The sequence below is a fragment of the Giraffa tippelskirchi genome, chromosome 5 (assembly GCF_054371585.1).
Source record: "Giraffa tippelskirchi isolate mGirTip1 chromosome 5, T2T-mGirTip1v1.2.pri, whole genome shotgun sequence".
NCBI classification, from domain to species: Eukaryota; Metazoa; Chordata; class Mammalia; order Artiodactyla; family Giraffidae; genus Giraffa; species Giraffa tippelskirchi.
The window spans coordinates 139,581,227-139,725,405 of NC_137279.1; the positions used below are offsets into that span (position 1 = coordinate 139,581,227).

Here is a 144,179-nt window from a genome sequence, read left to right on the forward strand (position 1 = left end):
TAGATACTATATGTTTTAAAATATCACTAATCTCAGGTGGAAAAGACATACGAAACAGCTTCAAAAACATAAATTATTGGAAAACAGATATTGCATTAGATCTTTTCTGGAATTACTTTTAATTGCAAATACTGCTTTATGATTGAGAACCCAGCCTACCAATGCATATGCAGACTAGCTTTAAATAAATTTAGCTTGTATATCATATTGCTAATACTATTAAAATCTTTGGTATTACAAACATTTTGACTGCTTTTTTCTACACATACCAATTTCTTAATACTTTTACATCTAAGTCCAGGCTCCTAAGTCTGCCTGAAGGAGTACGAAAGTTTCATGCTACCATAGCTTTTATTTTATTAAAAATTTTTTTTGCCTGCAACCTGATTTCTTCTGGGCCTGACCTAATTCCTTTGATGCCTGGGGCTTGGAGGCCTGTGCTAATCTGCATCATGGATGTGTGGAGGAAAAGTGAGACAAATGAAAGAAAAGTTAAAGGGAGGAAAAAATGACACCTGAGTGAGAGTGCTCTTCAAAATCAAATAAGCATTGTGAAAGCTGACCATTTTCTACCCCATCTTTTAAAGAGAAACCTGCATTCAATGCTTGGTCTCAATACAAACCTCCCTTCCTCTCTTTTACCTTTTTTTTAAAACTGGCTAGTAAAACATTCTAAGATAACAAAAAAAGGCAATAACATAATGCTAATTGTTAGCATCATTGAATTTTAATGTAAGAAAAATATCTTTGCAAAATAAGTCATGTTCTAGAAGTCATAATGAAATGACACATTTTTGCTGACTTTTATATAGAGCTCCTGCAATACCCTAAGCTTTGGAAAGTGCTGATGTCCAGAGCTTTTTAGACTTGTTACTAACTTACTGCTCCTCTGAGTCTGTTCCCAGTTTTTTTTTTCCCCCTTTGGGAAGCAGGTTCTTGTTACTGTTCAAATATGCATTCAACATCTTGTAGTCATTAATATCCCAAAGGCAAGGGGTATAGGGGTAGATTTTCAAAGTGTCTCTGTTCCCTTGATTTCAGATTACTACTACAAATCCAGGAGAAGTGGAGAAGTAAAATGTATCCTTCCTTGGTAACAAATCACAGGTTTTCTTCTCTGTGATGTTAAGAAGCTGTGATTTTGTGTGGATTTACTGGAAAAGGGGTGTGGATGTCCATTTGTGATTTGATGAATGACGATTCACAAAGCCATCAGTACACCTGCTCCCATGAGAAGAGATATACTTTATCTAAAGCAAGAAAATAATCAGTAAGAGTAATTGTTTTCAACACAGTAGCATGCTTTGGTTCAGGGATATTTTACAGATGTTTAAAGTCACTCGGTGCTCATCCTTCAAACTTGTTATTCATTTGACATCCAAATTCATGTTTCATAGCCACGCAGCTATCTAATGTGCCATAAAAAGAAAAATCCTCTGAATTTCAGAGGTATTCTCTGGGTCTGTCCGAGCTGCCTAACCTATGCAGCTTTTGTGTTTCAGGATATATTTTCAGATTCAAAATACTTATTTTGGTCAATTGCTTAAAACCACTTATTCATCAGATATCTAGAGCTGCTAATCAATATACATCTATGTTCTTTTGTGTTTCTCTTCAGGGTGGTGGGTGTCTTCTTTATAATCTCCTTTTATTTGCACTTGTATTTGAGTTGTAGATATACCAGTGAGCAGGAGAATGACCCTACTCTGGTGCTTAGGAGGAAAGAAAAAGAACAGAGGTTTAGAATTCAGGTAATTCAAAAATGAAAAACTAACAGAGGCATGGTCCACAATGAATAGAATCCTAGAGAGTATTAAAGTCATTAGGAATGATCACCTGTGCGTGCACACACACACACTACGGTATATTTAAACACAAGTCCATAGAAGCAGCATTTTTCACACTGATGAATATTTTTTGCAATTTAGTCTGAACGTTGCTCCTAGCAGAGCTGAGAATGACATTTCAAAACAGCATGAGTCTCCACATCATTTCCTACTTGATTCAAAGAAATAAAAAGTCATATAATGGTACAAGATGCTGCTACTTTATTTCACTGGCCCCTTCCACATGGACTAATGAACAACTAAGAGCAGAAAATCCAGCTATAATTTAGGGCCTCAAACTATGCATTATAGTTTTCCTTTAGCAGGGCTATCTAAAACAATCTCATATTTAGGGGTTTATATTGCTCAATTTTGAAATACATTATAGTTTGAGGATTGGGCAGGTAAGAGATTAATTTGCCTTTGTAAAATTGCACACCCTTGAGGGCAGTTGTATTTTATTCACAGGTGAACAGGAATTTTTTAGCAGCAAATCTATGGAGCTCACATTTTTATGCCTTCTATTTTTTTTTTTTAAAGCATGAGTTTAAGCCATGAATGGTAGATTCTCAATTTTAAATTGCTTATTGGACACATCTTTTGGTTTAATGTAATAATTTATGTGGCTCACAAACCAACATTAAGTGTAAACTTTACATATGTATTTATATATATATATATATGCTTATATATATATGCTTTTCTCAGAAATTTTTATTTTATAAATTATAAAATTTTTATTATCAAGATGAGTATGGGAATAATTTCTTTCTAATTTAATTAATACATATGATCCATTTCATAAAGGGTGCTACTACCTGTTATATTGAAATAAGAAGAAACCATTAAAAATGAGCCTTGTCATCATACATCTAGGAGAGATTGCCTAAATTTTGTTATATTTTTCCAAAGATAAATAATTATGATGAGTATTGATCACACTGGCTTTGTATAAGCTTTACTCTGTCAAAATTCAGTTGCAAACAATTTTATTTTTATAAAATTTTGATGAGCAATAAATGGTGCTGAATTCCTCAAGCAAGCTACACTGAATGCTTATGATAATGATCGCAGCAATTACAAACACAATAGATACACATTGCCCCAAATCAGATGTGAAGTCCTGATAAAAGGGAGACTGGGCCTCTTCCTTTTTCCTGTGTGTGTCTTGTGTAGCAGCCTCATTATTTGTAACTAATAGGTAAAAATGTAAAGAGATGATTTTGTATTATACTATAAAGAGAAACAGAAACTGAATCGCTTGTGTTTCCACTGCTATACTAGCCCTTTTCTCAGATGATCTTGGCAGCTTTGCCTCTCTGTAATTTTGCTAACATATCATAGATATAAAAATTGTGCACCCCCAACCCTCTGGCTCCTTCCCTTCCCTTCTCTTCTCCTTCCCGCTGTTTCATTACATTTTCTTATGTGCATACCATCAAGTCCTCTTGGACACATAATAAGATTTGTGCCAGACTATGTTTCTTGGCTTTAATGGTTAGTTAGCTTTCCAGAATATACTTGCTGCTTTATACATGCTTTTATTACTGACATCATGAGAATGCATCTCTCCTATGTTTACAATTGGGTGTTCACCCTTAAATAAAAGCAATGAGATCAGGTTGTTTAAGAGAATCTTTGAAAAGCAGAGTAAAAACAGCTGTTATCTGCTTGAGCCATTTCATTTTCTTTCATGATCTGAATGATAATGATGTGTAGCAGTGGGCAGTCTCCAGCTCTCATTATACACCATACATCAGAGCCTCTTTCAGGTTGGAATTGGGTCTCTGAGTTCCAACAGGATCGTTTCAGCCTCACTTCTAACAGGTGTTGGTGTTTGCAGGAGGGGTGAGGGGAGGATGAAACACCTTTGCTTGTTCCCCACTGACCTCCGGATTCAGGAGGCTGGTTTTCATTGGCAACGTGGGCTTGAAAGTCAAACCAGGTCCTTTCTGAAATCTCTCTCAATAGGAACGAATTACAAATATTTCCACATGTCAAACAAATGAACAATAGGGTGGTCCTTATTAATCAAAACTCTCTTAAACCAAGTACAGATGGTAGCAATGAACTTCCCTTCCGTGAAGATTTCTTGAAACGGGAGGGAAACACATCTCACAGACGTGCACATTTCTTTAAGTGACACCAGGCGAGGCTTAAGGAGTTTACATGAAATGCAACCAAAAACAAACACAGCAAAACAGTAATAAATAAATAAAAATTTAAAAATCCCAGTGTTTGGATCTCAACAATCCAAAGCAGAAGGTTGATTGAGCGTATTTTCATTTACATGGCTCTCATCACAAGCCAATTCTGAAGATTCTACGACATTTGCCTAGAGACTGACAAGCTTAAATTAGTTTTAACCTCGAGAGCCCCCTTTTCATATCACGGATGTTCGTGATTGGGGAGCAGAGTTCTGCATTCCCCAAAGTCAGTGATTTTCAGGCTCTGGTGGCATGTACCATAGAGAGTGTAACTCCTCTCAGACAACAATGTCATTTGTTATTTTTAATTAATGGAAAAACATGGCAGAAATGGTTGAAATTGCATTGTATTCCAAACCTGAGAGTGAGGAGAGTCAGAGAAGCAATTCTATTTAAAAATCAGCCCAGAGGCTGGACCTTGGGCTATGTTTCTCTGACCCCAGCTGTATTACCTGAGCCTCTAGGGTAACAAAAACCTGGGTTGGAGACTCTCCTGAGAAAAAAGACTTCTTGGGACTTTCTGTATGACCAGGTGTTACTATTTAGGAAGAGTATATTTAAGATGTTTTAGCAAAATTGGTGCCACTTCACTCAAGATTGGCGTTATTATGGTCCCCTGTAGTCCTTCAAGGTGAGGGATCAAGAGACACTGAGGTGTCACTCAGTTCCCGCCTTATCTCAAAACTGTGTTAAACATAAATTGTATTTGAAAGGTGAAAATTCTGTTGTGAAGACCTTAACACAGAGGGTCTGTGATTTACACTGATAAAAGTAAATTCCATAATGTAAAAACTACCAGAGGCTGTTTCTCTCTAGCCTAAATCTTTTATACTGCAGTTGAGAGTCTATTTCCTCTTGGTCTGTGCTTCATAGAAGGGAGCAATATTCAAAATTGTTTAATGTATGGGTAAAATTTTTAAACTCTCCTCTCAAACTTTCTCAAGATAATTACAGTAAATATGGAAAGTTTTTCTACTAAGAGATTAAATATGTGTCTGAAACCTCAGAATAAGTATAATCTTTTTCAAGAGGACAAAAATTTTATAACATTTCAGGAGGAGATAACATTTTATTGGATTTTAGAAGGAAATGAAATAAAAGTGTTATATATAAAAACAGTTCCCTTACTGCCATAATCATGACTCCACAATGACTTTTTTGTGGGGAGGGGAAGAGATTACCCAATTGATTTTGTTAACCTATTGGGAAGTTGCAAAAAGTCTTATGAAAAAACCTCTAGTATTACTTTGAGAATGTGGGATATTTTGTTAAAAGTATATATATATTACTTTACTTCAATATCTTGCACTACATTTCAGTATCTCAAATAGTATCCTGAATGTGTGGAAGTATATTTGAATCCAGGTCTTGTCTTATCCAAAATAGATAATCAAATTCTAAGTTGACACAGAATCATGGGGACATGCCAAAAGAAGACTTCGGTCTTCCAAATTTCTTGTGGTGTTAAGTGATGGTATTTAGTGAAATTTAGTTTTGACCATTCATGCTCCTCATTACAGACAGGCATTCTTCAGAAAATACTTGCATATGCTTTTAGGCTTGTTACTGAACCATCATAAAATTCAGTGCTATTTGTGCACTCTGTGATATAAACTAACATAGTAATTTCTATGTCGAGAAGACAAGGAACAATTTAGAACAAGTAGTGAAGTCTCAACACTATTGAAGAATGTCTGAATTTGTCATAGACTATAACAATGGACTTTTAGAATCTTTTTAAAGTCATGTTTACCTTCAATTCAGTCATTATACAAGACTGTATTTTATAGTAATCTTAGTTTGTCTACTAGTCTATTATAATAAAATTAAAATAAGATGTCACAAATCTGTTCATTAGAGGTAATTAATGAGAGTGCCATGAGTGAGAACAGAGAGTAGAGACAGATGATATTTTAATGGAAGAGTCAGAGGAGGAAATAAAGGTAAAGGAAGAAGAATTCTAATTCTCAACCTAGATAATAGTAGTACCAAAAGTTGCTACAATTTGTCTAAAATCATACATCTAGTAGGTGGTAGGAAAAGGGTTGGTATTTTATATGCCTGATTCATAAGCCTCATTGTGCTCAAGTGAGTGAGAATGTTGAGGTCTGAGGTCTATCTATCAACTGTTAACTACTGAATAAGGCACTTTAATTTGATCTTCTAATAAAAGCCAAAGACCTCAGACTTTCTCTATCCACAGTCTCTGTCATTTTAGGAAGGAGTGGTGGATAAGTTACCAAAATACAAAATCAAAATTGAAAACATGTACATAAACCTTTTTTTTTCTGGAAGTTCACTTTTCCTTTTCAAGAGTACCAATTATTGAACTATTTGATGATAACACTATATTTGATATGGGAACTAGATGTATTATCATTAGTTCAGTTCAGTCGCTCAGTCATGTCCGACTCTTTGCAACCCCATGAGCTGCAGCACACCAAACCTCCCTGTCCAACACTAACTCCCGGAGTCTACCCAAACCCATGTCCATTGAGTTGGTGATGCTATCAAACCATCTCATCCTTTGTCACCCCCTTCTCCTCCTGCTCTCAATCTTTCCCAGCATCAGGGTCTTTTCAAATGAGTAAGCTCTTCGCATCAGGTGGCTAAAGTATTGCAGTTTCAGCTTCGACATCAGACCTTCTAATGAACACCCACAACTGATCTCCTTTAGGATGGACTGGTTGGATCTCCTTGCAGTCCAAGGGACTCTCAAGAGTCTTCTCCAACACCACAGTTCAAAAGCATCAATTCTTTGGAGCTCAGCTTTCTTTATGGTCTAACTCTCACATCCATACATGACTACTGGAAAAACCATAGCCTTGACTAGACGGACCTTTGTCAGAAAAGTAATGTCTCTGCTTTCTAATATGCTGTCTAGGTTGGTCATAACCTTCCTTCCAAGGAGTAAGCGTCTTTTAATTTCATGGCTGCAATCACCATCTGCAGTGATTTTGGACCACCCCAAAATAAAGTCTGACAATGTTTCCACTGTTTGTGCATCTATTTGCTATGAAGTGATGAGACCAGATGCCACCATCTTAGTTTTCTGAATGTTGAGCTTTAAGCCAAAATTTTCACTCTCCTCTTTCACTTTCATCAAGAGGCTCTTTAGTTCCTCTTCACTTTCTGCCATAAGGGTGGTGTCATCTGCATATCTGAGGTTATTGATATTTCTCCCAGAAATCTTGATTCCAGCTTGTTCTTCCTCCAGCCCAGCATTTCTCATGATGTATTCTGCATATAAGTTAAATAAGCAGGGTGACAATATACAACCTTGACATACTCCTTTTCCTGTTTGGAACCAGTCTGTTGTTCCATGTCCAGTTCTAACTGTTGCTTCCTGACCTGCACACAGGCTTTTCAAGAAGCAGGTCAGGTGGTCCGGTATTCCTACTCTTTTAGAATTTTCCAAAGTTTGTTGTGATCCACACAGTCTGGTGGCTCAGACGGTAAAGCATCTGTCTGCAATGCAGGAGACCCGGGTTCGATCCCTGGGTTGGGAAGATCCCCTGGAGAAGGAAATGGCAGCCTACTCCAGCATTCTTGCCTGAAAAATCCCATGGACGGCAGAGCCTGGTAGGCTACCGTCCATGGGGTCGCAGAGAGTCGGACACAACTGAGCGACCTCACTTCACACATTCAAAGGCTTCGGCATAGTCAATAAAGCAGACATAGATGTTTTTCTGGAACTCTCTTGCTTTTTTAATGATCCAGCAGATGTTGGCATTTGATCTCTGGTTCCTCTGCCTTTTCTAAAACCAGCTTCAACATCTGGAAGTTCACGGTTCACATATTGCTGAAGCTTGCCTTGGAGAACTCTGAGCATTACTTTACAAGTGTGTGAGATGAGTGCAATTGTGAGGTAGTTTGAGCATTCTTTGGCATTGCCTTTCTTTGGGACTGGAATGAAAACTGACCTTTTCAGTCCTGTGGCCACTGCTGAGTTTTCCAAATTTGCTGACATATTGCATGCAGCACTTCCACAGCATCAGCTTTTAGGATTTGAAATAGCTCAACTGGAATTCCATCACCTCCACAGCTTTGTTTGTAGTGATGCTTCCTAAGGCCCACTTGACTTCACATTCCAGGATGTCTGGCTCTAGGCGAGTGATCACACCGTCATGATTAACTGGGTCATGAAGATCTTTTTTGTACAGTTCTTCTGTGTTTTCTTGCCACTCTTCTTAATATCTTCTGCTTCTGTTAGGTCCATACCATTTCTGTCCTTTATCGAGCCCATTTTTGCATGAAATGTTCCCATGGTATCTCTAATTTTCTTGAAGAGATCTATAGTCTTTCCATTCTATTGTTTACCTCTATTTCTTTGCACTGATCACTGAGGAAGGCTTTCTTATCTCTCCTTGTTATTTTCTGGAACTCTATATTCAAATGAGTATATCTTTCCTTTTCTCCTTTGCTTTTTGCTTCTCTTCTTTTCACAGCTATTTGTAAGGCCTCCTCAGACAGCCATTTGGCTTTTTTGCATTTCTTTTTCCTGGGGATGGTCTAGATCCCTATTTACTGTACAATGTCATGAACCTCTGTCCATAGTTCATCAGGCACTCTATCATATCTAGTCCCTTAAATCTATTTGTCACTTCCACTGTATAATTATAAGGGATATGATTTATCATTAAAGGTCATACAAATTCCACTAGATTTTTTATTTTTTTCTATCATTATTATTCTGAAATTAGTTGCTTGTTACCAAGAGCATCTTCCTTGATTCCCCTGAGTAGATGAAACTGTTATTTGGATCTTCCCTCAACTGAGTGAACCTTTGTATCTTATACATGTCATAATTTTATTACACATTTAAAAAATGATTGTTTGAAACATGAGTGTCTTCTCAACTCCACTGAAAACTCTATGAATGTAATAGTTATTTCTGATTTGTTCAAGCTTTTATCTCTGGTACCTAGAAACGTATGCAGGATAGAGTGGGAAAATCACTCAATAAATGATTTTCAATGAATAAATGAAAGTCACAGGCTTTTGACAAGAACTCTTTGGAGGTAGTGGTGGTGATTAAATCAAATAAAGACCAGTAGCATACTGGCGACATGGTGCAAGCTATATGACTAGTAATGCTCTGTGGACAACATGTGTCATGGTTGTTTCAAGTAGTAAGTATGAAAAGATAATAATAAGGAATCTGAAGAAAATGGGGAAAACAAGATCGACTTGAAAAAAAACCTGAGTTGTTTTGTTTCAAAGGGAGACAGGGAGTTTAACAGGCAAGTTTTTACTTTTTACAGTAGTTTTTGCAGTTTTGAGTTGAGTCTCTGTTTGTAGTCTTATTAAAACAAGTTGGCTGTTGTTAGAACATGTAGGTTAGAACAATGTATACCGGAGGGTTGATGGCAGCAGTAATATCACCTTTATATGGTGGATTCTCTTGTTGTGTATCCATGAATCATCACTCAGTGACCCTTGAGTGCAAGAACTCGTATGTGATTAATCAAGGAAGCACTTTTTTTTTGTTGAACTCTGGAGAAAAGTTTCTGTACCCAGCAGGTGAAATAACATACTAGTGAGCCTGGCAGGCAGAGTGACATATTCCTTTCTGACCTCAATTTCCCAAAGACACTGTGTAGTCTGTTTGTGGATGACACACTCAATGGGAAAAGCACCAGACTAAGAAAAACACTGAGGATCCTATCATAACTTTATTGATAGTGAGATAGTCATCTTCTCATTTAGTTTAAAAAAAGAGGCTAGATTGGAATGGCATTTGAGTAAGAAGAAAGATAAACCTATCTAATTACCTGTTTTGAAAGAAACCTGGTCACTCTAAGTCCTTTGTTGCCAATTGTATCTGTTTAGCCTACAACTATTGGAATTGCAAAACAAAAACAAAAAACAAAAAAAAGAAAGAAAGAAATCTGCTCCTAATCCTTTAGAGAGAAAGTCTAGTTATCACTTTTTCTCTATGGTTGACTGAGTGATTATTTTAGAGGTGGGTATTTATAGAAATTTAAGGATAAAATATATTTTCGTTTATTTTATTTTAAATTTAAAAGTTAAAAATGGGGCAAAATTATGTGGGTTTTATTGCTCTAAACACACAATCCATGAAAGCACAGTGAATTTGAGCCAGTAGCTCAAAATGATGCTACTTAATTACTTCATTGGACAGCTAAGATATCTCCTGAAGTTGGTTAAAATAATTTTCAAAAATCAATTACTCTCATCTAATAAAGACTTTCAAAATGAGCAGGATATAGTCTATATATATATATATACATATATATATATAAAGTACAAAGTACAAATATATATATATATATAAAGTACAAAGTACAAATATATATATATATATATAAAGTACAAAGTACAAATATATATATATATAGTGGAATAGTATAATTATTAGTTGGTCAATTGATTTATATCTATTATAATGGATAGAATATTTATTTGTCATTCTTATGCATCCAGTTGGCACAGCTCTCTTCAATTTTAAACTTTGGCTAGGTGAATTTATAAGGATTTTAATGCTGGAGGTAGGTAACAGCATCTTCCTATCTCTTGAATCATACAGGCCCCTCGTTGGTGTTTCTTCCTTCTGATAAACTAAAACAGACCATAACTCTTAAGTAATTAAAAAAGTAGAAGCAACTTGTATAATCCTCTTTTCTTCCCAAAACTTAAGCTGGTATGGATTTCATTTAGAGAACCACAAGAATACAGACTGGTTAGCCATCAAGGGGCTCACCTATGAAATAGTTGAATGTTCTTAAACTTCAAGAGAATGACTTCCATGAAATTCTCCACAAGTACAATGATTTTTCTGGGGCATGAAGTTTTGTGATTTATCTGAACTATCTTCATATCAGGTTTTAATCACTGATCTCCTTCCCCACCCCAAAATGATAGTGATAACTAAAAGTATTTAAATATTGCTTGCTGAGAATTTCTGATTTATTAAAAATATAATTGTTAATAGAATTTTTACCAATTTTTCTCCTCTGTGAGAGTGTATTTTATATATATATATATGTACATATATATATATATATATATATATATATATAATTTTCTGCCTCTCTTCTTCCTTTGTAATGTTAGATCTCCACTGGAAAGAAACGGACTAACAGCTGGAACTTATGACTATATGGAAACATCAACATTGTTGAAATTTACACTCCCATGTGCAAATGTTATCAGACAATCAAAAAAATGTGTACAAACAATAAAAGAGGAAAGCAATTTTACCAAAGAAGCATGATTCAGTTGGATGGGACACAAAAAGTTATACATGTACATTTTCAGAATAACAATGTGGATTGATACAATGAGATAGATTTTATTATAGCAAGATTTTTCAAAAGGTTTCTAACTTGGGATAGGCATGATATATATTAGATGGCTGACTTTATGAAACATAAGTGGTTTTGCTCCCAAAACATTATATAAGCAAGAGAGGCTGAACTAATAAAATGAAACTGTGCCAGTTGGCGCTCCTTCCCACTGGATTTTAAGACTGTAGTCTAACATGTATCTCTCTAATACTTTTGGGCATGGTCTCTTAATAATATGCTTCCAGCAGAGAGGTTGGGCCAAGTCTTCCACTGCTAATTTATATCCTGCTTATCTAAGAAAGATTGGTTAATCCAAGTATGGCATTTTGGGATGTAGGATTAGACTAATACTCCTCTAATGTAGATAACTTTTTTTGCTCCCTTGGGGCTTTATCTGTCAAGCTAGATTCTTTGTTAGCATTAGCTTGCTCCTCCAGCATAATTTAGTTGAAATTGGTAAAAATAGATGAGACTTTAGTATCCATAAAGACCCTAAAGCTGCAAAATTATATGGGAAGGTAGGGTAAAACTTAAATATCTCAAATACATTCAAAACCCTCTCCCTAAAAATAAACTTTATTTGTATTCATTGCAATACAGGTAGGAAGTTTCTTCTTAAGTCCAGGGAATTTTTTTTTTTGTTTGGTCTGGGAGTGGGTTGTTGTGAAGGACAAGAAGTATGTATTTGGTGCTTTGACACATGGTTTAGAAATATTCAAATTTGAAAACAACCTCTAATTTGTAGAAGTGTTGCATAATGGTTGAAAGTATGCATAATATGATCAAACAGACCTGAATTTAAGTGTTGGCTCTGTATTTGCAGGATATACAATTTTGTGAGTTACTTTCTCCCCTGCATTATGCTTCTGATGAATAAATTGGAGATAATGAGTGCTATGGAAATTAAATAAGATGATTTATGTAAAGTGATTAGTATAGTAAATAAAGCACTTACTGCAGTGGTAAGAATTCAATAAATGATAGGTACTGTAGTTTATATTATCATTATTATTTTAGATGCATCCCTAAGCTTCATTGACAACAGTTAAATACTTGTTTCTGGATAGTCTCTAATTCTCCTTTCCAGAAAAAGTATCCAAACAAGTATCTTCTGGTCAGAGAGAAGTCACTAAATACCTTTCAACGTGGATAGAGTGAAGTATGTGGTGAAATTCTCAAGCGTTAGTCTGACTGTTTCATAGACAGACGTCTGCAAGGATCAACACTGTTATATTCAAAGAGCACATAAAGATAAATAAAGTTGCAGAGGACTTTTTAGAGAGGTAAGAGTAAAAAGATAAATCCTTCCTTTATTTTAGAGGAAAAGATATGTGAGCCACACATAGGAAATCATTACAAAGTATATGAAAACTGAAGCTTGTTTGCCAAATTCTCTCATTTTTTTTTTCTTTCTGCAGAAAACATTGAACAGTTGCTGAAAATGCCTGAAGAATGACTGCATACTTGCAGTCATTGCACTGGTAGAGAGAGCAGCATCTCTGGTTCATCATTTTCAGTGTTTACATTAAAACAGCAAAATCACAGGGCAGCTCTCCTGTAATAGCACTTGCTACATTGTATTGCAATTTATGTTAGCATGACTGTTTCTCCCACAAGTGCTACAAGCACAGGACCAGATCTTATTCATGTATCACCAATTCTGAACACAGAATCAGTGCTCAGACAACGAGTTTGCTGCATCAATGAATCAATTTTGGTGAGTCTCAGATAAGGGCATTCATTTATCTCATTTGTTGACAAATTTGATTGCCTGTTATACTTCAAAACAGCATATGCTAAACTAAAGCTTAAAACAAATTTCTAATTCAGTAGTTACCAAATGATTTTAGCATGAGGATCTTCTTTAAGTGTCAAAAATTTTCACGAGTATTTGTACTTGAATTATCTCTTGATTGAGAAAATACATGACACAGCAGCTGCCAAAGCAGTTCACACATCTTGTCAAAACTGGTATGTAATGGCTGTTTGTGATAGCCTCTTTGTTATAGCAAAACAACTGAAGGCAGGTTCTGAAAACATAAATGTGCACCCATAGTGGATTGGTTAAATGAATTATGCTAGATTCACATAATGAGATACTTCACAGTACTAAAAAAGAAGCTGATAGATCAATATATACTGATATAGAAAAATGTCCAAGATACAGGAGAGAACATCAAATTGCTCCATGGAACATACAGTATAACTCCATTTATGTACAGAAAGCTACACAAATCTGTTGCAAAGAATATGCAAAATTTCTTAAAATTATACAATACCTTGAAATGAATGTGATAGGAAGGGGACATTTATTTTTCACATTAATACCTATTGTACTAATAGTACTATTGTACTGGATGAACATGAATTGTCTGTATTTACAAATCAAAGTAGCATGAATATGCATGTATTACGTCTTTTTCTCTATTTTATATATATATACACATGCACACACATGTGCATGATCATGTGTGTGTGTGTGTGTGTGTGTGTGTGTGGTGTGTGTGTGTGTATGATATTCCCCCTTTGCCTAAGACCTATGCTCTGCCAATGGCTAATGTTTTGTATGTGCCTCCATGTGAAAATACTTTGCAATAATTCTGCCACTTCCCCATCATTCTTTCATCACCATAATGAAAACCAGTCATACACAGATTCAAAAACCTTTTACCTTTTTTTGACAAACAAACAAACCAGCAGGTTTTCAAATGCTTGCTAGCTGCACTATTATTTATGATCAGGAAACATTACAGGAATCCTACTATCAGAATGGATGAAAGCAGAAATCTGACAGATTTCAGAATGAAGTTTCAGAACTCTGCTCCTCTCTTGTTCTGTGACAGCCTGAAGTGTGAGTGGGTCAGGGGAAGGGTGAAAGGAAAAAGCTACAGAACATTTAATGTTCCGGGGAGCCCAGTGCCATTGCTTCAATCTGTGCTAGTGGGTCTTTTGGTTGATTCAAGGTCAAACAAGCTACAGAATTGAGATTAGAATTCAGTTTCACCGACAAGAAATCTGAGTACAGTTTCTTTTTAACCTTATATGAGTTCCATGTTGCAGAAAGTTCAGGAGCTACTCTTTGCCCACCTTCACACTCACTCCCCCGACCACTTCCATCCAGTGCCAAACAGAGTACCTTGTATTTATTCAGTTCAGTTCAGTCGCTCAGTCGTGTCCGACTCTTTGCAACCCCATGAATCGCAGCACGCCAGGCCTCCCTGTCCATCACCAACTCCCGGAGTTTACCCAAACTCATGTTCATCGAGTCGGTGATGCCATCTAACCATCTCATCCTCTGTCGTCCCCTTCTCCTCCTTCCCCCAATCCTTCCCAGCATTAAGGTCTTTTCCATTGAGTCAACTCTTCTCATGAGGTGGCCAAAGTATTGGAGTTTCAGCTTCAACAGCAGTCCTTCCAGTGAACACCCAGGACTGATCTCCTTTAGGATGGACTGGTTGGATCTTCTTGCAGTCCGAGGGACTCTCAAGAGTCTTCTCCAACACCCCAGTTCAAACGCATCAATTCTTCGGAGCTCAGCTTTCTTCACCGTCCAACTCTCACATCCATACATGACCACTGGAAAAACCATAGCCTTGACTAGATGGACCTTTGTTGGCAAAGTAATGTGTCTGCTTTTCAATATGCTATCTAGGTTGGTCATAACCTTCCTTCCAAGGAGTGAGCATCTTTTAATTTCATGGCTGCAATCACCATCAGCAGTGATTTTGGAGTCCAGAAAAATAAAGTCTAACACTGTTTCCACTGTTTTCCCATCTATTTCCCATGAAGTGATGGGACTAGATGCCATGATCTTAGTTTTCTGAACGTTGAGCTTTAAGCCAACTTTTTCACTCTCCTCTTTCACTTTCAGCAAGAGGCTCTTTAGTTCTTCTTCGCTTTCTGCCATAAGGGTGGTATCATCTCCATATCTGAGGTTATTGATATTTCTCCCTGCAATCTTGATTCCAGCTTGTGTTTCTTCCAGCCCAGTGTTTCTCATGATGTTCTCTGCATATAAGTTAAATAAGCAGGGTGACAATATACAGCCTTGAAGTACTCCTTTTCCTATTTGGAACCAAAAACTAACTAAATTAATTAGTGATTGAATTGAATAGGTTAGATGACTTCCCCAAGACAACTCAGCAGGTAGATGACAGGAGGAATCAATCCATGTAACCCCATTCCCAATTCAGACTTCTTACTATTGTATGCTAATTCTACATTGCTTAAGCCATTTGTCACAATGTATTTAATTTAACTTTAACTTATATGTAATTTTAAATTTCTTTGTAGGTTACTGTTGATTTTCCAGTTTCCTTTAAATTTAAGAAAAATAGTAAGCTATTGCACAAAGTACCCATTGCCTGCATCCCTGCACTAATATCTATCTCAGCTCCTTGTCTATTTTCTTCATAGTTTAAATCACAACTCAGAACCACTTTGTCTTTTTACTTCATTTGAATACAATTGTCTGACTAGAATGCAATTTCTATTAGGAAAAAGATCTTGTCCCTGTTATTTATTGGAGAAGAAAATGGCAACCCACTCCAGTATTCTTGCCTAGAGAATCCCGTGGACACAGGAGGCTGATGGTCTGCAGTCCATAGGGTCGCACAGAGTTGGACACAACTGAAGCGACTTAGCAGCAGCAGCAGCTGTTATTTATAGGGCCTCTATGTTCAGTAATAGCTATGTTATTGAATGCTGAATGGTTCAGTAAAGGTCACATTATTCAGAGAAGTATCACTGAAAACAACAACAAAAATTCACATTAAAAGGATTTTCTTAAAAGGATCTAAGAGGTGACAAGATAGTAAGATCTACAGGATAAAATCGAAGAAAACTGACATTCTATAAAAGCATGGAGCAGTTAACTTACCTTTGACTCATGGGTATTTTGTATTTTGTCACATTAGACCTATAGTTTTGGCAGACTCTTCAAGGGTCTTCAAGTAAGGGATTGTAAAAGGACATGTGTGCACGTGTGCTAAGTCACTTCAGTCATGTCCCAATCATTGCGACTCTATGGACCTTAGCCCACCAGGCTCCTCTGTCCATAGGATTCTCCAGGCAAGAATACTGGAGTGGATTGCTGTACCCTCCTCCAGGGGATCTCCCCAACAGAGGGATTGATCCCGCATCTCTTATGTCTACCTGCATCGGCAGGTGGGTTTTTTACCACTATCACCACCTGGGAAGCCCTATAAAAGGACAGCCTACTTATGTTAAGCTGGGTCCCCAAAAGGTCCCAAATCTCAAAGGACAAGTGAGTCAAGAGTAACCATGACTTTATCCTTTCATCCTCTGCTTCTTGGGGTCTGCAGTGAGGGCTGAAGTGGCAGATCACAGAATAGATGAGAAAAGGAAGGAGGAAAACAACGTGTTTTAGAAAAGTTATTGCTCATTCTTTTAGGAATTTGCAGCCTCTACTATACACTGCTTTGGTGATCCTGGGTTCTTTAATCAATGAACTTGAATTGTGATGGTTCTAGATAGTGCCACCAGGTGTTTGGCAGAAATCATCTGGAGGAAGGCACTTCCATTATAGACCTCAAGGAATCTCCATGATTAAATATATGAGGAAACTACAAGTGAATACCAGGAGAAAGATCAGTCAGAAGGGAAAAATCTACAGACCTCAGATATTGGAATTTTCTGTCAGAGATACTGAAACTACTACTGCCACTATTAGGGAATTAAAAGGCAAATTTGAAAATAGTTGCAGGGAATAAGAGCTATAAAAAATGACATAGAAGAGTTGAAAAAATGGTTAGTTTAAAATTTTTTCAGAAAACGTCAAAAATTGAGATTAAAATACAACAGGTAGATTTAAAAGGACATAAAACACCAATGCCATAGATCAGAAAAATGATTTAGAACAAACCATAGAGAAGTAAAATGAAAGAAAATATAGAGGAAAAAGTAAAGATATATAGCATAGAATGAAGGATTTTAAGATATGTTAGATTCCCAGAGGGGAGTTAAGAGAAGATGAGACAGACATTATTTGGTGAATAAAAGAGCTGAGAAGTTTTCAATTCAAGAAAGACACTAATCTAAATGCTTGAAACATCCCCTATTCTCAGCCAGGATAAATAGAAAAAAGGTATACCACCTACATTATCATGAAACTTTAGACTGCAAAAAACAAAGTGCCTGAAATATAGCAGTTGGTTAACAAGTAATGTTGGCTAAATGAACCAATTTGCACTTAACACTGAAGGCTTTGAGGTTAGATTGCTGTGTTCAGTCATGTAACAGGCTAGTTTACTTCATTTCTCCAAGCTCTGGTTCCTCTTATGTAAAAGAGGGTAACAATAGTATTTACTTCATGATTGTAGAAAGGATTAATAAGTACTTAAAGCATATGAAACAGTGCCTCACATGGAAAACACATTTTAAATGTAATCTTCCTTTGTTGTTATAATACAAAAATAAAGTAACTATTTGTATGATTTAGCATTATAAATGAAAATTTTCTTAATTTGTTTTCTTTATTTTCTGAGTTCCTCTCTACAATAGACACACTTAGCTGGTATAATTTCCCTGTCTGTAATTATGAATTATTTTGGAAAAAATGTTGGTGACTAGAATAGTCTACAACATTTGGCACAGACTCAAAAATCAATAATGATAACAATTAATATTGGTGTATTGCTTTACAAGTTCAAAGTGCTTTAGTATACACCATTTCATGCCTGACTTTCAAAACTATAGCTTCTGAAGAATGAGTAATTTCCTGTGGAACAGTAAATCACAAGCAAAACTAGCTGAAGTTAATTCTGAAAATAAAGATCAACTTCTATTAAAGTCAGAACTATATTAAAATCAATTCCTAAAAGCCATGACTGTCTAATACTGTGATGCATTGCCTAACCACTCCTCGGGGTAATGACAGAACATTGGTCTTGTGGTCCTCATGCAATATAGATTGGATATTGATGGACAGCAGAGTAGAAGAGACAATATCAAGGACCATAGAGATGAGAGGAGATTTAACAGAGTGCAATTGAAATGAGTGCTGCTACTCACAAGAATGGGAGCAGCAGTCACATTTCCATAGTGACTATTGATTCAAAAGACATTTATTTAGTACCAAATGTTTGCATCAAATTAGTCAAGGATTTTTTTTAACCTAGTATATACACAGTAGGTGGCACATACATAAAGAATTCGCCTGCCAATGTAGAGGACAGAGGAGCCTGGCGGACTTTACTGTCCACGGGTTTACAAAGAGTTGCGCAGAACTGAGCGACTGAGCACACACACTTCTATTAGTTCAGTATAAGTTCTGTTGTAAAGCATGGTGACCAAAACACAAGGGGTACTAGTGCCAAAACAATGTAAACTTCTAGGTTATTGCAGAGAAAATCATGCCTGATAACAGTACACTTATTTGGTCTTCATTGGGGACTTGTATTACATGGCTACCAAATAGGAGGGGAAAAAGAAATAACTCAAAGATATTTTACTGTACAATACAAAAAACACTGTGAGAGAAGGTGGAGACTAGCAAATAGAACCAGTTCAGTTACCACCTTGCCACCCACCAAGCACTGCTGATCACCTTTGAAATCAAGGCCCAAACAACTAAGCTAAATAAAATGGTTTCCTGCTTGCTAGGTTCATTCTATTAGGTCCCTTATAAAAGAGCCTGTGTCTGTTTTATTACATTTAGATAGAAGAATAGTCAGACATGTCATTGGATTACCTTTGAATTTGACCTTGTATTTGTCATATTTTATGGTAAAGAATAGGACTTTTTTCAGGAAAAATAATAAAATTCTTTTAAGTCAGACTTTGCAACCTAATAGATTGTGCTATTTAAACAGAAAACAAATTAAGATTGCTCTGGAGCTTTTTTTTTAATGTAATTAGCCACAAGTTCCTAAAGGACATTAGACAGTTATAGAAACATACTGAGCTATGTGATCTCAGACTTCAAGTTAATGCTTATTATCCTGGTTTCTGATGACCTTTCAAATCTTTAGTGATAATTTTTGGGACCATTTCCTTTGGCTTCCAAGTAAATCTTTGTATTTACTTAGCAGCAACTCTAGATTTGAAAAGTAGAATTGTCTTCTGCCACAGAACAATCTTATATAAATGAGTCAAGTCTTCTTTAGCTTTTATTTTAGTTATTAAATATAGAACATATTTCATTATTAACACATTATTAACTCATTTTCTAATTATCCTAATCAACAAGTTTTCTCTAATACTAGAGCAGGCATTCCAGTTTCACCGAATAGTATCTAAGGATTTTTCTTTGCCCCTTTTTCTAAAACAGTGTTTGATAGTCTTATGTATCAGGCAACATTTCTATATGCTTTATCTAAATCACTCGTGTTTATTCTTTCTTATTGTTTGAAACTTTATCTTCCTTTTCCCTTTTATTTAATTCACTTGACATCAACCAGTTATTATGAATAGACCAAATTTTCACAAATTTTCAATTTCACAACTGTAGTAAGATGATGTTTTTTGAGTTCTCATTTATGTAACCTTTGAAATATATTTCAACTCAGGAAAATAAAATTGGTTAAAAAACCATATTTTTATGCTAGGCTTATATTCACATGGATTTATGATTTTTCAGTACTCACTCAAGCCCCCAAAGCTGTACCTCACTAAAGACAAATAGTTAGTTTTAAATAAATTTATAAGACTATTACTTTTATATGGTCATATAATAAAAGAATAAGTGAAAGTAGTTTTGATAAAATTTAAGTATTCTCTTTAGGTATAGCAGAAGAACAAAGGGATGGAATATTATGTCCCTTTTTATTTATCAAAAGGTACCCAACTATAGGCAATAATATATAGAACTGATCACAACTTATTACCATGTTGGCCAATTGTGAAGGTTTTGGTAGCTACTGAGTTATGATGTTTAAGGTAAATAGGAGGAAGATAAAGTCAAGTTCTTCAAAAGCATTAACAACTGATAGAGAAGATAATAGATATTTAAAAATTAATTTTTAAAACATCCTGTGCTTAAAATGAATGTATACAATTGATGACTTGGTTTGTCCTTTTACACTGATCTATTACTAGTAATATTATGAATTAACCATTGTCAGTCACGTTTTCAACCATGTTGATTATCATTGATACATGGTCGTTTATAATGTTCTAAATGTTCAACAGGTGTATGAACTGAATTATGTACCCTTCAAATTCATATGTTGAAGCCGTAACTCTCAGTATAACTTTATTTGGAGATACAACCTTTAAGGACGTACTTAATGTTAAATGAAATCAAACGGATGAGATGTTAACTCCATTAGGACTGTCCTTATAAGAAAGAGGCAGGCACCAGAGATCTCTCTCTCTGCCTACCACACAGAGAAAAAGCCATGTGAAGACACAACGAGAAAACAGCCATCTGCAAGCCAAGAAGGTAAGTCTCACTAGAAACCAGTTCTACTGCTACCTTGATATTGTACTTTTGACTTTCAGAACTGTGAGAAAACAAACGCCTGTTGTTTAAGCCACCTAGCCTGTGGTATTTGTTATGACAGCCAAAATGGGTTATTACAGAGGGCATTCAAATATTTCAGATCACATATCAGTAAAACTCAAAAAACCTATAATGTATAGGATTACAGTGACAGTGATGGAAATAGTATATTCTGATTTCGCATTTGTTATAAACTTGTTATTTTATACTACTCAAACCAGGAAATGACTCATTATTTAAAGCTTAATTTAGAATGCAAAAAATTATTAAACAGTGGGAAGAGGAACAAAGAAAAAGCTGCTTTTCCAACCTCTTCAAACCTGCAAACATTTTAACCAGGAAGCTAGTTTGAAGAATTTCTTAAAAATCTTTCTGGTAATCTTGTACCAGGCACACACACAAGCACACAAGCTCACTTACCATTTTTATGCAAATAAGATTGTACTATACCTCAGCAATCTATTTTTGGGGGACCACACCCCTCAGCATACAGGATTTTAGTTCCTTGAGTGAGGTTGAACCCTCATCCCCTGCTGTGGAAGCAAGGGATCTTAACCACTGTACTGCCAGGAAAGTTCCTAATAACCTATTTTTAATCACCTAAAAACAGATTTCCCAGTATAGGGTCCCTATAGATCTGTCTCATTTTTAAGGGTTGCATAACATGCCACAGTATGAGTATACTCTAATTTTTCTACTCAATTTCCAACTGATAGGCATCTTGAAAGTTTTTAATTGTTTTCTGTGATAAAAAAGCTACACTCTATATTGTTGCATATATCTTTGCACATTTATATGAGAATTTTCATAGAAAAAAGCCTGAAAAATACTCAGTGAAAGAGCTTATGCATTTGGGGTTTATTTTTAGCTTTGATAGACATTGCTAAATTTCCCTTCAAAAATATTGTACCAAAGTGCCTTCTCACAACACAATTTGCAAAGAATCTGCTTTCCCATGCTTAAGTTAAAATTGGGTGATATAAAGCCTTTAGATATTTATAGAGTATATCTTATAGTTGTTTTAATTTGGATTTTCTTAAGTATCCAAGAAGTTGATCACCTTTGACAAGTTGATCACTTTTCTCTGGAGAACTTGTTGAATACTGAAGAACACATCACTTGCGGTTGTTCAAATAACACACACACACATGCACACAGTCCTCCTCTCTTTTTATTTCTCTCTCCCCCACTGTCATGGAACACTCAGAATCCCAAAACTTTTTTTAGCTGTTGTATGAGATGTTTCAGTGGTGCAGGGTCAGGTCAATCACTTTGATCTACTATTAAAATCAAACTAAAAGAAATATTAAAAGAGTTGAGTTTTCAGTTTAAAATAACTCCGAACGAGTAAGCTTTTTCTAAGTATCTAAGTTTCTCTCCAAAATGGTTCAATAGAGAGAGCTGGAGGCATGGATGCAAAGGGCAGATGTTATATAAATTAGAAAAATATTGGAAACTTAAGGACTTCTCTTTGTTGGTGTATGTTCAAAGCTTAGGACAATGCCTGATTTGTTTTAAGCATTTAAGACAGATAGGTTAAATGAATACATGAGCAACTGTAAATGCTAAACATGTAAGTAAAGTAATTACAAAGTTACCTTTGAGAAAGAATCCTGCAAAATTTCCTTGATGAACAGAAACATCCCAGAACATGTGTTTGTTAGGCTTCCCATGGAAACATTCGAGTTTTATAATCACCAGTTTAGCAGAACAGGATCTCCCAACACATTTAATAAAATCTTACATATTTTCTACTACTCCCAGAAATTCTGGGATCCTAAGAAGAATTATATCAATCCAAATTTTTTCTTATTTTTCTCTGTTTATTTTTGGCAGACTTTCAGCTCAGAATGGAGCTGGAGTCTTTAAATGCAGGTTTGCCTTTGATCAAAATTCTTTGCTGATTTACCTCCTTTATTTAGCTCTGTTTTTACCCAGTGCCTTACAATTTCTTTCAATCTTAAGATAAAGTTGCTTTTTAAAGAGCAAATGATCTAGACAATGGCATGCAATTGAAAATAGTTCATTTCTATCTCAGACATGTGTGGGTCATCAGGCACACAATATTGCCTAGCAAGTCGTTAGCTCACAACAGTTACCCCTATTGTGTGTTCGTCTTTAATAGTCATTCGAATCATTATTATCTTAAATTTAAATAGCAATAGAAGTCTTGATAATAATGAAATATTGGAAAATCACATCTGTTGAATCTGGGTAATTTTAACATTCTAATCATGCAAAGGAGAACAAAACCTGCATTATAGCTATGAATGTTGATGTGATTTGATGTGAGAGGTGAAGAACTGATAACGTGTTGAATGACAGAATAAGCGCCCTGAGGAAGTTCTATATAATGATGATTACATAATGTATGCCATGGTGTGATGAAACTTATTAAAACCTTAAAGCACAGAAGGGCTCAACTGAGCTAGCGCTTGAGAAGAACATCTACAAAATTACTTTATGTCAATAATTAGTGAAACATAGGAACAAATACTAAGGAAGAAAAACTAAGGCACTGTTGGACAAAGAGATCATGACCAATGAAGGACATGACCCGTGTCAGTACAAATCAGTCCAGACAAGCTTAATTGTTGATTTTATAGGACTACTAAATTGGTGGATAAACAAAGCAAGTGGAGTTCTAACAGCAGGACTTTAAGGAACTGTTTGATGCAACAATTATTACTAGCTGAAATTCTTGGGTTATAAGTACATTGTTGGAGTCTTGTGAAAAATAATTTACCACAACCACATGAGGTTTAATCTCAGGAATGGAAGCATGATTCAGTATTATAAAATCTATTCATAGAGGATAGCAAGTTGATACATTTAAAGGAAATGATATGTTTATGTCAAACGTTTCTGAAAAGGAGGCTGAAAATTTCTGCAAACGTTCTTTATGAAAGCACTAAAAGTAATAATAGACTACCTTTTGGACATGAAAAGAGTCACTATTGAAGACTAAAAGTCTGTATTTAATGGTGAAATCTAGAAATAAGAGAAGATCCTCATTACCATCATTAATTTTGTTTTTATTTGGGGCTTTCTGAAAAGCAATGTTCATGAAATCAGATATCGGTTACAATTATTTGGCAATTATAATCCCCCCAAAATTATGCAAAAACTATGCACATGACTTAAAATAAGAACACTGAATGTTAGGTCCATGAATCAAGGTAAATAGGAAGTAGTCAAACAGGAGATGGCAAGACCATAAAGAAAGCTGAGTACCGAAAAATTGATGCTTTTGAACTGTGGTGTTGGAGAAGACTCTTGAGAGTCCGTTGGACTGCAAGGATATCAAACCAGTCAATCCTAAAGGAAATCAATCCTGAATATTCATTGGAAGGTCTGATGCTGAAGCTGAAGCTCCAATACTTTGGCCACCTGATGTGAAGACCCTGATGCTGGGAAATATTGAAGGCAGGAGGAGATGGGGATGACAGAGGATGAGATGGTTGGATGGCATCACCAACTCAATGGACATGAGTTTGAGCAAGCTCCGGGAGTTGGTGATGGACAGGGAAGCCTGGCATGCTACAGTCCACGGGGTGGCAAAGGTGCGGGCACAACTGAGCAACTGAACTAATTAACTGATGACTTAAAATATAATTATGTTTATTGCAAATCTAGAAATATAATTAAAAGAAAAAAATCCCAGTCAAAGCATCAATAAAAGGTATCAGTAATGCACGATACTCATAAAATGCAGTCTCTACATCTTATAAAGAAAATTGCAAATATAATTGCAAACTATTTAAGTATAATATATAAAGAAAGTTAAGAACTTTATTGAGATCTTTAAGAGAACATGATTCTGGAAAAGATAGTTGAACCTCATTTATTAAATATGTAATATAATTCCCACACTTATTTGGGAAATGAAAAGGTAAATGAAATAAAATTGGAGCTTTTAGGGAAAGTTAAAAATCTTTTCTGACATAGCACTCAATTGGAAAGAAGCCAAGACTTTAAAAGTAAATTTGAAACAATTATTACTACTACTACTACCACTACCACCATCACCACCATTACAGAATGGGTTGTAAGCTTCTGATAAGGAAACCTATGATTTTGATATAAAAATAGCTAAATAAAAAATAATAAAGAGCCCAGCAATAATTGTCATTATTTATAAAAAATGTAATCCATAATAGAAAGTATTAGTCACTCAGTGGTGCCTGACTGTGACCCCATGGACTGCTGCCCGCATGCTCCACTAGCCATATGATTTTCCAGGCAAGGATACTGGAGTGGTTTGCCATTTCCTTCTCCAGGAAATCTTCCTGACCCAGGAATCAAACCCAGGACTCCTGTACTGCAGGAAGATTCTTTACCAACTGAGCTACCAGGCAAGTCCCCGATGTATAATAAAGGAAGTATAGATCAATACAATGAGGAGGAGAAGCCTTAGTCAAAAGGCATGTAAGATAAAGACTTGAGCAGTTTGGAAAAAGCCAGCTCTTCCTTGTGTCCTCAGGTGTCACAGTGATAAAGAATCCACCTGGGATTCACAGAAGACACAGGAGATGCAGGTTCAATCCCTGGATCAGGAACATCCGCTGGAGGAGGAAATGGTAGTCCACTCAAGTATTCTTGCCTGGAAAATTCCACAGATAGAGGAGCCTGACAGACTGTAGTCCATGGGGTCACAAAGAGCAGAACGCAACTGAGCACGCACACAGCATGCGCATGTATTCTTCATCTCACCTTTTTTTCCAAAATCAATTCCATGTGAATTAAAATGTTAAAACGATAAAACAAGCACATTGTTAAGTTAGATAAAATAGACGTAAATAAAGTATAGTGTTAGAAGATGAATACGAATTCACAGAAGATTTAAAAAACATAAAAGTTAATAAATTTAGTTTCATAAATATGGAAAATACTTATTTCATAAAGAATACCTCACTCTATATTTAACAATAGGTTAATATATTTATAATTAAAAAATATACATTCATAAATACTAGGCAAAGGACATGAATAGACAATTCACCAAAGAGGAAATAGAACTCGCAAGCAAACTTATGGGAAAATGTTCACTTCATTAACAGTCAATGAAACGCAAATTCAACTTAGACTGGGAAAAAAAAGGTTATAGTTTGCTTTCATAGCTCAGTCTTCTGAAAAAAGGAGGGAGTAAAAGCAGTTTGAGTTTTGGAATTTCTGTTTGTTAGAGAAATTATGAGATGTCAATTAGCAAGAGAAAACTGTCATAGTGACCGGATAGAAAATTGCTGCCCTGCAGTTTTCTCCCCCAAATTTTTCTGGGAACAAGTGACTGAGTGGTGAGGGTGTAGAAGATTGGATGGAGAATTCTGGGAAAGATGCCATTATTTTCTTTAGTTAAGTTGAAATTAATTTTAACAAACAGCTAAGTGTGGTATTAACAAATATGAAATATGGCATCATCTTTCATGTATCACCTCATGGTGGCTCAGATGGTAAAGAATCTGCCTGCAATGCCACAGACCCAGGTTCAATCCCTGGGTTGGGAAGATTGCCTAGAGAAGGAAATGGCAACACACTCCAGTATTCTTGCCTGGAGAATTCCATAGACAGAGGAGCCTGGTGGGTTACAGTCCATGGGGTCACAAAGAGTCTGACACGACTGAGTGACTAGCACTTCAAAGGTCACATCAGCAAAATATTGAAAAATAAAATAAAATATTGTAGTGGTGTGAACCTGGTATTTTACTATCTAAAATAACATTTATAATATTGTATTATAGGATGTTAACAAGCAGTTAGAGAGGGTTAAAAGATTAGAGACTAATCTCAACCATTAAAATGCCTAATGTTTAGTGAGTACTATGTTTTGAGCATTGCAGGAAGCACTTTACATGGATTCTTTAATTTAATTCTCTCAACGAGGTATATGTTTCTATGGTTCTTATTGTTACTTCACTTTTATATACGGAGAAATTGGGTTTCAGGGAGGTTAAGAGACTTGTAAATCTTACATTCTAATACACAAGGGAGCTACAATTTGGCCCTGGACATTCTGACAACAAAATCTGCTCATAATCACTACATTACACATAATGACCATGGCATGAGATAGTATGCACATTATAATTTTGATTTTAAAAAGTGTATCAAAATTCAAAACATTAAATCGCTGAGCAATGCGCTAGGAGGTGGGATAGACAATTCATCATTTTTCTCTTTTTGAAGTAAAAATTACACGATGATACCTGTAAGATATTTTTGAAATGAAAAACATCTGTCGGGCAATTAAAAATAGTTACATCTATTTCCACATCATAAAGATTTGTAGCACGAACAGGAAGCCCTAATGGTCAACATGGACTTAGGATGATTGTAAGTGTAACAAAGTCCCCTTCAGGAATCTCAGAGATTGCGTAGAATCTGAGGAATTTCCGACCTAAACAGCTTCTGGGATAATACCTTTCCTGCTGTCTTAGTGTAAATATATGGCAAACAGCATCCAGACAATATCAGGATATGATTTTACCAAAATAGGTGCTAACTGAAGATTTTGATACTGACAATAACTTGAGCATGAGGAAGGTGGTGATGATAATAGCACCATGTACTGAGCATTTATTACATGCCAGATACTATGCTGAATACTTCTCTTGCACGTTAGCTCTCAGTGTAAATTTACAGTATTATTATTATCTGTTTCATATATTTGCTGATTGATTTTTTCTCTAAGGTATTATTTATCTCTTGGCTCCAGTTTGGTTGCTTTTGATAGATGTAAAGATTCATGAATTTATCTTCTTGACCAAGTGATGTGCTATCGGTGTTGGCAATCTCTGCCTGAATGCACTGTGGCTCCAATAGTCACAGCTCATATTCAGTCTTGTTAGGTCACATGAAGTGGCCAGCTTATTCGTGGGTGCTCATCCTCTTCTGTCATGTCAAAGTAAATAAAGCAACTCTAATACCAAAGCACAAAATATTGGTGGGCTGGGTAATTGATAGGAGATAGTGAAAAGAGAGAATGAGAGAAGGAGAAGAGATAGGGAGGGAGGGAGGAAGGGAGATAGAGCAGGAAGAAGGAAGGAAGGAAGGAAAAAGGGAAGGGAGGGAGAAAGGAGGAGAAAGGAGGAAGGGGGAGGGAGGCAGAGAGTGAGGAAGAAAAGGATGTGACTCTTATTAACCAATTATAACATAGGATTCTGTGAAATTACTATAGGTCTAGTCAATTAAATCAGGCATTTTGGGAGCACTGTAGTGTTTGGTCTGCCTCCACGAAGCAGGCTGGAAAAAATCCCAGAATATCAGGCCATGAGGCAATTTTTTCTTGGTTGGCAGTATTCTGCTGTTCTCTTTCTTAGAACTGAAAAAAAAAATGTGAAAAGTGAAAGTTACCCCATAGGCAGCTCGGAAAACGCCTAATGGTTCTCTGGAATAGGTTAGCAATAAACTAGTATGTCCAGCTTTGACTTCACAGTTTTGAATAGAACAAAATGGGATTTTTAAAACTTTGCAAATTGACTTGGGAAGTAAGGTTAAGGATATCTATAATGTTGAGCCTAAGAAAAGGAAGAGAGACAGGGCCAATGCCAGGAATGGCAGGGACAATCCACTGAAGAGTGAAAGCTGGTATTTATTGCTGTCTTGGTCATGATCTTGCTGTTGTAGTATAAAATATCAAATTAATTTATTTTACTGAACATAGTGAGCATAAGACCCAATATGAGTCTCTGTTTTAATTATCAATGTGTCAAAGATGTATTCTTGCTTTTAAAAATAGCATCAATGATAGCATTAAAAAAAAAAAAGATCATTAAGTCCAAGTGATGAAGCAGAACTGAATTTATCCCTGAGGCCACCACTACATTATGGCATGAATCTAGCACAAGCCTTCACAGAAGGGGGTGTCCCAAAATTTCATTTACTAAGAGGTTGTTTTAAACAGTCAAGGAATCATCCAAGATAGAAAACCGAGCAAATAATGTGACACCATTTCACGTACTGATATTCTTGCAACATTCCACTTTAACATGCTTTAATCCCAGAATGAGTGGTAGAATGTTAGAAACATCTAAAGATGATCATTTTTTCAGTTTGTAAGCAGTATCATGTTCTTTCCATTTGTATTAATGTGTTTCTAGAAACACAAATGTTCAACTGATAGTTGTTGCTGCAGTAATAGCTCATTTATAGTTTCTTAACTGATAAAAATTCTCTTCTTTTTATGCACATATATTATTATAAATGATCAGTTATTTCTGCTGTTTGTTATCTTAAATACCTTTGGACTTGCTTCACCACTAGCTTCATCTTTTATCCTTTCAATGATAATATCTGATCATTTATCTTCTAGCAAGCACTTACTCATCCTTTCATTTTGAGCTGGAATGATACCTGCTATATAAGAACTTCCTTGATTCCTTGAGCCACACTCAAGTGGCCTATGTTGCTGTCATTACATTTTGTATATACTTGTAAAAACAGATATCAAACTGACTCTGCTCACAGGTACTCAGATCTCAATTGACTACAAGCCTCCTGAGGACAGAGATGATATCTTGTTATCTTTGTGGGCTGGGGACCTAGCATTATACCTGGAATGAAACCTTGATGATAACTGACCTCACGTGGAAGTCCTAAAACAGACGGAGAACACCTGGTGGGTATGGTCTTCCACCCACCTCTGCTCTCAAGTAAAGGCTGACTGGAAAAAGGGTATTCTTCCCTCAGGAAGGGAGAGGCAAAGGATGGGTCTTCAAGTCTTCAGTATTCTCTCATCTCATCTTCCTGACTAGAGACCAATGAAATTGGTGCTGACAAATCAGGAAAAGCCTGAAGTAGCTGTTGCTGTGCTGGAATTCTCAATATATACCAGAACCCTAAATGCGTATGTAAGTCAGTATGTATGTAAGCTACAGTAGGCCATTACTACCACATCTGGGACCTGTACATGTGTGAATTGCATGCTAGGATCCCCAGGTTTAGTTGGGCAGGTTTGTCCTAGTCATTTCATGAGCATCCTGGTGAAGTAACTTTTCATTTTATGGAGTCAAACATTTTTACCCAACCCACTGTGTTATGTTGGTGCTTTATTGTATGCTTTAATAAGTGTTTCTGAATCAAGAACTGGATTAAAGGATGGAATTAAGTACTCTGAATAGGTTTAATTAATAGTATCTTAAAGAATGGACCTATCACTATACTTTCTTTGATACTTTCTCCCTCCCTGTGTATATAGGTACATATAATATGTATATTATACATGTCTACTTGTGTGTGTGACTGTAGTCATTTGCATGTATATTCATGTATGTTTAAAGGTGGTCACAAAATACTGTTGACTACTGTTGAAACTTTCTCATTCAAGGTTTTATTGAATCTGGGGTTTATGAGATTAATCTTTGAATCTACTATATTTTCACATTATCACATTTATTGAGTATAATCTGTGCTTCAGTTTATTGCTTCAGATTGTCTGGATCTGGCCAGATTCACATTCCATTTCCCTCCCCCACTCCCACCCCCAGTTTTGAATCTTCTATAATTTTGATTGCCTACCTTGCATATCATCATCCAAACTCTTGATGGTAATAAGCATTTGAATTTAAGTAATGAGGCGCCACATCTGTGAAGTGAGTGAAGTGAAGTGAAAGTCACTCAGTCGTGTCCGACTCTTTGCGATCCCATGGACTATACAGTCCATGGAACTCTCCAGGCCAGGATACTGGAGTTGGTAGCCTTTCCCTTCTCCAGGGGATCTTCCCAATCCAGGGATCAAACCCAGGTCTCCTACATTGCAGGCAGATTCTTTACCAAATGAGTTATCAGGAATTGCCTTACCACTACAATCATATTCCAGGCTGATATCAGTATATTATTCATCTAGGTCTTTTATTAATTAATCTAATTTCTTGGACACGTAACTTATCTTTGTCAATGCTGTACAGCCTATTGTGTGTCCCTGATGTACTAAGTAAAAAAAGAAAAAATGCTGCAGTTAGTCTTTGTTCTTCATGAAACCCTGGGATTCTCCTGATTACTGCTTCCCTTCCAACATTTCCATGGCCTGTCCCTTTGAGAATATGTTTGGAATCTTATCAAAAATGTATGTGTAGCTCATTTGTCTATCACTGAGGAAACTGAAGACTGAATCATTGTTTGACATTTGCAGTCATAGACTTCCAGCTCTCTGTATGGTCTTGCCCCCAGCTCATTCTACATAGGATTTTCAGGGGCCAACATTGAGAAGTGTGATAAAGAGCTATTTATTCTCTCCTTCTTGAAAAAATAAACAAGGTACAATTATTTATTCATTTAGTCAATGATTTTATATTTATTGAGCATTTTTTAAAAGGTTCTGTTCAGAGATAAGAGTCAGTTTCTACTACTTAGGTATTTACCACGTACTGAATAGGATTCTTGTTGTTATTTAGTCACAAAGTTGTGACTGACCCTCTAGTGACTCCACGGGCTGTAGCCTGCCAGGCTTTTCTGTCCATGGGATTTCCCAGGGAAGAATAGCAGAGAGGGTTGCCATTTCCTTCTCCAGATGATCTCCCCACCCAGAGATTGAACATGCATTGGCAGGTGGGTTCTTTACCACTGAGCCATCAGAGAAGCTCATTGAATGGGACTGTTGTTGTTTAGTTGCTCAGTTGTGTCCAACTCTTTGTGACCCCATGGACTGCAGCACATCAGGCTTCCCTGTCTTTCACCATCTCCTAGAGTTTGCTCAAACTCATGTCCATCGAGTTGGTGATGCCATCCATCCATCTTATCCTCTGTTATCCCCTTCTCCTCCTGCCTTCAATCTTTCCCAGCATCAGGGTCTTTTCCAAGGAGTCAGTGCTTTGCATCAGGTGGTCAAAGTTTTGAAGCTTCAGCTTCAGCATCAGTCCTTCCAGTGAATATTCACGGTTGATTTCCTTTAGGATTGACTGTTTTGATCTTCTTGTTGTCCAAGGGACTCTCAAGAGTCTTCTGTAGCACCATAGTCCAAAGGCTTCAATTCTTCAGCACTCAGCCCTTTTTATTGTCCAGCTCTCACAGCTGTACATGACTACTGGGAAAACCATAGCTTTGACTATACTGACCTTTGTATAGGATAGTAGTTCTCAAAGTTTGAGCCCCAAATTAGCAGCAACAATATCAAGCGGAAATTGTTAGAAAGGTAAATTTGGGGCTACACCCCAGACTTACAGAATCAGTAACTCTTGTACGTAAAGAAATCACTATAGTGTTATACTATCCTTGTTTTCAACATTTTTCTGGAGAATAGAGGAGTAACTAACCAAATTAATATGGAAGTACATCATAAATCTGTGTGCCTTAGTCATGTATGTAGGTGGACAGGAAAAGTTTGGTTTCAAGGTTCCCTGGTAGAAAGAAAACTTCTCTTTACTTGCCTGTTGAATTTGTTATTTTAACAGAGGGCAAAATTTATTACTAAACCATCAGATTTGCTACCACTAAAATCTCTTTGAAATGAGATGGGGTAAAAATTAATCATAAGCATAGGAAACCGTAAGCTGATATGGCAACATACTGCAGCTTACTGAAATTAAATGATAGTCAGTCAGCAACAGATACACTTTCCAGGTTGGGCAGGTACTTGCAAATGGTGCAATGAGAAAAGAAAACCTGATTGCATTGATGCTTCTTCCTTGCATTCACTCTTTCTGAGCTCCTTACATAAGGTGAGTCTTTGACCTTGCCCAACACCTTTTTATTTTATGGAGACTTGGTTACAAGCTCTATGATGCACTAACATTCTTTGAATGATTTATGGAGAATTTTGCTCACTTTTTATTCTTAACAGAGTTTGACTTTATTCACCTTTTTTTCTCAAATGATCCATTAATTGAAGTATTGCTGTAACGGATTTTCAGTTTTGTTTTTTTTTTAATTGACTAATGCTGAGTGTGTAAGGTCTTACTGACATTGCAGATTTAAGGATGACCTATCATTTTACATGAACAACTGCCAGGTTGTTTGTTTCATGTTGGTGTGTTGTCGAAGATCTTTATGCCATGGCTTACTACTGGGGGAAAAGAGAACTTCAGTGTTCTAGGCCTCCTATCTTGACCCTTCTTACATGACTGTCCTTCAGCTGTACCTACAACATATCTCCATTTCAGCACTTATTCCATTGTTTATCTGTTTGTATATCTGTAACCTCCATTGGTATTTGAGCATACTGGGTTTTCTGTCCATTTATATGTGCCCAGCAATTAATGCAATGCTTGAGAGATGATTTGTTCCTTAAGTATTTATTAAATACATGAAAGAATGGTTGGATGACGAAGTGCATGATTTTTCTTGTTCAAAATCATGTCAAGCTTCCTGAAAAATAGTCTCTATATTTACTAGTAAGCAATTTTACTTAGAAGCTATCATGGAGATTTAAGGCTATACCTTTACATTCTATTTCAGGTTACTTCTTGTTTTTGATAGAACATTTCATTTATGAAGAACAAAAGTGATTAATGATGGAGTACATATTCTCTGTGCTAAATACTTTACATTTATTCTCTCACTTTATATTAAACATCAAACTTTTGTAAGTGAAAATATTGGTAGACATGCTTAATATTTTTGACAGAAATATTCGTGTGGGAAATCCAGGTGTCATTCCACAAACTCATCCTTTTCATTTATGCTTTTCCTTTCTCATTGTCCTCATCACCATCTTTTAATTGTCTTTCTCCAGCTCTAGTTTATTTTTATGCCTTATGTTATTTCAACCTACCTTGGTATATAAAAATAGAATTTGAAGAAATAATTACCCTAATTGCACAGGATACTACAGTTTTAGCCCTGTGACTATGGTCCAAACAAGCATAAAAGAGAAAGGTTGTTGAGTCTAGTTTCCTGATTCATTTAATGAATCTGTGGGTGGTGGAAACCCTAAAGATGCTGCTTTTCTACTCAAGATAGATGAAGTACAGAAAATGAAAATTTATTCTACTTTTCAGTAACATCTGCCTCACTTGGCTACATATGGCCCAGAATAGATAGATTTTTAAAAGCAATTTATTAGCATACTGAAAATTCCCGTTAAATACTAGACTAGAAAACTCACTAAGTCACACACTATATTAAAAACCGTCCTCATGAGACTTCAGAGGATAGGACTGATACATTTTTTCTCATCTCTAATATCAATGACTCTATTATACTTAATGTAACTTAATTCTTTTGGTATCTCCATGTGAAAATTTATTACATAAAGTCATTTTTTTTTCTTTAAAGCACAAAGGGGCAAAATCATATTTGATAAGGGATGAGGTGATTTTAAGTGCTATAGGATGTTCCTCAAAGGATTGGAAACATTAAAAATTTCTGAAGTAGACTCCCCTAAGCATTCTAAGATAAATTTTAACTGTCTTCAGAGCTTAACACCTGAAAAATTTTTAATGGGGAGCATTTTCGGAGAAGAAAATACACAAATATGTTTACGATGCCTCTATTTAGCTGAAAAAATAATGTGAATATAATAATTTTCATGTAGAAACTAAGTTTCTTTTATATACAATATGGTTTTAGTGAATCACCTTATTCAAAATTTTTTCTCAGATAAAACAGACAAAAGCATTACCTCAGATAAAATTAGGATTATTTTCTGTTAACAATAAGCATTGTACTATTTTGTGAAAGGCAAAAAGAAAAAAAAATCCCTCCAGGAATGATTTTATAGTTTTGGATTTTACAAAGTTTTACATCGTTTCTTTAAAATTCTGGGTCAATGCCAAGGTTCAATTTCTACTATACTAGTTGTATTCCATAAAAAAGGTAAGAATCAATTAAAGTCATATATTCTAGAAAAGCATCTAAATGTATGGAATCATTATTAAGTCAAAGCCTTTTTTGTTTTTTCTGGCAGTTCTCCTCCAAATTGTGTCCAAACCACTTTGCTTCACTGTAGAATAAAGGAAGCTGAATGTTTTCTTTTCCTGGCAGGTGAAGGTAGAACTAATACAGGGAGGAACTTTTTTGGTAGTGTATGGGGTGCTACGGAAACTGGCTAACTGATGACATCACCCTGTAAAGAAGAAACTCTCAAGGCTATTCCACTGGCTCTGGAAATCAGTACAAGCTGCTATCTAATTTGCAATACCTCAGAACCAAAAAGCTTAGTGATAATAAAAAATTAATAAATAAAAATATATCTAGTCCTGATACCAAAGGTAGTCTAGTGCTTCCTGTAAGATTACACGTGCTTCATGAAAATTAATGGTCAAGTTCAGTGATGCTTTGTTTTATGTGACTTGTTTTTCTGCTATGCCTTTTCTGGGCCAAAAAGTTTTTTTTCCCATGTCCATAGGAAATATAAATTGGTTTAGTCTAGCTTTACTTTACTCATGGAAAAAAAAAAAAGTATACATGCCCTTTCAAATGAGCCAATCACTTCAGAATAAGGTCATCCATTCATTCAGCTGAAGCAAGATTGCTTTTAGAAGCAGAACAATAGCCCTGTATTGAGAGGCTTGCATTTTGCCAGAAGTAGACTATATTTGAATGCTTTGTGCAAAATCCTTTAACCTTAATTCAAACAAAAAATAACCCTGGAAATGTTTCATTGTGCCAAGTGGCTACTAGCCTTAGACATCTAATGTGTATGTGTGTATTTATACACACATATATATGTATTTTTAGGTATATGTAAAGTTATATGTATACATGTATATATACACATAATGCAAGGGAACTTCACCCATGGCTCAGTCGCAAAGAAACTGCCTGCAATACAGGAGACACAGGAGACATGGATTCAATCCTTGGCTCAGAAAAATCCCCAGAAAGAGGAAGTAGCAACTCACTCCATCTTCTTGCTGGGATAATCCCATGAACAGAGAAGCCTGGTGGGCTACAGTCCATGGGGTAGCAAAGAGTAGGACCCACTGAGTGACTGAGTAGGCAAATACACAATATGTATACACACATTTTTTGTATCTCTGATGTGTCTAGTTTGACAGAAAAATAAACATGCTTTTCTAACACCATATTTAGCTGTATGCAATTAAATATACTGCAGCATTGGCTTAAAGGGGAAAACTTAGGAATTTTCTCTTTAGGAACTTTCCTTTGGTGAGTCCTTAGAGCATTGTTTCAAGGGAAAATGATAGCCCAAATTGCAAATGTATTCATGATAATTTTAGTTCTGTTGCCAAATATTTTCTTTACTGAATCTCCAAATATAAACTTGTGAGGAAACTGTCTCCATTTATTCTTTTTTCTATGTATCGCTATCCTTCTCTGTGTCTATTTGTCTCTCTTTCACAAATACACACACACACTCCTACAAGATTAATTTTCTTCTATTACTGCCTTTCACTTTATTCAGGGCAAAGGCCAACCATTTGTTTAATAGATATATGTATATGCATATACGTGTGTGTGTATATATATATATATATATATATATATATACATATAATATGAAATAATAAGGGAGATATATGAATCTGATTTTCTCAGAGGAAGGACATTTATCTTGTAGGATATTTTACAATAAGAGAGAAAGTTTTGTAAAAGAGACATGGCTAAAGAGGAATAGAAAAGTAAGCATGAACTTTTCAAGATGGGCATGTGGAGATATCAGTAAGTACTTTTCATGCGTAGGAAAGTACATCCAGTGGGATAAAGGGGTGCAAAATAATGGTTGATGGGAAAGTGGAAGCATAGAGGTTGTGAACAGACTGCCAGCCGTTCAGTATCACAGGAAGGTAAAATATGAAGAAAAGACATTAAAGACAGATGTTGAAATCATTAGGGATTGAATGGTAAAGGTCTTTGTACGCCATGGATGTAATTTTGGCTTTATTTATACATGACAGAGAGTCATTAAACGGTATTAAACAATGGATTGACATCTCCAGATGTACACTTAGATCAATCTCTCCAGCTGATGTATGGTGAATAGAAGGAAAAGGGGACAAGGAGAAATATTAAAGCCTTAACTATGGAATTGGCAATTAAGATGGAGATAGCTAAACTTAAGAGAGATTAAGGACGCAAAACTATTCAGATTTGGTAAATGATTAGATGGAGGAAAGGAAAGACCAATTAAAAATTATTACCTGGTTACAGGCTTGTATATAGAAACTGGCGACCCTAAAATAAGAGATATATGAGGAAGAATGGGGCTGGGCAAGAAGAGTTGCCAGACATTTGAATTTGACTGAAAGATAATCAGCTGACATTATATGGCCCTACAACTCAGGAGAAAGTTACTGGTAGGAGAATGCATAGATCATAGGCATGCAAAGGGTGATTAGGATCATCTCAGGAAAACATGTAACATAGAAAGAGAGTAGAGCTTAAGGATGAACCACTTGGGGGAAAAAACAGCACATAAAGGTTGATAAAAGGAGAGGAGAGATAGAAATAATCAAAGAAGTAGAAGGATGAAGAGAGCCTTATTTGATAAAATGTGATGGGCTTCCCTGATGGCTCAGTTGATAAAGAATCTGCCCGCAATGTGGGAGACCTGGGTTCGATCCCCGGCTTGGGAAGATCCCCTGGAGAAGGAAATGACTACCCACTCCAGTATTCTGGCCTGGAGAATTCCATGGACTATTCCATAGGGTTGCAAAGAGTCAGACATGACTGAACTACTTTCACTTTAATGTGTGGGAGGCTTTGAAGAATCATAGATTTGAAAAGAATTAACTAAATTTTATTAAAGACTTAAACAATGTATCTAAAGTTAAACTTTATATATATTCAAGAATTTTTATATTATTTTATTTTAAAGAAAGATTAGTCAAATCTACAGCACAAGTGTCAAATTCAGGTTAATACAAAATATTTTTATATTAAGTCAAAGGCTAGAGACTTTAATAGATTGATAGAGAAATATCTTCTTGGTGTGTATTAAAGAGTATGTTATCCTGGGCTAGTGAAAAGGATAATGACAGCAATAATTAAGCAAGAAAATTGGTAGAAAACGTAATATCTATATAAAACAAGGCCTGCATTTAATTTTGCTGTCTTTTGTTTCATTACTCTCTCGTGACAGTGGTTTTGTAGGATTTCTGGCATGTTCCTATAAATATTTGTTCATTGAAAATGCTTCTTTGAATAAATGTGATTTTAAAAAGAACCGATCTTGCAGATTAGATTTACTATTTGTCTGGAGCCATACTTATCATGTCCAGGTGAATTTCCTAGTAAACAACTTATGAGGAGATGAGGGTGTTAGAGATTCTTTCTGGCTGCATGACTCTTAAATATGATTGTAGTAATCAGTTCATTTGTTATTCAAAACTTGGGAAACGTGGGAAGTTTATGATGACTAAAAGAGACAGCCTCTAAAGATTTCCATAGATATTTTCAAAAGGAAGGTGTGAAAATATCTGCTGAAAAGCAACATACAATCCTTATTCAAAAGAGAAGGAAATTCACTGGAGTTGTAGAGAATAGAAAGAAACTATGATTCAAGAACCTAAGGCTAGTCACTTTAATATACATTAATAGACACATTCAACCTTTAAAACCATTCTTTAAGATAGTTCACTCCATATGCCGATGAAGAAACCAAACCTGGAAAATCAGGTAATATGTTGAAAATCAGATAGTTTAGTCAGAAATGTCATTCAAAGCTAGATGACCCAAAGTCAATGATATGGCTTGAAATCAAACAGATTTCAAGTAGGGTTGAATAAGTGCAAAAGTTGAATCAAGGCAGTAAAATGTAGATGCTGTAACCAGGCTGTATATATTGTGGTCATCAAATGAAGATTTTCCATTATTATTCCCAACCAATATTACCAGATAATTCAGTGCCATGAAGAGATGTGTTTTACATCACAAAGCTGGATTCTCTCACTTCCTTTGATTCAAGAAAGAAGAAAAAGCATGTGATTTTCTTTAGTCTTGATAGAAATAAACATAACAGAAGTGGAGATAATCTTGATGTAAAGAGGAAGGGTGGCATATATAACTAATGCTTTTATCCAGTTTGAAGGAGAATGTAAGTTGTTTACTACAGGTGAACAGAAGTACAAATAAAAATAGCATTCGTAAATTCCATTAATTACTTTTCCTATACATGTTAACAACTTTTTTCCTCCTCTGCTCTCCATGTCACCAGTTCTGGCTTTAGCTGCCACCTTGGTTCAGTTTGACTTACTGTCTAAACCACCACTGTTTCTTCCAATTCATGATTTGCTCCCTCTCTTCTGGCTTGACCCTGTTTAACTGACCACACACAAATGGACTCTTTGTTCAAATTTTGTACCCATCTTGGTAGAATGTTTCAGTGGGAAGCCCAGTTAGTCTTGGTCCAGTGTACTTTCCACTAGAGTGCCAACCTCAGGTGAATCAACTGCAAGGTAGAATGGAGAAAAAAATAGAAGCAAATAAATGCAGGGAATAATGGGTTATCTCAATTCAAGTCTTAAGTGAGTCACAGATTTGAAATATTTATTACCAGTGTTCTATTGTTTTGGATTCCAGTGGTCGTGAAAAATCCTGGGTACTGGTTACAAAAGTACTGTTTAGAAGTTTGTAGTTTTTACCAATTGTTTCACTCTTCTTTTCTCACAGTAATAAAGATAATAAAAGGTATATTTTTAATTTTTTGAGCACTCAGTTGTTTTACTGTATTTTACGCTAAGAAAGGTTAGGTCGGAACAGTAAAGTTAAACATCCACATTTGCCAATTTAATCATCCCACACTTGGGTTCATCACATTAAAAATGATCAATTTTCTCTAGACTCTTTTGTATCTTTACCTTTTTGTCCACTATGTAAGTTCACTTTTAATTTCAGATAGACCTGTGCAGAGCTATATTTGGAAAATGGGACTGGGTCAAAATAAATGATGAGTTTTCACTCTAGGTTAAATAAAAGAAGGCACGATCCTGGACCAAGGCAAAACCATAAAAAAATAAAAATAAAAAATTTCAAGGCTCTTTCTTCCTTTGTCCTACAGTCTGATTTTCTGTTGACTTTTCGAGGGAGAGGAAAAAGAGAACTGAAATAATAGTTGATTTAGAACAAAAACAGAAAAATAAACAAAAGCATAGCAGAGATAAGTGCTGAGGAATGACTTGTATTCTCTATAGACACAGAATGTAAAGATTATTCACTATCACAAAGAAACTAAGTATGTCAACAACATTAGATGCTCTTAGAAAAGTCGTTGTGATGCAGTTTAACTGAAGTGTGTAACTTCATATTAGAAATAGGAATGCATTAATGAAGCAGACACTTATACAAGTTCTTTAAGAAAATACCATGGTATAAGTATTTGTAGGCTTCCACTATTAGGCTTTTGTTTCCTCGGTACAGTAGATAGACATTAATATATCTCCCAATATGTATTTCAAAAAAAAAATCTCTTAACTTGGCAAGCAAGAAAGTTACCTCTCTGAATTGGAAAAATAAAGCACAACTCTTCTATAATTGTTGCTATATAGAGATAACATTTAAGTGATTTGATTGGTTAGCAGTATACTGGACAACTTTTGTCATTTTATTTGACCAAATGAACCAATGATTTAGGTTTAGGTTGAGATAGCTTTGTGGTCTCTCTTCTGACTGCTCTTAAGTGAGAGTTCTACATAGTTGGTGGTCCTGCGTTCTGCCCAGAGGGAGGGTAATTCTGCTCTAGAACACATTTTTTTTTTAATTGTCATGCTTTATGGAAAACCTGTTATGTATAGACATCTCTAGAGAAAAAAACTATTCAGCTGGATTATCATCGGATTGACTCATTAATAGCCTAATTTGAATAATGACTGAGTTATTCTTTAGCATGCTTGACTGTCACAAAGGGATTATTGAAATATCATAGAAAGTTTCTTATTTCTAAGATTAAATTGAAGTTTTCTACTCTTGACATTTATGATTGTCAGGAATACTACACAGCACTAAATTTTGTCTTTTTATGTAATGTATTTTTCAAGTCAATATTACATCCAAATACTTAAATGACTTAGTATGTTTTGGCTTAATAAATCTTTAGCAATATGTAAGTGCACCTAGCAAGTGTGTAAATGCTGAAGTGAAGGAAAAATGGACTATAGTGAACAAAATAAAGTGATATATATGTGTATCTGGAATAATCTAACAGGAAAAGTGGTGGAGAGGTCCTTTAGGTTGATAATCCCCAAACATAACAGAGTTACAATGATTAAAAAGTAGGAAACAACCTGTATATTTAAGATGTTAGGATAGATTAAATAAAACTGATATATGCACTTGAAGACATTGAGTACTTGAGTACTCAGTCACAAAGCCATGTCCAACTCTTTGTGACCCCATGGACTGTAGCACACCAGTCTCCTCTGTCCGTGGAATTTTCCAGGCAAGATTGCTGGAGTGGGTTTCCATTTCGTCCTCCAGGGGACCTACTGGACCCAAGGATTGAACCTGTGTCTCCTGTATCACCTGCCTTCTAAGGTGGCTTCTTTACCATTGAGTCACCTGGGAAGCCCATACTGGCTAATTTGAAAAGAGAGATTTAGTAACATGGAAAACATTATATATTTAAATATGTTATAAGGAAATATAATAAAATATTAGGCATATGTGATCTTTCTCTTCTTTTTAATATTAAAGGTTTAATTCCATATTAAACAGTATGGAAAAATACAAAGAATATAAAATCCATGGAGATAGGCAATTTTTAATCTTTACTGACTGCTATTCTAATCCTTGGAAAAATGAAATGTGTATATATATTGAAATTTGTTCCCATTTTTAAAAATCTACAACATAAATTTGTTTTTTTTTTTTTATAAATTTATTTATTTTAGTTGGGGGCTAATTACTTTACAATATTGTAATAGTTTTTGCCATACATTGACATGAATCAGCCATGGGTTTACATGTGTTCCCCTTATTTGAAGACCCCTATTTTCTCATCTTGTGGAGAAGTTAGCGATATGATAGTAGGACAATATAATCCCATCTAATGACTAAAATTTGGTTGTACCTGATTCTAAGCTTTTTGATAATCAAGAAAAAATTTAAAAACAACTGCAAAAGTTATAAGATTACCCTTGAACATAACAAAAATAATTATTTCAGAAAAGCAAAGATTTATTCAGTTCTTAGTTTAGAAAAATATTCTCAAGTGACACTTCATAGAGAGAGGGGACACAAAGTGATATAACGAAAAATATCATGCTGAAAGTGTTTCCTATATTAAATGTCAAGTTAAGACTTCTATATTGTTTTACTATAGGAAGGCTTAATGAAAACTTAGGATACCATACCAAAGTACTTTGAGAAAGCACTTCTGTGAAGGGCCTAAAGAGTGGTATTTAATGCTTAGCTTTTTAGGTTATCTTGATCCAGACACAATGTCTATCAAAGCTTGAAGGAAGAACCAACTCTACATCACTAACTAGACATAAACCAGGAGGACCATGGGCTTTCCAGGAATGGAGAGCAGCAGTGATAGGAAATCTGGTATGTGAACTTTAGTAGAGCAGGGAATTACTGTAGGGAAAGCAGGAAAAATTTCTAAGGTTAGGTAGGGGTCTTCATGGTGCTGTCTCTTATATATGTTGTTTGAGGGCAGAAAAATCCTTAATTGCTTTTCATTCATTCTAATGCCTTGCATATAATAGATGGTTAATAAAAGTTGAATGCATAAAAAAAAATTCAGGGGAACGATAGTGTTTATACCTTATGGAAATCTAAAGGAAATTTCTGTTAAATATTTCACTCTCAGATGCCTGAAGTAGAAAGTCAGATTGGCAGGGCAGATTGCTCATTTTTCTTACTAAGAAAGTAGAAATTAATGTTGATTTATTTATTCATTCAACAAGCATTTATTGTCTTTAATGTTCCAGTCTTTTTGTGATACAGTGCTTTGTAGCATAGAGTCTTTGTCCTTAGGGAGCACATACCCACGGATTTCTTGAAGGCTTTGGGCCACTCTGTGTAGAATCAACAAAGTGTGGGGCAAGAACTGTGATATGGTTTGCAATTTTTAAGTACTGAAAATAAACCAAAAGAGCTAGCAGAACCATCTTTTCTCAGCAAGAATGTAGTCCAAACCCCAATCAGGGTAAGTTTGAGTATTACTGAGAGACCACTTTTGTAAAAAGCACATTAGAGTATCACAAATGGCATTATAATATTTGCACTCAGCAGCCTCCAAAATGGCAGCTTAGAGACTTTGAAATCAATGGAGCTCCACTCAGAGGGAACAATATATACTGCGAAAATGTAGCCCAGTGCATCATCTAATGAATAATCCCCCCCAGAATAAAGATGCATTTGAGTTTTCATCTGGCTTGCTGTCTTTCTTTCCAATTTCTTTTCTATCTTTTTTTAAATACAACTAAAAACAAAGCAAGATAATGCAACTAACATTGCTCAAAAGTGCAAAATAAGATTTTTTTTTAAAGTTTATCTTGCCATTTGGATTCCTGTTTTATCCATATATTTACTACTCAGTTTTTTCCACATAGATATTAGGTAAGTAGACTTTATCTTCAGAGTGCATTATAAAGTTTTTGGAGTGCTTTGGGCAAAATATTTTTTCCTTTTATTACATCTAGGTTGAAGGGTGAATATGAATGATAAGGGATGTTGATTTGTTTTATTGGACACAATAGCTGTGTATTTTCTTTTTTCTCTTTTTTGTTCCTTTGTTTCTTCCCTTCTTTTCTTTCTTCCTTTTAATAAATATTTTTGGATCACTTTTCCAGGTACTAGAAATATAGTCATAAAAAGGATAGATATGGTTTCTGTTCTTATGAAATGTACATTTTTCTTGGAATAGCATGTTTACAAAATATAATAAGAATAACGTAGAAAATAAAACCAGATAAAATTATAAATAATGATTTGGATGAGCAAGCTACTATATTATATCTGTGGTTGGGAAAGTCTCTGTTGATGAGATAATGCTAAAACTGACAGCTTCACGACACCCGAGAAGAAAACAGTCAAAGATCCAAGGGCAGAGAGTTCCAAGCATAGGAAACAGCTGCTTCAAAGGCCCTGTTTGGCTTGCTCAAGGAATTAAAAAAAAAAAAAAAAAAAAACAACTATTGTTAGTGAAGCTAATAGCTCTAAAGGAAAGCATGAAAGGAGAGAATGTGGGGGAACTAGTCAAAGGATAGATAATACAGAGTCTTAGAGGCCTTGTTGAATGTCAAGATTTTATTCAAATAGAAAGCAATTAGAGTGCTTTTAAGTTAAGATATGACACCATTTGATCATTACTATAAAATAATCACCTTGAAGCTGTGTGGGAAAAGACTTGTTTCTACTGTAGTAGTGAGGGATGGCTGCAAAGATAAATTCTGAATAAAGTTTTGAGGTAGAGCTGAGAAGATTTGTTGCTGGATTGGGTGTTGGAAGGATGAAGGAAACAGAGGAACCTCTTATGACTTATTTTTGGCTAGAGAAGTGAATGGTGGTCTCTCTCACTGAGTGTAGAAGACTAGGAGAGAAACAGGTTGGGAGTAAGGGAATTTGTGGGTAAATGTAAGTTCTCCTTAGTATGTTCAGTTTGAGATTCCCGTTAGATATTTAGGTAGAGATGATAGGTATGCAGTTGGATATATAATGCTGGAGCTCAGGAGCAAGATAAATGCTGACAATAAAAACTTAATGATAAGCCCCTCATAAGGATGAGGCTAATCCTTCCTCCCATACACAGCTTGGGGTGGTGATATACTTGCAGTCTTAGAGGGACTCAGTCATACATAACCATGTATCCATTCTTCCCCAAACTCCCCTCTCATCCAGGCTGCCACATAACATTGAGCAAAGTTCCTGTGCTATACAGGAGTTTCTTATTGGTTATCCATTTTAAATAGAGCAGTGTGTACACGTCAATCCCAAGCTCCCTAACTATCCCTTCTCCATGTCCTTTCTTCCTAGCAACAAGTTCATTCTCTAGTCTGTGAGTCTGTTAATACATTTTCAAAGCCTACATATTTACTGTTTGTAGTCAAGAAAGTATCTATGCTTAAGGACGATCTGGCTTCCATTTGTACATGTCAACATCCCCCTACCCTCACCTTCGTTTGTTCTTCATCTTTTTGGGAGAACCAAAGGCCACTGATCATCAGGACTTAAATACACTATTTTGCTTTCTTTGAATTCCTTTCTCTCTTCCTGCACCATCATCCTCTTCCTCTAATTAATTCTTGCCCATTTCTCAGATTTCAGCTCAAGCATCACTTCTTCAGGGGGCTTTTCTTTTTTTTCCCATTCAATATGTGCTTATTTATTATTATCAACCATTTTTCCAGTAGTAGAATAGTCACAAGAATAAAAAGATGAATAAAGTAGTTAAGGTCTCTGCCCTCATCAAGATTCCATTACAGTATTTAGATTGCATTATGGTATCAGAACTCTCCCATCTTAATCCGATTGAGCAGATCTCCTTCCTATCATTTGATAATTATCCTTTGTAGCATGCAATGGCAACCCACTCCAGTATTCTTGCCTGGAAAATCTCATGGCCGGAGAAGCCTGGTAGGCTGCAGTCCATGGGGTCGCGAAGAGTCGGACACGACTGAGTGACTTCACTTTCACTTTTCACTTTCATGCATTGGAGAAGGAAATGGCAACCCACTCCAGTGTTCTTGCCTGGAGAATCCCAAGGACAGGGGAGCCTGGTGGGCTGCCGTCTATGGGGTCGCACAGAGTCGGACACGACTGAAGCGACTTAGCAGCAGCAGCAGCAGCAGCACTCATTTAAATTTCTAATTATATACTTGTGCAGTTGCTTGGTTAATATCTTGCTCTTGTTGTTTTAGTTGTTAAGTCATTTCTGATTCTTTTATGACCCCATAGACTGTAGCCCACCAGACTCCTCTGTCCATGGGATTTCCCTGACAAGAATACTGGAGTGGGTTACCATTTCCTTCACCAGGGGATCTTCCCGAACCAGGGATTGAACCTGCATCTCTTGCATTGGCAGGTGGATTTTTTTTTTACCACTGAGCCACCAAGAAAGCCTGGTTAATATGTTACTTTCCATTATAATTTAAACAGGTCTGTTTTGCTCACGATTATATCCAGACAAAGGCAACAGTAGGTGCTTAGTAGAAATCAAGTATCTTCATGATTCTTAAAGTGACAATTATGGAATTTCTAAATACAAGAAAAATACAAGGAAGTTTTATTTAGGCTGATTTTTTAAACTTTTAATTGGAATGAATAAAACTATCAATGACATTTTCACCAAAAATAAACTTTTATTTATATTGCATCTTTGAAGAAATGAGCACAAAGCAGCATTCTACTGCACACATACCTGTTTTAAAATTGGGATTATTCAGAGATTCAGACTGAATTTAATACAACAAAAATCTAGGACATCATTAACGTTCAGAAAATCTAGATTCAGTGCTTTTACTTTACCCTAGCACACATGGCGTGCAGCGGCATCCTTGACTTAGTCATCAAAGCACATTCGTTTCAAGGGAGGAGAGGTCACCACTTTCTCTCACTGTACCTTATTCATATGATATGGGAAAAATATTCTCATACCTGCTTATGAAAAATCTGTATTTTCCCACATTGCCTTGGAAATTCATCCTCTGTCACACAGTTTTAAAAGTGTAAAGTTTATCCTGTTTCCATAAATTAGCTTTTGTGATTGTTATTTTTTTTAATTATGTTGACAAGGGAATTAGACATCTAATTTCCACACTTGGGGGCTTCATTCTTCTAAGTATAAATGGCTAATATTAAGTGCCTTTTAGCTTAATATGTATAATAACTTATAGGAAAATGATTGTTACCCAGCATTTGTTAATTTACCTTATCATTACCCCATATTTCTATAATATTTTAATGTTTATCAAGCATTTTCCTTTATTTGATTTTCACAAGAGCATTCTGAGCTATCCAGTGATTAATACTCTCATTTTGTAAACGAATGAATTAAGGCTTAAGGAGTTTAAATAACTTCAGAGGCATAATAGTTTAGTGAAAAGAGTGTGCATATTAGAGTTAGGAAAACTGAGTTAATCTATGGATTTTATTAGTTACTGACTGTAGGAACTTAGGCAAATGATCATTAACCTCCTGAACCTTCATCCTCAACCACTTCCTCCCTTCCTGCTTCATTTATTTCATCTGTAAAATCATGCTGGTGGTGTTTATTTCATACCATTGTTGTACAGGGGACTTCCCTGGTGGCTCAGTGGTAAAGACTCTGTGTGCAATGCAGGAGACCTCGGTTTGATCCCTGGGTCGGGAAGATGGCCTGAAGGAGGGCATGGCAACCCACTCTATTACTCCCGCCTAGAGAGTCCCATGGACAGAGGAGCCTGGCAGGCTGCAGTCCATAGCGTCATACAGAGTCAGATGACTAAGTGGTAGCAGCAGCATTGTTACCCAGATTAGATGACAAGACATTTCTATATGTTTACAAAATATCCAAAATAGTGCTAAGGTTTTTTTTACCAAGTCCAGTGATTTTTTTCAAATAATGTCATGCTATATAAAAATAATTAAAGGGGTAAAATACTTGAGTTATATCATAACAAATTTGTTGGAATGTTGAATAGAAACAGCCAGGGAAAGAGTAAAGATGGATGACTTTAACAGACCTAGGGCTTAGCAAAACAATCAACTGAATGTAAAGAAGCCTAGAATAAAAATTTAGGGGGTTGGGGAGCCAGATGCTATATTTTCAAGTGTAGGATGTTTACAACCCAAAAGCTGAAAAGAGAGGGAATCTGGGAACCTGATCAAAAAATATTAGTCTTTCATAGCCTATGAATATAAATCTGTGAGGCAAAGGACAAGGCAAAACATATACAATTCCCAAAAGACTCAGCGATCCTCCTTCAGAGTTGCCTCTCTAGGGTGAAGAGGAAGACAACCCAGAGAGACAAGTCCTGCTATGCTTATGCTCTTTTTCATAGGGTCTTTGAATGTGAGTGGCCATTATCTATATCTCTTGGACAGATGAGCTTTAAGTAGTACCTTAGATGAAAGGAAATCTGTCTCTTAAGAGGCTTCAAAAAAAAAAAAGCAAAACACCTTCTTAATGTTCCCTGAAGACAGAGTAAACTATCCCACTCAGAACATGTTTGGAAGGCTTCCGTCAGAAGAGACTCCAGCACACATCATTCAGTAGCTGACAAAATAACCAGGCATTCCTTCACAAAGAATAAGATGTGACCCTCTCTTTCTCCTTACTCTTTTTTGCTTTCTAATTTTTGAAGCCCCATCTCCTCTAACAAAAATCAGTTTCAAACTATGTGCCCAAGATTATATAGTAAGCAAGGAGACTGAAGGTGAAAACGTGCCTAGCAAAATACCATATTGTTTTTATTGATTAATACCCCTTTTTGATGTGATTTGAGAATCTTTTATTTCCTCTTAAAATGAGCTAGCATTTTGCAAAGTAGAACCTAAGCCTCAGTGAAATTTTGGGTTGAATTTAGCATGCTTAATTTCTTAATATTCCTGTTAGAGATGACACCATTTCCCTTAGTTCATTTTAAATCTAATTGAGAAGAGCAATTGTATAAATATTAGGGGTGGGAATGAGAGAAACATTTGAGAATTGTCCTTAAATGCTATCTCAGTTCCTTTTTTTTCTACCTACTGGCAAATCATTACCCAATAGAATAATTGCAAGTCACTGGTGAACATTTGGTTAGGGTTCCTAAGCAAACAGCATGCATATCCTACCCAAGATGAAAAGAATAACACCAGGAGGGGGAAATATGTAAAGGTGACAATAAGAAAACATTTTTCTGAATTTTGCACATGATGATGTTCTCTTGCAGTTCTCAGGCAGTATTATCTGTATAAATGTAAAAAAACCCAACATCTTATCCAGGGCTTACAAAGAAAGCAATAAGATCAGGCCAAGAGGGAGTAGGTCACCCTACATTGGGTAATAGCAGATGAAAAGTGGTCCTTATTGCCCACAAAATGCCTGTGAGATTCAGAAGCTGCTGTGTAAGTGAGAGCAGGCAAAGTGTGGGCTCAGAGTGAACCTGATTCTAATCAGCTCTCTCCTCTCCATGAAAGGTTCCGTGTGTTGCGGTCTGCAGTACATTCTTCAAGACAGGAATGCTTTCTTTCCCAAATACCAGCAGATGTTATATGTTCCCTTTATGGACAGCTATATCCCTTCACTTTTATCTTATCCATCTAGGCACCTAAAGTATTACTTGGTAATTTACTTTTTGGACCATACATCCAAGCAAGTCTATAGATTAAGAGTGCATGTATGTGTGTGTGTGTGTGTGTGTGTGTGTGTGTGTGTGTGTGTATGTGTGTGTGTGCTATTGTTGTTGGTTAGTCACTAAGTCATATCTGACTCTCCGTGACCCCTGGTAACTCCTGGTGACTATAGATCACCAGGCTCCTCTGTCCATGTGATTTCCCAGGTGAGAATACTGAAGTAGGTTACCATTTCCTTCTCCAGGGGAAACTTCCTGACCCAGGGATCAAACCTGTGTCTCCTGTGTCTCTTACAATGCAGGCAGATTTTTTACACACTGAGCCATCAGGGAAGCCATATATGTGTGTGTGTGTGTGTGTGTGTGTGTGTGTGTGTATGCTATGCTATGCTAAGTCGCTTCAGTCGTGTCCGACTCTGTGCGACCCCATAGACGGCAGCTCACCAGGCTCCGCCGTCCCTAGGATTCTCCAGGCAAGAATACTGGAGTGGGTTGCCATTTCTTTCTCCAGTGCATGAAAGGGAAAAGTGAAAGTGAAGTCGTTCAGTTGTGTCCGACTCTTAGTGACCCCATGGACTGTAGCCTACCAGGCTCCTCCGTCCATGGGATTTTCCAGGCAAGAGTACTGGAGTGGGGTGCCATTGCCTTCTCCGGTGTGTGTATATATATATGGAAATATATAGTATGCCATATTTCAAATGAATATAATCTGAAATTCAAAAAACATAAAAACTATGAAAATTGGGATTTACTAAAGCATAGACAAAACCTGTCGACTGTGATAGTAAGTAGCAAAGAACCTTGAGAGAGTCACTGTGAATATCTGGCATGTATTATTTTCCTCTACAGTTGCTTTTTCATGTGTGTGTGTGCTAGGTCACTTCAGTAGTGTCTGACTCTTTGCTACCCCATGGACTGTAGCCTGCCAGGCTCCTCTGTCTGTGGGATTCTCCAGGCAAGAATGCTGGAATGGGTTTCCATACACTCCTCCAGGCGATCTTCCTGACCCAGGGATCAAATCCATGTCTCCTTTGTCACTTGCATTGACAGGTGGATTCTTTATCACTAGCACTATCTGGGAGGCCCACAGTTGCTTTTACTAAAATCTATATTTTATATCCTTTACTATCTTTCTGAAAAGATAAAGGGGAGGTTGTGATACAGTCATGGATTAAATGTCATTTAATATTCTGACTTTAACCAGTTAAATCAGTCAGCAAACAATTACTAACACCTTCCAGGTAAAAGGCATGGAGCTAGTTGACCTAAGGAATACAGACATACATAAGTGTCCTTGCAGCCTGGTTTTGAAGTAAAATGAATCCCAAAAGGGAACTGATTGTATAAGAAAAAATAGAATAGATTCTAAGGAAGTGGAACAGACAAATGCTGTACGAGTACAGGAGAAGGTGGTCCATCTCTGGATGATCCCGACAGGGAAAGTTTTCAGTGTAAATGTGGGACACGTGATGCACTGGTTTCAAATAAGGTTAATAGGGAGGCCTTCTGGGAGGAGATGAGCTGATGAGAGGAAAGAAAACAGTTATACTTCAACCCTGTTCTTTCTTCCATTCAGTCAGCATTTATTGAGAACCTACTGGTAGTGTGTTAGGTACAAAGAAATGCGATGATTAAAATATTCATGTCCTTGCGTTTGAAGTATGGTGAGTTAGCATATGATTATGAGTTTAGCTCTGGGGAAGAAGTGGAAACCTAGTTTCATCATTAACTGGTTAAGCAACCTTGAACAAATTCCTCTCTAAGAATTACTTCCCCTGTCAGTGAGATGAAACTGGTAATTGCAGTTTCCTTGTAGGATTATGTGGGAGGATTAAATGAAATAATGCCTATAAAGCACTCACACAGTGCCTGGCTTACAGTCATTATCCAACAAATTTGAATCTGTTTCTGCTGGACTATGAAGTCTATGCTCTTACCATTATGTTATTTTAAGCCCATGATCTCATACCATATTCTTCCATTCTGTTTCTTTCCTTGATTCCTCATTTCATGCTCATCCATTAAATGCTACAATTCTCAGGGCTCTATGCTAGAGTGTCTTACTCCACATATTTTATTTTAGGATATCTTCTCCTTTTCACACCAAGTCAACAACCACCAGTTCACTGTTGGTTACCAACTACTAATTTGTAACTCTATCCAAGGCTTCTTTCAAGAGCTTCAGAACCACAGCATTCTAGACATGCCTACACTGTCACCCAAAGCTACTTGAAATACATTATATTCACTCTTTTCTCCTTGGATTCTCTAATTTATTGAACACATTGCTCTCCAGTATGCTTCCAGACATCAACCTTGGTATCAGCCTAGACTTTTCTCTTTTCCTCATCATTCCTTCTCCAATCAATCACCATATCTTATAAAATCTTCTTTATGTATTTATCTTCAGATGAACTCCCCTTTCTCCACTATTCTTGTTGTTTCACTCTTGAAAACTTCCATTCCATTCTCTTAAAAATTCTTTGCAGATGTGGCACAGAGCTCCCAAATCTTCATCTCTCAAAGCTCAGGTGCAATCAGAAGCCCAGTCATCAGAACCTGTATCCTAGACTTTAGATTCCTCCTCAATCTGTCCTTGATTTAAATGGCAAGCAAGTCTGATTGTGACATTCAGCTGCTGAAAAACATTCAAAGACTTACTAATATCTACAGAATAAAAGGGCCTAGTTTGAACTGTCCATCATGCATACAAAACTCTTGGTGTTTCCATTTTCACCTGGCAGTCCAGTCTCATTATTGCTACAGGTGGTATAGGTGATGCCTAAGTGCAAGGGTCTGGCAGAGATACTGCTTGGGTGCAAATCCTAGCAAGTAGGAAGAGGTTAATTATAATACCCGGTTGTCAGGTTCTTATGATGATTAACTGACTAACATACTTAAACATATGGAATATTGCCCACTGTATAGCAAGCAGCAAGCGTTCATTACGTACATATTGGCTATCATCACTTCTATGGAGCCTCCAGCACAAAATCCATGTTCCACAACTACTATCTCTTAGTATTTTTTTAAATATATGTTTTGTCCCACTCCCCAGTCTGACTATTTGCCTGGCTAAATCACTCAGTTTCATTTCTTAAACATTACTTTAAATGTCATTTCACTTTTGAAGCCTTTTTTGACTCCACATGTCAAATTTAAGCACTCTTTCCTTTTATTTCCATTGCTACTGCTTTAATTTACTAAGTTGTTTACATGTAGTATTTCTCCTTTTATACTGAAAATGTCTAGAATACTAAAAGAAATGTCTAGGAATTCAATAGGTGCATAAAATGCATCGAAAGAATTAAAAAAAAAACGACCACTTTCTTAACCTTGGAGGAAGGACATTCAGTACTAACATACAACACTCTTTAATAACTATCGAATTTAAGAATTTAAGGTAGAACTTTGAGGTACAACAGAATTTTCCAAAATTTCCAAGACTGTCTTGTTTGTTCAACTCCCACTGAGAGTTCTAGAATTTCCTAGAAACTCCAGAACTAGCACATTGCTTAACCTATGGCTCAAAGTATTCTTGATGCTATCTCAGGCTGCTCAAACTTGAGCTTTTTGTAGCTGGAGCTTAAGCTTATAGTGTAAAGTTATATTCCAGTTAGATGGGGTGGGGAAGAGAAATAGGATATTACTTGCAAATTTTTTTAGAATTTTGTGTAATTCTAATGGTTATGTTGTTGGTAAATAAGCTGCAAGAAAATTTCGGAAGTTGAAACTCAGGGATGGTTCATCAGAATGTCCACTGGCATTTGAGACTCTGTTCATCAGATATTTGGGAGGATGAAAATTCTGTTCTATTGCCAGAAACTTCACATTGGCTAAGTGAAGTGAAATTTGCTCAGTCGTGTCTGACTCTTTGCGATCCCATGGACTATACAATTCATGGAATTCTCTAGGCCAGAATACTGGAGTGTGTAGCCTTTCCCTTCTTCAGGATCTTCCCAACCCAGGGATCGAACCTAGATCTCCCACATTGCAGGCTGATTGTTTACCAGCTGAGCCACAAGGGAAGCCCAAAAATACTGGAGTGGGTAATCTACCTCTTCTCCAGAGGATCTTCCCGACCCAGGAATGGAACCGGGGTCTCCTGCGTTGCAGGTGGATTCTTTACCAACTGAGAATTCCATGGGCTGTATGGTCCATGGGGTTGCAAAGAGCTGGACACGACTGAGTGACTTTCACTTTCACTTTGGCATCTAGGCATCCACAATGTGGCATCCTTCACATTGATATCTAGGCTCAGTTAAGGGAATGGAGATCAGTGTGGGTGAATGAGGGCAGCCAGAACCCAGTACTGATGGGTGAACCACTCAAAGATTTTTGCTGTGACTCTTTGGTCTATCGAGGCTGTGCCTTTGAGGTTAGAAGCAGCACAAGCCTTTGGAAAACATGTGTGTATCCCTGTATGACATCCTGCTGCCATTCTCTGGCTTTTGTGTTTTGGCTACCTGCCACTGAAATGAATGGCTTTCAAATTACTTGAAAAGTGCAATGGCACTTTTGTATAATTTCAGAACAAGGGAGCCACTCTTAATCTTTTTAAACTGACTTAGACACTTGTCAGTTCTTTGAAGGGGTTTATAACTTTGACACCTCTGTAGTCATCCAGGTTCTTAAAAAGAGAGTACAGTCAGTAACAGGAATACTTTTTTTTGAGCAGAAAATGTAAGCACTGAAAACGTTATTTAGTTTGAGCTTGATTCTGAGCATTGAGCACGTTCCCTCTAGGATTCAAAGCTCCTTCCATCTATCTGTAGGTTTTACGTGCTAAGTGAAGGACATCAAGGACTTTTTCACAATTAATCTGTAATCATTTTTCTTTTACTTGGTATATTTGTCAAATAACTTGTCCATTCAATAGAATTTTTTTGTTCTGTTTAATATATTCTGATTGCTACTTCTCATTGGAATTTAAAATTCATTTTTATTTATTGTCCTCAGAATACATATAAATGATTCAGGAATCGGGTGGACTTATTATCATCATAGGGCGGGGAGCAGTTCCCTACATATTATCATATTTTTAAATGAAAATATTTATAGCTCTGGTCTAGAAAAATAAAAACTTCAGATTTTTAGTTTTTGCGTAATTTGGAAGTTACCAGCAATTTTAGAAACATTTTTAGTGAAACAGAAAAGAAAGGGTAAAAAGAAATCTCACACGAATAAATAAGAAACATCTGGTCTGCCAACTTGTATAAGTTCCAGACTTCTGCAACTTTGAACTGACAAGCCTTAAACTTCTGAAAGTCGAGATTTGTAATGGAAATGCTAAGTGACCCTTAAAAGGCTTAAAGGGACACTGTCAAATAATTTAGGGTCTGATTCTGACCAAGTTTAACTTGTCATACTCTGGTGGGAAATATATTCCAGATTTTAAATATTTTTATAACTTTGTATTTGTTTATAAAAATAAATGAAAATATAATGGGCATTGTTTACTTAGAATCATCCTTTTGAGCTGAAAGTCAATAAAAGTGAGCAAGATTTTTATTTTCCTGATGAGAGATACGTTGATAGAATATCCACACTTTGCCACAAAATTAACATGTCATATTGTTTAGTGTACATGTGTAAAAAAATGCCTGCATGTAAAAAAACAAAACAAAACACCACCAACAACAAAAAAACCCTAAGATTTTAGAATTGCCATATGAAGCACAAAATATCTCAAATTACCTAGCTTGTATTGTCATTAAATTTTGCCGCTGAAAGATCTTACTTTGGTAGACTTTGCTTCTGTGCTTTCTTTGTACTTCCATGCAATCTGGCCCTAAAATTCTATTAATGGAATTGAAACTATTCTACAGCTATGAAAGAAATGCTATATTCAAATATTTTCATTTGGTTTAGCTTCAATATTTCATGTTATGACACTGACTTCTTCACCAATCTTCTTTAGATTCAATTTTTAGCAATTCTCTTTAAATTGCCTCCAAAATAATTTTGGGTACTTTTCACAGAAATCCTTGAGGATTCAGCTCAATCTTAGTTTACAGGACAAGAGTGTTTTACAAATAATTATCTGAGTCAGTCTCGAACCTCTGCTTATTTTGTTCTTTGCAAATTTCTGGTAGTGACAAGCACATGTGTTACTATTAGGACATTCTCAGGTAGGCAAATCACTGTATCACTTAATACAACACAAACTTTGAGAAAGTGGTGTGTAGGAGAGTTATAGATATGTACTGATGACATCAAGGAAAATTCTTTGTCTTCTTCTTTTCCCCTTAAAATTTTATTCCTAAAAACACAATGAACTTTTCAACAGAAGTAATTCTTAAGAGGAATGAAAGGTGCATAATAAATTGTAAAGTTGTCAAAATGTTTCACAGAATACCCAAATGGCATTTGCAGTAATTATTTCAAGTCTGATATGGGATAGGAAGTTGTGGGGGTAAGGGGAGGTAGATAAAAGATCACAGGAATAGAAGATTGTCAAATACAGTACTGACTAGGAAATGAGTATCTGAAGTATGCTTGAAGAAAATACATTTTTCTTTTGTTTGATTCCCCCCCCCACCTTTCTATGAAGCGTCAGAAATTGGTCACTCCCAGAGGCAAGATACAGAAATAGATAAATGTGTGGTCTGATATGATATGGCAAATTGACTGTTACTATATATATTTTTTATATCTGCTTTCAGTCAGGCATGGACATACTGATGAAAGAATTCTTTGGCTTAGTGAATGAATGAGGATTGATGTGTGTGTGTATATGCCATTTGCAAAACACGTCTTTAAAAAAATTATCTTTGGACTTTTGAAGAGATTGGTGCAAAGAGTGTGAGTGTGTGTGTGAGAGAGGGTGAGAGAAAAGGAGAGAAAAGAGAGAAGGACATTTTTAAACAGTTCAGAATTGAGAGCACTAGCACTGTTCCTACATTCCTGCCATTCTGTCATCACTTACTCTTAGCTCCTATCTTTCCTTCTCAGGTTAGTTTGTGTGTAAAGTTCTCTGGCTCCCAGGCTAAAAAGAAATGAAAACAAACAAGGAAGTTTACACCACAAGACATGAATAGAAAGATCAGCTTGTGACTTTACACCATATAAACAAAGAAATTCCCTGATAAGAACAACCACCCACCATTTAGCACTTGTCCAGCTGCACCTGGCTATAAGTAGACATCTCTTTAGTGGTTGCGGAGTGAGGGCTGTGGAGGGGCCTGGTGCCAAGGTCCCCACTACGGATAATGGCTTTGCTTGCATTGATTTAAGCCTAAGCCTAGCTCTTGGGAAGCAATTTTGCTTGGGTGCCACGACTCCTTTCAAAACAATCAATAGTTATGAATACACAATTATGAAACTTTTCAATGAAGGAAAAAAATACGGTTTAAAGTGTAATCAAAAATCTGTGTGACTGTTAGAATCTCAGAGTATTACTGCAGATTACTTCCATTGGGGCAGCAAAGGTCATACAGTTATATACTGTCTTTTAAAATCAGTGAATGCATAATAGTTTTTCCTACTCTGAACAAGAATCATTAAACAAATTCATAAATCAATGAAGCATACAGATTCATCACTTTAATTATCATTTCTGCTAAGATGGTTGGTTTATATAATGTAATTGTTTACTGTTTCCCAGTATTACATTGGAAAGGCTTGGTTGGGCCACCTCATATTTCATAATGTCCTAATTTTAAAACTTTTTTATCCTTTAATTTATTTTTAAATTAATTTTTATTGGAGCATAGTTGTTTTATAATGTTTTAATTTCTGCTGTACAGCAAAGTGAATCAGCTATGCATAAACATATAACCCACTTTTTTAGGATTTCCTTCCCACCTAGGTCACCACAGAGCATTGAGTAGATTTCCCTGAGCTATATGGTAGGTTCTCATCAGTTATCTATTGTATACATAATACATAGTAGTGAATATATGGCCCATTCTCCCAATTCATACCACTGTCCCTTTCCCACCCCCCACCCCCAGTATCCATACGTCTCTTCTCTACATCCTCCATGTCTCTATTTCTGCTTTGCAAATAAGTTCCTCTATTGCTTTTCTAGATACCACATCTAAGTGATATTATATTAATACCATATTTGTTTTTCTCTTTCTGACTTTCTATACTCTGTATGACAGTCTCTAGGTCTACCAACATGTCTGCAAATTTCACAATTTCATTCCTTCACTTCAGTTCAGTTGCTCAGTCATGTCAGACTCTTTGCCACCCCATGGACAGCAGCACACCAGGCTTCCCTGTCCATCACAACTCCCAGAGCTTGCTTGAACTCATGTCCATCGAGTCAGTGATGCCATCCAACCATCTCATCCTCTGTCATCCCTTTCTCCTCCTGTCTTCAATCTTTCCCAGCATCAGGGTCTTTTCCAATGAGTCAGTTCTTTGCATCAGGTGGCCAAAGTATTGGAGTTTCAGCTTCAGCATCAGTCCTTCCAATGAATATTCAGGACTGATTTCCTTTAGGATTGACTGGATTGATCTCCTTGCAGTCCAAGGGACTCTCAGAGTCTTCTCCAACACCACAGTTCAAAAGCATCAATTCTTCACACTCAGCTTTCATTGTGGTATACTCTCACATCCATACTTGACTACTGGAAAAAACAGCTTTGACTCAATAGACCTTTGTCGGCAAAATAGTGTCTCTGCTTTTTAATATGCTGTCTAGGTTGGTCACAGCTTTTCTTCCAAGGAGCAAGTGTCTTTTGATTTCATGGCTGCAATTACCATCTACAGTGATTTTGGAGCCCCCAAAATAAAGTCTGTCACTGTTTCAATTGTTTCCCCATCTATTTGCCATGAAGTGATGGGACTCGGATATCATGATCTTAGTTTTTTAATGTTGAGTTTTAAGCCAGCTTTTCCACTCTCCTCTTTCACTTTCATCAAGAGGCTCTGTAGCTCTTCTTCACTTTCTACCATAAGGGTAGTGTCATCTGCATATTTGAGGTTATTGATATTTCTCCTGGCAATCTAGATTGCAGCTTGTGCTTCATCAAGCCCAGCATTTTGCATGATGTACTCTGCATATAAGTTAAATAAGCAAGGTGGCAATATACAGCCTTGATTTACTTCTTTCCCAATTTGGAACAAGTCTCTTGTTCCACATCCAGTTCTAACTGCTGCTTTTTGACTTGCATACAAATTTCTCAGGAAGCAGGTAAGATGGTCTGTTATTTCTATCTCTTGAAGAATTTTCCACAGTTTGTTCTGACCAACACAGTCAAAGGCTTTGGTGTAGTCAATAAAGGAGAAGTAGATGTTTTTCTGGAACTCTCTTGCTTTTTCTATGATCCAATGGATGTTGACAATTTGATCTCTGATTCCTCTGCTTTTTCTAAATCCAGTTTCAACATCTGGAAGTTCATTGTTCATGTAATGCGGAAGCCTGGCTTGGAGAATTTTGAGCAATACTTTGCTGGTGTGTGAGATGAGAGCAATCGTGTGGTAGTTTGAGCATTCTTTGGTATTGGCTTTCTTTGGGATTGGAATGAAAACTGATCTTTTCCAGTCGAGTGGCCATTGCTGAGTTTTCCAAATTTACTGGCATATTGAGTGTGGCACTTTCATAGCATCATCTTTTAGGATTTGAAACAGCTCAGCTGGAATTTCATCACCTCCACTAGCTTTGTTTGTAGTGATGCTTCCCCAAATCTGTTTGGCTTCACATTCCAAGATGTCTGGCTCTAGGTGAGTGATCACACCATCGTGGTTATTTGGGTCATGAAGATCTCATTTGTATAGTTCTTCTATGTATTCTTGCCACCTCTTCTTAATATCTTCTGCTTCTGTTAAGTCCATACCACTTCTGTCTTTTATTGTGCCCATCTTTGCATGAAATACTCCCTTGTTTTCTCTAATTTTCCTTAAGAGATCTCTAGTCTTTCCCATTCTGTTGTTTTCCTCTATTCCTTTGCACTGGTCACTGAGGAAGACTTTCTTATCTCTCCTTGCTACTCTTTGGAACTCTGCATTCCCTGGTGGCTCAGATGGTAAAGCATCTGCCTACAATGTGGAAGACCAGGTTCAGTCCCTGGGTGGGGAAGATCTCCTGGAGAAGGAAATGACAACCCACTGCAGTACTCTTTCCTGGAAAATCCCATGGATGGAGGAGCCTGGTAGGCTATAGTCCATGGGGTCACAAAGAGTCACACATGACTGAGCGACTTCATTTCACTTCTTCCTTTTCTCCTTCGCCTTTAGCTTCTCTTCTTTTCTCATCTATTTGTAAGGCCTCCTCAGACAACCATTTTGACATCTTGTGTTTCTTTTTCTTGGGGATGGTCTTGATCACTGCCTCCTGTTGAGTGTCACGAACCTCTGTCCATAGTCCTTCAGTCTATCAGATCTAATTCCTTGAATATATTTGCCACTTCCACTATATAATCATAGGGGATTTGAGTTAGGTCATACCTGAATGGTCTAGTGGTTTTCCCTACTTTCTTCAATTTAAGTCTGAATTTGGCAATAAGGAGTTCATGATCTGAGCCATAGTCAGCTCCTGTCTTGTTTTTGCTGACTGTATAGAGCTTCTCCGTCTTCAGCTGCAAAGAATATAATCAATGTGATTTTGGTATTGACCATCTGGTGATGTCCATGTGTAGAGACTTTTGTGTTGTTGGAAGAGGGTGTTTGCTATGGCCAGTGTGTTCTCTTGGCAAAACTCTATTAGCCTTTGCCCTGCTTTATTTTGTACTCCAAGACCAAATTTGCCTGTTACTCCAGTTATCTCTTGACTTCCTATTTTTGCATTCCAGTCCCCTATGATGAAAACAACATCTTTTTTGAGTGTTAGTTCTAGAATGTCTTGTGGGTCTTCATAGAACCATTCAGATTCAGCTTTTTCAGCACTACTGGTTGGGCCACAGATTTGGATTACTGTTATACTGAATTGTTTGCCTTAGAAATGAACGGAGATTATTCTGTCGTTTTTGAGATTGCACCCAAGTACTGCATTTCGAACTCTTTTGTTGACCATGATGGCTACTCCATTTCTTCTAAGGGATTCTTGCCCACAGTAGTAGATATAATGGTCATCTGAATTAAAGTCTCCCATTCCGGTCCATTTTAGTTCACTGATTCCTAAACTGTCAATGTTCACTTTTGCCATCTCCTGTTTGACCACCTCTAATTTGCCTTGATTCATGGATGGACCTAACATTCCAGGTTCCTATGCAATATTTGTTTTTATAGCCTCAGACTTCCATCATGGGTCATGTCCACAACTGTAAGTTTCATTCCTTATTATGACACTAATATTTCATTGGATATATGTATTAAATATTATTTATCCATTCTTCTTTTGATAGACATTTAGGCTGCTTCCATATCATGGCTATTTTAAATAGTGCCACAATGCATATTGGGGTGCTTATAGCTTTTTGAATTATGATTTTCTCTGGGTATATGCCTTGAAGTCAGATTGTTGATATGCAGTTATACTGTTTTATGATAGTTGTATTTTTAATTTTTTAAGGAACCTTCATACTATTCTCCATCGTGGCTGTAGAAAAAGGATCTTAATGATGCAGATAACCACGATGGTGTGATCACTCATCGAGAGCTAGACATCCTGGAATGCGAAGTTCAGTGGGCTTTAGGAAGCAACACTGTGAACAAAGCTAGTGGAGGTGATGGAATTCCAGCTGAGCTATTTCAAGTTCTAAAAGATGATGCTGTTGAAGTGCTGTACTCAATATGCCAGCAAATTTGGAAAACTCAGCAATGACCACTGGACTGGAAAATGTCAGTTTTCATTCCAATCCCAAAGAAAGCCAATACCAAAGAATGTTCAAACTACCACACTATTGCACTCGTCTCAAACGATAGCAAAGTATTGTTCAAAATTCTCCTAGCCAGACTTCAACAGTATGTGAACTGTGAACTTCCAGATGTTCAAGCTGGATTTAGAAAAGGCAGATGAACCAGAGATCAAATTGTCAACATCCACTGGATCATAGAAACAGCAAGAGAGTTCCAGAAAAACATCTACTTCTCCTTTATTGACTACACCAAAGCCTTTGACTCTATGGATCACCACAAACTGTGGAAAATTCTTAAGAGATGAAAATACCAGGCCACCTTACCTGCCTCCTGAGAAATCTGTTTGTAGGTCATGGTCAAGTTAAACCGGAACAGACTGGTTCCAAATCCGGAAGGGTGTACATTAAGATTGTATACATCACCCTGTTTATTTAACTTATGCAGAGTATATCATGAGAAATGTTGGGCTGGATGAAGCACTAGATGGAATCAAGATTTCCTGGAGAAATATCAATAACCTCAGATATTCAGATGACACCACTCTTGTGGCAGAAAGCAAAGAGAAACTAAAGAGCCTTTAGATGAAAGTGAAAGAGCATAGTGAAAAAACTGGCTTAAAACTCACCATTCAAAAAACTAAGATCATGGCATTCAGTTCCATCACTCCATGCAAATAGATGGAGAAACAATGGAAACAGTGACAATCTTTATTTTTGGGGGCTCCAAAATCACTGCAGATGGTGACTGCAGCCATGAAATCAAAAGATGCTTGTTCCTTGGAAGAAATGGTATGACCAACCAAACATCATATTAAAAAGCAGAGACATTACTTTGCCAACAATGGTCCATCTAGTCAAAGCTATGTTTTTTCCAGTAGTCAAGTATTGATGTGAAAGCTGGACCACAAAGAAAGCTGTGCACTGAAGAAGCATTGATGCTTTTGTACTGTGGTGTTGGAGAAGACTCTTGAGAGTCCCTTGGACTGCAAGGAGATCAATCCAGTCAATCCTAAAGGAAATCAGTCCTGAATATTCATTGGAATATTCATTACTGAATATTCACTGATGCTGAGGCTGAAACTCCAATACTTTGGCCACCTGATGCAAAGAACTGACTCATTGGAAAAGACCCTGATGCTGGGAAAGATTGAAGGCAGGAGGAGAAGGGACGACAGAGGATGAGATGGTTGGATGGCCTCACTGATTTGATGGACATGAGTTGAGCAAACTCTGAGTGTTGGTGATGGACAGAGAAGCTTGGTGTGCTGCAGTCCATGGGGTTGCAGAGTCAGGCACGAGTGGGTGACTGAACTGGACCAATCGTGGCCATATCAACTTACATTCCCACCGAAAGTGTAAGAGGATTGTCTTTTCTCCATACCCTCTCTAGCATTTATTTTTTGTGGATTTTTTGACAATGGCCATTCTGACCAGTTTGAGATAATGCCTCATTGTAGCTTTGATTTGCATTTTTTAAATAATTAGTGATGTCGAGCATCTTTTCATGTGTTTGTTGGCCATCTGTATCTCTTCCTTAGAGAAATGTCTGTTTAGGTGTTCTACCCACTTTTTGCTTGGGTTGTTTGTTTTTACAATATTGAGCTTCATGAGCTATTTGTGTATTTTGGAGGTTAGTCCCTTGTCAGTTGCTTTGTTTGTAAATATTTTCTCCCTTTATCAGGGTTGTCTTTTTGTACTGAAAAACTTTGTTTTTGTTTTCTTAATGACAGCAGGAAGAGCTTTCTTTGAAAGCAATACAGAGTCATATTTTGTCTTTGTCCTTTCCTTGGGTATTCTTTTCTTCTTTGACATCTCTAAAATCTGGTCTCAAACTCAGAAGTGTACATCTCAAATGTTTCTTTGAGTCAGGTTCAGGGAAATCATCTCAAGTTTTCAATAAAATTGTCTTTATTTCCCTCTCATCCCCACCTTGCCTGTAGACCTGCCATTCTAATTGTACCTTTTATGGCCAACAAGATGGAACAGATATGAAAGAGCTGGGTGACTTTTAAGAAGTTAGATTCTCCATAGCACTAAGAAACACTGCAACCCCAGGGGATGCTTCTGTCATGACACTGTTTTAAAACATCAGGAATGGCTGAATTGGATTAGTGATGAGTGTTTGTATTGGTGGTGAGTGTGTTTTCAAATCTTAGCTACAGGAGAAGCTAAGATCCATTAGATCTTAAGACTATAATCCTCTGGTTCTGTGCTCAGTTCTCCAGTCCCATAGTGGGGGGCATTTTTACCTCCATGGCTCTGCAAGGCAAACTCACCTCTTAGGCTCTAGGATAGAGGTAGCAGCCTGGGTGATCTCTGAATGCTTTGGGGGAAATTTTTTCCTTTTCTTAAAAAAATAGCACATGCTTGCAGCTGAATAGTTATATGGTCTAGAACTATGTGCTTCAAGAAAAAAGTCCCACCATTTCCCTTCCCTCTGTCCTGCTTTCTCTGTCCCCTTTATCTCAAACTGGCTGTGACTTTGCTGATATAATCTCTGTTCCTGGCTTCTGCTGAGATGGCTGATAAGTACATAAGCTTCACCCATGATCTCTTTATCAAATGGTTGTTCAGTAACACACTTAATGTTCTCTTCAACACTAAGTGAGAATGTGAGAACAAATGAGAAAAGTGATGAAAAAGAGAAATGCTTTTTCATTTTTTGCAATTTGGATAAGCTGAGAATTTTCTAAATCTCCCAAGTTCTGGCTCCTTTCTTCTTAATGAGATCTTCTTCAAATCAACATTTTTTTCTCTTTCATTTTACTATAAGCAGTGAGGAGGATTCCAGAGAATATCTTCACTACTTTGCTTAGAAACACCCTCCACTAAATATTAATTTCATCATTCTCAAGTTCTACCTTCCATAGAACATTAACATTCTCAATTCAATTAATTTCTTTGGTACTTTATAGCAAAGCTCAGCTTCCCAATGATCAGTAATCTAATTTCCAAAACTATTTCTCATTTCCATCTGAGATTTCACCAGAATGATCCTTAGTGTCCCTTCTTCTACCACAATTCTGTTCATTATTTTGTGTGTATTCTCTAAGAAAATGGGAGCTTTCTCTTCTGCTCCCATCATTTCCTTTTGAGTCCTCATCACAATCACATTTATTGTCCATATTTCTACCAACAGTTCCTTCATAGCTATTTCAACTTTTTACTGGCATGCACCTTAAAACTCTTCCAGTCTCTACCCACCAGCTTCTTCCAATACCATTTCCACATTTTTAGGTATATGTTAAAACAGCACCCTGTTTCTCATATCAACATCTATCTTTGTCAGTCCAGGCTGCAAAAACAAAATACCATAGACTGGGTGGCTTAAACAACAGAAATTTCTCAGAATTCTACAAAATGGAAAATCAAGGTACTAGCCAGTTTGGTTTCTGGTGAGACCTCTTTTTCTGGTTTATAGATGACTGCCTTCTCTCTCTGTGCTCACAAATGGTGACTGAGAGAGAGAGAGACAGAGACAGACACACACACACACACACACAATAAACAAACACAGACACAGAGATATTGCTTCTTCTTATTAATGGCCACAGTTGTACTGGATTAGAACCTCATTCAATCTGAATTATCTCCATATGTGTTCACATTGGGGCTCAGGACTTCAACATATAAATTTAGGAGAGCAAAATTCAGTCCATAGTAGTCTCTGATGCTCCTGTAATTAATCTGGAATTCTGGAGTAGGTAGAGTTTGAATAAAGATGGTTTGCCAAATTGTTCCTTCTGACTATGAGATTATAATGTCATGAATGTGGAGTGGGTGTTTACACTAGTCAAAAGGATTCTAACAATCACACAAAAAGTGTGACTGTGACCTATTTCTATGTAAGTATGATGGATAACTTTCATTTTGCAAATATTTTGCAAGTCTGTGTAGGGAGCATTGTATTCCCAGGTGAGTATTCCCCACTCCATTCCCTTTTACTTCCCTCCCCCACCCCAAATATCTGTCATATTTCTCAGCTTGCAATTTAGCTTCGGGTTAACAGACAATACTTTTATACATTTGCTGCAGAAACTGTTATGGAAAAAAGCAAACTATTACTGTTGCTGTATTATATTTTGTCACAGAAAATCAAACGTGAAACAATAGAGGCTAGAAATACAAAAAAAAAATTATTCATAAAATTCTGAATCTAAGAGCAGATCCTACAAAAGCTTAAATCTTTTGAAATAGTACTTAAGTAAGTACATAGAATATATAATGAATATTCCAAACTTCATAATCTCAGTTGAATATCTAGATTTTTATTAAAACATTTTCCTAACTATTTCACTTTAAATCATTTTATATAGATTTTCTTCCTTTCTATCTTCCTTTCTGCCTTTTCCCCTCTCTTTCTTTCTCACCCTTTCATTAAGTAGTTTTAAATTTAGAATAGTTATGGTCAGTAAGGCAAAAGTAGCTTACCTAAGTTTTATATAGATTTTCTTCCTTTCTATCTTCCTTTCTGCCTTTTCCCCTCTCTTTCTTTCTCACCCTTTCATTAAGTAGTTTTAAATTTAGAATAGTTATGGTCAGTAAGGCAAAAGTAGCTTACCTAAGTTTTCTACTTGCTATGTAGATTCTGTGCCATTACTATTTATAAAGTGAAAATTGTCCTCTATATGTATATTTCATTCATACATTCTGGTATTAAAAGATAATTTAGTTATCACTTCTCTTTCTAATATATTAGCAAAATTACTATTAATCTTCTGATTAATTCCAGGAAGTCATTTTGTGGCAATAGGAATAAATGGGACTATGTAGTAGGATGCGTGGCTTTCAAAACATATTTGGCCAGTGTGGTTCTTTTAAAACTATTGATAGAATACTGGCACATGTTTTTGAGATGAAATATATCACCTTGGATAAGAGCCTCGAGGGGAGAGAGAGAGAGATGTCTCTTTTCCTTGGATGTGGCCTGAGCCTGAGCTCAGTGACCAGCTTAGCCTGAACTATTACAACAAAAACACCGTTGACTGGGTAGTTTGTGCATGCGCGTGCATGCTCAAGCGACCCTGTGTATTGCTGCCTGCCAGGCTCCTTTGTCCATGGAATTCTCCAGCAAGAACACTGGAGTGGGTTGCCATTTCCTCCTCCAGGAAATCTTCCCAACCCCAGGGATCAAACCCGCATCGTCTTTGTCTCCTGGATTGGCAGGCAGATTTTTTTACCACTAAGCCACCTGGGATGCCCCACAGACGGCTTGTAAACAACAGAAATTCTTCTCTCACATTTCTGAAATTTGAGATGTCTACGATCAAAGCCCAGGGTAATTCAGTGTCTAATGAAGCAGAGTTTCCTGGTTCATAGATGCTACCTTCTCAATGTGACCTCACATGGTAGAAGCTTAAGGGAACTTCTTTTCCAAGTCTCTATACTTTTTATAAGACCCCACTCTCTTGACCTAAGCAATTCCAAATGCCTCACCTCCTAATACCTTCACACTGGGGATTAAAGTTCAACGTATGAATTTGAGGCTGACAGCAAACATTTAATCAATAGCAATGACCTACATCTAACTAACTATTTTCTAAGAACAATCCTAGGTTTAGTTTATTTCAGTAGAGAGAAGACGCTGTATGAGTTCCAAAGCTAGGTATGAAAAAGGTATAATTTCCATCTAGTTCTTCCACCCTGGGTTTGCTTTTTCTAGAGGAAGCCAGATGTCATGTTGAGCAGCCCCGTGGAGACGCCTGCCTGACCAGGAACTGAGACTTCTTGTCAACAACTGGCGTCAACTTCCCAGCCATGTGAGTGAGTCACATTGGAAGTTCAATCAGCTCAATAGTAATGCTGGCAAATATTTTTCTATTCTCTAAAAAAGAATGTGTTTCTCTATATCTAGCTGTGTATGCACACAGAGAACACACACATTAGCTTATTACAAAAAATGTGAAGCATAAAATTTGTCAATAATAATGAAATATATAGTACTCTTTATAAATTCCATATACCTATCCTTCAATATGACATCCTATTTCTTGCAAAATTTATTGCTAGTTTTTGTAATTTATCATCAAAAAATAGTGTCACAAAGTCAGATTTTTTAATGAGTGCTTGTTAATAGTTAATTTAGCAGAGGATTCACTCATATTATTGATGTACAAGTGTAGTTTTGAGAGATAAGTACAGTTTGATATTTTTGTTTACATTAACAATTAAAATAAAAGTGGAAAAACTACACTGCAACTTCACTTGTTCATCAACAGCATGAATAACTTCTCTAACAAACTGAAAAATGCTTCCAAATACTGGAAGTATATCCTCTCAATATTTTATGCTGTTGACAATGTGATAGATATGGGCATAATACACTTTAAAATATACTTCACATTATTAATATTTTCTGTATTGCTTTCTTAAGTTTAGGCAATTAACAAAACAGTAACTAAAGCAAGATTTATAGTGTTTGCCCAGGTCTATTGCATAAATCCTCACACCATGACCAATTTCAACCTGCAAATTTAGGTCACAGGATGTGGAGTTGGGAAGAGAGATAGCAAACAGTAGCACATAGTTTTTGAGTGTTTACACTACACAGACAAAAAATAGAAGTAAATAATTTCAAAGGCATTGATTATCAGTTCAGTCGCTCAGTCGTGTCCGACTATTTGCGACCCCATGAATTGCAGCACGCCAGGCCTCTCTGTTCATCACCAACTCCCGGAATCTACCCAAACCCATGTTCATCGAGTCGGTGATGCCATCCAACCATCTCATCCTCTGTCAGCCCCTTCTCCTCCTGCCCCCAATCCTACCCAGCATTAGGGTCTTTTCCAATGAGTCAACCCTTCGCATGAGGTGGCCAAAGTATTGGAGTTTCAGCTTCAACATCAGACCTTCCAATGAGCACTCAGGATTGATCTCTTTTAGGATAGATTGATTGGACCTCCTTGCAGTCCAAGGGACTCTCAAGAGTCTTCTCCAACACCACAGTTCAAAAGCATCAATTCTTCGGCGCTCAGCTTTCTTCACTGTCCAACTCTCACATCCATACATGACCACTGGAAAAACCATAGGCTTGACTAGATGGACTTTTGTTGGCAAAGTAATGTCTCTGCTTTTAAATATGCTATCTAGGTTGGCCATAACCTTCCTTCCAAGGAGTAAGTGTCTTTTAATTTCATGGCTGCAGTCACCATCAGCAGTGATTCTGGAGCCCAAAAAAATAAAGTCTGACACTGTTTCCACTGTTTCCCCATCTATTGGCCATGAAGTGATGGGACCAGATGCCATGATCTTAGTTTTCTGAATGTTGAGCTTTAAGCCAACTTTTTCACGCTCCTCTTTCACCTTCATCAAGAGGCTCTTTAGTTCTTCTTCACTTTCTGCCATAAGGGTGGTGTCATCCACATATCTGAGGTTATTGATATTTCTCCCGGCAATCTTGATTCCAACTTGTGTTTCTTCCAGCTCAGCGTTTCTCATGATGTACTCTGCATAGAAGTTAAATAAGCAGGGTGACAATATACAGCCTTGCCGGACTCCTTTTCCTATTTGGAACCAGTCTGTTGTTCCATGTCCAGTTCTAACTGTTGCTTCCTGACCTGCATACAGGTTTCTCAAGAGACAGGTCAGATGGTCTGGTATTGCCATCTCTTTCAGAATTTTCCACAGTTTATTGTGATCCACACAGTCAAAGGCTTTGGCATAGTCAATAAAGAAGAAATAGATGTTTTTCTGGAACTCTCTTGTTTTTTTGATGATCCAGCGGATATTGGCAATTTGATCTCTGGTTCCTCTGCCTTTTCTAAAACCAGCTTGAACATCTGGAAGTTCACGGTTCACATATCGCTGAAGCCTGTCTTGGAGAATTTTGAGCATTACTTTACTAGCATGTGAGATCAGTGCAATTGTGCGGTAGTTTGAGCATTCTTTGGCATTGCCTTTCTTTGGGATTGGAACAAAAACTGACCTTTTCCAGTCCTGTGGCCACTGCTGAGTTTTCCAAATTTGCTGGCATATCAAGTGCAGCACTTTCACAGCATCACCTTTGAGGATTTGAAATAGTTCAACTGGAATTCCATCACCTCCACTAGCTTTGTTCGTAGTGATGCTTTCTAAGGCCCCCTAGACTTCACATTCCAGGATGTCTGGCTCTAGGTGAGTGATCACACCATCGTGATTATCTGGGTCGTGAAATTACTGAAAGTGATTAGTCTTCAGTGTTACCTTTGATTTTAATATGATTTATGGATAATTTATATAATAATTTGCTATAATGTTTATATAATTGCATTTTAATAATGCCTTTATTTAACAGCTAGCTTGTCATATTCCTGAAAATTTAAGAATCCTCTCTGTCAGACATGTGAGGCAGCTCCAGCTCACCAATGCTGCTGACCCTACTGATACCTTGACTGCAACCTCATGAGAGATGATGCTGAGTCAGAACTATCTAGCTAAGCTACTCTTGGATTCCTGACCTATAAACACTGTGAGAGATAAAAATGTTTTTTGTTGTTTTAAGTCACTAAGTTTGGAGATAATTTGTTATGTGGAAAATAAATGGTTAATACACATACAAACTTTGTATTAGTCCTCAAATCTCAGTAAAACGTGAAAAGCTAAATCATTTTATTTCTTAAAAATAAAACAACAGATCTTATAGGATAAAATAAAAGATAATTTCACATTTTGGGGAAAATTTTATATGCAAGGAAAAATGATCTTTTTTAAATGAGAAAATGATTACAAGCATCATATAGCTGATTGATATGAGCACAGAGTGTTAAGGGAAAGAAAATCACTAATTACATGATCTGCACAGTGGATTAGGATGCTAAAAAATAACTGTTTCATGTATAACAATTGCTTTATGATTTTTGAGGACTAAAGACTAAGTTTGCTGATTTTTGTTTTGAAATGTTCCAGTTTTGCTTATTTGATACAAAATTTTTTGCTTAAAATGTTCTGCTGCTGCTAAGTCACTTCAGTCGTGTCCGACTCTGTGTGACCCCATAGACGACAGCCCACCAGGCTCTGCCATCCCTGGGATTCTCCAGGCAAGAACAGTGGAGTGGGTTGCCATTTCCTTCTCCAATGCATGAAAGTTGAAAAGTGAAAGTGAAGTCGCTCAGTCTAGCAATCACAAATTCATGGGGGAAAATTTATGTTGTGTAATTAATATAAGCTAAAAATTAGTAATCAAAAATACACACTAAAGTTATAAGATGAAACATGTAATATAGTCCAGAAATTAATGTGGAAATTACTTGGTAAATGCTTCCAAAGCTTAAATGTGAGGATGGGACAGCATCCTTTTGAGAATCAGATGGTGCCTCATTTGAATATTTGGGTTTCTCAATGTGACAAAGTTTCTTTCTTTCTTTCTTTTTCTCCTTCCTCCTAAAACTTCCATATCTTGAGCACCCAAAATTGGATCAATCATAAATCACAAATTGTAACTCTTGACTTATCCTCATTGTTGGTTCACCTATGACCCTCATTTATTTCAAAATTTTTCTTTCTAATGACCCTATCCATGTCAATCTACCACCAAACATCTACCCTCTACCCCACAACTAGATTATTAACAACTTATATTTTCTTGTGCTTTACTCCCCTACACTGTCACATAATGATTTCCTACTTGAGTTGTTATGGACTGAATGTTTGTTCATTCAAACCCTCAAAATTCATATGGTGAAGCCCTAACTTCCAGTATGCAGGTATTAGGAAGTGAGGCCTTTAGGAGCTAATTAGGTTTAAGTGAGGTCATGAGAATGGAGACTCCATAGTGGCATTGGTTCCTAACAAGGAGAGAAAGAGGTACTGGAGAGTACTCTCTCCACACTTGAAGATACATGAGAAGGTGGACATGTAGCAGCCAAGAAGAGGGCTCTTACGAAGAACTAAAACTGCCAGCCCCTTCATCTTTGACTTTCCAACCTCCAGAGCTGTAAGAAATAAAATTCTGTTGTTTAAGCTACATAGTCTATTCTATTTTGCTATAGCAGCCTGAGCTGGCTAAAACATAAGGAAACTCTAGTTTTGAATTTTGTGTTAATCTTAACTGGCTTTTAAAAATTTTATTATATACATCTATAAATATAACAAATAATTTATTGTTAAAGGAAGATTGTTATATAAATATAATTATTATATAAGTGCACTTACTATTTTCTTTACATGTACATTAAAAGTTTCATTAAAAGAGATCATTTGCTTTTTGGTTTACTAAAATATCTATTAACATCTCCAGAAAAACACAGAGCACAATTTGGAAAACTCTGATGTAATACCTGGAGTTTGCAAACAGAAAAAGCTGAGCACAAATTAAATTTCCATAACGTACTAGCTGTCTGTCAGAAGAAAAGCTGGCTAACATTTGTGAGCCTTCATTTTTCATTTACAAGGTAGGGGACAATAACACTGGCCTCATTAGGCTGTAATAAAGATAAAATAATATGATAAATGTAAAGAACTTAATGCATGTACTGAGAACTCAATTTTTTTTAAAAGCTACTAAGTGGAGAGTTAAAATTTGCTAGATTATTATTATTATTTTCCCTACTCAAGTGGTCGACCCAAGCATTTTGAATTCCATTGACATCAATGAATTAAAATTATATCCAAATTGCCATATGGAAACTTTTTCCAGCTATCAGTTGTTGTAAAATGGTGAATTGATCTATGAACCACAGTGAAGGTATAGCTTGATATCATTTAGTGGCATAGCCAAATTCAGACAAGCCCAATAAATTTCTTCCAATATAATCATAAAATGAATAGAAAATTTTTATATGGGGCCATGTGATAAAATTGGAATACAGATCTTGTTTACTTTGATCAATCCCAGTGTAACTACTTTTTCAATATTTGTTGTAATTATTATAAAATCTAAAACATGTGCTCATTTAAGTAATATTTTAAAATAGATTAACTAGAGTATTTATAATAAGGATTTTACTAAAGGGAAAAATTCCTGCAGAAAATTTTGGTTGTTATTAAATTATTGTCTATTCCTAAATACCTATACTCAATATATTCTAATCCCTAGCCCTATGGCTAGATCCAAAACAATCTTTGTTCTGTAAGCTTAATGTCCAGGAGACCTATCTGTAACTAATTCAGAAAGGTCTGTCTTACTCATAGAAATAGTCAGCAACACAGTTTGAGTTGAACACATTTGCCTGAACAACATTCACCACTACTCATCTCCTATTCTTTTCTCAGGAAATAACTAGTTTTCATGAGATTTACACTTCCTAACAACAACAACAAAAAAACAATCTTGAAACTTGAATTTATTTTAGTTCAAATGTTGATCCAAAATAGATACAGCTACTAACATTTAATATAGTCATTAGTACTAGTTCTCCGTTCTTGTTGATAGGTTTTAGCAGATAGGTACATAACAGACACATAAATGTATATAACTTCAGTGAGCTATACCAACACATTCTTATGGAAATGCAAAATCATCTAATAGTGTTATTATATGAAAGTAACCTCAAGTATCACTTCCATTAAAGGCTTAAAAAACAGAATAAAGTAGATAGTAAACTGTTACTTCAAATTTGAAAAGAACCTGCTTTTAAATGAGAAAATAAATGTTCACGAGGTTGAGAAACTGACTCTTAAGTATTTAAATGCCAGGAGATAAAATAAAAACATAAAAATAAGCCTGCGTAAGAAACAAATCACAGTTTTCTACAAGGCAAATAGCCCAGCTGATAAATCATTTTTGTTCTGTCTGCTCTGTGTGAAGAGGCCAAAGAGATAACACATCTTTTAAATAAATCTGGAAGCTTTTCTCATTTAAACTATCTTTGCTGCTATATTTATGCCAGAAACTAAAATAGTTCCATGGCCTTTCAAAAAAACATTTTTCCTCCTAACAATCAATTTGAGTTTCATTTTAAATCTAACAGTTTAATTTGATTTCTTCTTTAGGCATAAGATTCGGCACAGTTTTAAGCCAGGCTGTATAATTTTGAGATGTCTTAAAAATTGCATTTTACCTCAATTTCATGTTATTTAAAGGATGCATTATCAAAAACTTATTATATTTTCCTCCACACATTGTAGCCACTCATTACTTTAGAAAATGCAAACATATTTCAATAGATGATTGAAATGATGGTAAAAATAAAATTAAGCAGAACGGTATATGCTATGGACAATATGAAGACTGAGCTCATTTTAGAAAAGATATCTACTTTACAACCTTTATGGATTCATTTGAAAAGATCTTTGCTCTTTAAAAAAGCTTCCCATGAGAGATGCCTTGGTGACTTGAATTTATTGGGCATCAACTTAAATAAGATTTGTTCTAGAATGAAGTTGGTATAGACCATCTCACACTAGAGCACACATAACCTCTCCTTGTCTCCCTAGATAGGCTTCTAAACTCTAAAACACTACTGAGCAAACCATTTTCTTATCTGGCATGCCACAGACTTTTACCATCGATTTAATTTGGTTCTCACATTTTTATTGTCAGAGAAGTACTGCCAAACTGCTTCTTCTTTCTTACTTTTAATTTTAGTCATAAATGAGTGTCAGAGATGGTTTTGGCCATAGATAATACGTGAATGCTTCTTAGAATGAGTAATTTCCTTTGACACTGCAATTTAATTCCCTTTCTATTCAGCCAGGACCATGGAAAGTCCAATCAGATGACCCTGCTACCTTGGTAGAGAGAAAAAAATTACTTCTGTACCAGAAGCATTGATGTGGACTCATGACCCTGGGTAAGCACAAGTTGGGTAAAGGATTCAAAAAAGCAGAAACTTAGATATTAGTGATAAGGTTAATACATCCTCCCATTAGTAATTATACTACATTGAAAAAGCATGAAAAAGGCAGAATAAAATATCAAGCTTCTTATATTAGATCTATACTTTGAAATAAGAGTTAATAATATTTGTGAAAATGACTTCAAATTACTTTTTATCATGAAATGACATAACACTAACACATAACTTCTCAATAAATAGCATCTTCTTGTAAATATAGTATTATTCAAAATATTTTCTTTAGGTTTCTCATTTATTCATTTGCTAAATGATTTTTTGAGCAGTTTATTGTGATACATTCTTACCAGCATTGGGATACTGAAATGAATATACTGTAGCTCTTTCTGATAGTCTGTTGGGGGGAAAGATAATGGTAAGCATAATTGTAACATGATGCAAATCATGTCTTGCTCTTATATAGACATGGATAAAATAGTACAGAGGAAAGAATACATGAACCCAAAGCTGAATCAGAAGAGTTACTTGGACTTTGCAAATCAGAGAAAGGAAAGAAAGGCATTTCAGACCGAAAGATCAGTGTCTACAATGATAAGGAGAAAGCAAATTTCAGGAGATATCAGTACTGGTACTTTGTACTAGGAAACAGAGTATACAGGTGGGAGCTAAAGCCATAGCAGTGGATCTCATCTGGAGTTGGAAGACTAGAAATTGTCTGAGAAACACTATGAAATAAATACCATGGTGTCTGGGAAACATCATGAAATAAGTATTAGGTGAAGGACTAAAGGGAAAAAAGGAGAGAACAAATAAGAAAAATCATAAATTAAAATTTCAGTCTATTTATTTGCTAGTCACTGCAGTAGAAACTGAGGCTCTGACTCTTAAGTTTCTTGTAGTAAAGATGAGAGAAAAATACAAGTATTATGTTTATAATACAATAGTATATGGGTATGGTGCTTAAGAGCAAGGTATTTGGAATCAGATTGGTCGAGTTTGAATCTTGGCTTTCTCAGTTACCACTAATTAATTCATTTCAGTCTTGAAGTCCTTAATTATTGCTATTAGGAATGTTTACTGCTTGGTCAACTGTGCTTGAAGCCAGTCAACATCTTCCCTGTTCTGAGCAGGGCCAAATCTGAAGAGGATGAGCTCAGAGTTGGAGGGGCAGTTGGGTCTTCTGCTGACTTATGCTGCAGTATTCTTTCTGTGAAATAGAATGACTTATCTATAGGGTTTCTGCAAAGATGGAATAAAATAATCCATCAAAAGGCATTAATGCTTGGTATACATTAATGTTCAATAAATATTAGTTATTACATGCACACACATATACACTACAGAAATTGGGAACACTGAAGAGGGTGCATCCAAGTGCCTCCTAAAGATTCAAGGAGGGGGGCTTCCTTGGTGACTCTGTGGTAAAGAATCCTCCCACTAATACAGGAGACACAGGTTGGATCTCTGATATCGGAAGATCCCATATGCCATGGCGGAGAAGGCAATGGCAACCCACTCCAGTACTCTTGCCTGGAAAATCCCATGGACGGAGTAGCCTGGTAGGCTGCAGTCCATGGGGTCGCGAAGAGTCGGACACGACTGAGCGACTTCACTTTCACTTTTCACTTTCGTGCATTGGAGAAGGAAATGGCAACCCACTCCAGTGTTCTTGCCTGGAGAATCCCAGGGGCAGGGGAGCCTGGTGGGCTGCCGTCTATGGGGTCGCACAGAGTCGGACACGACTGAAGCGACTTAGCAGCAGCAGAAGCAGCAGCATATGCCATGGAGCAACTAAGCCTATGAGCCACAACTATCAAGTTTATGCTCTAATGCCTGAGAGCTGCATCTACTGAGCCCACATGCCAGAACTACTGCAGCCTTTACACCTTCTGCACATGTGCTCCACAACAAAAGAAGCCACTGCAATGAGAAGCACATTCACAGCAACTAGAGAGTAGCCACTGCTTGGCACAACTAGAGAAAATCTCACACAGCAATGAAGACCCAGCACAGGCAAACATAAATAAAAAAATTAAATTATTAAAAAAAAAAGATTCAAGGAACTGAGTTTTTTTAGGATGAGTTGGAATGAGTGCCACAAAGAACACGGGGAAAAAACATTCCATGCATTAGAACAGTATAAAGAGATGGGAGAATAAGAAAAGAGTAAAACTCTCAAAGTAAGGGAAAGTAGAGGCAATTTTAACACCCAGAGGTCAAAAACAGATTTGTACCATATGCTTGTTCGGCACTGGAGTCAGACTGTTTGGGTTCAATTTTTTGTTCTGCCTTTTAGAGATGATTTGAATTTAGTCAAGTGACATAATTCCTCTGTGCCTCAATTTCTTCATTTGTATAAGAGAGATACCAATATTTGCAATAGATAGAATAAAGAATTACATCGGACGTTATCTGACATAGTAAATTCTATGAAATTGCTAACTATTTTTATTAAATTTCCAGGTTTCTGATAGAGTTAGCCTAAAGTAACATCTGCAGTTGTGAAGGAGCTTTTTGGATCCCTGAACATTCTTTTCCCTTTTTTAGTTATTTAATTTTTAATCACTGTGAACTCATACTTAGCTTTGATCCTTTATTATCAGTTAATACGCTAGTGCCTGGTCCAGACTAGACACCAGGAAAACATTATGCTAAGAGGAATGTTAATTGTAGTAACTTAAAATCACTTTCAGAGTAGACAATTTCTAAAATAATTATATCAATAAATGTAGACATTATTTTTTCTATTTAAAGAAGTATATTGGAAACAAGAACTGAAATTTGAAATTAGCATTTCACACACCTAGGAACTCTGGCCCTATTTGGATATCCATTTATAAATTATAAGACTGAAAACTTCATCAGACTCACACAATTCATAATACACATAATGGAATCTCAGATGACAGACTGACCATTTGATACAGCCCAATGTTCTAAGAATCACTTAAAAAAAAAGAAATCTCTAGAGTAGAAAATATATGGTAACTCTTGCTAGCATTTTTTGTTTGTTTGTTTTCTACCATATCCTATATACTAACAGAGATCTTAAAAAAAAGTAGATCTGGACAGTGGAATAACTGGGTGATGCACGAAGATTAACAGCTATAGAAACACAAGGACAACTTAGTCTCCTCCAGTTTAAAGTAACTGGTATTCTGTGAGAAATATCAGAGTGCTAGAATGACACAGATGAAGTCAATGAACTCTTTCCAGTGGAGGAAAGTTGTTTTTAAAAAAGCAGAAGCGTATGTAAATGCTTAAGAAAACATATCTTATTGTTATCACTGTATTCATCAGACTTTGGATTCAAATAAACTTGGTTTCATGTTTTGGCTCTTCCGTATTGTGGCCTTGGGCAAATGATTTAATCTCTTCATTTCTAAAATGATGCATTTGCGATGGTTAGTCACAGGTGAAGAAGGCTCATCAGGGGTAACAGAATGCACCGTCAGCCAAGGAATATGTTAAGCCCTTGACATACCTCACTTCATTTAATCATCACCATAGACGTCTTTCTTTTCCTTTTTCCTTAAACACTTTCTCCTGCCCCTCAGCTTTCACTGTCTTCCACACATCTATCCTGTGAGAATTCTTACTGTCTGACTGGCAACCAATCCCTCTAAGGTGCTGACTGATAATCAATGTGTGATAATGACTTCAGGCAGAGGTGAGCAACCATTTTTTACAAGTGCCAATTCTGGGAAAATAAATGTGTTAATAGGCCATATTAAAAAAAAAAATACTGTAAAAAACCACCTGAAATCCTAATATCAATTGACAGCCCCATTTAAATATTAACAAACTACTTTTGTATTTTGTGTTTGTTTTATTTATTAAGGCCTTTGGAGAACAAATATACTTACGTAATTTAGTTTATTGACCAGAAGATCACAATTTAAAATTGGTATTTCTTTGATGCAACTGAAATAGTGTTTGTGTTATATTTGGGGAAGTTGCAACATGGAAATGATTTTCTAACCTTTCATCTTAAAATTAGAAAAGTATTTAAAAAGAATAAAACTTATATTGCAGAAAGACAGGCTGGTTGGTCATAACAATAGTTAATAATACCTAACCACTTTGAGAATTTATCTTATGTTAAAAATTGTAATAAGTAGCTTATGTGTATTATCTAATTAACACTTATGAGATTGCTAAGATCTTACTGTTTGTAGAGATGAGGAAACCAAGACACAGGGAGGGTGAACAACTTGCCCAGGCTCATGCTGGCAAGTGGTAGGGCCAGATCCAAACCCAGAAGCGCTGGCTTCAGAGCCTGTGCTGTTAACCATATGTTGTTCTGTGAGTATGGGGGAAGATATCATCCCTGCTGCTCCTTCAATCCTATCATGAAAATTGGATCTGAAGATTGGAATGATAAGCAAACTCATTTCTAGGCCAAATTGGATGGGGGTTACTAATAATATATCAAGTATCCTTCTAGTGACCGGAATCCAGTAAAAGGGATTTATTTTTCATGTTTTTGTGCATAAGTAGAGATAGTGAAATCATGCTGTAGTTTGATTGTCGTATAAATTTTACTTTACTTCAGTACAAGGTATCTTAGACTGAAAAAAAGACAATTTAAGGTAACTGCTACCACTATCCAAACTGTGACGCCATTGCTACCATATCATCACACTAAGAATTACAATGATATATTACTATAATTGTTGGCTTTACTTTATGAGAGGTGCTGAGTTAGGATCTTTACATTCACTTTTTCATTCAACACTCACCAGACTTGTGAGGAGCAGTTATTCTCACTTCCAGTCTATTGACCAGAACTGACGTTCAGAGAAGTTTACTGACTTGCACAAGTTCTCACACGTAGCAAGGTACACAGCAGAGATTTGAAACCACATATGCTCAAATATGGCTTTGGCCACTTTGTCAGACTGATTTCTCCTCTTTTCTCTAATTCTCATTTACTCCTCTGTTGAACAGGTCTGACCCTGCCCAATTCTCTGACCTCATCTGGATCACATGCCCTCCCTGGATCAGTGAGCCCCAGCCATGTGGATCATCTGTTTTCTAAGTGTTTTTTTCTGCTGCTGTTCCTCTGAATAGTATGTTCTTACCTGAGATCACCCTGTGTCTGTTTGTCTTTGTCACTGAGACTTCAGCTTCAAGTTACCTCCACGTAGAGAACCTCCTGGTCACCTGAGGTAGCCCCCACCTGGTCACTATCTATCATACTACCCATTAGAAACTGTCTTCCAAGCACTTACTATCCAATATTAACAGGCTCGTTAGTTTCCTTGTTTACTGAATGTCTTCCCTAACATGAATGTGTATAAGAGCAAAGTATCATTCACTGTTCTGTAATAATATCACAGTAGATATTTATTTCATGAATAAAGGAATGATAGATAAATGAATGCTGGAAACCGTATCTTTTGCAAGTCTATCTTCTTGCATTCCTGACCTCATGACTAGCCAATTTACCGCACATCACAGTGATCCTTGCAAGTAGTTGTGGTTAAGAAGGAAGTTACGGCCAGTAATTAGGCCCCCTTGGCATGTGGCTTGCAAGGCAACAAGTAAGTATAGACTTTATTCATTGGCCACACATATATTACATGTCTACATTGGGCAAGATGCTTTGCTGAGTGCTCTTGAAGGCATGAAAATTGCCTATTACTTTTTTTGGTACCACATATATTCCAAACCTAGATTATATTTTCATCTGCTTAAAGAAAAATGTTCTATTGCACATGTTCCCTGTGCTCTGGTCTAGGAAGTATCAAATACGTCAAAGAGATAACAATTTTATTGAAATTTGGAGGAAGGGTGCCACAGTGGGTGGGTACAGTAGCAAGCGGCATAATGTTAAAGAGCATGAATTATGGAGTCAGTGCAGCATGAGGTTAAAACCCAGAGATGCTACATAAGATCCTGTGAGGAAGGTCTTCCTGTGAATGGCAGTTCACAAGTGAGCAATGTGTGGCTTAGTGAAATCAACTAACTTGCTCAGTTGCACAGGCGATAAATGGAAAACTCAAACAAGGACGCAGGCTGATTCTAGATCTGTATTTAATAATTCTGTACTAATTTTGTAATGCTCAAATATGCCTTTGAAAAATTCTTATCTGAGCTTAAATTACTCAAATGGGGCTCTGGGAAACAAAGTAGACAGGAAAAATTCCTGATAGGTTTCAGAGTCAAAATGTCCCAAAGGGATGGACTACCACAGAACAGTATCTTGTCTATCACTTTCCATTAGGATGGAAAATGACACCTTTTGAGGAGGGCTGTGGGAGGTGACATCTTATATCTGAAGGCTGAGACAGTGAGAGAGGTCCCCAGAGTAAAGGCAGCTAAAGAGTGGGGTCCTTTGGCCTGATGCTGGTTTAGGCTGCAAGAATGAAGCAAACAAAAAACAAACCTCCTGGTATTTCTCCATTTTTTCAATCTACTTTAAGTAGAAGAGCAGATTCAGGATAGGAGACCTGATTGGTAAATAAAACTCTGTATTTGGGTTGCCTCTTTTTGAGTTCTCTCTGTCCTTAGTAGATGCCAAGCAAAGCTCTAACATAATAAATGCCTTTAAATGATTTATTCCAATATCCTCCATTTACAATATCAAGTGGCAATGACTATGAGGTCTAGAGGGGTTTTTTGTCTTGCCCAAAGCTATACAGCTGGATGATGGTAGAGTTCATTTCAGAAACGAGTTCTCAGGCAACTATTCTTTCCAGTGTATGAACTCTGAAATCAAGTCATTGTGAAATATTACAATCCTATAATGATTCATACTTCTCTGAGAAAAAAATCAAAACAAAACTAGGGACAATCATATGGCTTTAAAAATTTACAGATTAAAACAAAAACTCTTAAACTCAAATTTCACATAAAAATCCACCTCTCTACCTCTTTCAAAACCAACTTTCTTGCTTTGATGTATTACTAAGGAAAATAAGGCAGATGACAATTATGTTAGGGGTATTTGCTTTGATTTCATATAAAGTATTATCATTTAAATATATATACATTTAAACATATATTTTCTCAAAGAAGCCTAATGTTCATCATTCAGGTAATGGAAAATAAGAACCTTATTTGGGAATAAATTTTCTTTCCGTGAGGAGCTTTGAATTTAACATTTATTTAACTCTTAGAACATGGATATCACTAAATCTGATGACTAAAAATTGATTTGACAGTATAAGATACTCAACTTGATTGGCATATGAAAGACTAGGAAGACTCTGTAAAGATTGTTATATTCTCCCCCCCACCCCAGTCTCTGCAAAAAGTATTTCTTTTACTGATTAAATATACTGATAATAAAATGGGAGACTCTAGAATTGAGGGCAGAAATTGTGTTGTCTAACAGGAAAAAAAAATCAAGTTGTAAGAGCAAGTATTCTAGAATCTTGAACCCATGTATTTATTTTGACTTCTCTTATCTTAGTTCTAAATATAAAAATGTTCATTGTGATTTTGCACAAAGGAAAGGCATGAAGTTGGACAATTGTTTTTGTCTCATTTCAGCTGGCAATATATTACCATGGCGTTTATAGAAATAAGCTGATTACTAGAGTGGGTAGCCTTTCCCTTCTCCAGGGGATCTTCCCAAGCCAGAGATCGAACCCAGGTCTCCTGCATTGCGGGCAGATTCTTTACCAGCTGAGCCACCAGGGAAGCCCATAGCAATAAGCATCTTGTGAATTGAAGAATTCATTTGTTGCCCCAAAATATCAAGTAGGACTTGGGCCCATGGCAAGTATGTGTTGCTCTGTGCATGTGGGTGTAGTGTGGAATTAACTTGTAATAGGTAAACAGATATAATTTAACTGACATAAGTAACTTAACTATTTTTTGTGTGTATTTTTTAAAGTTAAATACTCTGATTAACTTATATTCTAACCTGATGTCCAATCAGTTGATGAGTTTACCTTAGTTCAAATGTTCTCATATAATCTTCAGGGAAGTGATATTAAGTTTTTCATTATAATGCATACTAAGCACTCACAGTTTCAATTTTTTTTGTATTTAGTAAATGTCAATAAATCTATGGCATGTAAAAGGGCACTGCTAACATGGCAGCTATTTGATTTCTATACTTTGTCAAATATATGTACCTCTCAATTCAATAATCCTTAAAGGCAATGCACATTGTGGTTTCCCATTCATGATACCTGACCTTTCCTTAATGTCAGACATCATTTTCCTCTAGCAAGGGAATAAAGTATATTATTTATATAAAGCTAATAATTATTTGGGGAAAATAAATATAACATGAATGGTGAAAAAGACGAGCACTTATTCATTGTGCTATCATGCCTGTGAGTTGATGTATTACTTTCCATATTTCTTCTGTATGGATATCATGGTCCAAAATATTAAAAAAAAGTGTTAAAATTTACCTAATCATTATTTCAGAGCCTAACTAGTAGCATGAATTAATTCCAGAACCATCCATTTTACTTGCAAATGTGAATTATCTCTTTAAGGTCTATTGTCTTTATCATTCCTGCATATTTTTATTATTCAAGGCAGTTACAAATTATTTGCTGGATTTTTTTTAAAAAATTACATGAGGTATGAATATATAGAAAGTAAAGAGATCTAAATGTCAAAATCCTCCCTTTTTCAAATGATGCTTTGGTTTGATTCAGATGTAAAGTAAAATACTCATTATAATCACATATTCATTGAGAGCATACAAGTTACCAGGCATTGTGCCAGGTGCTATGGTACTTGAAAAAAAGTTTAAGACATGATTCCAGCACTCATGAAATTTATGAGTCTGTAATGTGTATACTCATCAACCAAATTAATTTATGTTGTTACACTTTAAAATGTTCGTATCAACAATTAGAAATATGTGTTCTGAGTTCCTCAAAAACATCATCTGAGTAACTTTACATGTTTTCTTGAATGCACATAGCAGGTACCAATAATGCAGACCGTAAGCACTATTTTGCACTTCTGCAAGGTGCAATGTCACCCTCCAAAAGTGTGAAAGAGCTCTGTCCAGGACATGATTAGAATATATTTGTTGTTGACTGATACATCTGTGGGCAGTCGGTAGTGATGATGATCAGGTACGCCAAGTGTTAACAGTATTCGTGTGTCTAGATGATAATAGCATGGTATAATAGGAAAGATTAATTAATTTGACTAAATTTTAAAGATATTCCAGTTTGAAATAATAGTTTCTGACTTAAGGATATCTAACTTCTCTAGACGACTGACTCCTGCAGTGTACTTTAACTCTGATCAAGGAAAATACCTTAAATATTTCTGTATTGAAATTAGATAAATTAGGGTTGAAGTCTCTGTTTCCCCGCAGTAGAATATTTTCCAAGGAAAAGTGCATACTTTTTAAAATAAAAATGTATGACCTCTCTTTTTTTCCACTCTGACCTACAGATGTCATGAACCAGGCAGTGTATCACATGTGTTTTATTCAGTGACATGTGACAGATTGTGAAATCTGTTTCAATTAATCCCCTTGAGGTCAGTATTTGAGATTATCTTCTGGCCCTATTTTTCTGTAAAACATCAGCATATTTCAGATATCTTTGGTCATCCTCATCATGATGATGAGATGCTAAACAAGGTCAGAAAAATTCATATTTTAATACTCCTTAATCTTGTGATGTTTCTAGTTTATTAGCTTATGGAAAATGCCAGCTAGGAACTAAAAAGCTTCTTGGATGAGGAAAAACAGTCATCTGTTTAAGAGCAATTTAATCATAATGACAATTCTCTATTCTACTTCAACTCAAATGAAAACCTGATCATCAGAAACATGAAAAGCAAAAGAAGAGAATTTGCACTAGCACAGTTGTCAGATAACAATTAACCTGTAAAGATCACCATTTCTAGAGCAATATAATAATGTGCTGGTAACTACAATGTCTCAGGCGAAAGAGAATAGGAACATTTTATAGTGTGAAACCAACAATTTTTCTCTTTGATTCTCTTAAACTTGGAAAATAACAGTTGCTTAAACCACAAACACCTATCACATCAAAGTTTCCAAGTGAAAAATAAATTGGCACCTAAAAAACGGTAGGTGGTTTGGACAGGTTTCATTAAATCAAATTATTTTAAAGTTGCAGCTTATATTTAGAACTTTCACTTCTAAAATATGATGGTGCTCAAGCAGGCATATGAGGCTAAATGATCTCTACTAACAGAATCTCCATCTACATTTGGAGAATTATTTTGCATTAAAATTGAGGTTAGAAGACCTCCGAATAAAGCACCTTCGAAGCATATTTAAGGAGCAAATTCAAAGATTGTATAACAGAGACTATTAACTGTCTATCTAATACACAGTCTCCTCTTCTTCCTAAGTAACAGAATCTCTACATTATGGGAAAGAGTGATATGTCTGTCTACAAATTATCTATCAGCCTCTTCAAAATAGGAGATACAAATACTAATCTTTTGGTGTGTGGTGGTGGTGGCGGCGGCGGTGTTCTGGGAAGAAAAACAGTAGGATGATTCTACAAGCCCTTTTCTTTCCTTCTCTAGTACTTAGAAAAAGAATGCATTTGTGCTATCTTGAAAACATAAGGCAAACTTAAAGAAGAGATGCCAACATTCAGGTGGCAGAGCAAAAAGACAGCAGGATCCCATGGATGACTGACTGCTGCTGCCATTCTACTCCAGGGCAGACTACTTGTAGACTTATTTGCATGAAAAAAGATATTAGCTAGTTTCAGTCATTGCTAACTGGGTTTTACACTGTAAGCAACCAAACCCTATCCTAATATAGATTCTCTATAGATCATGTAAAATATTCTTTAGTAACAAATACCAAAGAAAATTAAAGCTTTATTTAAATAGTGTAAGTAAGGGGAAGAAATGGAAAATGATAATTAAGTACATCTGAGCTTTTCGATAATTTGAGTCAATGCAGTGTTTAATATGTGGGTGTGTGAGGGACGTTGTATTGGGTGGATACAGATATTGGATTAGAGGTGATTCTTATTCCTGGGTAGTTAGCCATGTTAAAGTATTGGAATATTGTTCCCTCAACTTTACCCCAGTGGAAAGATATGATGTTTTCTTTTACTAACTACTACATTATATATTTAATGTATGCCTAACCAGCACATTTTCAATATTATGATTTCATTTTACAATAGATTTTTCAGGATAGTATAGAAACATTTTTACATAGAAATTAAAGTTTAGGAAACTAGACATTATGGAGAGCAGAAGGGGAAGACACAGGATGAGATGATTGAATAGCATCACTGACTCAATGGGAATGAGTTTGAGCAAACTCCAGGAGATAGTGAAGGGCAGGGGAGACAGTTCATGGGGTCTCAAGGAGTTGGACACAATCTAGCAACTGAACAATAACAACAACAAAGACACTATGAGGAAGTAGAGATAGGAAAAAGGGAGACTTACTAATTGCTTTCAGTAAGCTTCTGATCTAGTTATGAGGCTTAATTTTTATCTTTCCCTGGGGATTAGAGGTTGATTTGACTTTTATGTTTACAAAGGCCTGAAATTTAAGATTAAAACAGGTTTCATTTTCAGGGAATAACAAAATTTGATAATTCCTTTGTGCTTTACTGCTAGAATTTTTCTGGCATCAAGGAAGATCTTAACATTTGAGTGCTGACTCCCTTCCAGCGAAAACTTTCAATCTACCCTTTTTTGGGGTTAAAATTATAGCCACCTAATGTAGTCATTGTATGTATGGTCTTCCCCTCTAAATTTTACTGTGATGAGGATATGTTGGTGCTGAGTCTCTTCTGAAAAGGAAAAGGTTGGAAATCTGTGGTTTCCTATAAATTCTCCTCACTCTACTTTCAGTGAAAAGTAGTACTCTTGTCCTTCTTTGGGACACAGCTTTCTCAAATCCTTTGTTTGTGTGTGTGTGTGTTTTATAGAGCCTGAGGATTGTTTCCAAAAAGTGATTTTAGCCACTATGGTGCAAGATCAGCTGGGAGCAGTCAAACTGCTTCCCTGGGTTATTCAAATCTAACACTGAGCAAGATAATAGCTCGAGAAGCAACTAATGGCCCTTGTCCACAGTACTGAGCACATGTATCAGGATGACCCATACATTTTAAACAGTCTTTGTATCGATTCACAACTCTTTCAAAGTTTAAAACTGGACTAAATTGTATACACGAGCAAAGTCATAGAACAATGATCATTTAACATACAGAGGGCATGACATTTGATTATATCTAAGCTTCTTCAAATGCCAAGAAGAATCTGGAGAAAGATATTTGATATTGACTTTTAAAAGGTCCACACAGATAAAATTAATAAATCTTATTAAAGTTTATTTTAGGGATATTGATTTTAAAGTAGAAATGCACCCACAAAGAAAGTCCCACGATAAAGGCTAATGTGTAAATTCCTTTAAAATCCGTAGTTACTGTAATTATATGGAGCATTTTACAAGCAACCAGGGACTTCTTTGGATAGATGACTGAAATTTAATCAGTTTCTGGCACAGACTGCCTTTCTTTCCCACCTCAAATTTCCAAAGCACTATTTCTAGGGCAGACCTGTTCAGATAGTGAACCTTTATTATCGCATTTGATCTGTCTTTGAGCACTTTCCTAAAGAAAGGCTTCCACAGATCTCCTAGAAGATAAAGGAATAGGATGATTTTTCTCAATAGCACATGTTCATCCTCCCGCCCCATTCCATTCTCAGCAAACTTAATTCAGTTCTACAGTCTGGATTTTATAATCACATGGAGCATTATGTATGAAATGTATAAAACATCGATGTGCTAATGCTGCCACCAGAGACTATCTGATAAAAAGTAAGCATATCCCTTTGTACTCTTAGGACATAAGTGTTTGCCCTGAACCTCTTTAAAAAACAACTTATTTCCTTTCTAAGCATTTTGGGTTTTATTTGTATTGAGTAGCCTAAGTCTGCCAGTCTGCTGAAGGGAAATCTGTGTCTGATGTAGTTTTTTAGGCAAAAAGAAACTGGAAAAATAATCACAGATGATGAATGTGAAAATTAAGCTATCTTTCGAGTTTATGTTTTACAAGTGTGGAATCGATCAGTTTATCTCCCAGCTGATTTAAAGCATATTTGATTATTTCTGATGGTTCAGGATGCAATGGTGTGAAAGTCTAAATAGAATTCTTAGATTTACCTTTATTAAAACCTGAGGATCTGGAGATATAACTGTCTGGATTGATTACTATATTTCTGCTATGGAGAAAAATAACAGCCCTTATTCACTGCTTTTTGTTCACGTCTTTGTTAATGTGCTTAATATATTTCTGTCCCTAGAGAAAACTAATTTTTTAAATTCTTTTGTATTGTCGTTCACTTAAACTTAGATTTTTTGAACATAGTTGGATTACAGTGCGACATCTGAGTCCTAGAGATCAATTGATAGTTGTTAAAGATCATGAAGAATGGCCCATTAAAACAGTTAGTATATAACAAATAACAATGTTTGTGTTTAGAGTGGAAATTTATCAACTAGACAGAGCACTTATTCCTGAGACCAAATGAGTCTACTTGAACCAAGTTATTAATCAGTCAGTGCCCTAGTCTTAACAGACTGTCTTATTAAAATTAAACTCTAATGTGATAGATACTATTCCTGAACCAGAATCACAAAGCTCACAATTATTATGGAAGACTAAAATCTATGAAAAAGAAAAACAAACTTTTTGTTTGCCCTAAGGACTGAGATGTTTTGCCTCAAATTTTTGGCTCTTATTACATACAGGTCTATGAAATTCCTGGCTAGGTGGCCAATTATTTTCCCCACTCTCCATTTAAGGTGGGATCACACACCAAGATATCATGACAAATTTAAGGATATAGTGTTCCTCTCCATTACATATATTTACATAGACCACACTGCAGAATCTCTAATATACAAAGCTTTTGCAGGGTTAAAAAAAAGGAATCACTACCAAAGGGAAAAAAAAAAAGATTGTTTTGGCTGGCAAGTGGTATTAATTCTCAGCAAGATGCTCTGAGTGCGCTTAGAAGAAATCATCACAGTTTTCTATCCCCTGTGGAGTCTGGGAGGGTAGACACCCTTAAGAGCTGTGAGTCATGGGGTTGAGTATTCATGACAACTGTGTTGAATATCATCTTAAATGACAATGCCAATCAGTGAGTATCGATTGTCTGGAAGTGCTGGGTGGAGAAGGATGCTTGAGTCTAAGTTTAAGCACAGCAAGAAAGAAAGCCATGATAAATTAGTGACATTTGTACAAGGAGAGTTTAGGTATAATGGAAGAGAACTCTCAGCTTCTAACCTCTGCAACCCAGTTCTGGTATGATGTTGACCTTTGCTAACCTGAGAGGGGAAGTGAACATTTCAGTGTACAACCAATAGTTGCTTGATGTGATCAATAGACATCCTGGTACAAAGGTGCCATGTGACCTAGCAATTAAATGGTTTACCAAACACGTGTGGTGACCTACGTGAAAATCTTCTTTGATATCTTCTCAAGGATTAAAACTTGATATCTGGAATTAAGCACAATAGTATTGAAAAAGACCGAAGTCCAGTCTTCCACAAAGTGCAGAAATCTTTAAAAAAAAATATCTTAAATATCTTCTGAGACTTTGATCTCTGCTAATATCACTACTTATTTCCTTCTAAGGCAGTCTTCCTCTTCTTCTTCTTTTTTTTTGGATAGTCTAGTTTCTGCAGAAGAGTTCTTTTGTGGACTGACTTGAAATTGACTTCTGATAAATTTGACATCGTGGTTATGGATCAAATCTTTTGAAGAAAACAAAACAAATCTGTGCTCACTTCCATCTGAAATTCACCACATATTCACCCAAATGATATAAAAATTCTCTTTACAGTTTTTGTAGTTTTTACTATTGTTTAAGCAATTGATTCTACCTCTCAAACTTTTTGTGGCCAAAACAAGGTGTTTGAACTTTTGCTTTAAAGTTTCTTCAACTCATCCTCAGTAATTCATCTAGTTATACCAGAAAATGGGGGTCTTGCTTGGCACCACATTTCATTTTCTAAAAGCATATTCAATCCATTATCAAATTCTCTTGATATTTCCTTCCAAATGCCTTTGAACCTCTCTTTTATTGTCTCTACCTTCTCCTCATGAGGTCATATAAACTTTATTTCTTGTCTGCAGGTGTGCATGCTAAGTAGCTTCTGTTATGTTTGACAATTTGCAACATTATGGACTGCGGCCCTCCAGGCTCTTCTGACAATTGACTCTCCAGGCAAGAATACTGAGGTGGGTTGCCACGCCCTCTTCCAGGGGATCTTCCTAATCCAGGAATCCCACACACATCTCTTAAGACTCCTGCAGTGGCAGGAAGGTTCTTTACCACTAGCACCACCTGGGAAGCCCTATCTCTTGCCTCTTCTACTGCAATTGCCTCTGAAGTAGATCCCTCACCACATCTAACTCCTTTCCAGTATGTGATCCAAACAAAGTCAGAGAGATCTTTGTAAAAAGCAAATCTCCTTGCCTTACTCTGTGCTTAAATTCTTCTGTAGCTTCTCCTGGGATTAGGATAGAAGCCTTAATGTTACTCCAAAGGGGCTACAATAGTCTGGCTCCACTTTCTTCTAACACTGTTATTTCTAATTTATTTATGTGCTCTGATCACCTTTTCCTCAGTTTTTAAGTTTTATTAAACTCTTTCTCACCTTAGGGACCTTGAGTATGAGACTTTGCATTTGCCATTATCACCGCTTGGAATAAAGCCTGCCCTCCGCCTTCATTTGATTTAAATGTTCATTTTTCAGAAAGCCTCCCTTGACAGTATATTCCATCCCAATTATATTAAATCCATTTATTTTTATTGTAGTATTTTCTATCCTTTCTTATCATTATTTATTGCCAAACATTCATCTGTGTGATTCTTTATTTAGAGCCTTGTCTCCTCCTCTTGACTTTAAAGTCCATTAACAAAGGGATAAAAGATTCGTTTACTTTTTATCTGTTTAATGCTTAAGCACAGTGCTTGCCACTGGGTGTCAATAAATATTGGTTGAAAGATAGTCGCTCAATTGTGTCTGACTCTTTGTGACTCCTGGACTGTAGTGTGACATAGCTTTCAAATCCCTCTCTAACTGTGCCACGTATTTTTTGACACATTGTGTTTTTCAGTGTTCTCCTTTATAGAAGACTAACTGCAATACGTTAGATGTGATCTAATAATTAGAGAATTTATTGGGACTATTCAATGTCTTTCTTACAAAATCTATTAATTTAGCCTTAGGTGACTTTTTTAGCAGGCAGATCTCACCATTGGTGTATAATATTAAGCTTAACTAAAATCAATAAATCTTTTTTTCTAAGATTCTTAGCTAGAGAGATTCATTTAAAATTGTGCATTTCATGTTTTTAACTGATTTATAGAATTATCACTTATCTTGTGTTAAGTTATATTTATCTTATTGTCACATATGATGTTGATTATCTTTTAAAAGTTTGTTTCATGTGTAATCTGGATAAGGATATTTTCTTTGATCATGTTCAATGTAGAAAAGGCAAGAGCCAAACATAGAGTTGTTTTTAGCCCTATTTCATCCCCAGGTAGGGGTCAGGATACACACTACTTTGTTTATAAGTATACATGCATATACACAGTATATACATATGTGTATATATATATATATATATATATATATACTGTATATTATATATATATACACAATATGTATGTTACATTATACATTTATATATAATTATACATAGTATTATATAATATTATAATGTATATAATTCATATATGTTTTAATAAGCTTACTTAATAAATTTTTTAAATATATTGATAAAAAGGTAGTAGTCCATCCAATTATACAGTAAAAAGCATTTTATTCCCTTAGTTTTGAAATGAGTGCTGTGCCTTAAATCATTTTAAAATTAATTAAAAACAAAAAGTTAAAATTGTTAAAAACTAAAAATAAACATATCTTATGAACTATACCTATATATATTTACATAAAGATGAAAAGAATAATTCTAAAAAGACTTTGACCTAGAAGGCCTGGAAGGCAAAATGGTAACTGGGTCTTATTTTCCTCTTTAGTTTATTGGCTTAGTCTAATAAATAAAATTAATGAATGGATAACAAAAACTTGTGATCATTTGACTCATGATAATTTTAGTCTCTATGGAACCATTCACTAGCAACATTCATCATTCCAGTTTCATTCAGAAAAGCATTTGTTGAGAGCCACTTCTGTGATCAACCTCATAGAAATGTTACTCTCAAAGACAAATTTGATACATTGTCCAGTTGGGCTCACTGGTGGAGAAATGGGTGGAATTCTTCTTGTTCCATGAGAAATTTGCATATTCCACAGATTCTTATCTGTGATGTGCCCTATTTAAAAAATTCTGTTTTGTATTTATGATTATGTTTTTCTGGTGAGCCATGGCAGGACATGGAGATGTAAAACAAATGCTGTTGGGTTTACCAAAGAAAGGTATCTGGAACCTGCTCTCAAAATCTTTCTCAAACAAACTTGCAAACAATATTATAAACTGGTGGGGAATAAAATCAATGTTATATGCAACAGAAGGATGGAAGTAGGAGAAAAAAAATCACAGAGAGGATTAGAGTATTTAAGAACATGAGTTATGAGTTATGCTAAATATTATGACTGCAGTAAGAAGAAACCATGTAAGAGAAGTTGTTTTATATTTTTTCTAATATAAATTCAATTTTATATTATAGGGATGTTATTAGGTACATTTCCCAGGTTACAAAAGAAATCCAGGATTTATAGTGTCCTACCACTGCTATCATTACTAAGATGGTTACCTCTGCAGCTACTACTATTGTAGAAGAGACACTATTTATTGAACTAACTTATGTGTCCATGGACACATAAAAATTCTTTTTTATATCATTTTATTTCTCTTTAAAAAAAACATATGAAGTAGGTATTAATAAATGTCAGTATTATACCCATTTTACAGATGAACATTTGGCTTAGAGGTTAAAGAAATTGCTTAAAGTCTCACATCTTATAAGTGGTAGAGCCAGAAATGGAATATAAATTTTTCTGGTTCTAAAGATGCATTCTCAATTTTTAAGCTCTATTATTTACCCAAATTAGCCACTTAACAATAATGTTTATTAATCAGATTTGTCAGATTTTGACTTCACTGTTTCTCTTCATGGAATAATAAACGGTCAATGCCAAGATGCAAAGTAATCAATATTACTGTTGAAATGTGTAATGACTGATGTAAAAGACAGTTTTGTACTCTCATTGATTAATATCAATTAAAAAGTTAATCTGTCACTTACTGGGCTTTCAAGATGGTGCTAGAGGTAAAGAACCCACCTGCCAATGCAGTTGACATAAGAGATGTGTGAGGGAAGATACCCTGGATGAGGGCATGGCAACCCACTCCAGTATTCTTGCTTGGAGAATCTCATGGACAGAGGACGCTGGCATACTGCAGTTTATGGGGTCACATAGAGTCAGACATGACTGAAGCAACTTAGCAAGCGTCACTTATTATTCAATGTACAGGTGTATTTTCATGTTGTTTAGTCACTAAGCCATGTCTGACTCTTTTGTAACCCCATGTTCTGCAATCTGCCAGGTTATTCTGTCCATGAGATTTCCCAGGCAAGAATACTGGAGTGGTTGACATTTCCTTCTCCAAAGGATCTTCCTGACCCGGGGATCGAACCTGGGTCTCCTGCATTGGCAGGTGAGCCACCAGGGAGGCCCCACGTATTTTCATATTTGATACTATTATTGACTATATTCATAACCCAAAACACAGATATCAAGAAAACATAAAAATAACAATATTTCATTAAAGGAATCTATTATTCTTTAGAAGTGGAAAGGACTTCCCCTATTTTATTACAAATACAATATTTTGTAAATTAACTATAAACAGTCTTTAGAGTCTGGAAAATTTAATGATGTAAATGTGAAAATATGCTTTATTTAGGTATGTGTATATATTCATGATACTATCTCAGAATGTCTTCATTAAAATGTATACCTTATTAAAAATATATATGTACATGCAATCATGCCATGTTTCATAAACATATGATTATGTTTTAAATACAGCTAGCTATGCAGATATAAATAAATATGCAAACAGACCCCCAACTTACAAATGATTATAACTCAATTTTTTTAAACAGTTATGCTTTTAAGTCAGTAACTGCAATTTATATATTTAACCCACAATGCCTGAAGTAGTATCCTGTGTTATTTAAGCTAAACCCAAACACCCTGTATGGTATTTCTATAGGTAAGCTTTATTTTATTTAACAACAAGCTTTAATAGGACAGTTCAGTTCAGTTTAGTTGCTCAGTTGTGTCCAACTCTTTGTGACTCCATGGACTGCAGCACGCCAGGCTTCCCTGTCTATTACCAACTCCTGGAGCTTGCTCAAACTCATGCCTATCAAGTCAATGATGCCATCCAACCTTCTCATCCTCTGTCATCCCCTTCTCCTCCTGCCTTCAACCTTTCCCGGCACCAGGGTTTTTTCCAATGAGTCAATTCTTTGCATCAGGTGGCCAAAGTATTGGTTTCAGCTTCAGCATCAGTCCTTCCAATGAATATTCAGGACTGATTTCCTTTAGGACTAACTGGTTGGATCTCCTTGCAGTCCAAGGGACTCTCAGGAGTCTTCTCCAACACCACAGTTCAAAAGCATCAATTCTTCAGTGCTCAGCTTTCTCTTGGTCCAAATCTCATATCCATACATGACTACTGGAAAATCCATAGCTTTAACTAGATGGACATTTGTCGGCAAAGTAACATCTCTGTTTTTTAATTTGCTGTCTAGGTTGGTCATAGCTTTACTTCCAAGGAGCAAGCGTCTTTTAATTTCATGGCTGCAGTCACAATCTGCAGTGATTTTGGAGCCCCCCAAAATAAAGTCTGTCAATTTTTCCATTGTTTCTCCATCTATTTTCCATGAAGTGATGGGACCAGATGCCATGATCTTAGTTTTTTGAATGTTGAGTTTTAAGCCAGCTTTTTCACTCTCCTCTTTCACTTTCATCAGGAGGCTCTTTAGTCCCTCTTAGTTTTCTGCTAAGTGTGGTGTCATCTGTGTATCTGAAGTTATTGATATTTCTCCTGGCAATCTTGATTCCAGCTTGTGCTTCATCCAGCCTGGTATTTCTAAGGCCTCCCTGGTGGCTCACCTGCCAACGCAGGAGACACAGGTTCAACCCCTGGATCAGGAAGATCCTCTGGAGGAAGAAACGGCAAGCCATTCCAGTATTCTTGTCTGGGAAATCCCATGGACAGAAGAGCCTGATGGGTTGCAGTCCATGAGGTCACAAAGGAGTAAGACACAACTTAGAGACTAAACAACAGTATGAAAATACATCTGTACACTGAACGATAAGTGATGCATGCTAAGTCACTTCAGTCGTGTTTGATTCTATGTGATCATATGGATGGTAGCCTGCCAGGGTCCTCTGTCCATGAGATTCTCCAAGCAAGAGTACCAAAGTAGGTTGCCATGCCCTGCTCCAGATGATCTTCCCAACTCAGGGATAGAACCCAAACCAAAAATGTCTCCAGATATTACCAATATCCCCTGGGAAGCAAAATCACCTCTGAGAACAATTTCTATAAGCAGAGAGAGACACAGAGAGAGAGAGACAGAGAGAGAGAGAGAACTATCTCTGTGTACTAGATTAATTTGTTAACTTCATGTTGACAAAAAAAGGCACAAATTATATTTGCATTCTCCCAAGTTGCTCCAGGGATGGCCTAAATTGGGGTAGTTAAAAGATAGGTATGTGAATTTCTTATGTACTACTCAAATATCTGTGATCTAGTATTTACTATTCAGGGATTGCCTATTTGTATTATAAATGTGAGTACAGGTACACACACACACATGTGCACACATATTGCAGAGACATAAATTAGAATATCTCTGATTTGGCCATGATCATGACATTTAATGTTTATCTAGCTTTCATTCCTATATCTTGTCAGCAAAACATCATGAACTTACTAGAATAAAATATATGCCTTGTGGCTGAAATGAGTAGAATCAGCCTTACAAATACTATGATATTGCATGAATTCCAAGAGTCTCCTCAAAGAGGGAATATCTGTTTAGTGAAGTTTCATTATATTTCTCTTTAAAGAAAGAATAAGCTATGAAAATGGTAAAATATGATTGGCTTAAAATACAATATATCCAACTTTAATCATTTTCTAAATCCAAAGATATTTTTAGATGAAAGCAAAGGAGGTCGTTTCCAAATCATTTTGTGAAACTTAAGCCTACCCAGAGGAAAGGTAATTTTGTTTGATCCTGAACATCAGGCGAATTTGTTCACCAAACCATTTATTCCAAAAGGTAATTAAAATAATGTAAAATTGATCCAGTATATGTTTAACAAAATTAACTAATTATAATCTGCTTAAACCATTTAACCTTTATAGTTCCCACAAAAAAAAAAAGTTTGATTTTCTTTGGAAAAATAAACAATGCATTTTAAAAATGAGGTACCTCTTCATATACCTTTCTGTTTCTTTTGTTTTTTTTTTTTTTGGTCGGCTATTCTACTCTAGGATGTCAATATAGCAAATAGAGTGGATAAGCAATTAAGGAGAAAAATAAGAGTTTCCCTTAAGTCAAGAGGACGTTTGAAAAGGAAGAGAAATGTTATAAGCTGAAGAAATCAGATTCTGCTTTTTGGTATTCATAGTGAGTTCTGTTACAGTCAGAATTGATACTAATACCTCAGTACTTAAATCAAACCTCTAAACAGAAATAAAAGGTGCATCAATTATTCCTTCAGTATTCAGACTGATCTACAGACAAAATAAATAAATACTGTAGCTTAGCATGTTTGCTTTCAGTTTCTTTCCCTTTATTCAAGTCATTGTCAAGTATCCCCTAAAAAATACAAGTTGAAAAAGTCTTATTGTCTGCCGCTGACTACATTTACTTTAGACTTAATGCATTCTAATCACAGATAGAAATACGGAGTAGATAGATGTCAAGATTTGGAAGGGTTTACAGAGGCTCTTAAGTGTCCATGTGAGGTATAAAATAGTATGCAAAAGAAGAAACGTGCTGTGACAGCTCCATTCTTTAAAAAGAGGAAGAGGTAAGAAGCACCTCAGGGGAAAAATGGTAGAAGTAACCATGGGTCCCCGGAGATTTTCTAATCCACACCTGTCTATTATTAATTCATTATAACTTACTACTTTATTTTGGAGATAAAATTGTCATTTATGTCACTCCTAAAACCAAATAACATTATGAAAGACACTTTCTGGTAAAAGTATTAACAGAATTGACTGTCTTTGCTTCATAGAGAGAAACAAGTTATACACTGGGGGGAAAACGTCTGTGAATATTTTTGATACCAGTGAAGCAAGTCACCCATTACATTGAGGTTAATTTGTTGGCTCATGATTTCCACTTATCCAATGATATTGAATCACATGAACAAACCTCTACATCTAATCATATTTTTTTATTGAATTGTGACCTTTAATCCACCTTCTTCTTGATTATGAATGACAGTGACCTTTATCTAATTTAAAGCAGACACTCTGATGCAAAAATATGCAAACTACACATGTAAATTCTGAATCAAACTGAAGATGAGCATAATCTACTGGGGAGAAATTATTTCAGAAGACATTTATATTAAGGCTGAATGAGGTATCTGAGAGTAAGTGAATTAGTCAGCATACGAATGATTGGTCGAGAGAGTTGCAAAGACCAAATGCTGTTTATATTTTCTCAGCTTCTATTTAGAAAAACTGAAATGTCAATATACATATCAATTTTTATTATTCTACTCAGCATTTTATGGCATTCAGGAAATGATCACAATGTAATAAAGTCAGACAAAATTATTTTTCAGAGGGGTTCGCAAACTGTGCCTGAATATTCAATTCATTTTCATTTCGATTCATTTTCTGCTGCATGAAAACCTGGTAAAATTCAGCCATGGCACGTGTGGTATGTTGACTTCCTGATGATGTTTTATCTCATTAAGGGGAAATTTGTGCCCAATAGCAGCTGGCAGTCAGCAGTGTTTCTAAGATATATTTAGAAACTATTATCTTAAGGAAAAAAGTTAGAAGAATAAAAGAAGCATTCTTGTTTTGAGAATCAGATGAACATCCTATACCAAACCTCCCTTTCCTGATTCCCCACCTTTGTACCACCTCTTTCCTTTTTCTGTGGATTAATAAAAATAGTTCTGAGCTGACATTACTGAGGGCAAAGCCTGCCCTGTGCACAAACTAAAACACAGCCTAATCCTGAAATGCACTCTCCCCTTTCTCAAGCCATTCCTGTTAATGCAAACTAGATGTTGGTGCTTCTCAAATTACATATTGTTTTCTATATGTTCAAAAACACCAAAGTAAAAGTGTTTAGGCACATATGTCTAAAACTCATGATCCACATGTCTGCATTTTATTACATAGATACAGATGTATGTAAGTTTATATATGATGAGGATTATGCCACAGCAGGGGGCCTTTGAGAGCATTTTGCTGGCAGAACCCCACCAAACTCTACCTGGCACAAACATGTACTTTCTCGATTAACACCAGGAGGTTGTCAGATTGCTATATCTGAAATAAACAGATTTACCCTGACAGATAATCAGCATTTTGCACTGCCTAATACGTGTTTATCTTCCACTATTGACATAATTACACTAAAAGTGCACTTAATAAAGAAATTAAAGAGGGTTTGATGATATACTTATAATGAATTGGGGACAGAGTTGATAGAGGGAAATGTCGATACTAGATGTTTTGGGAGAACACATACATGAAACGATGACAAGGGAGTCAATGAATATTGGAAAAAATCAATGATAGTCTGTGTTTAAGGAATTCATTTACATAGTTTCCTAAGAAATCAGAAAAACCTTACAAAGCTGTGAAATACCCTCTTGAGTTTTCCATGTTCTCTTGCTTCTTTTCTTCTGATATGTGTTCTGTTCTCACCTCACATACAGAAATAAAAAAAAAAAAGAACTTAAAATCCTCTTGAATGGGTTTTATATTTGAGTAATTCATAGTCAACACTTCCAAAAGTTCCTAATTTTGAACTTAGATACTGGGAACTCTCAGAGTGGCCTGCACAGATCTTACTCAAAAGGAAATTCAGCAAGCTCTGTAGTTAGCTACTATCTCTAGCGTGCCTAAATAATAGACATGCCGTTTTAAGAGCTGTAGAAATTAACACATGCTGGTCATTAGGCATCAAGCCTTAAGGATATTATATCAGGACCTGGGTCAGCAGAGGTAGGTGAAATATTAATTTTAATCAAAAGGATAAATATAACCCCTAGCATAGGAAGCGTCTTTACTTAAGAATTTGCTTTTCACGGTTATAATCAGCCTCATACGAGAATTTTAAGTCTGACTGTCCTCAGATACTATGTCAATAATAGGATCAGTGCTCTGTTGTCCCATGAATCTCTTTTCTTAGCTACAAATTAAAACTAAGCCATGAAACATCTAAATACATGTGTCTCTGAGTGGAATCCAGAGTAATGTAAATTTGATGATTTTGGACAGAAAACAAAATTTATATGAGGAAGTACTGTTAAATATCTTTCACGAGGTCAGCATTGCTTGAGACATACAGGAAACATCCTCTCCATTTTCACTATAAAACTGAGAAGTTTTTATTTCCAATTTATAGATGAGGAAGCTGAAACTCAAACTAAATAATATTCCCATTAGCTGGGATCCCAACCCAGTTCTACCTGTCTGAAGCCTGTGATCTTTCTGTTTCTGCTTCCTCTGTAAACAGAGTTCACATGATTTTTAAATGCCTTTGATTTTTGTCTTCCAGTAAAGGATGTAGACTTTACATCCTTTAAACCATGGTCCTCTATCTCTTGCATCCGTTAGAAATAATGCTTCCAGTCATCTGCAGCCAGCTCTATCCCTCTCTGAATCCAACAAAGTCTCCCTAGCCAGAATGCAATGACTTTCACATGCTAATCAGAAGAATTTCACAAATCACCTTTAACATCTCCATGGCTAAGGACCGAAAAATGAAGTGACTGTGAGCTGACACAACAAAATGCCTCTAGCAAGAGGCCAGAGTACCCCAGTTGAAGTGACAGCCATGATTTCAGTGTCTTTACTTTAAATCTTCTGAGGAAATAGGAGATTTTTATCTTCCCTGGATCCTGACACCCAGAAGGGAGTCTTGCTTCCTACCCAGGTGGTGAACCCCAAACTGCTTTTTCTGTTTTACTTCTGCTAACAATGCTTCCTGAAGCTGGTGTCTTATTCCATGCATCCCAGCCTTTTTCCAGGAGTACACTGGCTGACAATCACTTTTCAAGCTGTCTTGAAACCCATTCCTCAACAGGCTCCATCTCCACCCTGCTTAGGTGTCGATGTCTGCTCTGTAAGACTGGATTTGGCGTACTTCTTTAGAATTTGATTCAAGGTTGTAAGCTTCCTTTGTGGGATTTCTTACCAGGCTGACTACTTTAGAGGTGGCATTAAAAGCTACCTTATATCCTCTTAAGTAAGTCATCCTTACTTAGGACCCCACCCCCACTTAGTACGTTCATTGCCAGGAAGCCAAACTTTAGGCCAAAGAATAACTTCTCTTTGAGATTAATTATAATTTCTATTCCAGTTATAGTGTATGAAGATTTAATGACAGAAGTTAAAAAGCTGTAAACTGTGGTTAATGAGAAATGCCAAGGTTTGAATTCTTGAACGTTTCCTACACCCCTCTCTCCTCATGTCACAAGTTCTCTTTCCCTTCCCCAGTCCTCCACCACCTGCCTTCTAAATAGCCTTATTTTCCCTTTTTCATTCTCTTCCTGCTCAGACCTTTCACCTTAGTTCTTTCACTAGTTGCTTCTCTCTTTAACTTCCAAAAATGAGAAATTCTATATATTCATGTACATGTAATCTTGTCTATTGAAATTATCTGTTTTTCTGTTTCTATTTTTATAAGTGAGCATGGGTAAACTTTTATATGCTGTCTGAGCATAGGCCCAGTGTCCGGAATATAGCTAGGTCTTAAGAAATGTTTTGAATGGATGGATGGCCCTCTCTTTGCCCTTGAAACAAGGTTTTAAATATATATATATAAACTAAGATAAACAGATTTTTTAAAAAATTCAATGAGTCATTCAAGTATTAATCAAGAATACCCTTTGGCTTTCACATTGAGTTAGATATATTAAGGACACAGAGTAAGGATACTTTTTACCCTTAAATAGTTTATAAGCTACTTGAAACACAAGAATATGACCCATAAAACAAGCAGGGGAATATAAGAAAACAATACAGAAGCTGACTTATGTAGTGTAACCTGTAGGTTCTGGGAATACATAGGGAAAAGTTCTCATTGACTGTGGGAAGGGCACTTGATTGATATTTCTGGGAGAGGATTGATAGGAAAATAACATATATAACAACATCTTTAAGCAAACATACCAGACTTTCCAACCCTGGTTTAAGACTTCTTACAAATTTTGGTTTTGCTTTCCAAACTTGGCTCTTAAAAGCTAGGAGAGGTTTTATTTTTGAGCCTGGATAACTCTTCAGTCCAAATCTATTGCTAATATATTGAAGAAATAAGTTATCTGAATATTTTTTGCCTGTCTCACAAGCGTTCCAGAACGAGGATGATCTTTTGATTTTATTGTTAATTTCAAGATACTAACATCTTTTAGACAGAAAATTCAGTTATGCAGCTGACAAATTTAGCAGTGAGGGACACAGCCTTCAAATGGTTTTAGGTCACTTTTAACTCCTCTGAATGTTTACATCAACACATAGCTCATAACCACCATACCCTGTTCTCTTCCTGCCCCCTCCTTTTTTTTCAAGGTAAGAATATCAACCAAGAAATAGAGAAATAAAATCTGAAAGAAATGTCTCACAGGCTAAGAACTCGCTCAGCAAGAGATGATGGAAGGGTAAGCTCAAATTTAAATTAATTCTCAACCTTTCCTGTACCAATGGTCTATGTCTCACTTAGCTAATCCAGGCAAAATTGATATTTTAAAATAACTTCAAAGATAGGTTCTCAGACTTTCTGCCTGCCAGCAGATAGGGGTTCTGGATATATAGGACAGTCCATCTGCTTGATACTTCAAATAAGATTTAAAAAGTATGCTGGTATCATGGAATGGCATCAGGTTGTTTTTTTTTTTTTCATTTGTTACTAGAAAAATGTATAACTGGCTTAGTAGCTACTGACTCCATGTTCCCCACATTCCTGCCACTTGGTTATGTGGTAATCTTGTTCAGATTTTTGTTTACATTACATATTTGATATTCAAAGGTCAAATGAACACAGTCTTTAAATTAGGTTTCTATGAGTTCCATGCATAATAGTTCATCTTCTTTCATGGGAGGGGTGGGGTTAGGAATAGCAGGAGAGTGTTCAAGCTATTCAGAATAAATGGAGAAAACTAAAGCCACAAATGCCTCCTGGTATGGACCTGTTCTTGCTCATTTCTCCCAAAGGAAACAATACTTTCTGACTCAAGGACAGACAGAGTCTCATCATTTAAAGATTCATTTTCACTTCATTTGTGATCTTTATCTGCTTTTGGAATGCACTGGTATATTTCAACCAGGGAAATTTTCATTCATATGTGCCCATGGAAAGAAAGACAAGGAAAAGGGCTTCTTTCACTACCCAAGAGATTCTGAAGAAAGATGACAAGACAGAGGAAGATATTTTTTCTGAAGGGAACAGTTGTTTACATGAAAACTTTAATTGTTACCAGAACTTCAACGGAGTTGCAAGAAAAGGTAGTTAGATAAAGCCTCAGGTTAATTTCCATCATTACCAAGCACTTTACATCAGTGAAAAATTCCAAACATATAAAGAGATGTCAGTCTTGTACTTTAGACAGGGAGGACAAAACAGGTGTTGGGGGAGGGGGTGGGGATAGTGCTTCAAAGGCTGTCAGTAGACAAGTCAGTCAATTATAGATCTGTTTTAGTGCTTAACTCTTTGAGGTAAAGGACTAATGTTATGCAAGAGTACCAATTTCTGTCATGTATTAAAAGAAAATACTTAAAAAATATATCTCTGTTATAATGATAATACAGACAGGAGTGAAGTGCTGTGAAAAGTTGAAAAATCGAAATCAGATATTTGAACCAAGACTACAAATGGACAAATAGTAATGTTTTTGCTATGAGTTGGAAGGGTGTTCTTATTGCATTTAGTTATCTGAGCTAACACTGGTATCAAAGTAAATGGGTTCAAAGCTCAGTTCTGCTACAACTTTGTGGCCTTGGCTAAGTTCTTTAACTTCTCTAAACCTCAATGTTTCTATCTAGGAAATGGGTATGATGGTTCCATTGACCTCATAGTGTTGTACAGCTTAAATTAAGACAGAAGAGATAATTAGCATCTGCTGAGTTTTCACTTAATATTACATTTAATTCATACACAGCATGAGTTTCATGATTTAGAAAATAAATACAGCATGATACAATAGTTGCTGAGAAATTTTTTCATATCTACAGATGATATAAATGTTGAATGTCTGCTGATGAAACACATTGTTTTACCTCAGGCAGGGTTGCAATTTTCTTTGGCCCCACTAAACACTTCTGAAGTTACAGAGAACTTTATTAACACCCACTATAGCATCCTTTTAAGATGATAATTTATCTTTTTAACTGTACTCAGTAAAACCAGCAGAAAAGAGCCAGGTGGGAATAACAACATGGTGTTATATACAGCTACAAGGTTTACTAGTTCTATACATTCTGCTGCAAGGCATACTAAAATGGAATAAAATGTAACTTATCTTGAACAGTTGCTTGAATGAGTTACTAGAGGAATGGCAAGTTTACAGATGAAGCAAAAGAAACCCAGGGGAATTGAAAGCTGTGACCATTTTATTTAGGATGCACAGTAAAACCTAACTTAAGGCATACATGTTAGGTCTTTGGAGAGTTTCCTAGGAGGTTTGCAAACAAATGTGAAAGTCTCTAAAATACATGCTTTTGAAATAACTCTGTGAAATGATGGTTTGAAACTCCATGGGAGGAATGCCGTCATACCTATCAAATAGTAGTAATTTGGTTGAAAAGAGAATACCTCGTTGTTTGCATTTTCTCTGTCCCCCAAAGATCTCCCTGACTACTTTTTATATCTATCCTCAGCTTGACTGCTGAAGAGTATTACATGGCATTCCTTTGTTCTGAAAGGGCATCCTTCAGTTTCACACTAGTTTCAAGTTCAAACAACCAGGCAATCCCACACACCTTTCCATCTGTTAAGGTTTTCAAGTGTCGGTTGCCTCTCTCAAAGTCATTTTAAATATGAAAGAATCACCCTCTACCGTTAGTCGCAGATCCTTTCTTTCCTCCCTGGTAATATTGGAGATGTGAATGGAATCCTCCAGTGACACTGTCTGGGAAGACGATATTCATGCGGAACAACATGATTTGAATAGATAAATTCAATTAGCCCTTCTTGGGAAGCCTCAGTTTACTTTATCATTCTGTATTTCAAAGAGTTTTAAAGAAATTATAATTACCGTGTAAGAAATAAGTCATATTCCTCTTCTCTCACTGTGTAGGGCTTTTATTACCCACTGCTATAAAACATATATCTTTTTCTTCCTGTTGCTATCTTAGCAGAGTAACCTGCATACCAATAGGATCACTAAAATGCCACAAAGCAGAACATATTTATCTGTTAAATTCTATGTACAGTAACCTAACAAATGCCAAAGACAGAAAGATTGCCCTCTGAACAGTAATACTTGTGTAGATGTCTTCTTTATGCTAACAATGACAAGGCTTCATGTCTTGTACTGTACTCAAAAATCAGAATGCATTTTTAAAATAGAAGACTCTGTACCAAAAAGAAAAAAGAACTGCACATTTTTGGCACTGAGATATTTTATGTGGATAATAAATTTTTTCCCTTGAACTCCACTAACTACAAGCACCTACCTAGAAGATGAAAACTAAGATTTATGTCATCAGAACTATTCAGTATACCAGAGGATCATTTTTTCTTCTTTTCAGGACTGTCAACTTTGTTTACTATTTATATTCAATTCTATACTATACAAGAGATTAAATAGTCTTGTCATAGCCACATGTCATACCTTGCCAGAAAAATAAGGTAATAAATGTAAAATAATATTAATAAAGCCTGCTTTCAAAGGTTTATTGGGTTTATCAAAATCTAAATTATAACTGGAATATTATATTTGTACTAATCAGAAAGAGATGTCTACAAAGAAATTTAGTATGTTTTAAAATTGAAATGACTAAGAAATGATTAAAATATCATTACAAGCAACTTCAAGGAAACACATATGAAGTAATACAAGCCCAGGAATTGCCTTCATAAATCAGCATGTATATCATCAAGTCTTGTTAGCCTCTTACATGCATTTTTAATCCAAACATAACAATATGGCTATTGAAATCAGTCTTAAAAATTGATATCAAACAATGCTATACAAACGTAAGCTTATTTTTAGCCTTGTTACATTAAACTTTTTTATAATGCAATTTCAATCTCAAAACAATAAATAATAAGCATGTATAATGACAGTAATGAATCCTAACTAATTGTAATACTTCTGCATAACCTAGTAACAATTTATAAATTGTGAAAAATAAATCTATTTGACAGGCCTGTTAGCAATAAGGCCTTCAGTTAGTTTCCTGCTTTGCAGCAGAATAAAGTAAAATCTATCCTTTTCTTGCTCTAGTTAAAAACATTTCAACAGTTAGTTCTTTTTCACATAAAATGCTGCAGGAATGTTCCAGGTTAAAAAAAAAAAATAGCACGGTTGAATTGTACACTTGGCTATTATTGGCCAGAATACATGATAAGTTAAAAGATACTAAGAGATTATATTTTAAGAGGGAAAACTTGATAGAGATTTGTATTTCTATTTTAGAGAGTGGACATTATCCTCTTTCTGGCATTGTAAAACTGAAGCTGGCTGCAGGGAAAATAAACATTACAATTACTCGGCACTTAAACAATTGTACCTATACAGTTAAGTAACAAAAGCGTGAGGCACCTGGAATCACAGCATTTGTGCCTAATGCCAGCAACAATATAAAGCATTCAAGTGACATTTGATAATGAGCAGACAGTGGAGGCATTACACACGTCTTTAGAAGAATCAGACTTCCTACCTTGAAAAGACAGATGGAGGTAAGTTCCTTTATAAAAAAAAAAAGTTGTAAGTAAAGCCAGGCAGCAGTTGCAGTAAATTGAGTCCTTTCAGTCACTGTATACATACAGCAGTTCTGCAATAAGGGGAAAAATGTAATGGGAGGAGCGGCTGTGAACGAGTGACCTCCTCAAGCTGAGTCCTCTCTGTGAACCAGGCATTGAAAGCCACTGCTCCTGATTTGCATGGATTATCTCCACTTGAACAGATACAGAGCAGATACATTTAAATTGAGCTGGCACAATGGCAAAAAGATGGAAGAGTGAATGAATGAGGGGCAGCGCAAGAGAGGGAGAGAGAAAGAGAAACAGACACGAGATCGGAGAGTGTGGATAAGCTGGTTCTTGCAGAACTGTGTCTCAGAAGAGCTACAGCTCCCTCTTCATGTCACTGTTGTAAGATAAGAAATGTCATTAAGAACTGGTTAATCATAGGGAAAAATTTACTCAGATTAGCTGATGCTCCATCTGATCCGATTTCTATGAACATTTTATGACTCTTTCTCTTTTATCATCGGAATTTTAGATACTGAAAATCTTTTGATTAGTAGACAGGTAAACAAATTTGGATAAAACTCTGAGTTTTGAATAAGATCAGAGCTTTGATTTGACTGAAAAAATATGTCAGTAAAGAAACCTAGATTTGTTAAACAGAATATTTATTTTGAAAGAAAATTAATCCTTGGTAACTTTTAAAGAACTAGTAGTATATACTGCAATATAAAAAGAAAATGACATTTAAATATTTATTAAAGATTGGATCTGAAAGGATCCAAACGTACAACTAAAAAGGGGATTTTTAAAATTTCTTAAGGTTGCTATTTTTTTTTCCTTCATAATGTCTCTTGATGGCATTTCAGAACAGAAGAAATCCCTCTTTCTATATAATACAGATGTATCTTAAAATACACAATTGCTACTTGATTTCTCATTTAGCATTTGCAGAGTTTTATATATTCATATTCTCATTTTGAAATGAGAGAGAGGAGAAGGGGTATATGATTGTAACTCTTGTCACTTATAACTCAATAAATCTGTGGCAGATCTCAGAAGAAAAGAATAACCCTCATTTAGCAAGTTAACGTGAAGCCTGCTTTCTCTTTGTGTAAAGATATCTGTGGATACCCAAACAGTGAGGCAATTAGGTCAAATTCAAAGGAAAAATCAGTCAAACCAGCTGGTTGACTGAATTGATCAGAGCTGTGGGGAAGCCAGTATTAACTTGGTGTGAACCAAATGACATCGGTCAAATTAAAACTTAGCAAACACATGTGAGTCATATTTGCAGAAAGTAGTAACGAGGCCAGTAAGATTTTTGCTTGCTGTTGGGATCCCACATCTTTCCTGTTGATAAAAATTTAAACACAGGATACTTACAGGAACTTTGATTTGATGGATGGAAGTGATACTTTAAAAGAAATCTCCAGGAATATGCCATCATATGTTTCCATGAGATTTAGTGAAGATCTGGAATTTCTGAAGTGTGCAGACTTAGTGACTATAGCTGTGTTCAGGAAACAGTTGCTTAAAAGTAAAAGGGTGAAGACAATAGTTATTTTATGATTCTGACATCCGATAGTCTGTTTGCTCTCTGAATGGATGGTGAGTGCTCAGGTATTTTTATATCAGTTTGGACACAGTTTGGACACATGTCAGAGTTGGAATGTTATTGAAGTCTTAATGGTACTTTTCAGGTTGTAAACTCTTTGGAGTCAGGGACCATGTAGCATCCTTTAAACTGGTTCCTCAAATATTTTGAAAGTGTGCTTTGCATACTTCAGATATCTCTAAATGTCTATAGAAAATATATTGGAAATAATGGTAAAGCACTTATATTCTCTATAGTGGTTGTTTTCTGTAAAAAATAGATTCAGAAATTATAATCTCTTTTGCAGTCAGATGAAATAAAAGGAATGAAATAAATTTAATTTAAATGTCTTGTCATATATAGGATCATAATAATTATAGCAGCAGTGCTGGATTGTATATTGACACAAGAGTTTAATTAGGGGCCTTCTTCATAATACCAGGGGGTACCTTCCAGAAGGTAAAAAGTTATGTTTAGGATTTGACTAACAATTTTCTGAGCACCAGTGCTGACTAAGACAATTATCAGCTTTGTGACTGTGGGCAAATTACTTGTTTGTAAAATGGGGATAATAAAACAACATTTATTATGTAGTTAGTGTAAGGAATAAAGGAACAGGCTTAGCATAGCACCTGGGTAAACACTTAATCAGTGTAACCTATTGTTACAATTATTTTAGATCTGTTTCCATTGAACTTGATTGCCTCTTTCTGAACTGGGAAGTGTTATTACAGTGTCTATTGGATGTAGAAAAGGTGGACTTCTTTGTTCTTGACTTTTTCGGGCCATTGTATAAGGAGGGCTTCTTCCTGGTCCCTGACAACCAGAAGGGCTGGTGCTTCTACCTTTTTATAAAAGACAGAAATAGAAATATTATTCTCAGGAGAGCTAGAGAGTGTTGTAGCAGCAGATCCAAACTTCTGTACAGGAATAGGAAATGGCTTGTGTGGTACTACGTGAAGGGCACCCAGAAGCTCCCAGTCCAGAAATATCTTCCCATCTGTCCTTTCTTATTTCCTGAAATGCCACCATTAGAGGTTCATTTCTATGTTTTATTGGCTTCCCATTCTCTTTTTCAGTGCACATACTACCGGCAGAATTAACACACTAATAAATTTACACTTAGTTTAACATATGAATTCATAGTGGTTTTAATTATTCCATGAGAGATGCTTTCTTCTAGTAACTTGCTGAAGATCAGCAATGTCAAGGAAAAGTCAGATTTCAATGAAAATGCATAGAAAGCCCATTTGGTAGATAGGAATGTGTGGGGATGGAATCCAAACAAGGGTGGCACTATACCTGTGCTGCTGTGCATTGGATCTGCCAGTATGTGAGAGATCCTGCAGCCGACACAGAGAGTATCGTGGAGGTGCTGGCCTGAGGAACAAGGACTCACCCATTCATTCAACAAAGTGAAGGGATCCTTATTCTCACTTCTAGTGGAGATGATGGACACAGGTATGAGAACAGGTTAATCCTAATATTGGATATCTGTACAAAGGAAAAGAACACAGAGGAAAAACACCATTGGGAATAATTAAGAAGGCCTTTATGAAGTAGGCAGTGCTTGATCTGACGCTTGAAGACACAGTGGGAGCTGTTTGGGGAAGTAAGAGATGAAGGAGGAGAGGTTGCAGGTTTGTTCCAGGTTCAGTGAACATGGTACAGAGGCAGGGTGGCATGAAAGAGACAACCAGCTGGGACAACTTGCTCAGAGAAGAGTAGAAGGATGATGAGCGGGACATGGAGACAGATGGGACTGAAATATGAGGAAAGAATTGAGGAGCAGGTCACAGAAAGGAGGCATGGGCACAAGCACTACAGGGCCTTTGTACCTCGGTCTCAGTCTCAGATCTTCATCCTTCCTCTGGTACCTGCACTCATCTGGGCTGCCCAGCCCTGGGAGCACACACATAAGCAAATATTTAAACAACAAGGAAAGCTGTCCTCAGTCAGTAAAGCGGGGTGTACTGCCAACTAGATTAGAGACTAAAGTCTTTGGGGACTTGAAATACTCCAGAATTATTTGCAAGGGTCAGCCACTCCCTTCCCTAACCTATAGTGCTATATGGAATATTCATATATGAATTAAAATTAATTATGCTTAGAGACTTTGGAATGAAGCAAACCAGGGTGGAAATCACTGCTGGAGCCCTGGAACTCATTTAGGATATAAACAATACAGAAAACCTTACTGAGAAAGATTGCCAGCATTAATGCCAGTAATATTGAAAGTGAAAAGTAAAAGTGAAGTCACTCAGTCGTGTCTGACTCTTTGCGACCCCACGGACTGTAGCCCACCAGGCTCCACTGTCCTTGGGATTATTCAGGCAAGAATACTGGAGCGGGTTGCCATTTCCTTCTCCAAGGGATTGTCCCAATATTAATGATGGTTAATAATCGGAAAATCATATTTATCAAACAATGACAATAACAGAGTCAAATCAGATAGCAAAGCTCCCAACTGTAATATAAAATGCTGTATCATAACCTTCCATTTTCTTCTATTGCTTGAATCTTAGCTATTTTGACATATTTATCCAGAAAATATTGAAAATTCTATACACTCAAGAATGACAAATTGCTTTTTGTAAATATTACACTTACAGTAAAATTCATTGTAAGATAAATGGTTACACAGATTTGGGACCCAGTAGTGGGAAATATATTTGAATTCTAATAAGGACTGGTTCAAGCCTAAAAACAATTAATAACCGTCGATTTCCCATAAACATGATGACAAGCAAAACCTCTAAAAAGGGTACTCAAACCACAAATGATTAAAAAATTATGCTGATTAAAAGAATGACTGAATATATCAAGACTCTTTTAAATTATTTTTCAATAGCAGTGCCCTCCTCCAACTTCTATGGAGGTAGAAAGAGTGCAGTTAAGTTCAAGATTCAGCTCTTCTCCAAATATTTTAAAACTACTTAAAATTCTGTGGTCAAGTAGATATGTCACTTAGATCTCTCTTCAAGAAAAATTCTGTGGTTCTGTAGCAAGGTGGAAAGTTAACTGACAGCCTCCAGCTATTAGCACTTTCCCTATTCACCTCCTCGGACAGCCCTTAGATCATAAATAAGCATAATGGATCTCTTTAGACTTTTCCATTTCTTCCCAGGCCAGGCCTTCTTTGAGGCTTCCCCCTGACCAACCCAGCCTCCTTCATCCTTTGACTATCAGTCTTTTTTCTGTTTTTGCAGTATTGTGTGCTTAGTCGCTAAGTCATGTCCAACTCTTTGCGACTTCATGGACTGTAGCCCACTAGGCTCCTCTGTCCATGGGATTTTTCAGGCAAGAAATACTAGAATTGGTTGCCATTTCCTTCTCCAGGGGATCTTCCTGACCCAGGGATCGAACCCACATCTCCTGTGTCTCCTACACTGCAGGCAGATTCTTTACCTGCTGTATCATCTTGGAAGTTCACCTGGGAAGCCCATCATAGGCCTTGGTCCCTGATAAAACTCATAGATAAAATTTAGCAGACACAAGTTTCTAACAGTCAACAATACTTGATTCGGAACCAACTTTTCTTTCTCTTTCAATTTCCAAAGAACTGAACTCTCACTCTTCCTATATTCATAGAACTCATAGATATGTTTCTGCTATGTTTCTCCTTTCCAGAAGTTCTTGTTCTTGGAACAGTAAAACATTCTTTGGAGAGCCAACATTCTCCAGGAGTTGCTCTCACTGAATCACTTCTCAAATTACTACTTTGTTTCCACACCTCTGTTGTACTGAAAACATAGGCACACTACCAAACACAGAATTGAGTAGTCCAATAGACTTATTAGACTGACTGCAAGAGGAGACAAGCAGCACAAACAACATGTTGATGTACTTAGATCAATAAGGCTCTGGAAGACGTTCAGGTTCAGTGCCGAACTGAAGGAGGTTCACATTAAAGAGAGTTTGAAGGATGTAAGAGAGTAGGAGGGTGACTTGCTGGTAGGTAGTGTAAATTCTTTGTTGTATATGGAGTAACAGAGAAAAATGAATGGGGCTTTAGAAATGAAGTCATTAGTGAAAATGATCAGGATTTTAAATTCAGTTCTTATCTCTGTCACCAAGGTACTTATATGTCTTCACTGCAAAAGGGATAAAAACTTGCTGCTGTTCTCATTTATAAAACACTGGAAGTCTCCCAGACAATGGCATAGTTTAAAAGGAGAGGCATATCACCATTAATGAATCCTTTGCATTTTACATTCTAAGATGGAAATCAGTAAGGAAGAAAAGAATCCTTTTGAAAAGCTTTGGTTTATGTAAGGTATTCCTAAAGAAATTCATGTGACTTATTCAGAGAAGAAGCTTACCTGAACTCTGAACCTTAAAGAAAAATGAGTCACTATACCATCTGGTAAAACTAAATGAAAGTCACTCAGTTGTGTCTGACTCTTTGTGACTCCATGGACCATACAGTCCATGGAATTCTCCAGGCCAGAATACTAGAGTGGGCAGCCTTTCCCTTCTTCAGGGGATCTTCTCAACCCAGGGATTGAACCCAGGTCTCCCTCATTGCAGGCGGATTCTTTACCAGCTGAGCCACAAGGGAAGACTCTGGTATAACTAAGGAGTAAGTATATTGTTTACTTGTACATACAAACATAACTAGTCCAAAAAACAACCTTAAAATAATTCATTGTCCAAGGTTTATATAAAGCAGATGAGTATCTAACCCCTTAAAAAGGTATTTCAAGTAGTTATAATGTTTACTTTGGAAATAATGCTTTATCATGACTATTTCATGTATGTTCCTATTAGGTTTCTTCAGTCATGTCTGACTCATTGTGACCCCATGGATTGTAGCCCGCCTGGCTCCTCTGTCCATGGGATTCTCCAGGCAAGAATACTGGAGTGGACTGCCATGCCTTCTTCCAGGGGATCTTCACTACCCAGGAATTGAACCTACATCTCGTATTTCTCCTGCTTTGGCAGTCAGGTACTTTATCACTAGGGCCACCTGGGAAGCCCATTTCATGTATAAGCCCACATTAATTCAGATATTTAATTAGAAGCAGTAATTTACCCCACCTGAAAATGCAGGTTATAGCTTTCCTGTGTGTGGAGATTCTGATGTAGACTCAGGAGAATGGAGCAGGCCAAGAGATCATAACATCTACAGACAGTTGCATTTTACTTTGTCCTCCAATTGATTCTCTTATTCATTCTTTCACTCATTTATTTTTTGAAAGTATGTATTCAAGTCTGGACTTCCTGTTTGCTCAGATGGTAAAGAATCTGCTTGCAATGTGGGAGACCTGGGTTCAATCCTTGGGTTGGGAAGATCCCCTAGAGGAGGGCATGGCAACCCACTCCAGTATTCTTGCCTGGAGATTCCCCATGGACTGAGGATCCCGGCAGCCTACAGTCCATGGGGTCACAAAGAGTTGGACACGACTGAACAACTAAGCACAGCACATTCAAAGTTGACTTTTGGATTAACAGCGCATAAAGAGAGACATGGTTCCCTGCTTGTGGGGTAGCTAGCAAGGAAGAGAAGTGTTATCGTTCAGTCATGTCCAACTTGTTTTGACAAATAGAATTTGATGCAAATGAATTTGTACAGTTTTGAACCTAGGCTTAAAGGGACCTTGTAAGCTTCTGCTCTCACAGTCTTGGAACCTTTTGACTGGTATGTAAACAATCTCAGACTGTGGAGATGAGAGACCCCTTGGAGAGAGACCCCTGCTATCTCATCCATCTCACCTGAGGCCATTAGACACCAACCAGCCACTACTGACTCATTAGATAATGACAGATATATGAGCAAGCCCAGTCAAGATATATTGTCCATAGTCTAGACCAACAGCCAACTGTTATTCTGCAAAACCATGAGCTAAATGCATGCTTTTTAGTTTTATATGACTAAATTTTGGAGTGGTTTACAAAAGCAAACTAAGACAAATGACAAAAAAAAAAAAAAAAACTATCAGAGAGAGAAACTTAGGATACAGAGCATAGAGACATACTAATCCAATCTATTGAACTTGAGGAAGGCTTCCAGAAAGAAATGACATCTAACTCGAAACCTGATGAATGAGAAGTAACAGCTATCTAATGACCTTGATCCAACAGTATAAAAGCATTTTAGGAGGGGCTTTCCTGGTGGTCCAGTGGTTAAGAATGTGCCTCTCAATGTAGGGGACACCAGCTAAATTCCTTGTCAGGGAAGGTTCCACATGCTCTGTGGCAACTAAGCCCATGTGCAACAACACCTAAGCCTACACTCTGGAGCCCTCAAGTCAAAAATACTGAGTGCACGTGCCTGGAGCCTGTGGTCTACAGCAAGAAAAGCCACTGCAAAGAAAAGCCTGAACAACGCCAACTAAAGAGTAACCCCCCACTCTCCCCACTAGAGAAATCATGCACACGGCAATGAAGACCCAATGCAGCCAAAAATAAATAAGTAAATAAATATTTTTGAAAAAGCTTTATAGGAAAGGAGACATTCCTACCATATACATCAAAATATGTCATCTCCATCTTTAAAACATCTCTTGAATCCAACACTTGCAATCACTTCCATTTTTACTGTTTAAGCACAGACCACATACTCATCTGAATTATTGCTCTGTGTCCTATGGTCTCTTAAACTCTGCTGCGCAGTCTTTCCACTTTTCTGATGGTCTATTTTCACCACAGGAAATAAAATGAACTGGTAAAAAATGTCAGATCTTACCACTCCTCTACTCAAAACTCTATGTAGTAGATTGACTAATAGCCCCCACAAAAAGATATGTATACATGTTAACCTCCTAAAACTGTGGAAGTGACTTTATTGAAAAAAAAACTCTTCATAGGGTAATTAAGTTCCAGATTGCAAGGTGAGAGCCTCCTGGATTATGGAGATGGACTCTAAATGCACAAACAGGTGAGCTTATTAAAGAGAGAAGAGGAGAAGACAGAGTGATACAGAGGAGAAGACCATGTGAACAAGGCAGCAGAGACTAGAGTGATGTTACCCAAAGTTAAGCTATGCACAGGGCCACAAAAAGCAGGAAGAGGCAAGGAAAAACTTCTCTTATATTTCTGGAGGTAGCAGGGCCCTGAAAATACCTTTATTTTGGATTTTTGACCTCCAGAACTAAGGGAGAATAAACATCTATTAAGCCACGCAGTTTGTGGTAATTTGTTAAGCCAGTCCTAGGATCTAATAAATTTCCAATATCTTCTTGCTCATTCAGAATAAAGCCTTAATGCCAAAGCTCTTGCATGGACCTACAAGGCCCTACCTGGACTTCCTTCCCCCTACTCCTGACCCCTCTGACATCATATTCTACATATACTCCCTTACTCTTTCCACTTGAACCTCTCTAGTTTTCTCACTGTTCCTTCAGCACAAAAGGCATGCACCTCCTCAGGTCATTTGTGTGTTCATCCTTTCCACTGCCTTGCATGCCCTTCCCCTAAATATTCTACTTGTGTGATTATCACAGTTTTTCCAAAATGTCTTTCATGTAGGTTAATGAAGATTTCTCTGATCACCATGAAAATTCCATCCACTGCTCAACATCCCCCATCTCCAGCCACGTCCTGTTCTCCTTTTCTGACTTACTTTTCTCTACAGCACTTACCATCCTCTGAACTAATGTACATTGTACTTATTCATTTATTGGTCAACTGTCTTCCCAACCAGAATGTAAACTCCGTGAGAGAGATTTTTTTTACTTTTTCTTGTTGCTTTATGCCCAGCATTTAGGAGAGATGGCCAGTAAATAATTGTTCAGTTACATAAATGGTATGTTTAACACCTGAGGAAAGTATTTAAATTGTGACTCTAAGAACTCCTTGTTTCTGCTACTTCTGAGAAATGTTTCCAAATCTCTCCAGATTGGTTGTTGAGTAGAATTCATGCTGCTAATTCTCTGGAGTAGAAGAGCATAGATGCTCTAATTTAATAGGACAATGGCACTATTCTGTTATGGCAAGAAGATCATATACAATTTGTAGTTTGAAGCCCCTTGGTTTTCACTTGTCACTTTACATTTGACTTCATAGTAGGCTCTGGAACTCTGAGTGAAATAGTAATGAGGAAATAGCAGCAGTGCTAGCAACAGGTAATGGAAGTTGAAATTTAGGGATTTAAAGAAGGTTTGAAGGCAACAGGATCAAAAGGTGGTAAAGCGGTCTTGGGATGAGGGATGAGGGACAGGGAATGTGTGTGCTTTGCTGATTTTCTTTGATGGGATTTCAAAGAATCTAGGGCATATTCTTATAGACTGATAGCTTCTAAGCATCACATATATATATATACTCTGTCATATAAACACATAAGACAGAATTTGCATTAATCTTGCCAGTTCATGTTTCCTACATAGAGGAATATGAACTTAAATGCCAACATTAAATTCATTTGCCAATATATATATAGGCAAATGTGTATACACACACATATATATATATGCGTGTGTGTGTGTAAGTATTCCTTTCTCCAAATGTATAAAGCAATATAAAGTAGTAATGTGTCACAAGACATCTTTTACACCATCCTTAGTCATTAGAGAGGAAACAAATGGATAAAATAGAAAGCTCCAGAAGTTTCTGTCACCATATCTATGCTGTCTGACTTTAGTAATTTTACCTTCTTTGTGCAATTCCAAATATGTTTGCTGAGCAACAAAAAGTGGGATAATACTTCCATCCTTTGAAAAGCAGTGGGAGAGCTGGAATGAAACTGTAAGCAATCAGCAAGAACATAACTGAGAGGCTGTATTCCAGAGGTGGAATTAGTTGAACTAAACTAATGTCTAAACATTGTCAAGGAGTCAACAATGTTATGGTATGTTAATTAGGGTTGGATTTTGGGTTTAATTCAGATAAAAATCCTCAACTGCTTATCCCTAGCATACCAAGACTGCCCAAACATCTTGGTCTGCAAAATTAGGCTGGGAATAGAGCCCATACAGGATTTCTGAAAAGATTTTTGGGCCTTTATTCTTTGACTAAGGCTTGAAATTCTGCAAGGATTGCAAGAATAGTTTTCTTTCTTTTTTTTAATGTTTTTGGCTAGAAGCTAGGAGTGAAATAACATGAGAAATGTTTGTGTACTTACATAGTTACCTATAACAATTCTTATATTAAAACAAAATTTGAATGGATTTTTAAAGAAATTCTGCTCGAGACACAAGAATACAGAAGCAGACTGAGCTATTTGCTTCATTTTGATGACAGAAGATAATAAGTGGATAAGCATTCAAATGAAAATTACAGTAAATCTAGAAACAAATAATACAGGAAATATAAGAAATTTGGTGGTTAATGCTGCTACTGCTGCTAAGTCGCTTGAGTCGTGTCCGACTCTGTGCGACCCCATAGATGGCAGCCCAACAGGCTCCTTCGTCTCTGGGATTCTCCAGGCAAGAATATTGGAGTGGGCTGCCATTTCCTTCTCCCGTGCATTAAAGTGAAAAGTGAAAGTGAAGTCGCTCAGTCGTGTCTGACTCTTCGCGACCCCATGGCTGCAGCCTACCAGGCTCCTCCATCCATGAGGTTTCCCAGGCAAGAGTCCTGGAGTGGGTTGCCATTTCCTTCTCCATTGGTGGTCAATAGGAGTTTTAAAATGCATTTTAGCATTAAAAAATATCCCGAAAAATTTCTTAGTGCTTTGTACTAGCTAAATAGATGTTTTCTATTCATGTTTGTACCTACTAGAATGCTGTTGGGAAGGGAGGTTTTATATATTTAAATAAAATAATTTGGAAATATATGCACATTAGTTACATAAGCTCAATGAAAACTAATGAAAAAGAGAAAATATATTTTATTTATTTAACAACAATTTATTGAGTACTTGATGTTGGGGATGAAAGTGAAAGTGAAAGTCGCTCAGTTGTGTCTTACTCTTTGAGACCCCGTGGACTATATGGTCCATGGAATTCTCCAGGCCAGAATACTGGAGGGGGTAGCCTTTCCCTTCTTCAGGGTATCTTCCCAAACCGGGGATTAAACCTAGGTCTCCTGCATTGCAAGCAGATTCTTTACAGCTGAGCTACAATTTTGAGGATACAGTAGACAAAACAGAACCCATGGAGGTTCTAGTGTAACAGTCAAAGGGGGGAGGTAAATATTAAATGAGAAAATAAAGTTCACCTTTCTGTATATCTACCTATATCATCATCATCAAATTGTGGACTACAATATGTTTTATGAAGGATACAAATTATAAAAATATAATAAGTGGAGGACCAAAAATATTACAGAGAACAGTCAAGGGAGATTTCAGATTTATTAAGAAAACAGAAGAGTATGAAAAAGTTGGCATATGTGTGATGGGGAAAAGCATTGCAGGGAGAGAAAACATCACATGTGATACTTTGGCATAGGAAAAATATTTGGTGTATTTAGGAACATAAAAGAAAGCTGAGACTGGAACTTTGAGGAGGAGAGTGTCAAGAGGAATAAAAGGAAACATAAAAGTCAGAGCATTTTTGGACTCCAAACGATGATAAACATTCAGATTTTCTTCTAAGTATTATATGAAGACCTTGGAGGAGTTTGCATGTTACCTCAGGATGGGGCAGAAGGAAGGAGTGACTTCATGTAGTTTCCATGTTGAGATCACTCTTCTGCTGCAGAGGATGGCCTGGAGCAAGACATAAGTACAAGTGGGGAAGCCAAGGAGGAAGTCATTACCATAGTAGAGATGTAGCCTAAGAGTGACTTGGACTAGGATGGTAGCAATGGAGATAAATAGGAATGGACAGACCCCAAATACAGCCTGGATGTAGACACTGAAAGGACTTGGTGATGGAGGGTGAGAAAAAAGGAAGAGTGGAGAAAGATTTCTAAGTGTCTGGCTTTAGTGGTAGGTAGATGGTCATGCTACTCACTGTCAGAGATGGCAAATATTAAGGGAAAGATTAAGAGATGGCAAAGATTAAGGGATGGACTATATTAGAAGGAAATGAAGAATCTGAACATACTACATATGTGACATTTGTGATAACTTTAATTGGAGGTGAAAAGAATCTAGGCTGTTGGGTATGTGCATAATGTGCTCAGAGGAGAGGCCTGTTCCAGGGATTTAAACAAGGAAATGTAGTAACCCCCATCACTGGATTCTCATTGTTATAGCACGCTACAGTTTAATGTCTTTAAGATGTTATTGAAGCCCGTCTACTCTTATCTTTACAACTTTATAGTCTTTGTGATATATGAAATTATTTTTTCCTGTATTCTAGTATGAGTTAAAATGCAAAGTGACAAGGAAAAAGTTAGGTGTTCAATTCTGCATGTGATCTCCTTTCAGTAAAATTGTATCCCTTGTGGATTCATCTTTTTACCTCAATAACTCCTGGGGCTTCCCTGATGCAGATAGTAAAGAATTTGCCTGCAATGCAGGAGACTTGGGTTCAGTCTCTGGGTCAGGAAGATCCCCTGGAGAAGAGTATGACTACTCACTCCTGTATTTTTGCTTGGAGAATTGCAAGGACAGAGGAAACTGGTGGGCTACAGTCCACGGAGTCACGAAGAGTTGGACAAGACTGAGTGACTAACACTTTCGCTTTCACACATACTTCTTTACCACTTCCCTGGTGGCTCAGTCTGTAAGGAATCCACCTGCTATGCAGTAGACTTGAGTGTATAACAGTTAAGAGTCCCCTGGACTGCAAAGAGATCAAACCAGTCAACCCTAAGGGAAATCAATCCTGAATATTCATTGGAAGGACTGATGCTGAAGCTCCAATACTTTGGCCACCTGATGCAAAGAGCTGACTCATTGGAAAAGACCCTAATGCTGGGAAAGATTGAAGGCAAAAAGAGAAGGGGAAAACAGTGAATGAGATGGTTAGACAGCATCACTGACTCAATGGACGTGAATTTGAAAAATCTCTGGGAGAAAGTTGAGAACAGAGGAGCCTGGTGTGCTGCAGTCCATGGGGTTGCAAATGGTCAAACATGAGTTAGCAACTGAACAAAAACAACAACACTTACTAGATGACATCACCACTTATCTATTTATGGTTCTGTTTACTCTAGTAGAACATGCATTCATCAAGGACAAAATAGTCCTTATTAACCTTGTTATATCCAAGGCCTAATATCCAGAGCCCAGAGTGCTTGAAACATGGTATATGCTTAACAAATCTATCTGCTAATGTATATTAAACAGAGAAAATAAGAGTTGAATTTGCTTGGAGAATTTTATAGACTCTATGAGCTCAGTTCTTGAGTATTGCTGAGATACTGCTGAGAATTCTATAAGAGGGTGAACTAAATGCCAAAATATGACAAATTTGATCTTCTGTTCAGTGTTAAGTTGGAGCGTCTAATATGTGCTTTGCTAGGTAATGATACTTCTGGAATCCCCACCATGCTTGATACCAAGGAGAAAGCTGAAGGGAGGGAATGTTGTAAGAAAAAGAAGCCCAAGGTCCTTTTTCTCTCCCCTAACTTGACATATACACATGCCATTACCAGAACAAATGGGGGCCATCTTCTCCCCACTTCTACACATATTTAGATTGTTCTTTGGAGAATTTTTTCCCTCCTCAATTCTTCCTTGGAAGTGAACTTTGAATTGATTTCATTTCTATGACTATACATCTCAGGGTCAAGGATTGCATTTTTTGATGTCCTCATTCCCTACAGATGAACTTATCTAGGCATAAGTCTTGTTCCAGGACTGTCTGATTCTTCTTCAACAGAACTTACAATGATCTCTAGAACCAACCTGGTCTCCAATTGGCAACAAGATCAAGACTTCTGGAGTATCTGATTTCCTCAGTTCAGTTTACTTGCTCAGGCATTTCTAACTCTTTGCAACCCCGTGGACTGCAGCATGCCAGGCTTCCTCGTCCATCACCAACACCCGGAGCTTGCTCAAACTCATGTCCATTGAGTCAGTGATGCCATCCAACCTTCTCATCCTCTGTCGTCCCCTTCTCCTCCTGCCTTCAATCTTTCCCAGCACCAGGGTCTTTTCTAATGAGTCAGTTCTTCCCATCAAGTGGCCAAAGTATTGGAGCTTCAGCATCAGTCCTTCCAATGAATATTCAAGACTGTTTAGGATTGACTGGTTTGATCTCCTTGTAGTCCAAGGGACTCTTCTCCAACACCACTGTTCAAAAGCACCAATTCTTCAGTGCTCAGCTTTCTTTATAGTCCATCTCTCACCACCATACATGACTACTGGAAAAAACCATAGCTTTGACTAGATGGACCATTGTTGGTAAACTAATGTCTCTGCTTTATATGCTGTCTAAGTTTGTCATAGCCTTTCTTCTAAGGAGCAAGTGTCTTTTAATTTCATGGCTGCAGTCACCATCTGCAGTGATTTGGGAGCCCAAGAAAATAAAGTCTGTCACTGTTTCCATTGTTTCCCCATCTATTTGCATGAAGTGATGGGACCAGATGCCATGATCTTAGTTTTTTGAATGTTGAGTTTTAAGCCAGCTTTTTCACTCCTCTTTCACTTTCATCAAGAGGCGCATTAGTTCCTCTTCACTTTCTGCCATAAGGATGGTATCATCGGCATACCTGAGGTTATTGATATTTCTCCTTGCAATTGTGATTCCAGCTTGTGCTTCATCCAGCCCTGCATTTCTCATAATGTACTCTGCATATAAGTTAAATAAGCAAAGTGACAATACACAACCTTAACGTACTCCTTTCCCAATTTGGAATCAGTCTGTTGTTCCATGTCTAGCTCTAGCAGTTGCTTCTCCTAAACTATTTTGTATACCATAGAAAGTCCCAGAAGACTAGGAAGTTTTAGAATTGCCTTATAATTGAGAATGTGAACATGGTTATATCTGAGGAAATGTGGTACCTTGAAATAAAAAATGAAACATAGAGCAGCAGCTTGAGTTTAAGTCTTGAGTGGTTTCTTATTGTGTAGTAAAAGGCACAAATTTGTAAGAGCCTGGAATAAGGGTCACACATTCAAGTACTGTCATAGGCCAAAAAGGTAAAGTGAATGCGTGAAGCAGAATTGATGTTAGCCAATAGAGCAAGTATAGTAAACCATCAGTTGGACAGTGCATGCCCTCTATGACCCTACAACATACACAGTAATTAAAAAAAGCAAAACATGAGTGAGTGAACCTTTAGAGATATACACTAGACTACATCACTCCTTTGCTTTATCCCTCCAATAGCATCCTCTCTCTCCCAGAGTAGAATGCAAAGTTCTTCTATTGCCTGTGAGGCTCTTCTTGACCTCTTACCTCCCTGACCATACCTTTTACCTCCTGCTTCTGTTTCTAGCCATCCCAGCCCCTGAGCCACCTCATTGGTCCTTGAACACAATTAGCAGGTCTAAGTCTCAGGCCTTTATCCATGTTGCATCCTGTGCTTGAAATGATCTTCCCTTAGCTGAACAGGCACTCGATCAGCCTGTCAGGTCTCTACTCAAATGGCAGCTTGTTATAGTTGCCATCCTTGAAAGTATGAGAGCACTCTGCCTCCATCACTCTCTAGCCCTCTTCTTCTGCCTTATCTTTACAATAATTTTCACAAGGAGACACTTTACTCTTTCTGACAACATTTAAAGTGAATATGCAATATTACTTCAGTACAATTTGTGTATATTTATTATCATTATTATTTTTAACCAGGTTATTTTAGTTTAATCCTGCATAGACATTTCAAAGTATGTGTATACTCAAGGAGTTAGACTTTGTAGGGTAAGTGGAACACATGATTTTCTTCTTTTCCTCAATTTCTCTTTCAACGTACTCTGTCTAATTGTTCTGCCTGTCTCAAATATAAACTCATGGGCTTATATCTACACATTTCATGTCACTCTTTAGATAACTTATAATCTTGCTCCAGATTACAAAATCAAATTCAGTCTCATTCTCTGCTCTCATTTAAAAGTGCAGAAGCGTTTTAACAGACACTACGGAAGACAGTAAGGAGATTCCTTAAAAAACTAGGAATAAAACTACCATATGACCCAACAATCCCACAACTGGGCATATACCTCAGAAAGCCATAATTGAAAAAGACACATGTACCCCAGTGTTCACTGCAGCACTGTTCACAATAGCTAGGACACGAAAACAACCTAGATGTCCATTGACAGATGAATGGATAGTGAAGCTGTGGTACATATATACAATGGAATATTACTCAGCCATAAAAAGGAACACATTTGAGTCAGTTCTAATGAGGTGGATGAACCTGGAGCCTATTATACAAGAGTTAAGTCAGTCAGAAAGAGAAAAACAAAAGTCATATATTAATGGGTATGTATAGAATCTAGAAAGACAGTACTGATGAACCAATTTTCAGGGCAATAATGGAGATGCAGACATAGAGAACAGACTTATGCACTGAGGAGGTGTGGGGGTGGGGAGGAAGGAGAGGGTGGGAAGAATGGAGAGAGTAGCACAGAAACATATACACTGTCACATGTAAGACAGATAGACAGTGGGAATTTGCCACATGACTTAAGGATCTCAACTGGAGCTTTGTGACAACCTGTAGGGGTGGGATGGGGTAGGAGGTCAGAGAGAGGTTCAATAGGGAGGGACATATGTATACTTATGGCTGATTTTTGTTTGTGTATGGCAGAAACCAACACAATATTTTAAAGCAATTATCCTTCAATTAAAAACAAATTTTTTTAAAAGGCAGAAGCAGCAGTTTGGGCCTGACTCAGTTGACCAAATCACAATGAGGAAGAGGGTCATGGCTGACTTCTTCACTCGTCTTCTGTCTTACTATTGTATACCTCTTCTCTTGGAGTGAGGTAAGAAGTGGCAGAGGTGATATTTGAAGATGCTAGTGCAAACTAGAGCAGGTGCTTTCTGGATGTGGAGGATACCTAAGTATTGACTGTTTCATTTAGGGGGAAGTTTTATGGGTTCTTCAGAAACCCTCCTCATGAAAGTCTCCTGCTGGACTCTTCCTTAGTTCCTACTGCATGGCTAAATCATCCATCAGCTTTGCTTTCAGAGACACAACTCCATTTCTCCTCAGATCTTTCTCAAACTGACTCAAGACTAGCTGCCCTCTGTGAGTTTTCTTGACCCAAAGAAAAATGCCTTTATTTTTGCCCTTCTCTACTACTCCCCCACCTTCTCTGGCGGTAGAGCATGTCTTTTTCTGAAGGTACAGCTCTTCTCCTTGCTGTGCTTGGCTCACCTCTTTCTTGGGATTTCTCCCTGTGCCTACTCTCAAACTCCAGGAGACATATGTAAGGCATTTTGCATAGCTGTCAAGAAGTTCCTTCTTTTGATCCCACCTACAACTACCTTCAAAAAACCCTTTCTCTCAGTCTCCTGACTTAGTTTTATATACCCTCAACATATAGTTGCTAAATCAGTTTCACAGCCTTTTGACACATTCTACACAGAGGTTCTAGCATCTGTGGATCTTAGCTTTGGAACCATGTACAAAACTCTAAGAAAAAAGAAAATGTTATACATGACATTCCACTACACATATATTCAATGTATAATTTATATAGTATATTTGAGTCATATAAAGAGGTCGGCATTTTGTGGGAGTTGTAGCAAAAGACCTACAACTCAAAGAAATGCAAAATGGTCATTGATCCTTAAAAATATGCTATTAAAAATATAATTATGTAAAATACATTAATAAATGTATGCATATTTAAATGATGTTTATATTTTTAAATACAGCATATAGATTGCATATTTTTTAACATCAAGAAAGATCAATAACAGGATCTGTTAATATGCTTGAAATTTCATTATAGCGGGGGGCATTATTCTAAGGAAAAAGTACAGTAGAATGAGAAGAAGACAATTGTGAGAAGATTATCAACAAATCTTCTCAACAATTCATCTATTATGACACAGAGTTTGGGAACAATATCAAAGATAATAAAGAAAGTCTTTATATTTTTGCAATAAATAACCTTTCCTTCCACCTTCTCATCCTCTTTAAAGATAAACACTTTTAGAGAGAATGATGGTGAAGCATTATGTAAACAATAGAAAATGCTAAAGAACTATTTCTGTGTCTCATTATACATCTTAAATTGCTGTTCTAGTATCCTAGATGCGCTTAAACAGTTAACTACTGCCAAACATAGCAGTAGTGACCTCTGGAAAAGAAACAGCTGTAAGATAATACAGAATTTTTGTTCTCCTTTGAAAGTCAGTACTACAAAAGAAAGCAGAATTCTTCAGAAATTTCAGACTATCTGAATTTTATTCTGGCTTTCTTCTTTTGCAACTTTATTCAGGCCTTGAGAAGGCTGGGTATACATTCTCCAATTTCTCATCTTTAGAGTTTCAGTTTATTTAGTTGCTGAAGTGAGGAAAGGGACCAGCTCTGCTATCTGCAAATTAGGGTTTTGGTTAAAAGACTGAAATATTACAGAGGATTGAAGTCATCAGAGACCTGCTCATTTGGAGCAAAATTTAAAATCTCACAATATGAAAGTAATTCTAGAGGGAAGAAAAAACATGTGTATAATCACATATCATATAGATTATTAATAATGGGTAAATAAAGCTTTTCCTATTTGATCTTGGTGTTCCTTGTAAATTGAAAGGTAGAAAATTGCTGAAAAAAATAAAAACTTCATATTTAATTGAAATTACAAGATATTATATAGTCAAAGAAACAGATTTCTGACAGTAAAGTGATTATCAAACATTGAGATGAACATCTAAAGAAATGAAGACATTTCTATGTAGTATTACATTTATGTTACTTCTCTCCATAGTTCTAACCAAAGTGTTGTATACTGCAAATTCATCTAGAGACACAGCATATGTCCATGAGAACCCAAGGACAAACTTTGGAACTGCAGCTCAGAAGCTATAAGGAAAGAAGGCCACTATCTCAGGACTACAAAGTGAGGTCATTTCTGCTTCTATCTGCTTTCTCTTTCTCTCTTTTTTTCTCCACCTCTCCACTCCCCGTAGATTCCCAGAAGAGTTCAACAGAATTAAACTTTGTTTTTTTCTTCATTTTATACATAGGGATACACGGAATTTAGTCACTTCAAATTTTTCATCAATCATACAAAGATGATAATAGCGTCTACCAACAGGTTTAATATTGATGTGAGGTTGAAAATAGATAGTGGTCAAGGAACCCTGCCTTGGTTCTCTGTGGTGACGTAAAAGGGAAGTAAATTCAAAAATAAGGGGATATATATGTAAGTATGGCTGATTTACTTTGTTGTATGGTAGAAACTAACACAACATTGTAAAGCAACTATACTTCAATAATTTTCTTTTTAAGATAGTGGATGATAAACACTTAGCAGAGGTTCTGATGTAAATATTCAATATTTGTTTACCATTACTATTTTTCGTGACATTGTACAGGAGACAGGGATCAAGAAAATCCCCATTGAAAAGAAATGCAAAAAAGCAAAATGGCTGTCTGAGGAGGCCTTACAGATAGCTGGGAAGAGAAGAGAAGCGAAAAGCAAAGGAGAAAAAGAAAGATATTCTCATCTGAATGCAGAGTTCCAAAGAATAGCAAGGAGAGATAAGAAAGCCTTCCTCAGCGATCAGTGCAAAGAAATAGAGGAAAACAACAGATTGGGAAAGACTCGAGACCTCGTCAAGAAAATTAGAGATACCAAAGGAACATTTCATGCAAAGATAGGCTCGATAAAGGACAGAAATGGTATGGACCTAACAGAAGCAGAAGATATTAAGAGGAGGTGGCAAGAATACACAGAAGAACTGTACAAAAAAGATCTTCACGACCCAGATAATCACGATGGTGTGATCACTCACCTAGAGCCAGACATCCTGGAATGTGAAGTCAAGTGGGCCTTAGAAAGCATCACTACGAGCAAAGCTAGTGGAGGTGATGGAATTCCAGTTGAGCTATTTCAAATCCTCAAAGGTGATGCTGTGACAGTGCTGCACTCGATATGCCAGCAAATTTGGAAAACTCAGCAATGACCACAGGACTGGAAAAGGTCAGTTTTCGTTCCAATCCCAAAGAAACGCAATGCCAAAGAATGCTCAAACTACCGCACAATTGCACTCATCTCACATGCTAGTAAAGTAATGCTCAAAATTCTCCAAGCCAGGCTTCAGCAATACGTGAACCGTGAACTTCCAGATGTTCAAGATGGTTTTAGAAAAGGCAGAGGAACCAGAGATCAAATTGCCAATATCGGCTGGATCATCGAAAAAGCAAGAGAGTTCCAGAAAAACATATATTTCTGCTTTATTGGCTATGCGAAAGCCTTTGACTGTGTGGATCACAATAAACTGTGGAAAATTCTGAAAGAGATGGGAATACCAGACCATCTGACCTGTCTCTTGAGAAACCTGTATGCAGGGCAGGAAGCAACAGTTAGAACTGGACATGGAACAACAGACTGGTTCCAAATAGGAAAAGGAGTATGTCAAGGCTGTATATTGTCACCCTGCTTATTTAACTTATATGCAGAGTACATCATGAGAAACGCTGGGCTGGAAGAAACACAAGCTGGAATCAAGATTGCCGGGAGAAATATCAATAACCTCAGATATATGGATGACACCACCCTTATGGCAGAAAGTGAAGAAGAACTAAAGAGCCTCTTGATGAAGGTGAAGGAGGAGAGTGAAAAAGTTGGCTTAAAGCTCAACGTTCAGAAAACTAAGATCACGGCATCTGGTCCCATCACTCCATGGGAAATAGATGGGGAAACAGTGGAAACAGTGTCAGACTTTACTTTTTTGGGCTCCAGAATCACTGCAGATGGTGACTGCAGCCATGAAATTAAAAGACGCTTACTCCTTGGAAGGAAGGTTATGGCCAACCTAGATGGCATGTTTAAAAAGCAGAGACATTACTTTGCCAACAAAAGTCCGTCTAGTCAAGGCTATGGTTTTTCCAGTGGTCATGTATGGATGTGAGAGTTGGACGGTGAAGAAAGCTGAGTGCTGCAGAATTGATGCTTTTGAACTGTGGTGTTGGAGAAGACTCTTGAGAGTCCCTTGGACTGCAAGGAGATCCAATCAATCCATCCTAAAAGAGATCAATCCTGGGTGTTCATTGGAAGGTCTGATGCTGAAGCTGAAACTCCAATACTTTGGCCACCTCACATGAAGGGTTGACTCATTGGAAAAGACCCTCATGCTGGGTAGGATTGGGGGCGGGAGGAGAAGGGGACGACAGAGGATGAGATGGTTGGATGGCATCACCGACTCGATGAACATGGGTTTGGGTGGACTCCGGGAGTTGGTGATGGACAGGGAGGCCTGGTGTGCTGCAGTTCATGGGGTCGCGGAGAGTCGGACATGACTGAGCGACTGAAATGAACTGAACTGATCTGAACTGATGTAAATATTCAATATTTGTTAACCATTACTATTTTTCCTTTTCTGCCACTAATTTTGACTATAACAGTTTATACAACCCTAGAGATTATATAACTTTAAGCTTAATTCTCCACATCTAACTAATTCAGTGTCTTAGATGCTTAATTATGAAATCCCAACAGAGGAATTTGATTGGCTTAGGCCACAAACATGCTTATGAAATGTCTGCCTTTCCATTGGTTTCCACCCACAATTGAATCAGCTATGTGTAGTAGATAAAAGAGAAAATATGGAATCCAGGGGTTTACTGTTCATACAGCAGGAATTGTTGGTAGGTAAGCCATTTCCTTTAGGATGCACATGCAGATTGAGGCAGAAATGGTAAAAGTTCCTAGTAAACTATGATCCCCCGTTTAACTGATATAACATAGATGTACTCTCAGTTTTGGCATATCATCTATTAACCGTTTGGTGTCCAATTTTGGATTTTCATAATTTTCATGTTTCTACTACTGACCAAGTGTACTGGATGATTTCCAGCTCTTCCTTCCCCTCTGATGACATGAGGTAGTGTTTGTATTGAAATAACTTGTTGTCAGTGTGACTGAATTGGTCAGTATTGTTTGTCACAGCAGGTCCTCAGAATCAATCGAGAAGTGCCACAGTCCTGCTGCAATCAGGATTGATTATTATGAAAGCCAGCTGTGGCTCATCTATCTCATTGTAGATGGCCACAGCCTTTGATTCCATTGAGAAAAGTAATTTGTCACCAAAACCTCAAATGCTGCCTTCACAGTATTTTACTTTCAAAGACATAGGGAGGATAAATGACCACATGGAACTGAATGTCAAATCTGTTCCTGAGTCTTTTCTGTGTTGCAAGTGGTGAAATGGTGACTGTGGTTCCCAGTTCTAAAGTCCCTTTGTATAAACAAATTTCAGTAAGTTCAACTAGACAAAATTTGTAGTCCTTTGCCTTGCACAGACCTGGCATATCTGGGTTCACAGTTTTAGAAATCCATGTAATTCCCTATGAAAAGACAAATGTATCACTCCAGTCATAATAATATAATAATATATGGAGTTTTTAACAAATGGTTTTATTGTTGTACTTATTACTTCTCAATTTTGATAAGCACTTAAGTTTCCATACAAAATTACTTTATTCATTTCCTAATAAAGAAAGAAATAGATGAAACAGAAGTTTGATTTAAAAGTCTCTGTTTTGCTCCAGATAAGCTGGTTAAAAGACATTTGTTGAAGCTACTAAGGACCAATTTTCAAAAGCTCGCTGCTAATTTGAACCCTATCAAAGGAACACACATATGTACCCCCATTTTTCAGTATAAATTAGGAAATATGAATAATTGAAGTGCTTTTGTGCTCTAAATTTTCATTAAATATAACTCAAATGCCAGTCTCAGACTTCAATCTTATGTCAGGTTTACTTTAGCAAAATAAATTAGAGAAATAATGGACCAAGTAAAGTGTTTTATCAGGAAATCCATGCAAACTGGATAAAAAAATTTTTTTTGGAAAGATAGTGCATTTCTTGGATTCTTCTAAATGGATTTTAAAAATTATTTTTAAGGATATATTATTTTGATCATTCAAAGAATTGATTTTTTGCTACCTAAATGAAATCAGACCACTATCTAGAGTAATAAATTCCTAAAAGAATGAAAAGACATGTTTCCAGGGAAGAATTCAGGAAATCTTACTGAATAAATTGCTGCTAAATCTTGAAAAAGTAAATGTAAAACAAAATAAATGGAAGTAGATGTTTCTGAAACAAGCCAAGTACATTTTCAGCCTATCATTTGATAATTTACAAAGTATATGTAATTCACAAGTCATAATGCTAGGTAAAGTATATATGTTATTGTACTCATTCTACATTTTTATTTAAAACAGCATATTATCAGCTTGGATTTTATGGATAAGGTGGAATGTAAGGCTTTAAGAAAGCTTAAGGAATTTATATAGTTAGACATCCTTGGATTCTGAATCCTCTCTAACCATGTCTAGTCATCAAATACCTAGAGATTTGCTTTATTGTTTTGTCCTTTACATACAAATAAAGAAGTGATGATGTTTATCAGAAATTATGGTGGAAAGAAGAGCTCAAAGATCAATAGGTTAATATTTATAAACTACAATTCAAGTGATAAAATGTCTGCAGATGCATAAAATAAACATTATGTTAACGATAGACTATTGATTATAAAAAAAAATTATCTTGCTCCAGAGCAACATCTTGCATTTGTTCTGTAGGTTGTAAGTATGTTAGTCTCAGGTAGATATTAAGTAACAGTAATAATTATTGTTTAGTAACTCCAACACTGATGTGAAGAGCAAAGGTCTCAATATGCTATCTATAGAATTTTTTTTAATTACCAAAGTTTTATAACTAAGACATGGAAAAATTAAAACCTTTTATAATGCTCTGTCAGATAAAGCAAAGCATATACTAAGCAATATATTCTTTTGCTTTTTCACCTAGAAATCTTATAAATAAAAAATCCCTATGAAAGTAATTTGTATTTTACTTAATATTTTCAACTTTTCAAAAATATCCTATTTTCTATATTTGTAATTTATTTACTGCTTATGATAACCAAATGAAATGTGAATATGTAGGAAGGTCAGAGAGAAATTACTGTTCCCCATTCTGCGCTGTGGCTAGTCGTTCAGTCGTGTCCAACTCTGTGCGATGCCATGGACTGTAGCCCACTAGGCTCCTCTGTCCATGGGGGTTCTCCAGGCAAGAATGCTGGAGTGGGTTGCCATGCCCTCCTCCAGAGGATCTTGCCAATCCAGGGATCAAACCCAGGTCTCCTGCATTACAAGAGGATTCTTTACCAGCTGAGCCGCCAGGGAAGCCCAAGAATACTGGAGTGGGTAGCCTATCCCTTTTCAAGGTGACCTTCCCCACCCAGGAATCAAACAGGGGTCTCGTGTATTGCAGACAGATTCTTTACCAGCTGAGCTACTGGGGAAGCCCATTCCCCATTCTAATTGATGATATTAGCATTCTTCTAGTCCTTCAGATCCATAACTTCAATCTAACCTCCATTTTTTTCTTCTTGCTCACTACCTTGAATTACTTGTAAGTCCTACATTGATGAATTACTTGATGGTCCTACATCAAAATATCTCCTATACACCTCTTTTTTTATTCCTAAAGCAATCTAGTTTAGATCTTTCTTTTCATTTGTATCACTGTCGTAATCTTCAGATTGGCCTGGCCATTACTGGCTCTGCCCTTTTTAGTCCATTCTTCATGTTAAAGATCCACTTTTCTATTATCTCTGCTCAAAACCTTCCATAATTCCTTATTGCACCTGCAATATAAATTCAATACTCTGATTTCCCTTTTTAGTCCTAAGTACTGATTAAATACACAAACTCTGGAATTGAATTGAACTGAGTTTTAATCCTAGTTCTAACTCTTGCTCTTTGTATAACCTAGCAAATGTTATTTAAAATCTTGGAACTCAATACAGGGTTTGCATGAAGTATAAATGACACAAATGACTGATTGATTAATTAGACAAATATTTATAAATGTCCATTGTGTGCCAAGCATTGTCCTAAGACTGGCAATAAACCAGTGAACAAGAGTTTCTAGGGAGGTGGAATATAAATAGTCCGTGCATGCATGCCAATTCTCTTCAATCATGTCCAACTCTTTGCAACCCTATGGACTGTAGCCCACCAGACTCCTCTGTCCATGGAATTCTCAAGCAAGAATACTGGAATGGGTTGCCATGCCCTCCTCCAGGGAATCTTCCTGACCCAGGGATCAAGTCCACGTCTCATGACTCCTGCATTGGCAGGCGTGTTCTTTACCACTAGTGACACCTGGGGAGCCACACACAAACATTTTTAAAATAAACTTTTTATTTTAGTGTTAGATTTATAGAATAATTATAAGGATAGTACAGAGAGCTTCCTCACACCTAGTTTTCTCTATTTTTAATGTCAATTATTAATATAAAATGATTTACCAAATTCATACTTTATTCAGAGTTGCTTAGTTTTTACCTAATGCTTCAAGATACCATCCAAAATACCACATTACATGCCTCTTTAGGCACCTCTTGGTTGTGAAAATTTTTCAGATATTCTTTGATTTTTATGACTTTCACAGTTCTCTTTATGTTAGATAGAGAGAAGAATTATGAAGAGAAATAGGCTAGATAAATGATTAAAGAATAAAGGGGGCTGTTACTTCAGATAGCACAGCTAGGCAAGTCAACTTCTGAGGAGGTGACAGTTGAACTGAAGTTGGAATGTGTCAAGTGTTCAAGTGACAGAACTACCTATGGAAGCAAATTTCTAGGCCCAGGAAATGCCATTGTAGATACTCTGAAGTGGGGCCTTGTGTACATATATGTGTAACATATCTTGTTGTAAACAAAGGAAAGAATAGAAGGAGAAAAAACATACAGAAAATGGGTTGAGAGTAGAAGTCATCTTCAAGATTCCCAAAGCACAACGCTGGTTTTCAGATGTGTTCTACCATCAGATGCATCCTGGAACCATCATCTGTCCCCTTGCACAATACCTTGACTGTACTGGGTGCTCAGTAAATGCTAGTTGAAACAAATTCCTCATTTTATAGATGAGGACGCAGATACTAGTTAAGTGGTATGTCTACTTGGAAGAGCTTGAACTAGAAAAGAGCACTGATGATGCCTGGCCTGTGCTCTGCACTCACAGTTGTTCGGTGAGATGGCAAAGTACTCCCTGTGGTCACAAACTTACTTTGAAGATTCCTTTAGCAGAAACTTATTTGGACCTGTGGGCCTTAAGGATTTCTTCATAAATAGATGACATAAAAAATAAAGATTATATTCAGCTATGAGAAAGCTAAGACTATGTATGAATATATAGTTTGACCTGGAAAAGTAAGCCAATTATTTTCCTAAATTTCAATACACCACGTAAAAAGGAGGCACTCTAGGTATATTTGGTGATGACCTGACTTTACAACAATTGAGAATGTCCCCCAGATTTCTGACCTAACATCCTTGAAAATCAACCAGTCATCGAGTGAGTACCTGTATTTAGTACCCTTCTGATACTAGATGGAGATTTTTTTTTTACCTGCCTCAGATAAAGTATGGACAAGTAGAAGCCCATAGCCTTATCAATAACTTACTTAACAAAGTTCTTTACTGAGCGTGGCCTGTCACAACGAACACAGCTAATCATAGGGGTTTTGACTTATCACCTACAAAGTGCTTTTGGATTGACTTCCTAATTTGTTCCTTACAATAGCTCTGAGGCAGCTTTTTCTACTATCTTTAGTTTTGGAGATGACAAAACTGGGACCAAGTGAGTTTTCAACAGTTAACTTTATAAGTGCTTTACACAGGACTTGAACATAGATATTCTAGTGCCAAATTTCATCCTCTTTGAATGTTAAAAAATACTAAAATGAAACAACACATATTGCCACCTGGCAAATGGAATATATGTTTATTTATCAACAAAAAACCAAGTATGTGCATATATATATGTATATATATATATACATACACATACATATATATACACAAACACACACAAAGACACACATTCTGTGAGTTAAGCCTGATCATATGAGGTTAGAAAGGAGAGTTCTTGTGTTCTTCACTGCCCACAATGCTATCAAGGAACTCAAGGGAAAAATGTCTATAGGGCCATTACAACTATTGGTCTGTTTTCTGAAAGCAAACCATGGTGGTTTATGTATAAGAGTTCTGAGATAGCCCAAATGCATTCCTCATTGGTGGAGTGAAAGTCACTCAGTTCTGTCTGATTCTTTGTAACCCCAAGGACTATACAGTTCATGGAACTCTCCAGGCCAGAGCACTGGAGTGGGCTCAGTCCAGTTCAGTTCAGTCGCTGAGATGTGTTGGACTCTTTGCGACCTCATGGACTACAACACGCCAGGCTTCCCTGTCCACCACTGGCTCCTGGAGTTTACTCAAACTCATGTCCATTGAATTGGTGATGCCATCCAATCAACTCATCCTCTGTCATCCCCTTTCCTCCCACCTTCAATCTTTCCCAGTATTAAGGTCTTTTCAAATGAGTCAGTTCTTTGGATCAGGTGGCCAAAGTATTGGAGTTTCAGCTTCAACACAGATCCTTCAAATGAATATTCAGGAGTGATTTCTTTTAGGATGGACTGGTTGGATATCCTTGCTGTCCAAGGGACTCTCAACAGTCTTCTCCAATACCACAGTTTAAAAGCATCAACTCTTTGGAGCTCAGCTTTCTTTATAGTCCAACTCTCACATCCATACATGACTACTGGAAAAACGATAGCTTTGACCAGATGGATCTCTGTTGGCAAAGTAGTGTCTCTGCTTTCTAAAATGTTGTCTAGGTTGGCCATAGCTTTTCTTCCAAGGAACAAACATCTTTTAATTTCATGGCTGCATTCACCATCTGCAGTGATTTTGGAGCCCCACAAAATAAAGTCTCTCACTGTTTCCATTGTTTCCCCATCTATTTGCCATGAAGTGATGGGAACGGATGGCATGATCTTAGTTTTCTGAATGTTGAGTTTTAAGTCAACTTTTTCACTCTTCTCTTTCACTTTCATTCAGAGGCTCTTTAGTTCTTCTTTTTCTTTCTGCCATAAGTGTGGTGTCATCTGTATACCAAAGGTTATTGATATTTCTCCCGGCAATCTTGATTCACTTGTGCTTCATCCAGCTGAGCATTTCTCATGATACACTTTGCATATACAATATACAGCCTTAATGTACTCCTTTCCTGATTTGGAACAAATCTGGTATTCCATGTTCAGTTCTAACGTTGCTTCTGAGGCAGGTCAGGTGGTCTGCTATTCCCATCTCTTTCGCAATTTTCCACAGTTTTTTGTGATCCAAATAGTCAAAAGCTTTGGTGTAGTCAATAAGGTAGAAGTAGATGTTTCTCTGGAACTCTTTTGCTTTGTTGATGGTCCATAGGATGTTGGCAATTTGATCTCTGGTTATTCTGCCTTTTCTAAATCCAGCTTGAACATCTGGAAGGTCAGGGTTCACGTACTGTTGAAGCCTGGCTTGGAGAATTTTGAGCATTACTTTCTTAGCATATGAGATGAGTGCAATTGTGTGGTAGTTTGAACATTCTTTGTCATTGCCTTTCTCTGGGATTGGAATAAAAACAGACCTTTTCCAGCCCTGTGGCCACTGCTGAGCTTTCCAAATTGGCTGGCATATTGAGGGCAGCACTTTCACAGGATCATCTTTTAGGATTTGAAATAGCTCAACAGGAATTCCATCACCTCCACTAGCTTTGTTCATAATGATGCTTCCTAAGGCCCACTTGACTTTGCATTCCAGGATGTCTGCTTCTAGGTGAGTGATCACAGCATCGTGATTGTCTGGGTTGTGAAGATCTTTTTTCTAAAATTCTTCTGTGTATTCTTGCCGCCTTTCTTAATATCCTGCTTCTGTTAGGTCCCTACCACTTCTGTCCTTTATCGAGCCTATCTTTGTATGAAATGTTCCCTTCGTATCTCTAATTTTCTTTTTTTTTAATTTGTAGGTTTTTCTGTAGGCCTTTTTTTTTTTTAATAAATTTATTTATTTTAGTTGGAGGCTAATTACTTTACAATATTGTAATAGTTTTTGCCATACATTGACATGAATCAGCCATGAGTTTACATGTGTTCCCCTTCCTGGACCCCCCACCCACCGCCCTCCCCATCCCATCCCTCTGGGTCATCCCATTGCCCCGGCTCTGAGCCTTTGTCTCATGCATCGAACATGGAATGGTGTTCTGTTTCACATATGATAATATACATGTTTCAATGCTATTCTCCCAGAACGTCCCACCCTCACCTTCTCCCTCAGAGTCCATAAAATTGTTCTATGCATCTGTGTCTCTTATTCTGTCTCGCATATAGGGTTATCGTTACCATCTTTCAAATTCCATATATATGCATTAGTATACTGTATTGTTGTTTTTCTTTCTGGCTTACTTCACTCTGTATAATGGGCTCCAGTTTCATCCATCTTAGTAGAACCGATTCAAATGTATTTTTTTAATGGCTGAGTAATATTCCATTGTGTATATGTACCACGGCTTCCTTATCCATTCGTCTGCTGATGGACATCTAGGTTGCTTCCATGTCCTGGCTATTGTAAACAGTGCTGCGATGAACATTGGGGTACACGCGTCTCTTTCAATTCTGGTTTCTTCGGTGTGTATGCCCAGCAGTGGGATTGCTGAATCATATGGCAGTTCTATTCCCAGTTTTTTAAGGAATCTCCACACTGTTCTCCATAGTGGCTGTACTAGTTTGCATTCCCACCAACAGTGTAAGAGGGTTCCCTTTTCTCCACACCCTCTCCAGCATTTATTGCTTGTAGACTTTTGGATAGCAGCCATTCTGACTGGTGTGAAATGATACCTCATTGTGGTTTTGATTTGCATTTCTCTAATAATGAGCGATGTTGAGCATCTTTTCATGTGTTTGTTAGCCATCTGTATGTCTTCTTTGGAGAAATGTCTGTTTAGTTCTTTGGCCCATTTTTTGATTGGGTCGTTTATTTTTCTGGAATCCAGCTGCAGAAGTTGCTTGTATATTTTTGAGATTAATTGTTTGTCTGTTGCTTCGTTTGCTATTATTTTCTCCCATTCTGAAGGCTGTCTTTTCACCTTGCTTATAGTTTCCTTTGTTGTACAAAAGCTTTTAATTTTAATTAGGTCCCATTTGTTTATTTTTGCTTTTATTTCCAATATTCTGGGAGGTGGGTCATGGAGGATCCTGCTGTGATTTATGTCGGAGAGTGTTTTGCCTATGTTTTCCTCTAGGAGTTTTATAGTTTCTGGTCTTACGTTTAGATCTTTAATCCATTTTGAGTTTATTTTTGTGTATGGTGTTAGGAAGTGTTCTAGTTTCATTCTTTTACAAGTGGTTGACCAGTTTTCCCAGCACCACTTGTTAAAGAGATTGTCTTTTCTCCATTGTATATTCTTGCCTCCTTTGTCGAAGATAAGGTGTCCATATGTGCGTGGGTTTATCTCTGGGCTTTCTATTTTGTTCCATTGATCTATATTTCTATCTTTGTGCCAGTACCATACTGTCTTGATGACTGTGGCTTTGTAGTAGAGCCTGAAGTCAGGCAGGTTGATTCCTCCAGTTCCATTCTTCTTCCTCAAGATTGCTTTGGCTATTCGAGGTTTCTTATATTTCCATACAAATTGTGAGATGATTTGTTCTAGTTCTGTGAAAAATACCATTGGTAGCTTGATAGGGATTGCATTGAATCTATAGATTGCTTTGGGTAGTATACTCATTTTCACTATATTAATTCTTCCAATCCATGAACACGGTATATTTCTCCATCTGTTTGTGTCCTCTTTGATTTCTTTCATCGGTGTTTTATAGTTTTCTATATATAAGTCTTTTGTTTCTTTAGGTAGATATATTCCTAAGTATTTTATTCTTTTTGTTGCAATGGTGAATGGTATTGTTTCCTTAATTTCTCTTTCTGTTTTCTCAATATTGGAGTATAGGAATGCAAGGGATTTCTGTGTGTTAATTTTATATCCTGCAACTTTACTATATTCATTGATTAACTCTAGTAATTTTCTAGTAGAGTCTTTAGGGTTTTCTATGTAGAGGATCATGTCATCTGCAAACAGTGAGAGTTTTACTTCTTCTTTTCCTATCTGTATTCCTTTTATTTCTTTTTCAGCTCTGATTGCTGTGGCCAAAACTTCCAAAACTATGTTGAATAGTAGTGGTGAAAGTGGGCATCCTTGCCTTGTTCCTGACTTTAGGGGAAATGCTTTCAATTTTCCACCATTGAGGATAATGTTTGCTGTGGGTTTGTCATATATAGCTTTTATTATGTTGAGGTATGTTCCTTCTATTCCTGCTTTCTGGAGGGTTTTTATCATAAATGGATGCTGAATTTTGTCAAAGGCTTTTTCTGCATCTATTGAGATAACCATATGGTTTTTTTCTTTCAATTTGTTAATGTGGTGTATTACATTGATTGATTTGCGGATGTTAAAAAAACCTTGCATTCCTGGGATAAAGCCCACTTGGTCATGATGTATGATCTTTTTAATATGATGTTGGATTCTGTTTGCTAGAATTTTATTAAGGATTTTTGCATCTATGTTCATCAGTGATATTGGCCTGTAGTTTTCCTTTTTTGTGACATCTTTGTCTGGTTTTGGAATTAGGGTGATGGTGGCCTCATAGAATGAGTTTGGAAGTTTACCATCTTCTGCAATTTTCTGGAAGAGTTTGAGTAGGATAGGTGTTAGCTCTTCTCAAATTTTTGGTAGAATTCCGCTGTGAAGCCGTCTGGTCCTGGGCTTTTGTTTGCTGGAAGATTTCTGATTACAGTTTCGATTTCCGTGCTTGTGATGGGTCTGTTAAGATCTTCTATTTCTTCCTGGTTCAGTTTTGGAAAGTTATACTTTTCTAAGAATTTGTCCATTTCTTCCAAGTTGTCCATTTTATTGGCATATAGCTGTTGGTAGTAGTCTCTTATGATCCTTTGTATTTCTGTGGAGTCTGTTGTGATCTCTCCATTTTCATTTCTAATTTTGTTGATCTGATTCTTCTCCTTTTGTTTCTTGATGAGTCTGGCTAATGGCTTGTCAATTTTGTTTATCTTCTCGAAAAACCAGCTTTTAGTTTTGTTGATTTTTGCTATGGTCTCTTTTGTTTCTTTTGCATTTATTTCTGCCCTAATTTTTAAGATTTCTTTCCTTCTACTGTCCCTGGGGTTTTTCATTTCTTCCTTCTCTAGTTGCTTTAGGTGTAGAGTTAGTTGATTTATTTGATTTTTTTCTTGTTTCTTGAGGTACGCCTGTATTGCTATGAACCTTCCCCTTAGTATTGCTTTTACAGTGTCCCATAGGTTTTGGGTTGTCGTGTTTTCCTTTTCATTCATTTCTATGCATAATTTGATTTCTTTTTTGATTTCTTCTGTGATTTGTTGGTTATTCAGAAGCGTGTTGTTTAGCCTCCATATGTTGGAATTTTTAATAGTTTTCTTCCTGTAATTGAGGTCTAATCTTACTGCATTGTGGTCAGAGAAGATGGCTGGGATGATTCCAATTTTTTTGAATTTACCAAGGCTAGATTTATGGCCCAGGATGTGATCTATCCTGGAGAAAGTTCCATCTGCACTTGAGAAAAAGGTAAAATTGATTGTTTTGGGGTGGAAAGTCCTGTAAATATCAATTAAATCTAATTTGTCTATTGTATCATTTAAAGTTTGTGTTTCCTTGTTAATTTTCTGTTTAGTTGATCTATCCATATGCGTGAGTGGAGTATTAAAGTCTCCCACTATTATTGTGTTATTGTTAATTTCCCCTTTCATACTTGTTAGTATTTGCCTTATATATTGTGGTGCTCCTATGTTGGGTGCATATATATTTATGATTGTTACATCTTCTTCTTGGATTGATCCTTTGATCTTTATGTAGTGTCCTTCTTTGTCCCTTTTCACATCCTTTATTTTAAAGTCTATTTTATCTGAAATGAGTATTGCGACTCCTGCTTTCTTTTGGTCTCCGTTTGCATGAAATATGTTTTTCCATCCCTTCACTTTCAGCCTGTGTGTGTCCCTAGTTTTGAGGTGGGTCTCTTGTAGACAGCATATATAGGGGTCTTGTTTTTGTATCCATTCAGCCAGCCTTTGTCTTTTGGTTGGGGCATTCAACCCATTTACATTTAAGGTAATTATTGATAAGTATGATCCCGTTGCCATTTACTTTGTTGTTTTGAGTTCGTGTTGAAACATCCTTTCTGTGTTTCCTGTTTAGAGAAGATCCTTTAGCATTTGCTGGAGAGCTGGTTTGGTGGTGCTGAATTCCCTCAGCTCTGGCTTGTCTGTAAAGCTTTTGAATTCTCCTTCATATCTGAATGAGATCCTTGCTGGGTACAGTAATCTGGGTTGTAGATTATTCTCTTTCATTACTTTAAGTATGTCCTGCCATTCCCTTCTAGCCTGAAGGGTTTCTATTGAAAGATCAGCTGTTATCCTTATGGGGATCCCCTTGTGTGTTATTTGTTGCTTTTCCCTTGCTGCTTTTAATATTTGTTCTTTGTGTTTGATCTTTGTTAATTTGATTAATATGTGTCTTCGGGTGTTTCGCCTTGGGTTTATCCTGTTTGGAACTCTCTGGGTTTCTTGGACTTCTGTGACTATTTCTTTCCTCATTTTAGGGAAATTTTCAACTATTATCTCCTCGAGTATTTTTTCATGGCCTTTCCTTTTATTTTCTTCTTCTGGGACTCCTATGATTCGAATGTTGGGGCGTTTCATATTGTCCCAGAGGTCCCTGAGGTTTTCCTCATTTCTTTTGATTCTTTTTTCTTTTTTCCTCTCTGCTTCGTTTATTTCCATCATTCTATCTTCTACCTCACTTATCCTATCTTCTGCCTCCGTTATTCTACTGTTGGTTCCCTCCAGAGTGTCTTTTATCTCCTTTATTTCATTATTCATTCTATATTGACTCCTTTTTATTTCTTCTAAGTCCTTGATAAACATTTCTTGCATCTTCTCAATCCTTGTCTCCAGGCTATTTATCTGTAACTCCATTTTGCTTTCGAGATTTTGGATCATTTTTATTATCATTATTCTAAATTCTTTTTCAGATAGATTCCCTATCTCCTCCTCTTTTGTTTGGTTTTGTGGGCATTTCTCATTTTCCTTTACTTGCTGAGTATTTCTCTGCCTTTTCATCTTGTTTAGATTGCTGTGTTAGGTGTGGCCCTTCTGTATTCTGGTAGTATGAAGTTCCTCTTTATTGTGGAGGTTCCTCACTGTGGGTGGGGTTGGACAGGTGGCTTGTCAAGGCTTCCTGGTTGGGGGAGCTTGTGTCGGTGTTCTGGTGGGTGGAGCTGGATTTCTGCTCTCTGGAGTGCAATGGAGTGACCAGTATTAATTTTTGAGATGTCTATGGATTTGGTGTGCCTCTGGGCAGCCTGTATATTGATGCTCAGGGCTATGTTCCTGCGTTGCTGAAGAATTTGCGTGGTATGTCTTGCTCTGGAACTTATTGGCTCTTGGGTGGAGCTTGGTTTCAGTGTATATGTGGAGGCTATTGGATGGTCTCTTATTATTTAATGTTTCCCCTGGCTTTCAGTCTTATTCTTGCAGTAGCTTCAAGACTTCTCCATCCATACAGCATCAATAATAAAACTTTTAGGTTAATGGTGAAAAGATTCTCCACAGTGAGGGATACCCAGAAAGGTTCGCTGAGTTACATGGAGAGATGAGGTGAGGGGTGGGGTTGAGGTGACCAGGAGGGGAAGAGGGAAATTCAAATGAGGAGAGAGCAATCTAGCCAGTAAGCACTTCCCTCTGTGCTTTCCACAGTCTGGAACCCTCAGAGTGGTTCAGAGAGATACATAGAGAGGGGGGAGGAAGGTAGTAGAGGTGAGCATGAGTAGAAAGGGAGGCATCAAGAGGGGAGAGAGAGATCTGGGCAGTATCCTCTTCCTGAAGTGTTCTCCCGTACCCAGAACACCCTCAGAGATTCACAGAATTGGGTTGAGAAGAGAAGGAGGAGGGTGGGAGACAGAGGTTCCCTGGGGGAGAAGAAAGAGCATCAATAGGGGGAGAGAGTAATCAGGCCAGTGATCACACTCCTGAGTAAAAATGGGTCCTAAAGATTGGGTTCTTAAATGTACAAAACTGATATCAAATATGTAAAACAAAGATTAAAAATCAAGGGTAGAGGTTAGACTCTTATAAAACTTACAATATAAAAAAAAGAAGAAAAAAGGAAACAGTGTAAAAAGAAAAAAACAGTAAAACAGTAGAAAAAGAAACAGTAAAAAAAGTAAAACAGGAAAAAAACAGTAAAAAAAGAAAACACAAAAGGTATAAGATATATGTATGCAGTTTGCTTCAAAAATAGGGTTTTTTTTTTTTGCAAGTTAATAGTGGGTTATGAAAATGAAAGTTAAAGGTGTAATAGAGGACTTGAAGAAAAAGGAAAGAAGAGAAAAAAAAATTTTTTTTAATTAAAAAAAAAATAGTAAAAAAATATATATCCCAGACTTTCTCTGGTGCTATTGTGAGCAGTGTGGGGACTGCTCAGTTTCAGATAGATCCTTGTTCTTGCTTATATTTTTCAAGATCTATAGGTCCCTTTCAATGCAGTCGGTATTAACTACAGAGATTTTAATCTGTTGGCCTGTCACTTCCAAGACGCTTCCCTCTGTTTATCTGGCTTCTGTTTGGAGGTCTCTTCAGTATCTAATTTCCGCCCTGCAACAAAGGGGTGGTGGTGGTCTCTTTAGGTTCGCTTGTTCAATCGTGCTGTGCGGAGGGAGGAACACTGCAAACCTGGCGTGTGTGTGGTGAGCTCGCAGTGTCTCAGCCGCACTGGGTTCGCCCCCGCTCACGGCATGTGTGCTTCAGGTTACTCGGCCGGGGAGCGCGCCCTGAGCTGCGTGCACTTCCCAGGTCTAAGCCGCTCAGGTTCAGGCTCCCGGTTACTCCACAAAGGCGCAGACTCCGTTTCGCCCGCGGTTTGTGCCGTTCCCGGTCGGAGCTGCTCGGGCGGCCAGGAGTTTGGCGAACGCGCTCTCCCCTGTTGGGGCGGTGCGGCTTATCACCTCCCTGGACCCCGCCTCGGTTTACGGGCGCGCCGTTTACTTATCTTTCCTTGCTGTTCTTTGGAACTGTGCATTCAAATGGGTGTATCTTTCCTTTTCTCCTTTGCTTTTCGTTTCCTGTCTTTTCACAGCAATCTGTAAGCCCTCCTCAGACAGCCATTTTGCTTTTTTGCATTTCTTTTTCTTGAGGATGGTTTTGATTTCTGTCTCCTGTACAATGTCACGGACGTCCATCCATAATTCATCAGGTATTCTGTCTATCAGATCTAGTCCTTTAAATCTATTTCTCACTTCTACTGTATAGTCATAAGGATTTGATTTAGGTCATACCTGAATGGTCTAGTGGTTTTCTCCACTTTCTTCAATTTCAGTATGAAGTTGCCAATAAGGAGTTCATGATCGGATTCACAGTCAGCTCCCAATCTTGTTTTTGCTGACTGTATAGAGCTTCCTCATCTGTGGCTGCAAAGAATATAATCAATCTGATTTCAGTGTTGACCATCTGGTGATATCCATGTGTAGAGTCTTCTCTTGTGTTGTTGGAAGAGGGTGTTTGCTATTACCAGTGCGTTCTCTTGGTAGAACTCTATTAGCCTTTGCCCTGCTTCATTCTGTACTCCAAGGCTAAATTTGCCTGTTATTCCAGGTGTTTCTTGACTTCCGACTTTTGCATTACAGTCCCCTATAATGAAAGGGACACTTTTTTGGGGTGTTAATTCTAGAAGGTCTTGTAGGTCTTCATAGAACTGTTCAACTTCAGCTTCTTCGGTGCTACTGGTTGGGGCATAGACTTGAATTACCGTGATATTGAATGGTTTGCCTTGGAAACCAACAGAGATCATTCTTTCATTTTTGAGATTGCATCCAAGTACTGCATTTCACACTTTTGTTGACTGTGATGGCTACTCCATTTCTTCTAAGTGATTCCTGCCCACAGTAGTAGATATAATGGTCATCTGAATTAAATTCACCCATTCCACTCCATCTTAGTTCACTGATTCCTAGAATGTCGATGTTCACTCTTGTCATCTCCTGTTTGACCACTTCCAATTTGCCCTGCTTCATGGACCTAACATTCCAGGTTCCTATGCAATATTGCTCTTTACAGCATTGAATCATGCTTCTATCACCAGTCTCATTCACAACTGGGTGTTGTTTTTGCTTTGGCTCCATCCCTTCATTCTTTCTGTAGTTATTTCTCCACAGATCTCCAGTAGCATATTGGGCACCTACCGACCTGGGGAGTTCATCTTTCAGAGTCCTATCTTTTTGCCTTTTCATACTATTCATGGGGTTCTCAAGGCAAGAATACTGAAGTGGTTTGCCATTCCTTTCTCCAGTGGACCACATTCTGTCAGACCTCTCCACCATGACCGGTCCATCTTGGGTGGCCCCACATGCCATGGCTTAGTTTCATTGAGTCAGACAAGGCTGTGGTCTGTGTGATCAGATTGGCTAGTTGTCCATGACTGTAGTTTCAGCCTGTCTGCCCCCTGATTCCCTCTCTCAGTGCCCACCATCTTATCTGGGTTTGGGACTTCCCTGGTGGCCCATTGGATAAGACTCTGTGTTCCCAATGCAGGGGTCCTGGGTTTGATCACTGGTCAGGGAACTAGATCCCACATGCTGCAACTAAGAGTTTGCATGCTGCAAAAGACCTGATTCAGATCATTCAGATATGACCTAAATCAAATCTCTTATGATTATACAGTGGAAATGACAAATAGATTCAAGGGGTTAGCTCTGATAGACAGAGTGCCTGAAGAACTATGGACGGATGTTCATGACATTGTACAGGAGGCAGGAATCAAGACCATCCCCAAGAAAAAGAAATACAAAAAGGCAAAATGATTGTCTGAGGAGGCCTTACAAGTAGCTGAGAAAAGAAGAGAAGCTAAAGGCAAAGGAGAAAAGGAAAAATATACCCATTTGAATGCACAGTTCCAAAGAATAGCAAGGAGAGATAAGAAAGACTTCCTCAGTGATCAGTGCAAAGAAATAGAGGAAAACAATAGAATGGGAAAGACTAGAGATCTCTTCAAGCAAATTAGAGATACCAAGGGAACATTTCATGCAAGATGAGCACAATAAAGGACAGAAATGGTATGGACATAACAGAAGCAGAAGATATTAAGAAGAGGTGGCAACAATACACAAGACATCAACACAAAAGAGATCTCCATACCCAACTAACCACAATGGTGTGATCACTCACCTAGAGCCTGACATCCTGGAATGCAAAGTCAAGTGGGCCTTAGGAAACATCACTACAAACAAAGCCCGTGGAGGTGATGAAATTCCAGTTGAGCTATTTAAAACCCTGAAAGATGATCCTATGGAAGTGCTGCCCTCAATATGCTGGCAAATTTGGAAAAATCAGCAGTGGCCACAGGACTGGAAAAGGTCTGTTTTCATTCCAATCCCAGAGAAAGGCAATGCCAAAGAATGCTCAAACTACCACACAATTGCACTCAGCTCACATGCTAAGAAAATAATGCTAAAAATTCTCCAAGCCAGGCTTCAACGGTACTTGAACCATGAACTTCCAGATGTTCAAGCTGGATTTAGAAAAGGCAGAGAAACCAGAGATCAAATTGCCAACATCCTATGGATCTTCGAAAAAGCAAGAGAGTTCCAGAAACACATCTACTTCTGGTTTATTGACTACACCAGCCTTTGACTGTGTGGATCACAACAGACTGTGGAAAATTCTGAAAGAGATGGGAATACCAGAACACCTGTCTTGCCTCTTGAGAAATCTGTATGAGGATCAAGAAGCAGCAGTTAGAACTGGATATGGAACAACAAACTGGTTCCAAATTGGGAAAAGAGTACATCAAGGCTGTATATTGTCACCCTGCTTATTTAACTTATATGCAGAGTACATCATGAGAAACACTGGGCTGGATGAAGCACAAGCTGGAATCAAGATTGCCAGGAGAAATACCAATAACCCCAGATACGCAGATGACAGCACACTTATGACAGAAAGTAATGAACTAAAGAGCCTCTGGATGAAAGTGTAAGAGGAGAGTGAAAAAGTTGGCTTAAAACTCAACATTCATAAAACTAAGATCATGGCATCTGGCCCCATCACTTCATGGCAAATAGATGGGGAAACAAGGAAACAGTGAAATACTTTATTTTCGGAGCTCCAAAATCACTGCAAATGGTGACTGCAGCCATGAAATTAAAAGACAATTTCTCCTTGGAAGAAAAGCTATGACCAACCTAGAGCATATTAAAAAGCAAAGGCATTACTTTGCTGACAAATGTCCA

At 36.8% G+C, this 144,179-nt stretch overlaps 2 long non-coding RNA genes across 3 annotated transcripts; one reads left to right on the forward strand and one right to left on the reverse strand.

The window, feature by feature from the left end:
• Positions 1-38,198: 38,198 nt before the first annotated feature.
• Positions 38,199-59,622, reverse strand: LOC145507149 (uncharacterized). The gene is made up of 3 exons (XR_014054615.1): positions 59,296-59,622; positions 55,826-55,885; positions 38,199-39,089 (listed from the first exon to the last, which is right to left on the reverse strand). It is a non-coding gene; the product is annotated as an uncharacterized LOC145507149 (long non-coding RNA).
• A 79-nt stretch (positions 59,623-59,701) lies between these two features.
• LOC145507150 (uncharacterized) lies at positions 59,702-89,043 on the forward strand. Of its 2 annotated transcripts, XR_014054617.1 has the most exons (8): positions 59,704-60,109; positions 60,359-61,999; positions 66,307-66,403; positions 68,917-69,090; positions 70,858-71,011; positions 73,252-73,351; positions 88,447-88,551; positions 88,976-89,043. It is a non-coding gene; the product is annotated as an uncharacterized LOC145507150 (long non-coding RNA). The 2 variants fall into 2 exon arrangements; XR_014054616.1 differs by lacking the exons at positions 88,447-88,551; positions 88,976-89,043 and adding an exon at positions 78,305-78,738 and having other exon boundaries at positions 59,702-60,109.
• Positions 89,044-144,179: the final 55,136 nt, after the last annotated feature.